This window comes from Sturnira hondurensis, unplaced genomic scaffold (genome assembly GCF_014824575.4).
Source record: "Sturnira hondurensis isolate 20B ecotype Veracruz unplaced genomic scaffold, ASM1482457v3 Scaffold0014384, whole genome shotgun sequence".
NCBI lineage: Eukaryota > Metazoa > Chordata > Mammalia > Chiroptera > Phyllostomidae > Sturnira > Sturnira hondurensis.
In genome coordinates this window covers 796,563-940,741 of record NW_028087015.1, presented here as the reverse complement: position 1 = coordinate 940,741, position 144,179 = coordinate 796,563, and the positions used below count along the sequence as shown (strand labels likewise).

Here is a 144,179-nt window from a genome sequence, read left to right as displayed (position 1 = left end):
ATGGGTTATACATACAAGCTCTTTGAATTCTCTGTTTCCTGTACCATTCTTAACCTCTCCTTGTCTATTTTATGCTTACCAATTATGCTTCATATTCCCTGTACCTTTTCCCCTCTCACTCTCCCCCTCACCACTGACAACCCTCCATGTGATGTCCATTTCTCTGATTCTGTTCCTGTTCTGGTTGTTTGCTTAGTTTTTGTTTTCATTTTTTTTTTAGGCTCAGTTGTTGATAGTTGTGAGTTTGTTGTCATTTTACTGTTCATAGTTCTTGATCTTCTTCAATTTCTTAGATAATTCCCTTTAACATTTCATATAATAATGGCTTTGTGATAATGAACTCCATGAACTTGACCTTATCTGGGGAGCACTTTATCTGCCTTTCCATTCTAAATGATAGTTTTGCTGGATAGCATAATCTTAGATGTAGTTCCTTGCCTTTCATGACTTCAAATACTTCTTTTCAGCCCCTTGTTTTCTGTAAAGTTTCTTTTGAGAAATCAGCTGATAGTCTCATGGGAACTCCTTTGTAGGTAACTGTCTCCTTTTCTATTGATGCTTTTAAGATTCTCTCCTTATCTTTAATCTCGACTAATGTAATGATGATGTGCCTTGGTGTGTTTCTCCTTGGGTCCAAATTCTTTGGTACTCTCTGAACTTCCTGGACTTCCTAGAAGTCTATTTCCTTTGCCAGATCGGGGGAGTTCTCCTTCATTATTTTTTCAAATAAGTTTTCAATTTCTTGGTCTTCTTCTTCTCCTTCTGGCACCCCTATGATTTGGATGTTGGAATGTTTAAAGATGTCCTGGAGGTTCCGAAGCCCCTCCTCACTTTTTTGAATTCCTGTTTCTTCATTCTGTTCTGGTTGAGTGTTTATCTCAGCCAAGCTGTTGATTTGAGTCCCAGCTTCCTTCCTGTCCTTGTTGGTTTCCTGTACATTTTCCTTTATTTCACTTAGCATAGCCTTCATTTTTTCCTCTATTTTGTGACCATATTCAACCAATTCTGTGAGCAACCTGATTACCAGTATTTTGAACTGTGCATCTGATAGGTTGGCTATCTATTCATTGCATAGTTGTATTTCTTTCTGGAGCTTTGAACTGTAATTTCATTTGGGCCTCTTTTTTTTTTGTCTCAGTGTGCCTGTTACATAGTAAGGGGCGGAGCCTTAGGTGTTCACCGGGTGTGGCAATCCATGTCACTGCCTTGTGACTGTATGTTGGTTGGGCAGGAGTCCAAGAAGAAACAATGCCATTTTCTCCACTCTCTGCCAGTTTTCAGTCACTTTTCCCACTACCCACAATCAAATTAGGCCCTTCTGGTGCTGATTCCCTGGGTGGGCAGGTTTATGTACAGTCTAGAACACTGTGGGTCTCTCCAATGAACTGTGCTGTGAGACTGGGAATTTCTCCCGCTGCCACCTCAGCCCACACAGGTGTTTTCAGTCAGAGGCTTGAAGGCTTTATTTCCCCACACTGGAACCATGGGTTGCATGGTCTGCTTCACTCCCCAGTTGTTCCTCTGGTTTATCCACACACGAATGTGGGGCCGCCCAGTCCGCAATCGCCATCTTGCCAGGTCTGCCAGCCACTGCTTTGCCCAGTCCTCTATACAGTTTGATTTTCTGTCCAGGTTGTTTTTTGTTTTTAAATTTGTTGTCCTTCTTTTGGCTGTGCAAGGAGGCACAGTGTGTCTACCTATGCCTCCATCTTGGATGAAAGTCTCCTCTTCTACTTTTTTGAAGAGTTTGAGAAGTATTGGTGTTAGTTCTTTAAATGCTTTGGTAGAATTCATCAGTGAAACCATCTGGTCCTGAACATTGGTTTGTTGAGAAGTTTTTGTTTGCTGATTCAATCTTCTTATTAGTTGTTTATCTTAGATTTTTCTATTTATTCATGATTTGATCCTGATAGGTTGCATGTTTCCAGGAATTTATTCATTTCTTCTAAGTCGTCCGGGTTTTTTGGTTTATAATTATAGTTTCTTATGATCCTCTGTATTTCTGTGGTATCAGGTGTAATGAATGTTTCTTCTTTCATCTCTGCTTTTATTCGAGTCTTCTCTCTTTTATTTTGGTGAATCTAAGGTTTATCTATTTTGTTTATCTAATCCAAAAAAATACAACTCTTAGTTTTCTTGATTTTTTTTCCTATTGTCTTTTTGGTCTTGATTATATTTATTTCTACTCTGAAATGTTATTGCCTTCCTTCTAGTAACCTCAAGCTTCATTTGTTCTTCTTTTTCTAGTTCCTTGAAGTTTAAAGTTAGGCTGTTTATTTGAGATCTCTCTTATTTCTTAATGCAGGTGTTTATCATTATGAACTTTCCTCTTAGGACTGCTTTGGCTTCATCCAATAAGTTTTGGCATCTTTTATTTTTATTTTCATTTGTCTCAAGATTTTTTTATTTCTCTTTTGGTTTCTTCTTTGGCCTACTTGTTGTTTAGTTTCATGTTTTATCTCCATATATTTGTGGATTTTTCAGTTTTTCCCTTGCTCTTCTTGATTTCTAGTTTCACACTATTTCATGGTCAGAAAAGTCATGTGACATAATTTCAATCTTTTTATATTTATTAAGAATTATTTTGTAGCCTAACATATGATCTTCCCTGGAATATGTTTCATGTGTGCTTGAGAAGATATATATGCTATTGTTTTTGGATAGAAAGTTCCACACATGTCTGTTAGTTAATCTAGTCTAATGTGTCATTTCAGGCCAGTGTTTCCTTATTAATTTTGCATCTGGATGATCTATTTATTTAAACAGTAAAACATTAAAGTCCTCTACAGTTATTGTATTGCTGTCTATTCTCCTTTTTGGTCTGTTAATATTTGCTTTATATGTTTTGGTGCTACTATATTAGGTGGGTAAATATTTACAAGCATTATATTCTCTTGTTAAATTGACCCCTCTATCATCATATAATGACCTCCTTTGTCACTTGTTCCAGTCTTTGTCTTACAGTCTATTTTTCTTCTGATATAAATTAGCTTTACCAGGTTTGGGGTTTTTTTGTTTGTTTGTTTTCATTTTCATGGAATATCTTTTTTTATTACTTCTCTTTCAGTTTCTGTGTGTTCTTACATCTAAAGTGGATATTTATAGGTAACATATACACGGGCCTGTTTTATTTATTTATTTATTTAATCCATTCAGCCACTCTATGCCTTTTGTTTGAAGAATTTATTTTGCATTTAGAGTAACTGCTGATAGCTATGGACTTATTGCCATTTTGGTCATTGTTTTCTAGCTGTTTTGTAATGCCTTTGTTTCTTCTTTTGCTCTCTTGTGATTTGATAATTTTGCTGTAGGTTTTTTTCCCTGTGACTTTCTTTTTAAATTAAAGAAATGCAGCAGAAATGCTATAGTAACTGTTTGGGTCCTAAACTTTAGGGGAGCATTTTCATTGAGGATCCCTGAGAGAGCATCTGTTTAGTACTACCACTCAGCTACTGGAATAATCCTCCCCTGAAGCTAACACCCTATTAGACAAAACAGACTTAACAGACATATATAAACAGCAAATTTCCTTTATTACTTAAATCCTTTTAAGTGGTGTTTCTGTTAGTTGCATCTGAACTCATCTATGTATCAGGGCCATTCTCAAAGAAGAAAGAATTGTTATGAGCCAGGTAAATACCTCAAGAGGTATCTACAAAAGAGAAAATAACTTCTTCCTACCTGGGACAGTAGAAGGGGACATGATGTCACCTGGTATGCTAGTGTCCTCATAACTCTGGGTTCGGCTTGTCACTTGTTAGCAAGGAAGAATTGTAGAAAAAGTAACTGGAGCTAAACTTAAATGAGCACTTGATGTGGACTCCAGCCTGTGGGATCTGCGTATTGTGGCTGCAATGAACAAATTCATGTGGACTACAGAAGTTCTGTGCCGAAAAGGGGATGGTATGGACACTCTCTAAGTGAGAGAGGGCCCCAATCCCTGCCTAGAGAGGCTTTTATTGTTTTTCTGGGTACATTACATCAAGGATGGTCCTCATTTACTATGCACAGGTTCAGTTTAGGTGGTTACCTTTTGCAGATAACAAAGGAAAGAATGTTGCTAATTACTTCAAAGAAAAGAATGTTTGCAAATCAAGGGGAAAAGTGGTTGAACTGGTTACACTCCATACTTGGGAGGTTTAGCATTGATTTTAAGAAGTTACTTTAAAGATATGCAGTAAACATTTGCTGCCTCAATTCAGGGTGAGGGGGTTTTAGCAAAAAGCAAGCCTCAAAGCAGCCTAGGTACAATGCAAGCCTGATTCCCCACGGGAGAACCGAGCTATGGGCTCAGTTCCTGTGTGCTCACTTGCTCCCCGCTGGTTTTCCAAATAAGGTGCTAGGAAACATTAGCCACTGCCACACAGATAGGTTCCCTATGAGCACTTACTATGTGTCAGGTGCTAGCCCCGGTTGTTCAGTATCTTATGGAATCTCCACAGACAGCCCTTTAAATAGTTACTATTACCACTGCAGACCTAGAAGCTGAGACTCAGAGAAGATAACTAACTTGGCCCATGTCATTGTTAAACATCACGCAAGTTTTCCCTCCAGCTTCAATGCTCCTCCTTCCTTCTCCTCTCCTTTAACAGATCCAAAGCACCTCTCATATTTTCCTTATCATCACCATTAAGCATAATTAACAGTGAGGATAAGGAAAGGAAGGTAAAAAAAACAACTCTGAGGATGTATGTCTCTGGAGGGAGCGGACTGGAGGGGACAAGATTTACTCTCAAACTCTATTAGCTGCACAGGCTATCAAGTCTCATGGCCATATGTGTTCAATGTGCAATCACTGAATGTTGGAGCAGTGAGAGAACCCTGTGTCACTTACTCTAATACTTCCCTTTGACATTTGATGGAAATGAAGCCAGAGAGCTGGAATGACCTGCACTAAAGTCACACAACAAGAGGCAGTACTTGAGCCAGAACCAGGGTGTGCTTTGTCTCTCCTCTCTGGTCCAGAGCAGTGTTGTTTTAAAAATCTTATTTTGGAAACACCCTGCCTAGGTCCAGTGGCTTAGCCCTGCCACTTACTGAGTAGGTTGGGCAAGTTATTTAATGTTTCTTGGCCTTAATTTACTCACCTGTTAAATGGGACGTAATAACAGCACCTGCATCTTGGTGATAAATCACATAAAACAGTGTCGGGAACAAAGTGAATGTCCTGCGTTTCCTACACTGACCAAACCACAGCCCACTGCCTCAATTACACGGACATTTTCCCCATCCTGGCCCCATCTTAAGCACTTCTCCGAAGTCTTGTTAAACCCTAGTCATGTCCAGTATGAACTAAATTACAATCTATCAGTCATCTGCCTAAATCAGCTCTACAAAAAAACTTGATTACTCCATTGTGAAGCAAGAAAGACAGTAGGGTAAGAACCCTAATTTTAGTCTTACTCTGTTTAGCCTTTGTTTCTCCATTTCTGTTTTTCCTAACTGTTGGTGGAAGTAGAAGAGGGAAGGTTCAGTGTTCTCTTTCTACCTTCTCTTGATTGAAATCTGCCACCAGGAAAGGATCGGATAAGCTCGTTTAATGGTAACTTACTGATAAGTCTTCGACCTGTGCTTTTAGAGGCACTTGCCAGTTTTACCAAAGGTTAAAACCTAAAACAAAGGATCTCTAATGTTAAGGTTTTGGTATCAGTCAAAAGTCGTGGTACAGGTTTGCATGTTGGCTTTGTTTTGCTAGCGGTGGAGAAAGTGGAGATGGAATGGAAGGGAACCCCTGTCTTATTGAGGTTTCACCCTTTGGGATAGGAGTGAGCTAACCAGGTGGGAAAGATGTGTTGGATTTTCCCCAAGGTTTCCTGAATCAGCCAGCTAAGGCAGAAAATCAGAACTGCATCGTGGAACTAAGGGGTAGAGGTGCAGGTCAGATCCACCAAGAGGCAAAGCCTTTGCTGAGGACCCAAAAAAGCACACATCGTATATAGAAGCCAAAAAAGGACAGAGTGGCTCATGAGTGACCTCAGGAGCGAGTCTGAACCCAGAGCTCACACACCTTTTTAATTTGAAGTGGCTTGATTTGTGGGACAGGGACAGATTCAAGAAATCAAGACATGGGTACTACTTAATGCCCACTCTTGCTGCTCTCAGGGATGATACACGTTCCAAGGTGGTAAGGGTTGGGGGGAGGCATTGGTCAATGTGACCAAGAGTTGCGTCGGCTCTAGAAGAACACAGAATTCCATCCAGGTCAATCTATCAGCCCGTGTGGAGTTGCCACTTGCTTCTCCCAGAGTTCTCTGAAGATGTGAGGAGGAATGGGATCCATAGCAACTGAAAGCCCAAGTAGAAAAGCTTCTCTACTAGAAGAGAAGACCTAGGTCAACAGCCTAGGTACAGGCATGGGAAGTGAGTGGGGCCAAGGGCGTAGAAGTACATGCCTTCCTTCTTAGGGGTCCCAAGGGTTATTAAAGGCTTTATGCAGCAAGCTCTACCTACAGACTTAACAGATCCATGTTTTCGCACATGGGTGCCACTGGTTTTTCAAATGCATATGGAAGCTGTAGTGTGATTATGTGATTATTATCATCCCTAATTTATAATTCTTAATTTTCTCACTGAATAGATCATGAAATTCAACTACTCTCATATGGGGACTGGTAGAAATATTTTGACTTTCAAAAGACATTCCCTTTCTTGGAAAGATTGCAAACACTGGGCTACATCATTGCCTATTCCTCACCACTGCGACATGCTTCAATCACAGTTTTAGGAATATGACCCTTTTGCCCACCATGACCTTCACCCCCAGAGAGTATCTATTTGGCATCCTTTTCTGAATACTGGATAAAATGAATCAAACAAATATGCCTATTAAAAACTTCCTTTAAAATATTCCTCAGTGTGCTTTCATTGAGCAGTACCCTTGGGGTGAATTCACCTAATCCATCTTGCTAACCAGCTCTTTATATAGATTTGGGGATAGATTCTTCTGGGAAAATTGAACTCTGCTTTCCGAATCTTCCCACTCACCAAAAAAATTAGACCAATGTGGCTTACAGGCAAGATATACCTAAGTAATCTGGGACCTTGATAACATGTTAAAGAGTGTACCATTCAGATTGCTAGTCGAATAACAATTCAAGGTCAAAGTCACACTGCTAACTTTCTTCAATTTTCTTTCCAATAAAGGAGTTGACTACCCGACCATCTTTATATTCCTAGCATAATTTTAATTGTTTCAAATTTGTTTTAATTTATAAAAAATATATTGTAAAACACTCACAGAGAATATAAATATATAAAGAAAAATTGCCCTTATTAATATATAGATAGAGGTGATTGAAATTTGAAATGTTTAGGAAGTAACAGTTGTGCTTGCATGTGACATGATTTTAGGGTTATCTTTTCTTTTCTCTTATAAATACAGTAGATGTCCAAACAAATGCTTGTGTATATAATACTGGAGAAATGGTACTGCCTCCATCTCAAACTTCTTTCCTCCTCCATCATCTTTGTTTTCCTCCTCATCATCAAAGGATCAGCTGCCTCCGTGTTTTGCTGGGAAATCTGTGTTCCCAGCAGGTGTCTGTTCCTATCTGTAGCAAGCAGACTTCGTTTCCCTGGGTTGAGACGCTACATTTGTGAATTGGAACAGCTCACTTCACCTCTCCAACTCTTCTGTAAAAGCAGAGAGGTATTTAGAACTTTGATGCTGAAAACATGATTCCACTGTTTAATATTATTCAAAGTAAAAATAATACCAGTCTCTAAAATAAATGTCAGGACACGCAACAAATATCCCATGATGACTACTTCCTTGCTTTGGGAAATATTAAATTCTTTCGATACGTGTATGTATTTCTGCTTCATCTGGCTATCAGATAATGCAGTTCTAAAAGATCCAGGCACACTTTGCACTCTCTCCAAGCTCTGAAAGGCTGTAATTTTGTAGTTACAATTTGTAGAGTGGAAGTAGAGCTGAAGAGATTAGTAAATATAAATGGTATCAAATCAGGCCAAACACAAAGAAATCACTTTGAGAGAAGGATAGAAATGAGTAAGACTATTTCACAAGTTAATGAGCCCCCCTCTTAGGTGTGAGCTGTGCATAGTTGTGACTTCCAAAGAGCACAGTAGGGAAAGGGGGAGGGAAAGGGCCTGATGACTTTCCAGGGGAGAAACCAGACAAACACTACCCCAGCAGGTAATCAAGGTCAACATCAACAGTCATAAATCATGTTGATAGGATATATCCTGGATGTTGTGTGATGGAAAAGGCACTTTACATCTGAGGTTCTCTACTCAAAACCCATTACTCTCATCTAATGAGTAAAACATCAGATGCATTTCAAAAGAGGGGCATCCTCTTACCTCTTACAAAATCACAAGCACATCCCAAAACTGTCAAGCTCATCAAAATTAAAAAACTGTGAGAAACTATCACAGCAAAGAGATGCCTAAGGGGACTTGTGGTATCTCGGATGGAATCTGGAATGGAAAAGGGACATTAGTTAAAGAAAAACAAGGAAATCTGAATAAACTGTGGACTTCAGTTTATGATATATCTACATTAGTTCATTAATTATAACAAATGGGCATTATTAGATGACAATAGTAGGAGAAACGAGGTGCAGGATGTATGGAAACTGTAGTGTCTTCTTAAATTTTTCTGTAAATCTTAAACTGTTCTAAACAATGAAGTCCATTTTTTAAATGAAAAATCAATGAGCAATTATTTAAAATAAAAACAATGGCCTAGTGGCATTAAAAAAAATTTGTACAAGCTCACTGAGCCCAGACTGAGCCCAATCCTTCTGCAATCCTGCCTAATGAATGTATCTCATCTGAATTTTCCTGTGATTCTCTGCAATAAAGAGTAGATATTGTTGTATATATGAATTACTGGCTTACTCTGTACTCTGATGGCTAACTTACCTGTTTTAGGCCACAGCCACCTGGCACCTTGAATTTAAAATGTACTGGGTATGAGCTACATGTTTCCCTAAGAAAAAGTAAAAGTTATTTCATAGTCATACCAAGATTAGATTTCTGACTGTACTATTTATAAGCTGCATAAGAAGTGAACAAATTACTTAACCTTTCTGAAACTTAATTTTCTCTTTTGCTAGAGAGAGAGAGAGAAACATAAAACCTTACAGGTTTCAGGTGAGCGAGAAAATAAACATAAAGTATCTAATTCAGGACCTGACCCAGGAAAGTTCCCAGTAAATGATAGTTAATGACAAACAAGTCATTTGGATCAGTCCAAATCAAGAGAAGATAATGTCCTTTGGTAGTACCAAAATATAACTTAGAGCTGTTCTCTTCCAATCCCCTTTTCTACTCTAGTAGGTCACACTACATCAAACACAGAGGGCTCTCTGCCAAGAGCCTTGATGGTCTGTTATCTAAGTGAGTCTTGGTCATTAAGCAAAGTCAGGGTCTTTGTTATTGTTCTCATCACCACTGGCCCAATAGAGAAAGACCAAGCCACAGGGTACATCTCTGCCTGCCAACATCCCTACTCCTGAAACAAAAACTCAATAAAAAGGGCAGTCAGTGTCTGACACTGGGCCTGGGCTTGGGAGCGGAAGGGGAGGGGCTCCTCCTTCTCCTTGTTTCTCAGCACCTGTCGCTGAGCTGGGGGAGGCTGGGGCAGTCCTGCTTCCTCCTCCCCCCAGCTCCTGGGCAGCTCCAGACCTTCAGCCCCCAGCAAGGCAGGGCAGCCCACTCTGGGACTAGAAAGCGCCCATTGAGGGCTTGCAGCTGCTGGTGCCGCTTGCCCAAATACTAAATAAAGCCTCAACTTCAGTTGCAGTGAAGAAGTCACTACTGTGTTCTTCCTAAGCCCCAGTCACGGCTATCAAATATTCAAATCAAACTGGCAATGGTTAAACACTGCATGTGTTTACATCCCGAATCTTAATCACAATGGGGTGGCTTGAGTTGCCAAGGCCTCGCCAGGCCTGGCTTTATCCTGGACACTGCAGTCTGTTCTCTGACCCACTGGACAGGAGAAAATACCATATCGCTCTGCTTTTGATAGATGTTTGCTCTCAGGGACTTCAATAGGATTCGTTGGGGGGGCAGGGGGGTAGGGGTTGAAGGGCACACACTTGCAGAATCAAGATGCTGTCTGTCCCACATTAGTGGGTGTTCAGAAGCTTTGAGGCTTTGTCAGCTTTCCAAGGAGACAAAACCCAAGCTATGTAAAATAAAATATATCCAAACAAATTAAAGGACAACTGGGATCCTTTTTAAAAAATACTTCTTTGAAGAAGAAGTAGGGAGGGAAATCGAGATGAAAGAATGGTGGCTGTGTGGTAGAGGGTTGAGTGATGGGTCCCTGGGACTTTGTTTTACTATTCTCTACTCCTAAGAATTTAAAAGTTGTATTCATTAGAAAAGTACTACCAGGAAAAAACCACTGTGTTCTCCCCTTTTCCCAGGCTACAGTACAAAACTTAGATTTTCTTGTAAGTATCCCAGTTTATTCTTTTCAGCTTTTTCAGTTTATTTTCCTTTAAATATCATGCCAGGATTCTGTTTTTTTTCTAGTTATAAAAGAGTACATTATCATCATTGTAACTGGAGAAATGCAGAAGAGAAGCATAATGGAGAAAATGTAAGTCTCATGTCTTTGAATTAGCACTTGTTAATATTTTATGTATTTCCTTTCCATCTTTATACACTCACACACACAGAGGAAGAAAGAGAAAAAGAAATTTGTAACATACCTAAATTGATCCAGTTCTATTTAGCTTTATACCATGCTCCACCCCCGCCTCCCCATCTCTGGTGACCATGGCCCCTGCCATTCGATATTATTAAAATGATAACTTGTGACGGCTTTGAACATTTTCTTTCATCCTGGGTTTCTCAATGACAGAAGTTCAGAGCAGGGCTTTACTTACACCATGCATCCTTTAAGAAAACAGAATAGGAATTTTACAGCTAGAGATTACAAAGAAGTGTATTTTGCACTAGATGCACCACTTTCTTCAGAATAATGTAAAAGTTGCAGCTGGATTCAGCATAGTATTTGGCAAGTGCAGATATAGTAGTAAGATGAAGTCTTCTCACCTTCACGTGTACGCCAAAAGGGACGTGAGAAGGAGGAATGAAAGTAGAGCCTAAGGGTGGGGTGTGGATGTGAGGAGCAAAGCCAGCTTTGGGCGACAGTGTCTCAGCTGACTCACACACACAGAGGCTTCTGCAGGCCTGGCATTAGCTGACCTGATCTCTGTCTCTTCATTAAGAACCCCAAATCAAAACTCAAAAGGATGCAGTGAAAATTACAAATATTAAGAGGAAAAGACACATTGCATGTTAAAAGTGCAAAGGAAACGAAAGTGGCAGACAAATCCCAGACAGCCCATCCAGCTCTGACTGAGTACCTGCTGCACACAGAGCTCTTCAGTGGAGTATGAAGAAGAATGAATGAGCCGCAGTCCTTGGCCCTATGGACCTCACAGTCTAATGGAGGAGACGTGATGTAAACAAGCTATTTCAGCGCCACACTGGAATTGCAAGTACAGAAGAATGAATGAAGTCCAGTGCGAGCCCAGCTCAGGAGAAACCAGGATTTGCAGCTCAGCCAGTCTCAGAGAGGAAGCACCCGTGGAGGCATGTTTAGAAGAATGAGACCCCACAAACATGGGGGAAAGGAGAAATAATAAGAGAACACTTCACAGTTGGATTAGCGAAGAAAAACAGCTATATTTTAAAACGTCTTTTCCTCTTGGCCTTGAGACCCAATGTTATTTGATAGACACTTGCCCTTTTTTCTGTAATAGAAATATTCTGAAAAGTTATGCACCAGAGAAACTTTGATATTTTTAAGCATATTCCAAAAAAATAAATAAAGGAACTTTGCATTTAAAAGAACCCTACTGTGAATTTGTTTATCTAGGTAATCCCTTATTCATCTGTTTCTTTTTCTCACATGGGACTTTATGGACCACCTATAGTTAGTACAATCCTGAAAAGAGAGGTCTTCCCACTTGTTCCATTCATTAATTCCAAACCCCAAGACGTTGGGTGAGTTTTATGTTTATTTATTGACACCCCTTCCCAGCCCCATACACATTCATTACTCTACTTAAGCTCATGCAGTATTTTCTCAGACTCTTTAACAAAAAAAAAAAAAACTGGTTTGCAGCTTCCCCCTCCCATAGACACAGTGGCCATTAGGTAGGTCGGGATTACCATTACAACTTTGCAAACACAGAAACCAGAAGGCCTGGTTAGCTGCTCTTGCAGGTAGGCCCTCCAGCTGTCACCTGTTGGTAAAACAAAGATATTTTCTGCAGTGACTGGGGGCTGCATCCTCACACAAGCTCTCAGTCCATCGAGTCATAAAGCCATCATCTCAGGAGGTGGGTCACGCTCCACTCTCTGACCGAATCAGAGTCCCTGAATCTTGAGAATGTTGGAAATACCTACGAATTTAAGATGAGGAGGACCAGGTGCCAGGCCATCCCCCTGAAGGGGTGGGAGGCAGGGGCTTCCTCTGACCCTCCTGCGTGTTTCCCCGAGTCACCAGGCCAGAATAGGTGTCACTATGGTTACAGTAAATAAGAGCTCACAATGACTTTTTTTTTTAAAGTCAAAAACAAAAAATTCAGTCGTCCTGAAAGAGCACGGATAATGGGAAATAGGATAACTGCAGTTGTTATTTAAAGGGTCATCTTAGTTTCATTTTTCGTAAAGCGACTTTTTGCTTTTCAGAATGTAGCGTCTCATGGATATGTTTCTAGTTCAAGGAAGTCTCCACTTTTCAAGGCCATGCTGTAAAAATCTAAGCCAGTTGAGAACATTGAACGAGGCTTTCATGTCGCTCACGCCAGTGTCATCTTCCTCTCCCTGAGCATGGGCTGTACACTCACTGCACAGATGGACTGTAATAGAAATGTTTTCATGATTTTGATTCTGGGTTGGTTTAAGAATAATCTTGGTGAGGTATTGTTCTGATTACTATTGCTGCATAACAAATTACCCCCAAACCAGCAGCTTAAAACCACCATTTCATTTTGTTCAGTTCTGTGGGTTGGGTGTTCAGGAAGAGCCCAGCCTGGGCAAGTCCCCCTTGGGCTCTCTCGCCCCCTTACAGTCAGATGGCGCCTGGGGCTCCTCTCAGCAAAGGCTCCGGTGTGCTCTCGCAGGTCCATGGTTGAGGGGGTCCCCTGGGAGCTCACAGAGGCAGTTGACAGAGCCCTACGCCAGCATGAGGTCTGAGGTTAGTCAGACTTCCTGCCTGGTGGATGGCTTCCCCCACCCTGAGTGTCCCGAGAGAACCAGGCCCGAGCCTTTCTAGCTTAACCTGGGGCATCATCACACAGCATTGCTATCCAAGGACTGTTACAAGTGAGTCCCTGAGATTGGCCTCCCCTTGCAAAGACATTTTAAATCTGCCATACAAGCGTTTTTGTGTTTTTCTTTTAAAAGAACAACTTCATATACATTACCTGTGTGTGCGTGTGTGTGTTATCTTAAACTAGTAACCAGGATCCTCCTTAAGACCCCACAGGTATATGAGTTTACTTTGTACTTTGAGATCCTGGCACAGGGTCCAGATTATAACAAATGCTCCAAAATGCTTGTTAAAGTAAACAGAGGGCTGAGAAGCTGAGAACCCTGCCATCCAAGTGAATGGGAAGGGACTTATCTTTGGTAAATGGAAAGGCTTATCACACTGATAAAACCACTGTCTATAGAGATAACAAAAAAGCTTGGGTTTTTTTAAGGTAAAGGTGTCTCAGAAATCCTGTGGCCCCAACCCCCTTCCCTTGCCATCTGTCCTGACCCCACCCCAGTGTTGCAGCTGAGGCCCAAGAAGTAGAGTCATGTGACTGACAGTGGTAGTTTCTAGTCGTGCGTTCTTTTCCATTCCATTGTTGTGCCAGGCACTGTTTGGGGTTCTTTATCAAAAATTGCAGGAGCACTTAGTGTTAGAGAGACTCATTTCAGCTGGAGTCCTCTTCCTCATGGACCTTCTAAGTATTCCACCTGGCAGACGAAGTGCCAGAAAGGTCTTGGCAGGAGGCCACAGGGACTCCAAGTTGCTTCTAAGATGTAGGTCAGAAAAACTAACTTCCTGACGCTCTCCTCATGTCTTGCAATAAAACCTGAAGTTTCTACTTCTGGGGCAGTGCTGAGTCTGGAAGGCTTCCTGTGAGTTACAAAAAGCCTGTGAGGAAGTGGAGATGCCCCGGAGGCTTCCTAAACCAGCGACAGCGACCTATCCTATTTGCAGGGAGTGACCACACACCTAGTGTGAGACACCACCCTTGTCTGTTTTGGGTCAGGAAGGCAAAAAGTCAGGCCACCTATTTTGCATCACAATACTGCAGTTTTGTCAGGAATAGTGTGTTTAAAATGACCACCCACTTAATTAACACAAGGAAAGTAATCACACCCTCTCCTTTGAAGTTTCTACAGCTTTTCTCTTAGCAAGAGGAGGCCCTTGCCTGTATCATGGCTAAATTGGAGGCTTTTTCAATTTAGTAAATTCCATAATAATTGGGAAAAGAAAATGATAGAAACTGGTGTCTGGGACTTGTTCTTAAACTAATTCTTTAGGTCAATCAACATTCCTTTAACTCATTAAATTGATGTTTGTGAAAGTGACTGACTTCAAGTGAGCACTCACTATATGTTAATCCCTCTTTTGTCCCCCACGGTGCTGTCTAGTGAGTGAGTCATGTTCACTCAAGTTCAGTATTTCTCTAAAATCCTCTGAATCTTTGTTAGCAAGGAAAAAGTCAATAACATTTGGGATCCTCAATTTACTGAGGTGGATAAATAAATCTCCTAAGTTCCCTGTATTAGTCAGGGCTCTCCAGAGAACCAATAGAATCTATATGGAAAGAGATTTATTATAACAGATCAGCTCACATGACATGGAGCCTGACTAGTCCCAAGATCTACAGTCCACAAGTTGGACACTCAGGAGGGCGATGGTTTAGTTCCGATCTGAGTCCACAAGCCTGAGAACCAGGAGAGTCAGTGGTGTATTCCCAGTCTGAAAGCCCGTTGGCTTGAGATTTACAAAGAGACGATGTTCAGTTTGGGTCCAGAGGTAGGAAAAACACTAATTTCCCAGCTCAAGGCAGTCGACAGGAGGGTCTGCCTTTTTGTTCTCTTTAGGTCCTCACCTGATTGGATGAGGCCCATGGGCATTGGGAAGGGTAATCGGCCTTATCCATTCTACCAAATGCAAGTAAGTGTCTACCTCATCCAGAAGCACCCTCACAGAGAGACCCAGCATAATATCTGACCAAATGTCTGGGCGCCCCACAGCCCAGTCCAGTCAACACAGGAAATGAACCATCACACTACTCTTCTAATGCGTGCTAGTCCAATTGAAATCTCAGGTGGAATGTGCGTGCTTGGGAGATAAAAAGGACTTTCTGGTTAGAAGGGCTATTTTACCAAGGATGTGACGTGTGTCCAAGTCTCTGAGCCTCCAGGTGTTACTGTGTGCTCAGAACTCTTTGTTTCGGGGCATGTGAATAATTGGGGTGCCCTCTCACCCCTGTCCCTGCGAGTGCATTTGTTGTGACAATGCGAGGCTGGAGTTCTCCACTGTCTGGTTTCCTCTGTGGCTGTCCCAGGAAGGGACGGTCTTGCCCTTAGAGATGTGACGGGGTGTGGAGATTACAGCACAGCTTCCCAGACACTCTCAGGCAGTGATGACATTATAGTGCACACTGTTAGAAGGGTCACTATCTGCACATTATGATCTATCTAAAATTTAGAAATCATAAGTGGGCTGAACTTTGCTCTCATTCAGAAGCCAGGAGCCTGTTCTCATTTCGTGGTAGGAGCTTGGCTTGCTCAGTGCAGACCACATGCTGCCGTGGTTAAAGCCACGCAACTACCAGCACTCCAGCGGCAGTGCTACCAACACAGAAGCAAAAATGGGAAGCTTGTACAGTTCTCAGAATAGGAATAGAGTATTAAAGAGTGGCTGAAGAAGGCTTATGCCAGCCAGAATTCATTACATTTGTAACTACTGTGCTAAAGAGATTATACCTGTACAATCTCACACACCAGCTGTGAAACAGGTGCCGTTGTCATCCCCATGCTGTGGTCAGGAAACAGAAGCATGGAGAACATAAGTCACTTATCCTAGGGTCACAGAGCAAGTAAGCAGCAAGCTCCCTGGCGAGATTTGAAACTAGGAAGTCTAGCTCACGCCTAACTAGATACCTCTTCTTTGGGCGAGTCTTCGCTCTGCCACCCAAACAAAGCCACAGTCTGCCCCAGTGGTTCACAGGGCTGCTGTCTTGCACTGCCAAGTCCCACGGGGCTTACTGGGCAGAGGTTCTATTTTTCTACTTTCAGGCCATGTTCAAGCCACAGGTGGTAGTCTGAGGGGGAGGAAATAGAAGAGCAGACCTACTGGGGTCAGAGACCTCTCCCCAGATCTTCACCTAGCCCAAGCTTTTCTCCACCTCACTCTCCCATTCTACAACCCACTGTCAATCAAATGCCTCTTAAAAATAAGTACTGTCCATTTCAATCAAGACTTAGGTTCCCTTTCAAATTTTGTTTCATTTATAATAGGAATCTTGGGCCTACATTTTAATTTGCACAGCCAGTGACTAGTGCTGCCCTCAGTGAATATCACCATCTTCTCTCTTGGGTCTCATCATAGGTAAGGAGGGCCTCGTCTTCCAGACGTAGGCTGGGGGCGGCAGATATGCCGCTGAGCAGAGCAATCATGGGCCCTGCCCACACAGAGTGCGTAGTCTAGTGGCAAGACAAGCATTCAAAGAGTCATAGGTAAAGGTGAAGCTATCCTGTGACCAGTGCTGCAAAGGGAGCAGAGTTCGATGAACCCAGAATGGACATTTGACCTAGTCAGGGAGGTCAAGGGAGCCTTCCCTAAGGAGGAGGTCCACAGTGCCGATCTGGAGACAAAGGACAGGGTGTCACAGGAAGAGCCTGCTCAGAGCCCTGTACCCGAGCAGGAAGGAGTGTGGTGTCTTTGAGGAACTGAGAGAAACCCAGTGTGGCTGGACAACGGAAGACGGGGATGTGGTTGATGACAAGGGAAGAGGCAGAAGCAGGGACAAAACTGTGTGTACAGCCCATGTTAAAGGTTTTGGCCTGCCTACCCACAGGAGTTCTTTCCATTCTGGCTGCTCGCCACTATCGCCTGTGGAACATTTGGAAAAGACTGTTAAGAGGATCTCGCTCCAGAACAATTATATTCACATTTCTGGAAATGAGACCCAAACATAGTTTTCATTTGTTGTTAAGCTTCCAGGTGATTTTAGTATGAAACCAGGGGTGAGAATCATTGCCCTATACCAACAGGAAACCCTAAATGTTTAAAAGAGAGTGTGTGTGCTGTGTGTGCGTAGGGGTAAATGGATGCCGTATTCAGATTGACATTTCAAACAGCATCCTTTGGAGTTAGGGATGAAGAGGTTTCAGAAAGGAGAACAACTAATTGGCTCCTGAAGGATGCAAGGGGAGATGGTAGCAGCCATGGGGAGGAAAGCAGAGGCTGAATGTGAGGGGTTTCTCGTGGGCGAAACTGCTGGGACTGGTGGGAGGACGAGATGATCCGGACTCACTCAGCACAGGGGAGAGAGAGCGTGGTTCCCGGGGCTCCGCTTACACAGCAGGCTGGATCACTGTGCTCTTTGTTGCAACAGGACAAACATTAGACCCGGATATGGTTTGAGTGGGGGTGGGCTTTTAATTTGGACATATGAAGTGTGCTTTTGTTTCATCGTGTATTTTACTTCTCTTTTCTCTGGAGCATCTATATGCCCCTCATGAAACCTTGCTATTTATTATTCATTAAAACCAACAACAACAACAATAACCACAAATGATTGAGCACTTGCTACGTTCGAGAACTTGGCCTAATTACTCTGTCTTTGAATGTAACTTTCAGAAGCTTACTGGTGAGTAAATAAAGTTTCCTAGTACCCATGTTTTGCTAGGAAAGTTGTTACTGTTTCACCTTTTCCTTAACTTTATTTATGTCGTATATTTCTTAAGACATTTAGTGCCAAGGGGGAGAAATTTCACTCCAATAAGCATAAACAAAAAAAGAATACTTTATTGTAAAGAAATAAAGGTGTCTCATGGAATACAAAGATGAATCTGCTGCTAGGTTTCAGGAAAAACGGAAATCAAGAACTTATGACTTCATAGTCTCTCTCCTAAGTTCTTCCTCTCTACACATCTGCTTTGTTCTTTTCACTTTCCTCACAAACCACCTTCCATCACTTTTCTTGTCAAGATGAAAGAAAACATGGCAACTCATGCTTCTGACGTGTAAATCTTACAGCTCCAGCATCAGGGAGGTTACCCTGCCTCAGCACTCATTGGCTCCCGTGAGCCAGGTGTCCTTCTGTGGACCAATCAGCTGTGGCCAGGCAGTCAGAGCTGAGGAAAAGGTCATGGTCACTCCATATTGATACCAGTACCCACAGAACTGTAGCTAAAATGGATGCTTCTGTGTAGTCCACCAGGATTGCCTCGGGACTGGAATTGCAAGTCTTGGAAAACAAGACTGGGCAAATCGTGCAAGTTTGCAATTCCGTTTCAGCTGAGCAAATCACTACCAGATCTAACTGAAAACAATTCCAAGAAGGTTGAGGATTTTACAAAATATTTCATTTCTCTGGACTGGTGTTATTATGGCATCTGAAGTTTTCAAAATTTCTAAAATTTTCTTTTAGACAGTGAGGGATGCAAATAGATTTGCACTTGTCTATGGTTTGGACTATGAGGTTTCGAATTGATTCCACAATACACAACACCAGTTCTGAAATGCTACTGGCTCAAAGAGTCATTTGCATTTGTGTAGATGGAAATTTATATATAACACCGTCTAGCTCTTCTGATTCTCACTAGTGCTTGATTAACACGAAGACTTCCCAAAGCCCTAAAAGAAGGAGCAGAGGTTGAGATCTCTGTTACATTGGGGAAATATGTACTTTGTTACCTTAGAAATAAAGGCTGTGTTGGATGACAAGTCATGAAGAAGCTGGTTTTGACAGTGTACTCTTTTGAAATTCTAAGATAAAAGGAGGGCTTTGCAAATTACTGGTGTTGAAAATGATCATAAGTACAGATCTCTTTGAACTTTCTTATGAGAATACTGAGAAATATAATCAGGTCAATATTTCCACTCTGCCTTCCCAGGGTGTGGCCCACTTTGCAGACTCTGTACCTCATGTATTCATGACCTTTGGAATTTCCCTCAAGGAATTTACAGTCCAGTTATGATTAAACAAATAAATGGTTAATAATGTTTATAAAATAATCTATTCTTGAGTGTCGAGTCAACAGTCTCCAGTAGTTTAAAGGGAAGTGAGGGGCTGGGAGTCCAAGTGGGCTTGAGTGGTCTGGCCAGGCTGGCCTTTGACAAAGCTGCGAAGTTGCTTTGAGAAAGGTGCAGTTGGTCTCGGGGGGCCTTGAACCCATGTCAGCATGGACTGTGTTTGCTCCCTGTTGCCCTCTCTGTACTTCCCTTCACCTCTCTTTTCCATCTGCTGGAGAGTACTTATAATTTGTTCCTATAAGTTGCTCATTGAAAATGGAAGTGTTAATCGCAAACACAACAGAACTATGGGTTTAGGGCAAGGGTATCAAACCCATTTTCACCGGGGGCCACATCAGCCTCACGGTTGCCTTGAAAGGGCCGAATGTAACTTTAGGACTGTATACATGTAACTACTTCTTAACAGTTAAGTGAGAGCTCGGTGCTGCCGCCTCGTAGAAACAACGTGCTGGGCAAATAAAACAAGGCGGAGGGCCAGATTTGGCCCACGGGCCTTGTGTTTGCCACCTCTGGTTTAGGGATTTGGAGTCTAGACTTGGCTCTGCTGTTCTCACTCAGGCTGATCTAGGGGTAATTTTTCACATCCTCAGACCTCGGTTTCCTCATCTTTAAAATTACTGAAGGGCCACACCCTGTTGTGACTACAAATGAGCTGGGGTAGCATGGAAACAGCCACAGACAACAAGAGTGATTTACAAAAACAGGTGGTGGGCCAGAGGGGGCCTGCAGGGAACCGTTTGCAGACCCCCTGGTTTAGAATGTGCTGTGTTGCCTCTGAACCCAAGTTGCCTCCGTTCAAAGCTGAGCACTACCAGCTACCTAACCTCTTTGTACCGCAGTTTGCTTATCTGTAAAACAGGAGAAAATGTACTCTTCCCGCCTCACAGGGTGGCTGAGGGGACTAAATGAATTCACGTGTGGAAGGCACTTGGCTCATTGTTTAAATCATAGTAAGTGCTATTAATTACTGTTATTGTCCCTCTCTTCGGCTTCCTTTTGTGTTTTTGCACACTGTTTTTCTGTGGATGAGCTTGGCCCAACAACCTCTTCTGCAGGGAGGGGAATACAAGGGCCAGAGCCTGCCGATGAAGCAACACCTCCCCCTATAAGGTGAACTTTCTACTTATGAGTGATCTTAGATACATTCAGAGCTTTACTCTAGAGTAAAAGCACATTCACTCACACTGCCTCAAACTAACAACAGCTCTAACACTCATCTGTATGGCGTTATTTTGAATCTAAACACAAATGTTCATGTCGCCTTCTGCGAGGTAGCCTGTCCGTAAGCTGAGAAGTTTCTGAACTCCTTTCCCAGAAAGAATGAAGGAGGAAAAGCTTAGCCAAGCCACCTCACCATAGGAAGAATGCTAGGCTTTCAGTATTACTGAGGTATTGGTGAGGGAAGGTTCCCCGAAGGGGGGGTACTCTTAGGGTACAATTTTCGTGGGGTCCAACGTGGACTGTGGAAAAGAGATGGTGACAGTGGACCGAGGCCATGCCAACCTTCGTGGTCAGGCAAATGGCTTGGGCACAGATGTGTATTCTTTTTTCTTCTTCTAATTCAGTGACTAAAAAGTATAGCAGGAATCGCCAGCTCCTTTCTTTGCCATGGGATGGTACGATAAAATAGTTTATGGCATTTCAGGTTTAAAGGAGTTTTGTCTTAGGCTGCATCATCAGCCTGCATCGTCCCTCCTGTTTTTCATGTGGCACAGTGCCTGTATTATGTACACGATTATTCGTCTTTTACAAGGGCATTGTGGACAGACCTATAATCATGTATAGGAGTCATAAATCTTTTCTTTAATAAGTCAACGGTGCCTGTTATATTTGGCAAGTATTTGCCAGGCACTAGCTAAACCGGACTGATAGCAGTGAGGCCACAGGCTAGAACAGGGAGTCCTGTGCCTGGATTTAGCAGACTTGGGTTCTTGTCATGACTCTGTCACTGATTAGCTGTGTGACTTGAGCATCAACTAACTTCATAACGTGGAGACAGTTACCTAACTTCTTTGGGACTCAGTTTCCTTATCTGAAAAACTGGAACGTTAAGCTCTGCACCTGGGACACTTGCCAACTCTAATTCAAGATTCCCCAAAGAGAGAGATGAAGTGATCCCAGAGGTCTGAAATTCTGTGTCGATCAGCCCACATCCCTTTGGGCCCTTTCAAAGTTTCTCCTCGTTGTATAGTGATGGGAGATCGGTTAGTAATCAGTGGTTAGACTGCAAGTTGCCCAGAAGTGGCTCGTTATTATTGGTGCAAAATGAACAGCCCCTTAACCCGATGGCAGGCATCCCTGAACAGTGAGGCAGCATGTGCTGCAGTCCTAGAGTCAGAAGGCCCAAGTGGAGACTTGGTTCTGCTGCTTACCACCTGTGCCACCCAGGCCAAATCTCACAGCCTTACCGCATCCACAACTTCCTCTGTAAGATGACGATACTGATATGTGTTCTGCTGGCCACTCAGGGTGGGCACATTAAATAAGACAATTCATACAAGAGCCCTCTTTAAACATTAACACTTAGTACAAAAGCCGCCATAAGCATGGCTTTCTTCTTAGAACAGAAAACATAAGATATGCTTTTCCAACATATCAGTGGTTAAAAAAATGAGTAACCTACCAAGCCCCTTAAATTATTAGTAGCCATGTGTTCCAAACGCATTTTATTCAGACCTGGAGAGAGGAGATCCTTGTGAACATCGTGATGCAGCCACCCAATGAGGGTTTTTTGAGTGTTAAAATGAAGGAAAGATTCTAACCAGTTTTAGAAAACTGGTTAGTGTCACAACATAGCCTCACCTGATCTAAGCTGTTTTCCTTGCACACATAGCTTGGCAAGCCCAAGAGAAAAGGCTGTGTGATAGGGGCTCGATTGGAGGGGCTGGTGGTAACGTGTCCCTTTAGTCTGCAAAGCTAGCTGAATACTTGGCGCTCGGTTCTGTCAGAAGCACTGACAGTTCTGGACCCCCTCCAGTGGCGGGAACAAAGGCTGGTGTTTCTTTTGGAAAAGTCTTTCTGAGCAGAGAGATTGTCCAACACCGTTTCCTTGATAAAGGGCTCATTATCTGTCGGTGCGACTTTGCCCTTAGTTTTTATGCCGGCAGTGCCAACATGGGCCTATCTGAGCCAACCCTTTTACCCAGACAGCTGGAACCGCACCCCGACAATTGGGCCAGTGTGCCAAGCTTGGATGAGGTTTATAATCCCCTACCAGTGATTTCCAATTAGTTGCATCAGTAACAAGTAGAGTTGATCGGTTTTCTTTCATTGTATTTACAGCTTTTGTCATGTTTCAAATGCAAGCTTATTTTCAAATTAAGACAAAATGATAGAATGTTTCAGAACTGCTTCTTCAGGTCAAATGACACGTGCTCGTGGACCTACGATCTGTGGCTGCTTTGTTGGAGTAAAAGTGGCTTCAGAACTTCGGGGACAGGTGACCCTCCAAGAAGTAAAGCAACATAGCAATGACACATGATGAATCAGTGTAAGAGAACGAATCTGTAAGTAGTGATAAAAAAAAAAGTCTTGTATGACTCCATTTAAACAAGGTGATTAAGTTTCAGTCTCTCAGGCAGAATGGGAATGTGACGTTAGCTCAGGAAGCTGAAAGCTAACTGAGTGTACTGTAAAACCTCTTTAATCAAAATGAGGTAGCTTCATGGAGCCCACAAGAAGAGATACTATAGAGTAAGAGTGATTGAAAGTTTATCAGACAGTACCAGGGAGAAAGTCCCTGAGGTGCGGGGTATAACCAATCTGCTCTCTAGGGAGATGTGCTCCGTTGGTGCCGAGGACACTTCACTGAGGTTTTCCAAAACCAGAATGAAATATCCCTTGAGCTGCACCATCATTTACTCTGAAAGTTTTCAGGGCTCATCATGTTGTAGTATGTAGCATAACTCATTCCTTCACAAGCCCAAATAACATCCATTGTATGTATACGCCACAGTTTGTTTATTCATCTGTGATGAACACTTGGGTTGTTTCCAGCTTTTGATTATTGTGACTAATGCTGCTATGAACGCTGGCATATAAGTATCTATTTAAGTCCCTTCTCATTGTGATTTTAATTTGCATTTCCCTTATAAATAAATATGTTGAGCTTCTGTACATGAGCTTATTTGCCATCCATACATCTTCTTTAGTAAAGTGTTCAAATCTTTTGTACATTTTTAAAAAACTGTGTTGTTTGCTCTTTATTATTGTGTTGTGAGATTTTGTTAGATATATATTTTGCAACTATTTTCTGTAGCTTTTTATTTTTACAACTGTCTTTTCAAAAATAATTTTTATGTTTTAATTACAGTTGACATACAATAGTGTATTAATTTCAAGTATATAAGATAGTTACTAGACATTTATATAACTTAAAAAGTGATCAACCTGATAAATCTATTAACTATCTGATACCACAATTAGATATTACAATATTATGACTATATTCCTTATGCTATATTTTGTATCCCCGTGACTACTTTTTAATATTTATTTATTTTTATTAGTTATATGATCATTGCTATTCCCATTTTCCCCCCTTTCCCGAGCTCCATGCAGCTCCACCCTCTCTCCTCCCTAAGTGAACATGATAGTGCCTTTTGAGGAACAAAACTTCTCAGTTTTGATGAAGTCCAATTTGTTGCTTTTTTTTCCTTTTTATGGTTCATGCTTTTTGTGTGCTAATATTTAAAAAATATTCTCCAAACCTATGTTTTCTTCTAAAAGTTTTACAATTTCAGCTCTTAAACGTATGTCTATGATCCATTTCCAGTCAATTTTTATGCGGTGGGATGTCATCATCAAGATTCAGTTTTCCTTGCACACACGCATGGCTTTCCCATTGCCCCATGCCTGGTGATGTTTTAGTGCCACTTGTAGACTGGCGGCTCTGTCCCAAATCTACCTCTGATCCTCTGACCCTCAGAGGTCCTGTCTGAACCGCACTTGCATTCTCTCGCTTGAACACTTGCACATAAAGAATTCTGAGCTGAGTTTTCTTTAACTTTCCAGACCTTTCTCCCTCACTGAGGACCTACTATGTACCAGGAAGTCAATTAGCTGCTGAAGTTAGTCAACAATAAAAAGTGGCCCTTGAAATAACTACACAAATATTTGTTTCTATGTTTTATATTTTATCAGCTCAGCTGACATGACTGCATTGCAACTTTATGTCTGGCTTCTTTATTACAAAGGATTTTGAGAGCAAAATCCTTGCTCCCAAGTAAAGTAAAATTTCACTGAAACTGTCCCTGTGGTGGCTCATTGACCTCCATTGCACACTGGCTGACTTATGTAGTCTTAGTCCCCAGGTATGAGGACTGAAGGGCTGCAAAAGATAAGGATGCCTAGAGCACAGATTATGATCAGAGGAGCAGTTTGGACAAGTCCAGAAGCTAAGCAGTATTCCAGGCACTAAATTTTTTCCTGTTCTTTTTTAAAATGTGTGTTTAACTTGGTTAGCTCACAAAAGTAGATTTTAAGCTAAGCAATACAAAGGTTGATTTGTCCCCCTGCCAAGCACTTCAGCCATTAGAGCAGAGAAGGAAAAATAAAAATATCAGGCAAATTCTGTAGTGTTTTGCCCCAGGGTTGCTAGCCCTGGTATTGCACTTATTACCGACTCTCAGTCATTGAATGCCTGCAATGTCTGGTGCTGTAGTGAACAGAAGAGTCAAAATACATGGCCTGCAGATCAACAGTTTGACACTCTGACATGTCAGTTCTCTTCTTGGCTGACTATACATATATATTTAGGCTCACTTAATTTTATAATGTACAGCAGCATAATACTATACACTGGTGGCTATCACACTTATGCGGCCTAATCCAGGTTTCAAAAAAATTTGAATTAATTGCCAACATTTAATAATTGAAAAACTGTCCATACAAATCTGGATTTCTTTCCAGCTTCTTTCTGAAAACTGAAAGGTCTGGCAAATCTGGGCTCGCATCCCTGTGTGGCAACAATTGCTAAACTCTAGTGTCAGCTGCTTCCTGTAAGACCAGCCGCTTGGGCTCCAGTCTCTCCCTAGCTGACTTCTCTGATGTCATGTTTCCTACCTCCTTCCTCCAGGCAGTGGTTCTTTCAAATGTGGCTTCACATTGGAATCACATGAGGAACCTTAAAAGGCACTGATGCCTATGTCACACCCCCCGAGGTTTTGATATAATCCATGGAGGGGTTATATCCCACCATGGAGGCCAGGCGGTGGGATTTTTTTGGTAAACTCCCCAGGCAATTCCAAATGTGTAGCCACAGGTGAGGACCCCTGTCTAAGACAGAGCATCTCAAAGTTTAATTTGCATATCAGTCACATGGGGATCTTGTTACCATGCAGATTATGATTTAGTAGGTCTGACATAGGGCCTGGGATTTCAATGATCTAACAAGCTCCTAGATGATACCAGCAATGCTGGTTCACGGTCCTCTCTGTGGGAAGGAAGGCCCTAAGGCATTGGCATTTGTTTTACCCGGGGGTTTTTTGAATCCTAAAATTCAAAACCTAATGGAAGCATATTCACATAATTGAGGTAGCCTGAGTGATAGTGGCAAATGAGGGTTCCCTGCCGGTCCTCTTTGGGGAGGACACTTCTCACTTGCGGTGGCCACTGACAGCTTTTCAAGGTGCCAGGGAGATGGGTGGTGGAAGGTCTTGACTCCCTTGAGTCTGACTTCCAAAACACCTTCACTGTCACCAGTGGTATGTGACAATCTCCCTTTGGTAAACGGTACATCCTCTGACATTTTGAGCTCCTTGTTGGTGGCACCATCTGTCAGCCAACATTTTGGTCGTCACTGATTGAACTGTGGTGTTTGTGCACTTATTTGAGTGTTTTACTACAGTCGTTTTCTGTCTGAGTTCCCAGATGCCATGGGCCTAGAGCAATGGTTCTCAACCCCTAGCATGCACCAGACCATTTGGAAGGTTTATTTAAACAGATTGCTAGGCTCCACCCCCAGTATTTCTGATTCAGTGAGGACAGAGAATTTGCATTTCCAACAAATTCCCAGGAGATAAGAACCTGGCTGGCCCAAGGACTGACCAGCATTCTTGGCCTCACCACATGGCTTCTTATAATACTTCTGTTTTAGGAGTCCAGAGAAGATTTTATTAAAGAAAAAGTTGTTCTTTTTTAAAAGTTTGAATACTGCTATTTTGTTGCCTTTGTTTTATTATTTCACAGAAATCAATGGCAAATGAAAAGAAATTAAAATGCTAATATTAGTAACATGGGGACAGGTACCAATTAAATACAGATGACACAGACTGAAATTATCCAGTTTATGAAAAAAGGTCTATTGTCCTTTCATAAGTCCTTTTGGACTTATGCTATGTGTTCCAGTATGTTGGAAAAAAATTTCTTTAAAGTAAAACATACACTAGAAATAAGTCACGAAAGACCATCTAGAAAAGAAGCTCAGTTGAGGCTTTCATGGTATTTTTAGGTCAACGGGGAGAGAACCCCAGTCGTAGTACCTAAGTCCCACTCCAGGGGCTGGTCATCTACAGCAGGATATCGCTAGGAAGGTTTCTTCAGACCAAGTCCAAAGGAAAGGCAGTAAACATCACGGCAGTTACATCTCAGCCTATTACATTGGATCAAAGCAATTCAACCACGAGGCACCTCATCTTACTTACCAAGCTCAGACAAACAATATACGAGGCCCTTCATTTTACATAGTGGGTGGGAAGGATGTAGCTTGGTAGACTTCATATTTACAATACTTTTAGATAGAGCAGATTCTGAAACATGTTGGTAGCTCTCTGCTTCTGCATCGCCACTTCAGGAGACAGACTGGAATTACAGAGGTGCCATTGCCTGAATAACCCAAAGTAGAACTTTTCCGTTAGAATGTGAGTCACCTTTAAAAACGATTACTATATTTTCTAAAGACAGTCAATAAATTTCAGAATGTTCTTTCTTCTGCTTCCAATGTCCACTGGAATTAACCACCAAACTCAAAGTTTGACAAAAGTCTAAGTGCTTGGTTTAAAAAAAAAGTAATATTCTCGCAAGGAAATTGGGGAAAAGCTGTAAAAAGGGCATTGGGGCAAGCAGGCTGGGCAAGCCCAGATCTCAAAACTGCAGAAGGTGGAATCTGGGAAGAGCTTCTTAAAAAAGCGACTCTTACATGTTTTAATGGAAAAAAGCAGAACATAAAGTGCTGGCATCCCATCTTACTTGTCAGTGGAAGGTCTGAACCAAAATCAGGTTTTGGGGGGGTCAACTTAAGTAATGATTGTTAGTTGAAGAATCTGCCTTTGAAAGCTAACAGATTTGTGGGACAATATAATTCACGTGAGCTTCCTCAGCCGACCCTATGAACAATTAACCAAAGGACTCCAGTCTCCCTGAGCGACCTACATTTGCTCCGTCATCTCAGGACTGGAAGGGATCAGCCAGCGTGCGCCCTCATAAAACTCTCTTCTCGAGGACCCGCCTGGCTCCCGGTGGCGGTGGTGCCAGGCTTGTGGATTTCGTGGCAGGCTCCGGGCACTCGTCCCTCCGGTTCACCCTTTCACCCCTCCTTCACCCTGAGGAGCCGCTCCGGGTGGTGTGGTTTTTCCGCTCACTCCAGAGGCTGTGCTGGCGAGGCTGAGAATTGCAGGGCCTCAGGGCTTTGGCGAGCTCCACAATCTGAGTCCTCCTCCCAGCCACTGTGCTGGGGGCTGGAGGCTCGAAAGAGGCTGGGGTTTGTTTCAAGACGCTGGGATTAGAGACACAGCCTCTAAGTCTGAACTTGTTCTCCACCTCCTCCAACCCCGCTGTCTCTGGTCTGGGAGACGCCCAGCAGCCCAGCCGGCTCCAGCACAGGCGAGCAGCAGCCTGGCCATCCCGGAGGACTCAAACCCAAAGCCCTCCACAGCGGAGGTAACGCAAGTCCCAGCGGCCAGGGCATCCCTGTAGCGGGGCAGAAGGCGAGCAGGGCCACTGGCTAGCTGGGCGACAGGAAGGGTCCGCAGGGGCGGAGCTCCGCCTCCTGGCTGCGGGGTTGGGAGCCGGCCTCGGAGAGTGGCAGCCCTCGGAGGGCGAGGCGCCAGCGGAGAGGGGCGGAGATGCGGGCGCTGGTTGGCGCGGGCTCGGGGGCGGGGCGCACGGGGCTGGACCGAAGGCGGGACGGAGCTGGGCGCCGGAGCTGCGAGCTGACGGAGAGGAGTCGCGAGCAGCTGGAGCGGAGTTGGAGGAAGCAGTGGCTGCAGCAGCGGGCGAGAGGGTTGGAGACCGAGAACTCGGGATCGGGAACGCTGGTGGGTCGGAGCCGGGTCTGAGGTGTGTCGGAGCTGTGTGTGCAGGAGGCCGCCACTGCAGCCCGGGCCCGGGAGAGGAAGGAAGCCGGCCAGCAGGGGAGGTAGGCGGTGGCAGCGGGTCCGGGTGTGTGTGCTCGGGAGGGGGAGGCTGTGTGTGCGCGCGGCTGTCGCCTCTCTCTTCCTGTCACCAGCAGCGGCTTCTTCAGTGAAGCTGAGCGGGAGGAAAGTGGTCGGTCGCCCGTCTTCCTCGATGCCGGCATCTCCCGCCTGCCCTGGGCCGGGCTCGTGGCCAATGGTCTGGCTCCTGTTTGCCGGTCCTTTCGAGCTGGCGCTGCACGCCGCCGGGTGCAACCGTCCTTGGAGTTGCAGGAAACCTCTGGCTTTACCCCACCGTTCAGTCCCCGCACATTTCTGAGGTTCCTCACTGTCGCTTTTATGCAGTTTTCCAGGGCCCTTCACTGGAGGAGAGCTCCCTGACCGCTGCCTTGGCGTTAGCGGGAGGGAGGGAGCGTTGCCTTCCTCCACTCCCTCCAGCTGCAACCAGGGTCGCTACTCCGGCCTTTACCCCGGCGGGCGGGGCGGTGGTGGTCCCCGGAGCTCACAACCAGCCACCCCCACCTCCCCGAAGTTTGCCTCCCTCCTCTTCCGGGGTGGAGGAAGTGCGCCTCGGGGCGGCTGATCGCTGGGGCCCCTACTCAGCCTCTCGTGCTGGCTGGGCCTGGGCAGGTTGTTGGAGATACGTTTAATAGGGTCTTGGAACAGCCGGAAATCCAGCTTTTTGTAACACAGGCAGAGACTGGAGGGACTTGCTCAGCAATATGGAGCCGGTTAAGGAGCGTAAGAGAGCGTGCAAGCCCGAGCTAAAATATCGTGGGGAACAGTCTGAAAACCACAGCTCTAACACTCACTTCCCAAGGGCAGAAACTGCCCAGCAGATCACCAGACAAAGAGAACTGAAAAGCTCAGGCCAACCACTCCAGTCCAGAAATGTACTTTGGTAACCAGAAATCGAGCATGAAATGTAAGGGTGTAAATAGAATGTCTGTTACACGTTGAATGCAGAATGTGCGTGAACTGGATTGGGGGACATTCTTATGCTTCTCTGGGCACTGCTAATATCGAAAAGGTCTCACTTTCACCGTGAATCTTGGTGGAGCTGCAGCGCTCTTGGCACCTGAGTATGAGTTCACTCTTTTGGGAGGTGGGGTTTAGGACTTTAGAAGCCATAGGATTTTTTTCTTTCCTTTTCCTCTTTGTCAGTACGAAGTACGAATGGATAAAGCAGTTCCGGGTTTTGAATGCAGCATGACATTGTCATTTCAGTGTGTCATTTCAAGTTTAAGTTGTTAGGCGGGACATTCACAAAGCTTATTGACTCGGGCTTAAGGTGCAGTTGTCTTTGAATATTTCATTACCTAGTGTTGCGTTTTGGCAACTTTTAAGACAAGGAGATATTAGCTAGGAAAGGTTGGAGTAGGTAAGCAGGTTCATTTCTGAAGCAGGCTATCAGAGTAATGCATCTTCAAGGTGTAAAATCTTTGGGACTTTGGTGACTTTTGCACAGGAGCCTACAAACATCTTTAATTGTTGAAAAGAAAATAAAAAGCACCCCCTGCCCCCAGTTACAATTTTTTTGACAGATTGTGCTGTTCTTGAAATAATCAGTTTAAAAGCAGAGGATGATGGGTGTTTTAGGAACAAAAGTTGCTTAAACTTTGGGAAGCAAATATTTTGATCACTACAAAGAAAATACCCTAAGAGTGATTTTGAGGGGAGGTCCTTTTGAAGTTTGGGAAGGTGTGTTTGGTTCAGAATCAAAGTTCAAACTGGGAAGGCCAGTGGAGGAGGCCGCCTGCTTTGCAGAAGTTGGGTCCTGCCAGTGTTGGCTGCCTCTGCTTTTATATGCCAGTTGCTGGTAGGTAGTAAAGAGTCGTACTTTTTCTGTTCAAGTGTGTAAGTTTTCATGGTTGGAAGAAAGTTTTATGTATCTGATACTGGTTTTCAAAGTGTTAGGTGCATTTGCTTTTTAAACTTTCTTCTTGATTTGGGCCTGTTCTTGCCAGTTGCATAACAGAACTCTGCAATGTTACACACTGTTATCTGCTGTTTTATCTAATATTGTAAAATGATATCACTGTCTTTTCTCATCTGTGATGATGACAGCCAGTGTGAAAAAAGCATTTCACTTCCCATTAATTTATTGTCTACCTTTAGCTATTTCTTGAAATTGAAATACATTAAGATCAGGAAATCCCCACAGCCTAAGGTTGGTTTTGGAAAACAGAAGTGTATACAGTAAATTATAGGTAATACATATTTTGGTTTTTGACAGTGGTGGAGGGAGTGTGCATTTAACTGCTGGGGTCATCCCGTGGGCAGCTGATTTTAGAAGAGTTTTGTGTTTCAAATGCAAACCTACTGCACTTGCCCAAATTTTGTGTTAAAAGTGTTGGCCAGACCTTTGATTAAATTCTTCCAGGAATGCCGTGTTAGTTTTAGGTTAGTATGTTGGTTGAAATTTCTTTCCTTACGTAATTTAGGGGAATATCCTAAAAACCCATACTCTGTAAGATTGTTCGTTGAAATAGGAACGATTCTAGGTCAGCTTTTATTGTGCTGGCATCTTGTAATTTGCAAAATGTGTTTTATTGAGTAAAGAGATGGTGCATGAACAGATTGAAAAAAACATTTTATGGCCAGGTAGACTGTAGAACGCTGAGATGATGTTTGCATTTGGGGTTTTGCTTTTCATTCTCACATCTGGTGCCTACACGATGCAGAGAAAATGGGAAGTGCATTTTTCAGTGCACTGTACATGTCAGAGAGGCTCCTCACAGACCTCCCTTTTCTGGAGGGCACAGGGGTTTGCCAGTGAAGGCGAGGGAGTGGAGTGTCTCTGTGAAGCCCTGAGAAGGTGAGAAAGTTACTTGTTAATAGAAGGAAGGGGTTATCAATTACTTTTTTACCTTAGAAGGCACAATATAAAGTATATAACATTTTTAAAGCAAAAACTTAGCCTGTAAATAGTTTTTAAAATGTTCATATTATTTACTGCCTTTTTAACCCCTAGCTCCTTCACCTATACCCCTAATGTGATTACTTTTGCCACAATTCTGCCAATGCTGTTATTGGAATAACTTGCCCAAAACTGTGGCAATTAAAAGCCATTTCATGTATATTATGCCAGATGAGCTGAAAAATAGACTGTGTAATCAATCACCCATAAACTTTTCTGTTTGGCTTATGTTAGTTGTTTTGTTTTGTTTTTTTAATCATAGAATGAATGTAGTATAGATTTTGTTTTAAAAAATCCTACTATAAAAACAACTTTGGAGATTTTTAAAGTCTGACTCCCAGCGTTTTCTTAAGGCAAATCAAATACATACCTACAGGCACCTGTAGTCAAAATAGTTTTCAGGTTAACAAACCCCTCCTCCTCCCCCTATTATTTAAGTCACAGGAATCTGGCCAAAATGTAAGGAGACTCTACCAGTGGGTGGAGTACTTTATAAAGCCAGGTGCCTGGGCCATTGTGCCTTGCCCTTCGCCCCCTCACTGGACCCCCAGTGGTCCAGACTCAGGGCTCAGCCCCGGGAGGTGAGGCTGTAACATGAGGATTCTGCTGCCTTCCGTCCCTGGAGAATTGCATTTGTGCCCTCAACTTTTCCAGACAGCTAGAGAGTGCAACCAAACCCTGTTGGAGCCCAATGTTGTCCCCTAACTCCACCCCCTACCTGACACACACACCCACACACCCTTGCTGCCTCCTGAGTCTCCTCTGCTCTGACCTTTGCAGAGACACCCTCTGCCTCAGGCCAGGAGACGTCTAGATGGGCAAAGTCCACACACAGCCTTTATCTACCTGAGTCTATCTGTTTGCTCTGAGAAGGAGATAAGGGGACAGCAGAGAGTTTTATTGTAGCTAGCTCCAGGACTCATGTAGAGCAGTTTGCAGCATTTAGAGGCAACCCAAAAGAAAATTCCTGGCAAATGTTCCTGTTTTTAAATAGGAATCGTATAAATGGCTGTGCCATTCAATACTACTACTGATAGTAGTAGCAATAGCAATAATACTATAGCTGCCTGTTTCTAGTTATGGAACTTCAGGCAAATTAACTTCCCTGCTTGTTTTCTCATCTGTGAGATGGGGAGGTCTTCTCATCTGTGTACCTACGGTGTCTGTAAGGATTAAATGAGTTGGATAGGCACAAAATTCAAAAGTACTAAGCCTGGCTCATGGTGTCAGTTTTAATTATTAAGCTCTAACTATCAAGCATGGAGCTCAGTGCTTTCTATATGGGATTTAATTTAATCTTCATAATGACCCTATGAGCTATAGATTTGCTTTTTTGTGTCTACCTCAAAGATGCTAAAATTGTGCCACACAGAGGTTTAAGTAACTTGCCCAAATTTGCAAATCTAGGCACTGATGGGGACAGCTGCTGAGTCTGAAGCCTAGTGTGTTATTTTCTAACAAGAGGAGGGACTTAGACTGTGTACTTCAGTCCCCTCATTCCATGGAGCCTCCTCAGGGCCTCTTTTCAGTGATCGTGCAGAGTCGGAATGGTCAGCCTGATGGCCGTTCCTGGGTGGTGGGATGTTTCTCAGGCCCAGGGAGCTGCAGTCTGAGAGCCTGCATCAGCCTTTCTTCTTGCCTCCAGGTGATGACCTCTGAGCCTAAGAGCTGCCTCCAGCTGGGCCTGGGTCTCTCTCTCTGCCCTGCCTGCAGGCTGCGGCGTCAGGCCACTACTTTGCTTTCTGGGTAGTCTTGCCTCCTTATCCTTCCCTTGTTGCTTCACCTGGGTTTGTCCCGGGCCCCCACCCTAGTCCCCACCCCCAAAAGGGCTTGCAGGTAGGAGTCTTGACCTGGACACCCTGCTTCCTCCCAGTATAAACTCAGCCCTGAGCGTAGCAGCTGGCAGCATGTTCTGGTTGGTTTGAAAATCAGTGGAGATATTGGATGACTGTGACTTCAGGATTAATCTGATCCCATCTTTTAAATTTTGTTTTAATTAAGGTAAAATTCATATGCCATAAAATTTATCTAGAATGCTTCATTTTAAGTTGAAATTCATCATGTTTACTTGGAAATTTTGACTTTTGTTCAGTTCAATTTTTATGATTTTTAGGACATATCTAAAAAGTGGAACAATTTTTAAATGGTGATTTTTGTTTTTTAAAGACTATGTACATTTAGGCCCTGGCTGGTGTGGCTCAGTGGATTGAGGGCTGGCCTGTGAACCAAAGGGTCGCTGGTTTGATTCCCAGTCAAGGCACAAGTCTGTGTTGTGGGCCAGGTCCCCAGTAGGGGGTGCAAGAGAGGCAGCCGCGCCTTGATGTTTCCCTTTCCCCTGCCTTTTCTCCCCTCCCTAAAAATAAATAAATAAATTCTTTTTTAAAAAAGACTGAACTTTGGTGGGGAGCTTGCCCTGGACTCAGAGCCCGCACGCTGAGGAGGGAGAGATGAGATGCAGGGAGGTGAGGCTGAGGGCTCAGGAACCCCTCCACAGCCTTTGCGTCGGGATTGCAGACCCATTTGGTGCTGAGACCGGTGCCAAATTGCTAATGTTATCACAGGATAGAATTCTAGGATCAGGATATAGTCCTGATTTATTTAAAGTGACTTAGAAATATCCTTTATTCCTGCCTTGCACCAAGTTTGCTACATCCTTGTCTTTTGTAAAAGGGTCATGAGTAAGTTGACAAAATCAAAGGACTTTTCAAGGAATGTTGTTTAGGTCTTTGCCAAAATGCCTGTAGGTTATAGGGTTAAATTGAAATTTTACTTTTAGGCAGTTGTATGTTAAGAAGTCATGGTTGCTTCTTGTCAGGCATAGAAACAACATTGATTTTGAGGAACAGAATGAGAATTGCTCAGTATCTTAGCAGAGAAGAGAACATATACTTCCAAGTAACAGTATTGCATGTAGTCTTTAAAAGAATTGAAAGACTGGAGCAAAGTCATTCCCTTAAAGGAGAGTTTGAACTGTTCATATGATGTAATAGAAGAGTAAGTTAATTTGTTACTTGTAAGATTCTTTTGTTATAGCAACATATATATGCATTAGCTTGGAGACTAGGTATCATAGCATCACTTTGTTTATTTGAAAACATGAACTTATGGATGGTGGATATTGTCCACCTATAAAGAACCTGCACTTTGTGAATAATAATGCTAGCGCCGGGTAGAGATGTTTCAGTGGACAGGTATGTGGACCCCAGGAGACTGAAGGTGAAATCTTGTGGATCTGGGCAATGTAGACCCTGCAGATCTGTCGGCTTAGGGCTCCGCTGGTCTCTGGAGGATAATGCGGTCATTGCCAGTGCCTCAGGCCGCTGAGCCTTCTGCATTCCTGTGGAGAACTGGAGGCTGAGAGAATAGAGGACTTGTCAGGCCTCCAGATGTGATCGCCCTTGTGACTGTGGATTGATACTTCACACATCCCCCGAAGGGAAAACTGAGTTTTTAGAAATTGTGCAGTGAGGAGCCTGGGATGGCCACCGTGGGCACAGATGCCGCAGGGGTACAGGTGGCAGAAGCTTAAGCTCACAGAGCAGAAATGGGCAGGATTCCAGAAGTGGGCAGCCTTCCAGAAGCGATGTGCCCATATTCTTTTATTCACTAGTTTACGGACTTCTTTGGCAACCATGCATTTTAATGAAGTCTCTTTGGAAGGAAATTTGCATGGTCCTAAATGCTGGGGCTTAGACTTGACTGAACCGCTGCTGAGTTATAATGGCTCCTTTTTACACAGGTGTGTTGTGAAAGAGCCACACACACAAGCAGTAAGGCTGTTGTCCGAGAGAGTGAAAACCAGAGGTCAGAGTGTAGGGACAGGGAATGTGCATCATCGGCCCCATGGACGTATCTGGGCCGTCCTTGGGCAGCGAAGCAAGTTGAGCTCGGGCAGTAGATTCCAGTTGTGGTGAGAGTGGGGGCTCTGGGGCCAGGCTGCCTGGGCCTGAATCCCGGTTCCCAGTGTCAGCTGCTCAGTGTTGTCGTGGCCACCACGCTAAATTCTTTGCACCTGTGTTCCTCCCATGAAAGGTAACAGTTATTGATAGTACCTTCCTTGTGATGATCTCCCTGTTGAATGTGTTAATTGTATTGTTTTGAATGTGTTAATACATATCTGGCTCCCAATAAATACTAGATGATGATTGAACAGCTCCCTGGTATCAGGTGGTGACCATGACGACAACGACAATCGTCAAAATGGGCCTGGTGGTCAGGAGAAAGTGTGCAGTGTGTAGCAGGAGAGCGGTGCTTGCCTCTTCTTAGCCAAGGACACTGTGTACCTCGCCCTAGGACACGATCCGGTCATCACCCAAGTGACTACTCGACTCTCCCTCTTCTCTTACAACATTGCTCTCCAACCACTGAATTGGCACTGAGTCCTGGCTGATCTTGAATTGTTTCCATCGATCTCCCTGGCCTTGATGGTGGAGGCCCAGAAGACAGGAGCGGTGTGTTTGGCCTTCAGTCCTAGAGTCAGAGGAGATCGGGGTTCTTTTTATCAGACGAGGGCCCGGGGTCCTGTACAGGATTTATCTTACACAGCCTAGCAGGCTTCTTTTTGCAAATGGTGAGGGAGGGGGAATTTGTGGAGACATTCGGGGGGTCTCTGGCACTTGTAGCAGAGATTGCTACTCTTAGAATCTGGCCTCGTTAAAGCCAGAAGGTTCCTCGGGGTTATTTTTGTCTTCACACAAATTTAGCCTCGGGCCAACATAAGCACAGTTTTCAGGTTTGTAATATCTTCACCAGTCATGGAACCCTTCTTACCACGGTGTCCCCTGGTGAGGAGCATGGGTAGCTACAGAAGTATGTGGTGAACAGGGGCTTGGTGATTGCCGAAATTCTGTTAAGAATCTCACCAAACTGGCTCACTGGGTTGTTGAAAAAGAGGAAGCCATAGGCAGCAGTTGGAGGAAAGATTTACCAGCCTACTGGTTGAGGATTTTTTTTTCTTCTTCCAAAAAGACACACACTGCCTAGAAAAGCTAACAAAAATTCCAAGGCAGATTTGGAGGAATTGCATTATTCTTAGGCATATTGCCTGGTTTCCAGGCATTTATGGATATGTAAATTTTTATATTCTTTAGAGCTCTGTGTCTCATTTGTACAGAGTACATTTGTACTAAAAATGAGATTTGCTAAATCTACAGTTTTGTGTGAATTTATGCGGTGAATATTTAATTTGATTCTGGATCTTGCGAAAAGGGAGGCTGTCTTCAAACATAATATAGTTTATTTTTTCATCCACTCTACTGGTTGCCTTAATTTTTTTCTCTGACAAATGAAATACAAAGTAGAATACTAACCCAAATGAATATTCTTGCTACACAAAGATTTCCAGTGTTTGTTTTGCTTCTTTTAATATGTAACTCTCCTAAGAGTGTTATTATATTACAGCTAAGAGGCTTTAGCCATGTAAAGTTGAATACTTTACACTTCTGAATGCCAACATAACAATTACTCTGTGATTAGATTTTGCTTCTTAAGATACCTACACTGAAGAGTGCCTATAATATTAAACTTCTAAAGTGTTCCACGCTGTAAAACTTACACAAGCTCTCTTTGATATAGCACACAGAAATTGTGTGGCTTTTGATTTTATTGCTTTATTATTCACCCACCTTAACTGAAAGCTTCAGGTTGCTTTGGCTCTTTATAATAAAGATAATGATGAAAATGAACAGGGTGCCAAGTGTGTATGTGGGCACACTTTGGTGTTGGCAGCCCAAGGTGAACTTACTAACTCGCTCACTTAGACGATCTTTGACTCTAATGCCTCTGTCTCCACTGCGTTAAAAAAAGAAAGAAAAAACTTTCATTTCCCATTTCTCCCTCCACTAAGCTATCTTCATAGAGTAATGTGCAGCAACTGTCTCTACTTCCTCTTCAGTTCCTTAACTCCTTAAGTTCTAGTTACTCTCCTCAATACTAGTAGACCGAAGCCTGCTTTCTCAAAAGTCAGTGAGGCTGCCTCTTTGCCTCTAGGCGGTTTAGGTTCCCTGTTCTTGCTCTTTCCCAAATCTGATATTTGCTTAGTCACATCTGTATCTAAGGTCATGCCGCACATTCCATTCTGTCTTCAGGTTCCTGCTGTTAGATATTGTCTCTCCCTCCTCTGAACTCCGCAGCATTTAGTCTCTGCTGTTTTCTGGCATTTACCGAATGTTCTTGTATGCCATTTCCTTGCGTACCAGTCTTATCTCTGGTGTGACTCTGCCACACGCCAGCACTATTTCCACGCTTGCCTAGTGCTCTTAGAAGGCAGGGACCGTCTCACTCATCTTTGTTGTCGATACTGTGTCAACCAATAGCACACTGGCCCGTGTACAACTGCCAAACTGATTAAGTACTGGTTGAATGGAAGTAGAAATTCAAATTCACACAGATGGCAGAGTGTGATACTCATTCATGAGTCTTGTTTTCCCTTTGCTAGGTGAAGCTCGTGCCTCGAGTGCAACAGTAAAATCAGACGACAGATGGACAGTGTGACGAGCGTGTCGGAAAGGATTGGGCCTCGCGGCGAGAGTCAGCCTGTAGTCCAAGTGTTGACGAGCTGCTGAAAAGGAAGCCAGTGCGAGAACTGCGCCCTGCAAAGGAAGCGGAGCCCTGTCTTCAGTCGCACCATTGATGGAGGACAGATGGACAGCCAATGGCCAATCACCTCTCTTAAACCTTCGGAGAGTTGTCCTTTGTCCTCGGCTGGACACGTACTAGGAATCTTAACACACTCTCTGAGTTCACGTTCCACAGAAGCGTAAACGAGCCTGCAGCGTGTAACCAGCCTCACCTGTCGCATGGTCACAGGTTTGCAAGCATGAGTGCCGAGGCGTACCAGTACAGAGCACTGTATGACTATAAAAAGGAACGGGAAGAAGATATTGACTTGCATTTGGGTGATATATTGACGGTGAATAAGGGGTCCTTAGTAGCTCTCGGATTCAGTGACGGACAGGAAGCCAGGCCAGAAGAAATTGGCTGGTTAAATGGCTACAATGAAACCACAGGGGAGAGAGGGGACTTTCCGGGAACTTATGTAGAATATATTGGAAGGAAAAAGATCTCACCTCCCACCCCAAAGCCCCGGCCACCTCGACCCCTTCCTGTTGCGCCAGGTTCTTCAAAAACTGAAGCAGAAAGTGAGCAGCAAGGTCAGTATTGATGAGTGATTGCTTAATGGGTCGCGCTGAAATGCTCTGGGCAGAAGTCGTTTTGACAACTTCACCTGAACTTCTATGTGGTGCCTAAAAGCTTGACCAATCGTAATGCAACCAGAAATTGTGTTTGTGGGGTGAGGGTTTAGTTCTAGGCAGGTGATACCTGAGAACCTGTTTAGTGAGTGTCTTCAAGCACTGCTGTTGTAGTTGTGATTGAATTAAATACTTACTGCTTTTTTATTCTTATAAATGGTATTATATGTTTAAATCATTATTTTGAGGAAAATAGAGGGTAAGTCTAATGTAAGTATATATTTAACATTAACGTGAGTTGTATGGAAAAATGTAGAGAGTAATAAAATGACCACAGAACTCAGGGGAGAAGAAACCATTGTTTTTATAACCTGGTGTCCGCCCCTCGGTTTCCTCTCCAGCAACACGGCGCCTACAGCTGAAACCTAACCCCTCAGTTAGTGTAGAAGTAGAGGGAGTTCTCTTCCTTCATGGGCAGTGTCAGATGGAGCATCAGTGCCTATAAGTATGCCTGGCCTTCACAGGGAAAAAAGATAACTGAATACTTTTCTTAAATGGAAACCACCTTGATTTGAAACCACTTTGTCGCTGGAGATGGTCCACATTTGAGATTTGTGCACAGCTGTTCACAGGGTTTCTTTTGTCTGTTCAGTTTCACACAGAGACAAGTCTTTTTACCCAGCTTTGCTATTGTCCACTTTGTCAATTCATTTCCCCAAGGGTAAATTTCAAGCATTTTTTTTGTGCTTGTGTAATTGTTTTGCCCTCCGAGACTGAGACTGGTGTGGAAAGGTATGTTTAAAACAGGTGGGCTCGGTGGCAGTGGTTATGTGTTGACTAGAACTGACTGGGGCATCACAAGGTATTTCTGGAAGAGATTCCAATACCATTATGCTTTCTTTAATGTTGGCTTATTCTAGCAAAAATTACTGAGGCAGTGAGAATAAGAAGCAGAAAATAAGGGTAAATGCTTCCTTTTAGTGTAGAGTCATACTGGGATTGGGAATATTTTATAAAAGTCAGAGAATTTACTAAGGATGCCTGAAGGGAAGTGCATTTCCCTCCGCCACCCAACCGAAGAGAGGTGTTGGCTTCATGAACGTCCCTGGCAATAATGTCCACGCATGTTTTACTGTACACTTCAAAAGCAAAATTTAGTTTTTTTCAGGTGAGTTGAAATTTTGGTGCATACACACATGTAGTCAACCATTGTGTTTTGCATAATTTCACTTAGCAAATCAAAGGTATATACATAGTTTTTCTCCCCACCAAAACACATGTTTTTAATTTAACCTTTTGTTTTGTAAGTTAGAAACATGTCTTTATAAATAACTAGGTTAATTCAAAAGGAAAAATGGTTTCATTTATCCCACAATACAAAAGATTGTAGGACGTAAATATATCTGAATTGGATTAGAGCAGATTGTGTAAAAGGTGGAAAGAGATATCATCAATATTAGTGACAAAAAGATTTTGTAAAAATAATTTTCAACAAAATTGCATTTGATAACTGCTTTTGGATATATTATACAGGAATACAAATCTTTTTTTTTTAATAAAAATCTTGTTAGGTCTTAAACTCTTTTATAATGCTTTCTTTATCATGTAATATGACAATTGAAATTTTAACAGCTTTTTAATTTTTTTAAATCACAGAAATGTAGAGTAACACAGAAGTTTTTAGCAGAATTTAGGAAAGAGACCGTGATAATGTGCATGAAATGATTAGAAAGAACACGCCCAGTTATAAATGAGGAAGTAAGAATAATTGAGATGTTGAAAAGACAGAGTTGGGGGTGTCTGGCGGGGAATGTAGAACCAAACATTAGGTTTTCTAGAAATGTTAACCCTGTGTTCTCATTTATGTTTTTTAAAGCAACATTAATTTACCTTTTAAAAAAGATTTTATTTATTTATTTTTAAAAGAGAAGGGGAAGGGAGAAAGAGAGGGAGAGAAATATCAATGTGTGGTTGTGTCTCGCACGCCCCCTGCTGGGGACCTGGCCCTCAGCCCAGGCATGTGCACTGCCTAGGAATCAAACCGGCGACCATTTGGTTCACAGGCTGGCACTCAATCCACTGAGCCACATCAGCCAGGGCATAATACTGTGTTCTCATTTAAATATGATTCCTAGGAAATAAGAATTTTGTAGCTCCTACTAGCTACATGTCAAATTGATATGGAAAGTAGTTATAAGGAGAAATTTAGATGTTAAAACCTATGGGTCTCTGATTTCTTTTGCCTAATCATGTATGTATTTGAAAAACCTTTGTAGTGACAATATGTGTGAGGGCAAGAAGGGGTAGTTCTTTTCTCTTATTGTAATTGAATTCTTTGGCCTTTTTCTCCTTTTGCTTCCTGCCCCTACATGACTTAGCCTATTTTTCGTGTTTGCCTGCCTTTGTCTTATTAGGAGGTGACCCCTGAGGTCTGAGGACTACTTGCATGTCTCTGTCATTGAGACAGTGTCTGTGGACTGTTGGCACACCCCTGGAATGGGCCTGGGGGAAGCAGTACTGGGGCCTGCCTGCCCTACCAATCACGTACACCTTGTTCCCTCTGCCTGCTGTCTTCTCTGTTTTTAAAAGAAAGTCATCGTTAGACTCTGGCCAAAAGTAAATTCTGTGTGATGTATTCCTTCTTATGTAAAAAAAACGCTTTTCCACTGTCCTTGTATGTTCCTGGAAATAACGCTGGGACACGTAACTTTGGAGGAGCTGTGGAGAGAGTCAGAAAAGCCCATTTGAGAATCTAATACACAACTAACTCCTCTCAGGAAAATATACTGAAATGTTCCACCAGTACATTTTGTGTTCATTTTTCTTACAAAGCCCTAGCCTATAGTTTGGATTCAGTTTGGTTATTGGGTAATCAATCTGCTATTGATTGAAATTTAAGCAATTCAATAAACATGAACTGCATCCCTGTTTTGTGCTATGAAGCAGGGGTGCATGATGAAATTAAGACCTGAGACAGGCAGCTTGCCCTCTGAGCCCCTCACCTGTCCCCTCCCACCTCAGGGCTGTGCTTTGTCTTCTCTCCTTGGACACTCCCTCAGACATCCCTTTGCCCAGTTTTTGCAAAGCGTTTGTTATCTAAACATTCTTTTACTCACCATATTGATAGTGTGTTGCCTGTTCCTGTGGTAAATTGTAAGCTCCACGAGGGCAGTTGTCATCCCACTATCCTGACTTCCTAGAACAGTACAGTAGGTTCTCTGCAAGCAGATTAATTCTTGTTATTGAAGCTCAACATTTAGCTATTTCAGGCCCACGTTACTGGAAATTAGCCACATGCACGGTCCGTCACGTGGAGGCCTATGACACACAAGCCTATGATAGCCGCTCCTGTTTTTGAAATCATGGCATATTTCTTATTTGCATCATTCACATCTGAGGTATCTTTGCAGCCGTGACCTCGACCATTGTCTACTATGTGTGTCCCCAGAACTGTATTTCTACCCCATGATTAGGAGAGGTACTTCTGTTGGTGGGAAAGTGTGGGAAGACAATGGTTCATTCTGTCTGCTACTTAAGCAAAGTGAGTGTAACATGTTAAGGAAGGTCAGAGAGTTTCCTCTGGCGCAGGTTTTTTTTGCCCTCCTCCTTTTATCTCCTTCCCTTTGCATAGAGCTAAAATTTTCATATGAGGGTCACGTTTCATTTTTCCACAACCCAGTAAAGCTCCATTTTACCTTCTTTGGAGAGAACCTCTTCTGTGTTTTGTACAGATGAAGGGTGTTGATGGGTGTGTTTCCTTCCCCTTATGAGAAACATCCTACCGAAAGACAGCACCCTAGCTTCTGCACTAGGCTGCCCAGACGCTGGCACTTACTCACAGACACATAACCCCACTCAACCCTGCTGCCGTACCTTCCTCTCGCACACAAGGAAGTGAGTTAAATGAAGGAGGTGGGGATGTGGGCACAGGGAAATGAAAATGAGTTTCTTCCTCTCATTAGTAAGCTGTCATGTGGGACTCTTTCTCAAGACGGCATTTTGAGATCCTTTCACTAAAGCGATGCTCATGCAGAGTATTTAGACCAGTGGGATTCTGTGACCATGATAGTTTGTCTAGAATGTTGGAATCCGCTAACTTCCGAGATCACTAAAGGACCTGAGTTCATGACCATTTCCATCCCCCACCCGCACGCTCCTCCCAGGGTGCACTTCTGACTCTGACGAGAGGATCCCAGGTCCCAGCTGGTTTCGCACATGAAACATAAAGCGTGCATTTGATGTGGCTCATTTAAGTTTGGGTCAAAATTCTTTCTAAACAGAAAAAAAGCATGCAATTTGCGTTTGTGTTTCCTGGTTTCCCCAGCTGTGTTAATTTTACGTCTTTCACACCCAGCATTTGGGTGTCCCTCCATGGTTGTCGCTGCCCATCTAGAAAGAAAGCAAGGCTGCAATAAGTCACGTAAGTTGGCAACACTGGACAGAGGTCACAGAGGATAGCGACCTGATCCCAAATCACACATCTTCACTGGGCCCTGTGGTCATAACGTGTCGCTGTTCTTCACAGAACAGCACCTGCGAAAGTAATTTGCTTTGCTTCAGAAACCCCTGCCTTCATGAATTCTGTTTTGTTCAGAATATGCCTTGTCATAACTTCTCTCACCTTTTCTCCAACTGAAATGAGGCTGTGCTCTGAACTTGGAAGGTGGTGTTGTTACAGCCCCCGGAGTGATGGGGTCATGTCGCCCACTTGTGCTGCTGCCTGTCCCCCCCTCCCCGCCCCCAGCCCACCGCTCTGCTTTGTGAGACAGCAGAGATGTTGGCAGGGTCTTTGAAAACAGGGGCCTGGGAGCCCTGTCTCTAACTTCTGTCCAACCAGAAAAATTAATCAGAACACAAGATTTTTTACCCAGGTCTAAAAATTTAGGTGTTTGCCCTCCTTATTTTAGCACAAAATGAAGTACATTTCCCGAAGGTGTAACAATATGATTGGTTAAAGGGTACGTACGTCTGGAGAAAACAAATGTAATAATTAGTTTTGATAAAGTCAGGTGGGCCTAACCTCTTCTCTTATGCCCACAGAATATAGTCCTTAAGTATTAAGTTACATGTGATGAGAACAGTTCTCATGAGAAGCAGCTTTTTTTTTTACTAGGTTCTTGATTTTTAAGACATTTTCCTATTAATTTTGAATTTAGTTATTTTGTTTTCCAGAAATATGACAGAGACAGGAAAGTTACCCTAATGAACAACTTACACATCCAAAGTGATTTGAGAAGGAAGTTTACAAGAAGAGAAAGGACCCTTACTTTTGCTGCTTTTTTGCAGGAAGTGTCTGCCCTGAGCTGGCCAGGCCACGTAGGAGTTGACAGGCAGGCCCTGAGTGGGTAGGGACCCACTGGGGCTCCCACAGGGCAGAGGAAGGCGTCCCTCCCTCCTTCCTCCAGGAAGGGACTTGATTTTCTTTTCCCTGGACTCATGATGACAGTTAAGTTCGGAGTCACAAATAAGACATTGTTTGATGACAACCTTTCTGCCAGGCTACCATGACCCGTATCATTTAGAATCACAGAGCTCGTGGTACGAAAATTGTATTTTCTTCCTTAAGACAGACATATCTTCGGACGCTTTTGTTAAGGCTTCTATGTTCTCTTTCCAAAATGGGTCCAGTATCCCTGTCTCTGCAGCCTAAATAAATCCCTCGTTCCTCTGGTTCGAACAGGAGCCCTGTCAGTGTAGCGAGCCTGTTTTGTTACCTGCAACCAAGCTAGTGTTGCTCCTCTAGTAAAATTGTCATAAAAGGAGAACTCTATATGTTAGAAGTGTTTCCTTTTTAGCTTCGTTTCAATAGAGTCTTTGATAACTTTGATGTCAGTCTTTTCTGGTTTCTGGGTGAATGCATCTTTGTCTAAAACAGGAGAAAATCTGATTAATAAGCACTTTTCCAGTAAGTCTGAGTTTAAGAAAATAAACATTCGAAATTCAGAAATTCAACAACAAATGGTGCCTTACATCTGCTGAGTAGCATCCAAACAGGGGAGAATTTTGTACCTCTGGCAAGTAAGAATACCAAGTATATGGTGCCATTTACATATCCACATTTTTCTTAGTAAAAGAAAACAGATGTCAGCAGTACAGCTGGCCATCCCGTACGTGTGTGTCTCTGTTGCTAACACATTTCCATGAGGAAAAACAGAAAACTGGTTTGAAGGCTGAAACAGGAGAAAATGACTTGTTGCAATAGCTAGGAATGAGAACCGTAATTGCATGATGGATTATATCTTAATGTTTTGAGGTCTTGATTGGGTTTATAGTATTCCATATCAAAACAGTTCTTAGGCCTTCAATGAAATTAATTTAAATAGATGAGGTCAAGGGGAACTAGACATTGGCTTTATTTTATTTCGTTGGGTATGATTTCCCTAAAATGTCAAGTTTAACAAAATATTGTTGGAATACTTTACAAATGTATTATTCCTACTTACTGATTTATGTAAAGGACCATGGTATTTTGTTTCTACTGTGATAATTTTATACAGTGTACCTTGTTAAAATGTTCTGATAGAATATAACTTTGCAGTCAAAACAAACAAATAGCAGCTCTTTCTCTTTGATTATGCATGCAGAACTTTCTCCCCCGTATTTTTATGCCACCTACAGGGTGGCTGTCATTTTCGGGAATACCTTCTCTGGGCTGTTTCTTGCTTGGAGGGGTGTGTACTCATCTACTTGCCAGTCCTCAGTTGGCAGCACATATCACGCAATTCCTATAGATTCTTCTGGGCTGCGCAGTCCGATGCACATTGCAGTTCCGACTGTGAATTTGTTATGCTGTATGGTAGGAGGCGCTGTGTGCTTTGGTGATCTAATCTGGATTCCAAGAGTGTAAAGATGAGATGTAGAACGAGATGTAAACCTCTATGATATATTATATAAACCTCTAATTAGTGAGATACCAATTTCTGTGATGTATTATTTGAGTCGGAAATTTCAGTCTGCATTACTTCCTGTAGATTCTCTTACCATTCTATTCCCAAAGTTCTCTTATTGTAAAATAAGTAGACACCGCCTCTTCTGGGTTGTGGCTCTATTTTTGTTTTATCCTGTTACACCTGGTGAGTAAATGCTTCTCCATCCCTGCTCATAGGAATTGTTGGAGAAACGAGACCCAGGTACTTTCAGTTCTCAGCAGTAGTGTTTTCCCAGTAATGCAACCCTGAAGCCTGAGGAAAGGGGTCTTATAGAGAGGAACAAGCTGGGGCGGTTGGGCGGATGCTCTCAGTGACCTCATTGCAAGATCTGATTGGAGATTGGTCCACGGAATTATTGCTCATGGAAGTGCCAAATTGGTACCAAGATTTTGCAGATTTACATACTGTATGATTTTAAGATAGATTTCACCAGCGTGAGAATTTATGCTCTACCTTTGTTGGTGGGCGCTCAGCGGTGTCTGACATCTAAATTGGTTTGCGACTCGATTAGCTTCACGTGTTGCAGTCCCTGAGTGAATTAAAAGATATTCATGGAATGCCTTCTTTGTACCAGCGCCTTTGTGGTATAACTAAATGTGTTGGTGTGACATGCTCTCCGAGTTCCTAAAGATTTGCCTAGTGGGGCTTCTTGTTTGTTTTGGTTACATTTTCCAAGGCAGGTAGAGGGTGGTGGTTACAACATTTGTCTACTCAGATTATAAAGTTTTGTTTATTTATACCTCTTCAAATTTATGTGACAGGATTTTTTCAAAGTAGATAAGTATTCATTTATCAGCATAGGCGCTAGGCAAGGCTGCATTGTAAAGCCAGTAGGACTGTGGACTGGTCATCAGCATCTTCCGGACTTTACCCTAAGGAGGTAAGCTCAGACCTGGTGCCGTGTGCACCACAGTAACAAAGCCACCATTGTCCCAGCTGGCGACTGGGTTTGAGAAGTGCCGTTTTCAGGATTACTTAAGGTTGTTAGTAAAATAATCTATTGTGAATCTGCATTAAACACTTTATCTTATTAAAGTTATGTTTAATGTTTAAGAATGTGGCTTCTTTAATGATAAACAGTTCACTTGAAATATCTGTGTGTCCTAACTATAGAAACATCGTTGAATATTTGTAGTTATTTATAATTTCAAAGTATTTCACATCCCAACTTAAGTCTTACCATGCTTTTTCCAGGTAGCAAAAAGGAGATTATTCATTATGGAGGCTATTCAAAGAGAGTAGAGCAAAGTGACTTGATTGCTAAATAACACCGAATATCTACTGAGTACCAAAGAATGAGATTTAATTAATTTAGTTAGAACATAGCAAAGTATGTATTATAGTCATTGCCCAACAATTCCCCATGAGCCTATTTAAATGTCGAAAATGTCTTTTCCAAAATGTACCTGAGAAATTTGCAGACGTACTGTTTGCTAAGCATTCTGTTAGGGATTTTAGATATTTTTCATTTGCTCCTCAAGCACCTTGCAGAGATGGCATTATTCATAACAATTGTCCCGATGAAGAAAGGAACACTCAAATGATTATGTAAATGCTTAGAAATAAGGGCATTCATTCCCAGGGTTCAAGAACCCTCCCGTAGGCGGAAGTGTGGGTTTTGTTAAGCAGTCCTTTGTGAAGTTATCAGTAATTGAAGAAACCAGATATTTTCTGCTTTGGGGGTGGTTGTTAATTATGTCTGTTGTTTGAGGGTTTCATTGGCTGTTACATTCCTGCCACCACATAACGTATTACCTTTGCTTTACCTATGACTCACAACATTATCCTGTGTTTGCTAAATGTATTAAAGGGTTGAGTGATAAAAAGCCTGATTGGCCGTGAAACTGAGTTTGGGTGTGTGTGCACTCGCAGCTTTTCCTGGGAAGAACGTGCTGTGGCAGATATTCCAAAGTCATGTACCACAGATAAATGGTCTTCCTTCCATTTTTTAAAGGAATTTGATATCTGCTTCAGATGTTTCCCTGAGTTTCAAATTTTCTTATTTCTGACTCATAATTATGTCATTTTGATTAAAATGGAACACAGGATAGCTATTACCCGCTTAAAAGTCAAGACGCTGAAGGTGTCCAGCATAAAAGGTATATGTTTTGGCATGTGGATAGCGGCTACTTTGAGTCCGTAAGCACAAGAAATCTCAAGCTGTCTCAGATGAATGTGAAGTCTTTTACCTGAATTTTGTCAAAGTTAGCAGTAAATGCCATTTTAAAAGACCAGCTAAATTCCTTTGAATGTCAAGCTTTATTTCTCAGAAAAGTCAGTCACTGACAAGTTTCTAACATAAACATTCTGTTTCTGTTACCTGAATTTCAAGGACTGGGTGGATGAGGGCAGGTAAAAGGCACAGGTGAATTTTATNTTTGATTAAAATGGAACACAGGATAGTTATTACCTGCTTAAAAGTCAAGACGCTGAAGGTGTCCAGCATAAAAGGTACATGTTTTGGCATGTGGATGTGAAGTCTTTTACCTGAATTTTGTCAAAGTTAGCAGTAAATGCCATTTTAGAAGACCAGCTAAATTCCTTTGAATGTCAAGCTTTATTTCTCAGAAAAGTCAGTCACTGACAAGTTTCTAACATAAACATTCTGTTTCTGTTACCTGAATTTCAAGGACTGGGTGGATGAGGGCAGGTAAAAGGCACAGGTGAATTTTATTTCGAGATGTTGAAAGGTGCAGCGTGACATTGCACAGATAGAGTCTTTCAAAGGCAAAACTTCTTGGATGATTTTATTTTTGCTGATTTTTTTTTCCTTTTTCCCAGCTGAAAAAGAAACTTATGTAAACACATTCTGATTTTAAAAGGTTCCTGCCTGGGAGACCTGACACAGCCTCTTGAGACTTCTCACGGGAGTCCCTAAGAACATAGAGAAAAGCACAGAGAGCCTAGCCAGTTATAAAAACTAGAACTAGTGAGAGAAATGTCTGCCGTGACCTCAACAGAGCCAGGTTTAAAAGCATAGGGAGGGTAAATTTTGACTACCTAAAAACAGGTAGGCAGAGCCATCTGCCCCTCAACTCTCCTGCCCATCATTCAGCAAACCCAAGCAGCTGTCCCAGAAAGCTCTTCCCTCCCTCTTTGTCTTCTCCCTCAACAGTGCCTTTTTAGAAGTAAAAGTTTGTAACTTAGAAAGCCAGGCAGAGCTGGGGGGCGGAGGGACAGGGTCTGTTACTTTTGCATCCTGAGAATTTTACTCCAAAAAAGTAAATTCCTGTACGTGGACTAGAGTTAGAAAGACCTGTGTTTGCTGAAGGTTTGGGTATTGTCTGTTTGAGTTCTTCATCACTGACAGCCTCAGAAAGCCAGGCAGTGGAGGCAGAAGGTTTTCTTTCAGGCTAGCAGGACTGCATTGAAATGAGAACCATGCTGGGAACTAGCTGGGAGCTATCCATCTCCACCTGCTGACCAGCTCGAGGTCTAAAGCAAGCACCCACGTGGATCAAGAGTGCTTCAGAGTTGGGAGATAAATGGTAATGGGAAAAAATATTTTTAAAAAACCGAAACAAAGAATAGTTCAGAGCAAACACCAGGTCTGGGTAGATCTCTCTCAGTTCAGTGATCAATAAACAGGAAAAATAAATCCTAGCACACTGTAAAGTGTTGTTCTATAAAGGAAATGGGAGATCATATTGAAGACTTGAAGGAAGAACAGATCTCCAACAATGATCCATTACTGAAAAAGATGTGGTCCCAACGAGAGAGGGGCAGAAAGCAGGTAGACCCTTATGAGCCGAAGTGACAGTGATAGCGTGGGATTGAATAGAAATGGACCGTGTAGAAGAATGATTGCAGAGAAATTGGAAATGCGCCCGCACAGTAAAACCCATATGCGGGCCAGTCAGGGGTAGAATTAACACAGCTGAAAATACAGTTAGTGTTCTAAAGGAGAAACACAGGTAAAAACGAGGGAGAAAACGGTAGGCAGGTATATAGAAAGAAGTTCTAACACGGGACTTGAAGGTGTTGATAAACAGGAAATTGTAGCAAGTGAAAAAGAGCAGCATAAAAATAAGTCTGCATGCATGTGTATAGATTTGCAAGTGATCTCCACATTGCATAAAATCAGTGACAGGCCAGCTCTAGATACATTTTGGCAATTATTTTTAATACTACAAGAATACCATTAAAGCATCCATCAGAATACCTGATTAACTACCAGGGAACAAAATTCAGGCTCTCTTCTCCTTGGTAGCAGTAAACGCAGAAGACAGCAGATGGCTTCCAGTAGAGTTCCGAGGAGAAAAGGTGGTGACGTGAGAACTTACTGTACTTGCATTTCACGTGGCAAGTCCACTGAGAGACATTCCCGAATAAGCCAGATCCCAGAAAAGTGCGTTAAAGTTCTTGTGCCATAAGGCAAGGTTTAAAAGTTGCCTTTTCATCCTTAAACTTTCTAATTAGAAAAGTGTAAGTTAAAAAATAACTTATTTTGAATAACTTCCAGTAATTATTAAAAGAATACGCTATAAGGGATGTATTTTTCAAATACTTAGAAATACAATGTATATTGCAAAAAACAGACCACAGAAGTGTAAAAACATTCATAATATGGGGAGAATGCTTACTATGTGTGAACACTTTAAAGAAATACATCTATGAACATGTATGTGTACATATGTATACATCCATAAATATAGAGCTGGATTTTTATGTACCTATACTGTGTGTTCAACACATGTTAGTTCTATGTCAGGTACTGTGGTAATATTTTACTATATTAACTTGTTACTTTTCAGAAGAATTCTGTGATATTGGCCTCATCGTTACACCTGTTGTAAAGCTAAAGAAATTCCGGCTAACTGGAATGATGGCACGGCCCACTCAGCTGGTAGGGGCGTCGGGCTTTGTCTCCACCATCTGACTGTTGACCCGCGTCCTTCAGCAACAGTGCCATACTGTGAATGGGGCCCTCGGTGGTTGTGTTCATGCTGTGTGACATGGCTTTATTCTGGGGAGCCGGTTGACCAGGAGGGCACCCCTGAGCAGGTGATCCCCTGGCTTGCCAGTGACCCGTAATATGGCCTGATATTTGAAAATGAGTTAAGCAACATGATTTTTCCACTCTCAGGAAGTAGACCCAAGAAAACCAAAAGAGAATAATGCAGATGTACAAATTACTCTCCCTTCCATCAAAAGAGCCTTATCAGAACAACAGGCTTGGAAGAGAGTAATTTGAAGACCTATTGGAACCTACAGGGCTTAAAGAGTTCAGATATTAACCTTCAAGTTGGTCCTCATTTGTCTAGTGTATGTCTTCTCTCGCTCTCTCTCTCTACCTACCTATCTCTATGTGTGTATATATATATGTGTGTGTATATATGTATGTGTGTGTATGTATATATACACACACATGCACATACAACATATGTAGAGAGAAACATTTATATAAACCATATAGAAGTATATAATAGTATTTATGTATAATGTTTTATATATAAACATAAGGCTTTCCAGCCAGTATGTAAGGCAATATAGGAAAGTCATTGTTGCATTAATTACCCAACCAAACCTTTGTAATTGATTTTGCCATTTCACTAAAATCAGCTTTAAAGATTTGAAAGCTAGTTCTAACTTGCTACCTTACTAGCCATCATTGTTTGTAGTTCCATGTACAGTTATATTGTAACTGTCATTTGTGGTCTAATCTTTCCTTTAAGGGAAACTTGAGAAGCCTGGTGAGCTTTAAGATTTAGAGGAAGTTTGAACGGACTGGAGCGTAATATTCGCAGTTGTTTAGCTTGAGCCTCTGGTTTCTCGTCAGACCACATCTGTCCGGCTCTTCTGTGACTGGAATCGTCTAACTTTGGCCCACGTGGAGGAGAGGTTTCACAAGAGGCGCAGAATGTTGACTTTTGTTTCTTTGCCAGGTCCTGGAGTCCGTGCCGCGGGCTCTGAGGTCTGCCTCATCACTTAACCGTTTTTATTTCCATGATTGCTTTTGGTGCATTCCAACCTAGTCGTTACATCCCCTTAATATATTAATTCATATTCTTTCACTGTGAGAGTGAAAATCGTTTTGCCTTGTTTTGTTGGTGGGGAGAGGGTTAGTGTTAGTGTAGCTGTGTGACTAGTTGCCTTTCATACACACGTCTAGAATGGAGGTGTAGGGTCCGTTTCACAATGATGTTTTCCCCAAATGTACAACCACCATCCTCTCACCCCTCAGGCAACCCCCATTCAGTCCGCTCGCTAGAATACATTGAAAGTACAGCTGAGGCTTTCGCTTCAGTTTCTTGATTCACTGCATCCCTAAAGGACCAGCTGTGCCAGTGTCAAATGCTCTGTGTCATTCACATTTTGAAATGTTTTAAATTTTATATCCTAGCAAATGTAGTTGGTACTCTTCAGATTACGTTGTCTCTCATTAATGCAAACTTTCCAAAAGAAGGTCATCGAGAGGGTGGGGTTAGTAGTTACAATCCTTACAGCTTCTTACAATGAAGGGGAAAGTCTTTTGTGTGTAGGGGTTGAAAAGAAGAACCCATTCCTGACTGGCTTTAGCCATTTCCCAGAAATCCATCTCATGGAGTTGACAGTTAATGTTTTAGGCAAAGGAATGTAGGTTTTGATTAATGTGACCTTGCTCTGGACTTCTCAGTTATGGACCTAATCAGCTGAGTGATTATCTGAATTTTTGATTTGCTAAAAGGGTTGTATTTGTAATTTCTTTATATTATTGGTTTTGGGTGCTACCTTTTTTTTTTTCTTAAATACATGTAGGATGAAGCGATTTACCCCTGACATGAAAGTTTTGAAATTTTTTCAACAGGATCCTTTATTACTGCGGTGGCTGGGCATGCATGGAGCCTGCGCTCTGTGCCAGGCGCCAAGCTGTGTGCTCTGCCTGCGTTATCTCACTTGTCCTTTTTACAGGTAGAGGCTTAGAGAGAAAAAGAAAACTGCCCAGAGGCAAACAGTGGTCGATGGTGTTCAGCTGGGACTTGCATGCAGACGTCACACTGTATCATCCTCAGAGTGAAGAGGAGCTGGGTGGGTAGGGACCTAGTAGGATTACCTTTTCCAGAGGTCACATCATGTTAACCCAATCACAGGTTCTGAAAGCAAATACTAGATAAATATTAGGAAGGAGCAGCCTATAAGTTGCAGACATTTAAATGTAGTCTCACATACCTGTCGTCTTTGCTGAAACTGCAGTTATGTTCAAACTAATCTAAAACTTAAAGATCCAGATATTTAAGATGCTTGTCCAGTATTTTATTTCTGTCAAAGATTATGAACTTGAACCATACATCAAACCAAAGACTTACCTGAGACAGTTTGTGTAGACTTTGTATGAAATCATCAACTTCTTTAAACCTTTTATTGCAATACAGAGGGAAGAGTATCAAATATCGTAAGTTAAAGCAAGAGCTCATTCCATTCAGGCAAAACTGTTGTGCTATTAGAGCATTATCAGTGTTGAACCTAGACTGGACTCCTCTGTACCAGTTGAGGAGCATGTTTTCATTGATTCAGTAAAAGTTTAATCTTCACTGAGAGCAGCTGAGATTAGAACATGGACCGGAGTCTGAACTTTTCCGTGTGGCCTCAGGTTGAGACTTGCTCAGGGAACATAGCAATCAAACTCTGGTTCATGTTACAGTCATGATGTACAAGGTCAAAAGGAAAGTCCTAGATGCTAGATGGTTGTCTTAAATCATCCAGATAGATTTAATGACTTTAGTGAGCCAAGGCCCTTTTTGGGGAGCCAGTAAAGAGAGTTGCCATGGATAGATTGGCCCTCGTGTGCTTTTCTAGTATCAAGTACTGTTTGGTCTGGCTCAACCCTAAGACAGATAATTCTTCCCTTCTTAGGAGTTAGGGTCTCCTCTGAAGCTGGGATTGGGGAAGATCATTCCTGTGAATATGAGTTCTGCTGGGTTGACCAGATGACTCAAGGGTAGCCCAAGGCTGAGATGTAGCCAGTGATTTCTCAATTTGGGAAGCCTCTTTCTTGAGCTTCCTTTCGAACTTGAACCCCAGTTTCTGGGTAAGTTGGAGTGTATCTATAGGGAAAGTCCCTGGTTTGGGTTTAGTCAAGTTTGCCAGAGAAGATGGGATCTAAGTGGGAATAAAATTTGCTGACCCTGTCTCAGAGGTTACATTTTCATTTATGTTTTATATGACTCATTTTAAATTACAGTGCTCTACAGATATAGAAAAGAAGCCTTCCTCTTCCCACCCTCCCCCAGACACCACATAATGGAAAAAGCAAGAATTTTCTGCATAAGCAAGGCTTTTTTTTTCTTTCTTTCTTTCCTTTTTTTTTTTTTTTAAACAAAAAGCCAGTCTCTGGTGGGACTTTTTTCCTGCCAGAATTCCCACTAGTCGACTGTTGCAATTTTTACAAAAGGCCACGATGGAAGAGGAAGGCCCATTCTGAGGCCTTTGCCTCTGTGTTACGTGAAACATAACATGTCTGTCCTAAGTATCACCAGAATTCTTTTTGAACCTCTCTGGTAGGCGTGTAAAACCTACTAAGGTCTGTAAGTGGTAAAATAGTCCTTTTGATTAAGCAAAGATTTGTTCTGGTGCTATGACTAGGCTCATAAAACTTGGAAAGGTTTTGATGATCCGTTTCCTGTTTGTTTGTTTTCAGTGTGTCTTCTTCTGTGAACTCTGACTAGGTGAGAGGATTTCCCTCAGAAAGTCAGCTCTGGGAAGAATCATGTATGGAGAACATAACCTAGAACATTTCTGAAGGGAATTAAAAGAGGGTGGAGTTAAGAAGCTAAAACTTCTGTTCCATTATAGCTGTAGCTGAAGAAACCACTTTACTCTGGGAAGCTCCATAATTTGTAGCAAATACATCTACAGAAGTCGCTGGTACCAGCTCATCGTGGAAGAGAGGGGTGGGCCAGGGTCCCACGAGGAATTTGTACTAATAGTTCTATTTCCCTTTCCTCCCTAAAATGTTCACTAGACGACAGACTTGTGAACCAGCAGTGGTAAACATGTGTATCCCTTTGTTGCAGTCTTGTTTTTACTTGAGCGGCAGTTTAGTGTCTTAACCAAAAAGAAGCGCAGTCAGTTGAGCTCCCAGTCCAGGGCATAAAGCAAGTGCTCGATTAGCTCTGGTGTCTCGGGCAGAAACAAGTTAGCCTGGGGGTCCAGACTCTCTGAGTAGTCTGCCCTTGAACAGTCCCAGGGACCAGAGTGACAGGGAACTTATTTAATTGAAACTTCATAAAATGGTTCCTTGAGCTTCATGGACAATTGAGTAACTTACATTTCCTCTCTTTATCTTGTTTATTTCCTGCTTTTCTAGAATCAAGCATTAGGTATTCTGGTCTCTTACAATGAGAAGATGAAACAGCTGTATTTTAAATTGTAGCATTAATTTAGAGTGCTCTGTGGCTGCATTCATTGTATCTTTACTAAGATTACATTCCTGTGGATTTGACAGATGCAATAAGCAACAGTGTGGTTTATCCAGGGCAAACCCAAATTCTGTTAACCACTGATCCTTGTTGATCTTTTATTTATACATTAAAGACTTGTAAAATTGAAATAATTTGACTTGTTTTTTTTTTTCTTCTAATGAGGTAGAAGATAAAGGAAATCAACCTGAAGCCCAGTTGTGAAAAGTGTGTTTGGGGTTCTGTTCTTTCATTCAGTGGGGCTTAACAGGAAGCATGTATTGAACGTTTCTTATCTAAATGGGTCATCATTAAAAGATATAAATCCAATTAATTGGATTTATCCCTTTTAATTAGAACATTAAGCTCACTCACTAGTTCTTGTGAAAACTTTTCTTCCATTCGCATATTTTATATCTAGTAATAAGTTAAATTTCTGTGGTACAATGAAGGGTTTTTGCTGGAACCATAATTGTAGCTCATGCTGAATATATTGATGTTGCTGTTCACAGAATAGTTGAAGGGTCAGATCCATTGGTAATTTTAAGGTTTCCCCCTTTGTTTTCTAACAATAGTTTTAAGACAATGTGTGTTTTAGAAAAATGCACTTGCTTGGACTTCTCCAGTCTAATGTGGCAATCAGTGAGACTAGAGGTAAGAAATAATAGCTTTAACTGAACATCACCTAAAATTCTGTAGTATTTTATTGCATAACACATCCCCTGGGATTTATAAACAGTTTCCAGGAAATCGAAAGCAGTGTGTCGTTTTATCCACCTCTTTATGTCCCTGTGGCACGAGGAATTGTTTTTGTTATCGAGGGAACAAAACCGGGGTGAAGTGACTCACAGTTAATTGCCGGATTAAATCAGGCATCCAAGTCACTCTGCTCCGGGTTGATTCTCCGAGACTCAGCTGCTGCCCTCAAAAGGAAGAACTACATTTCAGATCCAAAGAGAACACAGCGTGCAATATGTGATGGGTCTTATTGTCTTTTAACTGTCACCTGTTTTCTAATCAAAAGAACTTTCTGGTTGGAGGGAAATTCTGAACTACTTCAGTATATTAGCAAATCCTTATTATAGTCATGATTACTCATTACGTTGTGAATGGATGTATTTAACAGTATTTGTACCTTTGGGGAAGTTTGGAATTCCAATAAATGTGCTTGCTTTCTTTCCTTTTTCATTTTAAGTGAGCTGAGTTTCAAATATGATGGTATCGCAGCACCAAAATGCAGCCGTTGCGCTTCTGTCCCACGTCTCTTTTCATTGTTCTTGCTTCCCAGGGCATCTCAGGGCTGCGAACAATGCCCTTGGCCAACTGTTAGTCCTAATTACTGGGATGAATTCGTTGTGCGACCCAAGGACGGTAACATATCTCACTTTGGTTTTTCTCTGTAAAGTTGAATAAATAAAATTCTGTCAAGATGAGGATTCCAGGGAGGCACCATGACCACAACCAAGTCCCTAAAAAACTAGTTGGAGTATTAAAAACCAAGTACTTGGAGAAAACCAAGTATTTGTCGATGCCATTCAACAATTTAAAAACCGTCTGGCACAAGCACACACGCACACACACAAATGTGTCTTAGACTTAACCGATATGTTTAGACCTGAAGGAAACTGAAGGAATTGAAATTGTTTAGCCACAGGCAATGAAGATGATGGGGCGATTTTAAACATTTAAAAATCACACGAAGCAGTGTTTTTCGGAGAGTGGTAATGAAGTCTGTTCTAGCTTATCCGAGGCTGCCCGTAGAAGAGGCGAGACCACATTGCAACAGGACTGCATACCCACGTCAGACAGCGGTGGGGGTGGCCCTGACCTGCGTTCTCTAAGACAGTCACCTGGAGATTCTCTTCAGTATCTCTGAAAGGGGTAGTGAGCTTGCCAGACAGCTCCTACCTGTTGCCTCAATAATACCTCTGGAATGGTCACTGTCTCGAGATAGTGTTTTCATTTGCGTTTGTAAGTCTTGTCCCCTGGAACATGTTGTCTAAGTCACCTGTTGCATCTTTTCTACATTGTATGTCTTCATCAGCTGTACTTTGTAGTTGAGAGCTATTCCAGAGTCTTTAATATGCCCTGTGGTTATGGATATATTCTATACCTAACATATGCCTTACTTGGAGTAATAAAACTGTCAAAACCATGCTGGGCCAAAAAAGAAGGCTCATTTTGCTTTTGTTTATCTAGTGTGCTTCTTTTTAAGGAGGTCTTCAGGTCTTCTTTGTCTCTTTCAATGCCAAAATTACAGTGACTAAATAAATTAGAGCTATTTCGCTTTTATGATAGGAGGCAGGAAAAACTACTAAACTGGATCGCTTGCCTAAATAGTCTTGGCAATAAAGACTGCCACCTACTGGTTAAAAGGAAGAACTAAAACGAAAGCAATTTGCCAACCAGATCAAAACAGAATCATTTGGGTAGTACTCTTGGTTGAGGCATTTGGAAATGTATGATTGAATGAGGAATCTTTGTTGTGTGCTTCGAGTTTCTTGGTCAGTCTCATTAAAGCATAGTACACATTTAGGGAAAGAAAGTATGCAGCTCTCATCGTCCCTTTTGAAAAGCATATTTTAAAATAATTTTATTTTAATGGAATATTAGGTGGACAAATGCATTTTTAAGCGGACAGATGTTGGAGGCCTGGTTTTGAAAACACTTTTTAAACTCTAATGTTGACTTGGGCTTACCTTCCGTCCAGGCTTTGAAATCCAGAATTTCCTGTCCCACTGAAGTGGGATGGGCTTGCTTACGTGAGCCTCTCGTGCCAGGATCTGTTTCTCCAGGTTGTGAGCACTATACAGAGAACACAGTGCTGAGCAGCAAGTCTCCCCGCTCACAGGGACAGGGACATCCATCCATAAGGAGCATTTGATCATTTTTTTAAAAGTTCTTTGTTTTTTGTTGCAAAGTCTGAAGTGGTTACAAACTGGGGGAAAAATTAAATCTTTTCCCAGTATTTGCATAGATACATAAATTCAGTGATTAAGAATACTTGTGTTTAAACAGGCAACACCCATGTAGCAGTTTTTTATTGCAATATTGTCTCAAATCCACCTTTCCTGTGTTCCATATATCTAAACACCCTCCAAATCTTGAAAATTAAAACCTACATAGATAGTGTTTTATCTGGGATTGTGTGTGTGTATTGGTGTGTATCCCAACCATCTTAGGAATAAGCCACCGCTCTTCCTATATTTGGAGTTTTAAGCTTTCTTATGTCAGGTATCTTCCAAATAAGCATTTGATACCCTATGTTGGCATTACATACTTGCTTAATTAACTTGGCAGAGTTTACCGTCCCCCCTCCCCCCATTTGGGAATTGAGTCCTCTAACAGCTAAAGAAAAAGGTAGTACAAGGGAAACTGGGAGAACCATATGTTATTTGCTTTAATTTTTACATAGTACACCTATATATGTGTGAAAATATGTGTAAACTGTTAAAAGGCAACATATTGATGAATTTTAATGAGTAGGCACAATAAAAGCAAAAGCCAGACAGAAGCGTTGTTGGAGTTGAGGTCATAATGAGTCAGGGAACGTCTTCTGAGGGAGGTAAAACATTTCTATTCCAGCCGATTCCTATGGGTGTCAGCAGTAGGCTTATACTCAGTGTCGCTGGGTAATTCGAAATGTTGAGATAGAGAAGAGGTAACTTTGTGCACATTGTCAGGGAATTTACGACAGGAGCATTTTATGTAGGAAAGTTGAAATGCATTGTTTTAATCAGTCTGTGTAATTTCCTTCTGTAAAACCCTGTGCGTTTACCAGTAATGACACCTTCTTTCTCGTCTATTTTTGTCCCTTCCTTTGGGAAAAGGAATATATGCTTACTCATTATTTAAAATTCAGAGTCATTTTCCTGTTCCGGTTGGTTATGTTCCTGCCATTAAAAGAAGAATAGAATTAGGTACATGTGAAACTTTTCTCCCTCTTAAATTTCTGCTTTTTCCAACGATCCAACTTTTATTCCTTTTTAAAATTCTGCTCTTTCAACCATCAAGTCTGAACAGTGGTACCTCTCTTGGTCTTTTTGTCGTGTACTTCCATAAAAACAGATGTACAGGTTTGTTTGTTTTTTTAATGTGGTCCAGACAAATTATCTGTCCCAGCACTAGGTGGGCCTGTCACAAAATCTAGTACTTCAACATGCATGACTAAAGCATTTAAATTCAAATTCATTTTTAAAGAACAGTGTTTGGGACATTTGGACTTTGCAAGTGAATAACTTCTTTCTCCCAGCGACATGGGTTAAGTTCTAGGAATTCTGATACCCTAGGAACTCCTGTTACTATAAAAATTATTTAACCCCCATAAAGCTGCATTTTAATAGGTGTTTATAGGTCTCACTTACCAAGCATTTCAAGTGCTCTTTGAATGAAACTGCTGGGGGAAAAAAGGGTTAATACATTTCCTTTCTCAATCAGGCCACCATTTGTACATTGCACGCAGAAGGCAGTTGCTAGACTATCTGGTGAGTGAGGAGTGAATCGATGAATACTTGTCTCCTGCTAGTGACCTTCAGTTGTGCCCCTGAAGAACTGGAGGTGACTCCCCAGGCACCCCAGTTCACAGTCGTTTATTATGTGCTAACTCTGTGTCACGTACTGGACTGGGTGCTGGGGTAATGAATAAGGAGGTATCTTCACCGCCTTCACTGAAGCTTAGAGCCTGATGGAGGGATGCTGAGAGCATGCATGCCACCCCAGCTGTGTGAGCCGTGGACCTTGGAAACCAGAGGAGGCACCAGCCTTCATCCCCTCTAGTGTCACTGCCCTTGCTTCTCTCCAAAGTCCAGGTGGCTGGGGCTGCAGTGCCCCTCCTGCAGTGCCTCCCACAGGGCCTGGGATCTCAGTGACAGGCCCCAGCATTCAAGGCAAGGCAAGGCAGTGGGAACCCACGTGGTGCTCTCTGCCATTGCCAGACCTTCTCGGTGCCCTGTACCCCTTGTAATTCCCCCTGCTCTGTCACCACCCTGGCCTCTGATGTCATTTGCGAAGGGTAGAGGATTGGATTATTCCCATTGGTCTTGACGTAGTTAGATATAGAGATTATCATGAGTGAGTTAGGTTCCCATATTTATTTACTAAAATTTGTATCACCATAATGTTACTCAATATGCCCATTTACAGCCATCATCAGTGACGTTACTCTAAATAACTCAAGTGAAATAGACTTTGGTGGTCTGATGTGGGGACCACCAAACATAACATTTCTGGGGGAAAATGTGTTCCTAGTTTTGCACAACCAACTTACAAATGAGCTTTGGAAACACAATCCATATGTAAGTCAGAGACTTCCTTATTGCCCTTCAGGCTCCTGTGAGACTCCAGCTTTGCATGGCCCAGTCCTTCTGTTCCAAATGCATAGCTGCAGGGAGACTTTGAATTGAGTTTCTTGGAGTTCATAAGGCTTATTGGGTGATTCCAAAACCTCCTTACCAGTGCCACGGAGCAAAGGGACACCTAATTCATATCCTAAAAGGTCCCTATAAGTGACAAGTGTGCATGTTTACCTTTCATGCAATATTAAAATCAGCCTGGTGCTCCTGAGACTCCACAAGGGAGAAGAGAAGTGAGAGAAATGATTAACTTTCTGACACAGTAACCAACTTTTAAGTACTCAAGATTCACCTTTAACACCTGTCAGCCTACAGTGGGTTACTGCTCTTGCTTTCAGGTGAGGATCCCAATTAAACTCTTGTAGGATTTTTAAAATTTTTTGTCCACATTGATTCTTTAAGGTAGGCGATACAGTGGTTCTGTTGGCTAACAAGGTCTTTGTCGTTATGGAAATTAAAATTCCTGAGCTCTAGGTTTGATTTTAAAATATCCTAGAATTCTAGATTTACCGATGCATACTGGAAACGTCCTCTTGCTAAGACCTTTGCTAAGACCTTTGCAACACGTCTCTGGTAGTCTTACCGTGCCTGAGATGACTCAGAGGCTGTTGGTTCAGAAGATGAAAGGTAAAAACAGTGTTTTCTCCGTCGGTTTTTCAGTGTATCATTTTATGTTAAAGAGAAAAAAGAAAGTTTTTTAAATGAGTATGTCTTTATGAGCCCTAATGATCCCCAAGGTTTTCACTTGTTTGGCAGAACAAAGGGGGCTGATGCTGGTGAGCAGTTGACCAGCATTCACAGGAAATGCACGAAAGAGTGCTTAAATCAATCTCCAGGTCGGGCCGGGTGTGTGGAAAGTTTGGTTCCTGCAGACCGGGCTTAATCAGCCACTGATCTCTGATGACCGACCCAGCTGCCAACGGTAGGGAGCTTTACTCCTGGGCTAGAATTACAAATCCTATTCTTTATTTCAAATCTTCCAGCCATTTCATTACTCCAGTTTTCAGACTTTGCAGTTTTTCAACAGTCTTTCTATACCCACAGAGGAAAAGCCTACAGTTGGCAGCACTGTGAGAGGGAAAAGGAGCAAACTGCACATCATCCAGGCAGAGTCTCAGCTCTCCGAGCTGTGCTGGGTCCCGCCCGGGTGGGGGTTGGTGGAGCCCTGGCCCTGTGCACAATGAAGGGCTGGTCTTGGAGATGTTCTGGTTGGATCATGAGTTTTGGGCTTGGAAAGCACTGCCTCCGGTTCACCAGCAGGAATGAGGCAGAATTCAGGATCTGGTGTTTTAAGACTTTAATGTTTGCCAAATGTTTGAGCAACCCCTCACATCTCGAGATGCTGGGAGCTGGGACTTGTTTCACAGTGAATCCAGCAGAGATAACAAAGGTCAGCCCCTTGCATCTTTTCATCTGCTCTTCAGACAAAGACTGAGACCACCCTAGACCCCTGCTGGCACGCTGTCCCAAACCCAAGACCAGCAGAATTACAGGCCCAATTTCAGGCGGACATGAGGAGTTTGTGTCTGATGGTGGGCAAGTACATACATGTGTCTTTCATTATTTGGTTGCCTTAGGAGATGCTGTTTAGGTTGGCAGATAGAGTTATTGAAAGTAAAGCTTGTCACTGGTGAGATTACTGATTTCACACACACAAAAAAAGAATCAAATGCCAAGGGAGAGAGGGAAGGGAGTGTGTATAGCATTTAAGTGTAGTGAAGCCATCAAGTTAACAAGAAAAAGTAGAAAAAATATGGTTTTAATTTGTTGTACTGGTTTGGGATGATAATGTTTCAGTAGTAAACTGTAGGGTGCGTGTGTGTGTGTGTGTGTGTTGAATCCTAGAAGTTATTTAGAAGTTTTAATTTTAGTCCTAATTTCATATTCTGATAGTAAATCAGTATTTCTCAAGGGACTTGCTGGTGATCAGAGCAAAGGTTCACAGTTCCTAGGCCAGAGACCCCCGACCTTTGTTGTGGAGAGGAGCTACCTGTTATTTCCTAAAGCCCGTCCTATCCTGACTCTGGAAGCAACTTACCTGTGTGACAGCCCGCTCCCATCCAGTGGCAGCCGCCTGGACCGCTTGGTGGCTCTAAAATCTACCCTGTTCTGCCTTCTCTCCCTGAGCTTCCTCCTACTTTGGTTGTTGTTGTTTTGTTTGTTTTTGTTTTTGTTTTTCACATAATACCTGACATGGTATTTGATGGGAAAAATGACTATATGCATGACTTAAGTAGTGCAGGATGAATGTGAGTTCATTTTTACCTCTCTTTTCTTCCTAGCAGTACTATCTGCATTTCTGTTTTTCTCTCCAAATTAGTAACAATATGCAGACTTTGTCCTCGAATGTTTTTGTTTCCATTAAAGCATTAATGGTTGGTGGTATTTGTGATTGCTACAGTTTCGATTTGAAGTGGGTCTTTACATATATCTTTGTGTTTATGCATTGAGCTGTGGTTTCCCAGTTCCCAAGTCTGTTTCATGACACTTACCCTGCATTTCAGACAAGGATTCGTGTGTCCCGTAGGATTCAAACTGGACTTGGAGAAAGAGCCAACTAGCAAATGGAATAACTCTTTCTTGTGAAAGGTTCCAGCCCTTTTAAACTGGACTCGGAGAAATAGAAAACAAATATTCTTGGGAAGAAACTGGGTTTGTTAGTACTTGGCTAGAAATTTTAGGAAAGGAAGGAACATTTCCTCTGGCCTCAGGAGCACATTCAATGTGAATTATTACTGTTTTCAGAAGAACTAAACTTAAATTTATTTGGGGGTCATTTATTTGACTTGAAAATAAATGGATCTAGTCCTTATAAAAGAAAAGATTCAGAATCCCATTTTAAATGAAATGATAGTCCAGTGAGTTGGTCAAGATGTTCCCAGCAACAGCTATGAACTAAAAACAGCTGGGACTTACAGAGGTGTTTGCAAATACCTACCATGAGCTGGGGGGATTGGTGAAATGTGGCCCACTTACTTCCCAGCTGCACGCATGTGCCTTTAGAGTTCTTTATGGCGAATGAAATGCATGCTGCATATGTAGTTTGGTCTAGTCATATTCTCTCAGCACTTGACTAAGCAGGTGGAATGTTTATTTAGTCAGAATGACCACAAACAATGAACTATAAACCCATCTGTTGCAGTTCCAAGAAAGAGCCATTAAATGCCTTTCCTTTTAGTTTCCCATGAATCCCATTTTTGTTTTTGTATTTTTATAGCCTTTCCAGAATCTTGAGTGGTTTTTAAATGTTTGCCATTTGGTCATAACTGAGGCACGTAAATGCTATATGGGAGTCAGCTGACCAAACTTTTTTGTTTGAGCCGACTTTTGACGCTGCCTCTGTGAACTTCCTATTCTTCTCTACTGTCAGCAAATATAAAGCTACACCGGAATAGAGCTGATCCCAGCAAAAGAATAATTGTGTATTATAAATCTACACATGAATTGTTTAGTTGTTTCTTTTGTATGGTCTATTCCCTTCTCTTATTCTCTCCCCACTTTAATTACCACAGAAAATTGAAAGTTTGCTGAAAAGATTTTGAGTGGGATCTCAGATTTGGGAAGGACCAGAGATTATTCAGTCCAATTTGAAAAAAAAATCCACAAAGGGTGAGTGATATAGTATTGGGACATTAGAATCTTTATAAAGCAGAAGTTGTTTTATGGCATTTTCATCTGAAATCTCTGTCCAAAAGGACATATTTCAAAGACTTTCTTTTAGTGAAGTCTTTGAGTACAAAAATGACACTGTGTCAGAAATTCGAGGGATAGCATTATGTATGTTTCTAGAACATTGGTTACATATGTAGGTCATTTTTATGGTGGAGCTGGCCCGAATGGACTGATAAGTGTTGAGCTGGTCACCATTTGTAACTTACTTTTTACAACTTTAATGTGGTTTAAAGAAAGACACCCTTGGAAGTGCTTAGCTATGGTTCATACCCATAATCATGTTTCTTTTAGATCTTAAAACTTTACATAATACAGGAGAGTAGATTGTGTGTGTGTGTGTGTGTGTATTTTTTTTTAAGGAAGCAGTTTCTTAAGTCAGGGTTTCCTGAGGTTCTGGATCTTATTCCTAAATTTTCCACTGGGTGACCTCCAAATCATGCTCTTGGGTTTCTTCCCAGGTGACAGGAGTCAGGCCATGTAGTGTAGTGTGTGAATGGATATGACTGCCCGAGGCTGCACTTGCTGGGGAGAGAACCCCTCCAAGGGAAATGAACCTGGGATGGCCTGGAACGGTAGTCACCAGGCTATTCCAGGAGCTTTTCAGAGCTTAACTTCTGAGATTTCTAAGTGAATGAGGAAATTTAACAGCCTCTAATTTTCTGAAACTCACCAGAGGAGAATTGTTTCAGCCCCTGATTTGCAAAGTACTCACTTTTTAGTCCGCTTGAATTTTTTGTCAGATAAAGGTTTTCCCGTACCACTGGTGTAGAAGAAATAGCTCACTCTCTCTGATAAAGGGAGCTTAGCGTTGTGCAAGAGCAAGTGGTGAATTCAGGGCTCTTACGCAGTCTTGGGAGGTGTTCCTCCTCAACCAGGCTGTAGGCAAATAGCATCTTTATCTGGGTCAGCCTCAGATTCAGCCTCATCATCTCCTTCAGCAGTGGGTTAAACAAATGTTACTTGTCAGCTACTTCTTTATGACCCTTATGGACCAAGCATTAATTAGAAGTCATGCTCTGAAATAGTCTTTGGGGGAAATGAGTTAGTGATTTTATGAAGATAATGGGGGTTGGGGAAAACACTTAAGCTTGCTTATAAACAGCTGTATCTTCCTTTTGATTCTCGGCCTCACTCCTTCCCTGGTACTGTATTCTTTCAGGACCCCACCCTGACTTGTTCCCACTGCTCTTGTATCTCAGGAGGGAATCAGAGGGCAAAAGCGGAGCATACTGTCAGAGTGAAGCAGCCACTTCCTCTCCATGATTGGTAACTGTTGTCATTCATTGCTCCTGTAATGGAGAGATTATAATGTGCACATTCATGAATGTTTTTTGTGTTGCTCGGAACATTATTTATGCTTTGCAAAATTCCCAAGAAGTAATGATTAAAGTTTAGGACTTCGGTCTGCAAGGCATTTCACATTAAAATGCTGATAACATCTTCAAAACCCACAAAGACGTGGGCTTTGCAGGCTTGGTAAATGAGCGCCTTTGTGGTGTGGTTTTACTCTTTTTTTCTGAAGCACCCAGTTGCAAGTGTGGGACACTAAATTCATAGGAGTGTATTCACAGAAATCTTTAAAACGAAGTGCCTGTTTACTTAAAATAGCTCAGCCTTCAAAGCAACTTTGATTGCCCCAACTAGATGTTTTTCTGTTCCTAATGAAAGCAGCCTGAACTTATTTATTAACCAATTGTCCTTCTCATCCTACCCCCACCCCACCACTTTTTTCTTTAACTAGTTTTTCTTCTCTCTGTTTTTAGGATTATAAAAAGATATCAAAGGCATTTTGTAATATTTTAAGTGCTACAGAAATTAAGGTATTACTGTTATACTTCCTAATTTTACTGCTGTGGTCTGAAGCTGATTATTGTTGAAGCCCTAATTGTGAGCATGATTGGGTGTCCTACTTGGTCATCTTGTTTCAGATGGACATTTGCAATATCCATCATTGACTGGAGGTTTTAATGATCATAATTAGACACATTTTAATGATCCATTCATAGCAAAGCAGTGCCTGTGTGTTTTCAGAGATTATGCTCAGAATTCTACAAGTAGCAACATTTGGCTGGAGGCCCTGTTAAAATCTGCCACATTCGTCTGCTATGATAACACCACAAGCTTCGTTGGTCACTTCCATTTCAGTGTGACTCTTTTGAGCAGGGGACACCAGAGGGCCTACAGGGCGCTGAGCAATCTCACGGATTGGGAAGGGGGATTATTAGTAAGAAAATGAGATAATGGAAGAAGAAAGATATTGCCAAGACGAGAAGAACATGTGGGAAAGGAGACAGAGATGCTCAGGACAAGCCTCCTATTTTTCAGTTTTGCCAGGCTTTTCCCTACTTGAAGGTTCAGTGTGACGACGTTCACCCAGCCTGTAGGAGCATGACGACCCACCAAGTGGGGGCTGTGATGCATTAGTACCCGTCCTGCGTACAGAGTGTCCTCCTCAGGGCCTGGCCACACCAGGGGATGGGAGGCATGCGTTGTGGTGTCTCCTCGGCCACCACGGTGATGCAGGGTGCTATATGGCCCACAGTCTGGGGTGGGAGCACCCGAAAAGGTGAGAGCTGCACGCCCCAGCCAGGCCCAGCTTACCTCCACATCCCATTATCTTCCCACTTCAGGACGTAAAGGGATTCATAACTGAATGAAGCGTGGACAGATGGCCAGTAGAAGCTGCCTCTTTGATAGGAGCAGCTGTGAAGTTTCCTCTACCCACAAATTTCACCCCCTCCTGTTTACCACAGAGCCTGCTGAAATATAAACATAACCGTGGGAGAAAAACCTTATTAACAAAGCTGGGCCTTTAGTAAGTTAACCTTGATCTGTTTATGCTTTTGGCTTGCTGTCTGTTGAAAGACCCCCCCAAAAGCAGTAATATAGTTGACAGTCACTTCTGGCTGGGAAAATGGGCCCACCACATTATGCAGTTAGTATGTTCTACACATACTTCTTGTGTCCTGCAAAATGGTCTTCTCCTTCCTTTGTTCAGACAACTTTTTCAGAACAGATTGATTAACATTTTCAGGTACTTGTTGTATATGGTGTATGTTATCTGGGGTTTTGTGTTTGGTGGGTTGGATGGGTTTTGTTTTTCCTAATGCCACACCATCTTTTTCTTGTCCATCAATCACCTTGAAATTATTCACATGCTACATCCTCACTTGCTAAGGAAAGGGCTGTTACCGGTGTTAAAACCTCAGTGATACGTTAGTTCAGGGTGTATGTTCAATATTGTTAGCAGAAATGCATAACACAACTGTTAATTCTTTTCCAGCAATGAGTTCAATTCATGAAATTTTTTTCTAGAGCATTTGAAAGAATCTTAGAAATGATAACCCAATCTATATAACTTACATCTAAGAAAACCAAGGTCCAGAAAGACTGCTAAGAGGAGTCCAGCCAGTGTTCATCAGAATAAAAACTTCCATGTGTCACAGTGCAGGGTACGGTGATTAATGTCCTTGCTCTAGGGTCCCTAGTGCCGAAGAAGCAGACATGTCATTTGAACCCAGACCAGACAAATTCTGAAGTGATTGTTCTGTCATTTACATTAAGTCAATTACCTAAGGTCTCTTAATTTGGAATCTCAAATGTGTCATAGTCCAGCGTAAGTTTCATCTTCAACTTGTCCTCTTTGACCAAGGGTTCTTGAACATGCCGGGAGGAATGAACCTCTATAAATGAGTATCAACAGATAGCATTGATCACACCCTCTGTGTCTCGGTGCCATGAGTTTGAGACAGATTCCACGAGTGACCTCCCAACACTTACGTCCTTGAGCCTCTTTCCTGAAATGTTCCTTTACATGTGAAATTCATCTTGTCCAGCTGTTTAATGCAGGCAGAATGGACACAGTTTTACAGACTGCACACTTCCTCCGCAGAGTCAGTTTCCTGGGTATGGTCATAAAGCAGCATGTGGTGCCAAGCTTTGACCTGCATCACCGAGCCCGCAAACCACTAACATGGACATCTTGAAAGTCTTACTGACTCGATAAACTCTCTCTCAAGAGTCTCATGAGGTAGGCTCTTCCCAACCCCTCCCTAGCAGCTCAGGCCCAGTGACCCCCACCACCTTCCAACGCTGAGCCCTTCCCGAGGCCTGAGCCCAGACTTCTGAGCTGCTCACTCACTGCCACTCTTTGTTCTTTTCTTACTGCCTGTCCTGAATAAAAGGGTTTGATTCAGGACCTTTTAGCGATTTATAATGTTATCATATAATCTGAATTGGGAACTGCTTGACACTTCTAGTTTCTGACACCCATAAAACACTTTAACATTTGCAGAAAACAATAGCTGCTTGACTTTTTAAGAGTTTTTTTTTCCCCCCCTGGGCCCAAAGTGGAAGCAGCTATGTGAGCTGGGAAACTGATGTTTTCTGTCTTGGGAGTCTCAGTCAGGAGCTGTGCTTAAGCCTCTATACTCCATGCACTCGGAAAGAGGAACGGTTTGGGACAGAGAGCAAGCAGCAGGGGCACCTGCTGTAAGACGGACAGCATTGGACAGCACCAGCTGTCCCTCAGGTTGCTCCACCCTCATCCACAGGCTCGCCTCTTGCTCCCTCTTTAGCAGGAGTTTGAAGCCCAGGATGCACTTAATATTGTTACCAACACAGTTGAGAGATAGTTCCCAAGTTTTTATAAGAATGGATTTATTAAGTTGCTTCTTCTGGAAGGAGAAGACTTTGTTAGAGACTTTGAATTCGAAGATATGGAGCTATGAAAATATAGGCCCTTGAACCATCTTACCAGGAAGAAAGACAGCTCTTCTCTAAGGTGCCTGCCTCTGCCTCCAGTGCTAGGTACGCGTCTTTACCTCCACCCCTTTTATTTTAACTTCCGTTCGTTAATTTTGTAGCCAATGCCAGACATGTTAATGATCACTAATTCTTTAAATGAAATGATTGCAGCCCATGCTGTCACGATGTGAACCTCGCCAGCACACTTTAGATGTTCTGACGTATAGCTAGATGGTGAAAGCCTTTCCCTGGTAATGGGACCTTATATCAGCGGCAGTCAACAGACTGTCTCTAGCAGGAGGCACACAGACACATTTCACACTCATTTTAGCCAGTAGCAGACAGAGAGCCGTCAGATGACACAGCTTTACTAACCACGGCATTTCTGAAGCAGCTTATAGTTTGGCTTAATGTCCTTTCCCCATGCTGGGTATTGTGACAGACGCCAGGATACCTGCTTCCTGGAATTCTTAGTGCATAATGAGCACTGCTGGTGCCCCAGCTCCCTCCCCGTCCATCAGGACTAAATGCCTCCGCAGTAGCGTAAAGCTGTTTTCACTCACTGCACTCTGAGAGTAAAGAACACAGGACTCTCATTTGACCCTCTCAGGATAGAAGGAATATGGTTCTCCTTTGTGTATCTTTTTAGTTTTGCTTTCAAAGGTGACTCATTCTGCAGAGAACCGTACTCACACTGAGAAAAACGGAAGACGGGGTGTGTCTGCTGGAACCGTGCTGCCCAGGGCAGGACCCACCAGCCGATGTGCCACCGTCGCCCTGAGCCACTGGAATGTGGCTGGTTCACACTGAGATGAGCTATGAGTGTAGAAGAACAAAAGAAGAATGTAAGGTATCTCATTAATAACTTTTATGTTCATTATACAGTTGTGAGCAAAAGTAGGTTTACAGTTGTGACTATGCAAAACTGAGCTTATTCTGTAGTATTTATTGTATTAAAACTGTAAACCTACTTTTGCCCACCCCTGTATGCTGAAATAATAACAGTTTGGATATGTAGGGTTGAATAAAAGGTTTAACCTGCTTACTTTTACTGGTACTGTGGCTACTAGAAAATGTTAAAATTACGTATATGGCTTATTATTGGAACCCGTCTTTACAGAGTACTGAAAGCCATTCTTTCTCTGAATTTCTGGTAAGAATTCTACTTAGTGCGGATTTGTATGTTTTGTTGGATTTTTTTTTAATCTAATTCCTTTCCTAACTTTTAAAATTTATCAGGGTGAAATTGGTTGATAAAATTGTGTAGCTTTCAAGTGTACAATTCTGTGCTACATCATACGGATTTCTTTTCATGTATACCTGTGTCCTTCTTCCAAAGTGGTGAGTTGGTCAGAGGTGGGACCATGGAGATGGTTGGCCTCATACTGTGATTTTCAGAGTGGGAAGTTCTGCTCTCATTTAGTGGGCATAGATCAGATATGCTCAACATCCTGTAGAATGCCATAGAATTCTAAAAATACCATATGTGAGGAAATGGGCCAATCAAGGAGTGGCTACTCTTGAGCTCTCTGCTTTCCAGGTCTGTTCTTTAACTAGAGAGCTCTAATCTTTTCCTAACTCCGCCGTCCGGCTCTTGGCAGCCCCTGTTTCCGGAGGAACTCACTGGGCTGTACCCAGAAATGGTGCAGTCTCTGTGGTGTGGGGGGTGATGACACGCAGTTACTACATAAGGGTTCCTTGGAAGGAAGGTGCCTTTCTGTCCTCTAAACCGGATAACCTCTGTCACTTAAATCTTGGCTCTGACTGATCCAGCTGTGTGAGCCTGGCAAAGTCACTTAACCTTTCTGAGCCTCAGTGTTCCCCTCTGTAAAGTGGGGATGGCAACAGAACCTTCTTCCTAATGAGATCATTTCATTAGGTATTTGCTCCGCCAGACACCAGTCAAGTGACCTTGGTAGTCACCTAACCTCTTGGTCTCCCCTGTACACCCAGTGGGACTGATGCCCTTCACAGGGCTGTTGTTGCCATGACTCAAATGCCCAAAGTGACTACTGCAGCATCGGGGCCAGTGACCGTTTTCCTCCCTCCCTCAGCCTGACTTGCACAGTGCTCTCAGTTCTGTGATCTCCACCCCCTCCACCCAAATCATGGTGAGTAGAGGCCAAGTTCAAGTGACAGCCTCTGGTTTGTAGTAGTCTTGACTTTGGTATGCATTTAAGAACATGTAGTGAGTTAGTTGTCTTCTAGTAGATCCACATACAGAAATCGAAGAAATGTTTTGGTCCTTTCGAATTTGTTCATTCTGACAGACTGAGAATTTGTACCTCCCTTAAATACTCCTTCAAAAAAGCTTTCCCTCCCTCTGTTAGAAATTATAAGTTAAAGTAGCCCAATGAAATATAACAACATTTTGCCATTTTTAATTTGCTTAATGCAATTAATTTAACTTATCCCCTCCACCCCGGATATTTGAAGTAATTTTCTGCTTCAAAAAAAACCTCTAGTCATCTCCCAGGTGCCTTCCTGTGATTTTTGCCATATTTGCAACAACTTAGTGCCTAAAGGGAAAAGAGGGCTAATTTGAGAGTGATACATTGATGATCAGATGCTCTCACAAGCCCCCAAACAGGGACCTGGCCTGCAACCTAGTCATGTGCCCTGACTGGGAATTGAACCATCGACCTTTTCAGTTGTAGGCTGGCCATAATCCACTGACCTACAGCAGCCAGGTCTCTTTTAGAACTTTTTAGCTCACCCTTACCACTTCACTGGTATGGACATGAAGTCCCAGAGATATTAAATGTGTTCCCCAAAGTTCCCCAACCTGTCACTGACAGGTCTAGACCTCATGCCCTCACTTGTAGTCTGATTTCTTTTCCTATGACTCCACAGTGGCTTTTCAACTGTTTTTCATACACTGTAGTAACAGTCGTGCACAGGTAAGGAGTATTTTTTATATAGATGTCACAGAAAGTATGCAGTGTCTTATGAGCCCCATTCTACTTTCTCCAATAGGCTAACATTAAATGGGCCCCCTCCCAATTTAGATCTTATGGGCTAAAATGAATCTGCGCCTTCAAAAGGATAATGCAAAAAATGACCAACAGGGGGAAACCTAATACTGCCTTTCGGATTAAGTTGCTTAACTTCTAGCTCCTTTTAAAAAATTACCCAAGCTCCTATTGAAGCCAGCAAAAAGCATCTGTTGTTTTATTTATAGCCACAATTTCTAAGAAGCATATTCTATAGCAGATGAAAAAGAAGTTGACAGCTCATAATTCATAATGTTACTGAAGCCTAATCTGATAGAACAAAATGTACAAAACGCCCTCCCGTGGTTCAGGCCCCTCACTTCCCTTTCAACTGAAGAGCAAGTGGCGCAATGCGTGGTGGGGCAGAGGTGGTTACTGTTGTGGAGACAGAGGCGACTCTGAGGTGAGCGCGCCCTGCGGTGATCCGTGGTTGCTTTCACCTCTAGGCTGCCCCCCAGCCCAGCCAGAGCCTCCAGGTCCCTTCTCATTAACAACGTCACAGGTGTTTGCATTATAGGAAACTAGCATTTTCCTTACCATTCCCACTTTTCACTGGGAAGTTGCAGTCGTTGTGCGCTGTCTACAAATTGTTACCAATGTATTTTCTCGCCAGAACTCAAGGGTTGATTAAAATGACTGATTGAGTGGTTTCATATCTAATTCCAGCTCATTTTTGACTTCACTCCTTTTCTTTCACTAGTTAACTTGAGTTTGACATAGCCAGCTTTTCCCTGTTGGCTTTCAAGCAATTATAAAAACACATCCGATTTCCAGCTATCAGTTTCTGTATTTTTTAGCTTATTTCTGAGACTCTGGGAATACAGGCAATCCTCTTTGTGTAATCAATATATATTTTTTATTTTGCTTCTGTTCTGTCTGTGGGGCCTGCTGTCTGTCAGGGTGTGTTTTGAAGGGTAGTTTGGTCTGACACCCGTAAGTCTCTGTAGCATATGCTTTATTTCCCAAAGCTTGTTTGAGAATTTAATGTGATCTGACTGCTGCCCAGGTCAACCCATCTGAAATTGTAATCCTTAAAAAGAAAATCATAACCAGAATAAGTCCATGAATTTCTTTAGCTGAGAGGTGAATAGTTTCTTGTTTATTTCACTGGCAATCATAGTATATTGCAAGATATGAAAATTTATTAGCCAAATAGAATTAATCACATTTGTCTGAGGTACTGAAAGAATATTGCCTATTAAAAAAAATAACCTCTGATCCCCCACACAATTGTTTAGAGTTGTTTACTATTTTCTCAAAAAATTGTACCCTTGATTATATATGGATAGCTTAGTTTTCATCAGTGATTTTTAAAAAATGTTTTAATTGAAAAATTCTGGCTAAGAACTATATCTTATGTTCTTATGTAATTTTTATGGATTAGCTGTTAGAGAATTTTCTATTCAATATATGTTTTCTGACTTCCTGTCTTTTTTGTCTTTATTTTTTTCTTCTCAAGCCCATGGAGAGTTAATTTTTTTCTCTCTTCTCTCCCTTTCTAATCATGAACGCTTTAACTTCCTTCATATATTTACTAAGCATATCATAGTAAGATTTCGTTTTGGACTCCTTTGAAATATAGGTTACAAAATATATGTATTTGTAAATCATTTGCTGGGCCCTTTCTCCACCCAATGATTAACCAGAATAGCCCATTTATACCTTGCTGAAAGTGATAAGTTAGCCAGCTATATTTAGCTGAATAAAACCCATTACATCCTCGGGGAAGAATGTGCTTAGTTTAGCCTTATGAGAAAATATTTAATAAATGCTGCCCTGAAAATATTTAGCCTGGCTGAGGGGGCTGGCAAGGATTCAATCCTGATAGGGCAGAGGTGGTGGCGAGAATATGGCCTACCAGTCCGGATTCAAGGGGAACACACACACATCTTGTCACTAAAGCTGTAATTGTGTGTATCTCCTATTGCCAAGTGTTCTGCCATCCATATCCTGCAAAGACTTTTCAGCCTCTCCCCAGCTTTGTAACTACCAGAGTGTTGCCATGTGGTGTATCTGCTTAATGAGGCAACCAAGATTCAGAATGGCCATGGCTGGCTTTAAAGTTGATCAGTTCTTTCAAGAACTACCTTACCACTAACTGCCGGCGTGACTGTGGCCAACTCGCTTCACTTTTCTTAGTCTCAGTTTGCTCATCTGTAAAATGGGCACAATTGTAGTACCTCCAAGGTTGGAACAGTTAGCTGAGACAAAGGGCTGAGCGCAGTTGTCAGTACTGTGTTGGGTGCATGAGAACTGCCAGTAGTAGTACTAGTACTAGTAATTACTAGTACTAGTAATTTGTTAGATCGGCCTTTCTAATATTTCCTATTGCTCTCCCTCCTGCCTCCCCCCATCCCCACCCAGCTACCTCCCACCAAAATTTAAACAGCTGAGTCCTCTTGAATGTGGTGGGAGTTGGGAAAAGCTCTGCTGTGGGCATCAGGAGAACTGGGTGCTAGTCTTAAGCTTGCATGGAAACTAGGCAAGTTGTGCCACACGATCCCTTTCCACACGTAGGTACAGGGATGCACAGGGCAGCAGAGCTTCTACCACTAACTAGGTATCGTATCAGATCTAATTAGATTTCATAGCTAGACCCCCTGCACCAGTTAGCATCATCTGCCCAACACACATGCAAGACCACTGGGACTCGTATAAGACTAGCCAATGAAGCCCAGGGCATTTAGGCAGCAAGTATGAAGTATGCAGATGAATGGTTAGGGTTCCGTCTCCCACTGAGATCTAGATTTTCTCTCTGATCGATGGACTCACCCTAAATCCTTGCCTCTAATGTGTGGTCTGAGGACTAGCAGTGTGGGCATCACCTGGGAGCATGTTGGAAATGTGAACCCTGAACCACACCCTGACCTGCTGAAGCAGGTTATTACTATGCACACTGAGTTTAGGGAGTATGGCCCTTGGGAATACTCTGGTGAACAGGAGGCGTTTACTAAATACCTGTAGAATTGGTATTTGACATTGATGTTTTTTCTAGACTAAAGGTTTCTCTCCTCTCTTTAGGTGGAGGGTATTGATGTATTAGGCAGCGTGGGCTGCCACAGTGAAATCGCACAGGCCAGTAGCAGAAACAGCAGAAGTTCATTTCTCACAGCTCAGGGGGCTGGAAGTCCGGGTGCCAGCCCGACTGGCGTCTAGTGGGCGGGTGCTCTTCCCCGGCTTGAAGACAGGCATCTATTCTCTCTGTTCTCACACAGCAAAGAGAGAAGAAGGAAGCTCTCTAGCATCTTTTCTTATAAGGGCACCAACCCTATAATAATGGCCCTGCGCTCATGAGCTCATCTCCCCTTCATTACTTCCCAAAGTTCTCATTTCCACATATTATCACATTGTGGGGGGAGGTTTCAACGTATGGACTGTGTGTGTGTCTGTGGAGGGGTACAATTAGCCCATCGCAATCGATTTCTGTAACTTACTTTGAAATGTGTCAAAAAAAGAAGACATTGATGGATAGGCATGTGATAAAACAGAGTAAATGTTACTTTTGGCCTCTAGGATGAAGATTATAAGAGCATTCACTGTACAGTTCTTTCGACTTTTTTGGTAGTATATTTTAAAACATCAGAGAGAAAACCCTGCTCTTTCTGTAGTTATTAGACTGGAAGTAGTGGCTCTTCTCTCTGATTTCTCTCCAGGCTTTCTTCAAACTGCCTGTTCCGTCTAGCTGGACAGATTTTTCCAGCTTGGCAGTCCACCCTCCTGTTCAGCACTCTCTGTGGTCAGCCAACATCCTGTTTCCACACAGTGAGCTTCCAGCCTGGGTCACGGCACTTCTTTCTGGTCTCCGTTTCCCCCAGGAATATCTTTCTGTGTAGCTCCTCGGCCCTCTCCTGACCAAAGGAGGGTCCTTGAATTCTTCACAGATTGGGCTTCTCCAGTTACATCGGAAGACCCTGTTTAATTGTTTGTAAGCATTTCTAACTTTATACTTCACACACGTGACTGCGAAGTCTAGTGTCAGATATAAATGAGAGAGAAGTGAGTGCCTCCACAGGTTCACCCAGAGCCTTCAGGGAGACAGCAAGGCTCACCTGGAGACCCCATCTCCCTCTTGTCATTAAAGGGGTTCCCATTGCTTTCTCCTTATAGAGTTCATTGTCTACATTGAAAAATGTCTTATCAGGAGGGAGAATTGTATGAGTTGTACTGACGTGCTTGTTTGGTGGTATAAAACAGGGTGGTTTTATTTACACCTGGGATCAAGCATCCAATAACCGTGTGTCATGTAACACCCTTATCACACTTACCCTGCAGACCAGGGAGACTTGGCAGGAGTCTTTATCAAACTCCTTATTAGGTATCTTTCCTTGAATGGGACCTACATGTAGACTCTGGTGGGGGGAAAGAGATCCAAGCTGAATTTAGGGTCACTGCCTATGAGTTTTGTTACCTTGACCAAATGACTTAGTTCCTCTGTCTCAGTTTCCTTACCTTGAAATTGAGGATAATAAGGACTAGATGCCTTTGAACTGCTATGGATAATAAGTGAAAGCATGTCTATAAAATACTGTCGGGGTGTGGCTCCTAATTGATGTTCAGTAATATTCACTTATTTATTCAACAAATGGTCCAGCATATGTCCACTGGTCCATTGTATGTGTCACATGACTTTTTCTTCCTTCTTTCCCTTTGGGGGCCTCATAGTCACACTGCCTGTAGAATCTTTCTAAGCCAACAAACCAAAAGACCAACTTCCCTTATAAATCTTTCGCCTCCTGGATCCCACAGACTCTACTATGAATTATTTTCCTGGTGGGGAGAGAGGGGAGTCCCTTTCTTCCCCATTTACCTCTTGTCCAGCATTTTAATTTCCTATGCACGATAAACGGAAATCTTTCAACCAAACTCCAGTTTAGGCCATACGAATCACAGTCAATTAGGCTTGCCCATCAAAGATTAAGTGTAATCTTGCATTTCAGTTATCTCCAAACTCTGAGGCTTCATCTGAGGCCACCAGAAGCAAAGCTGTAACTTCTGCTTATGTTTAATGAGATTTTTGCCTGCTGTTTGTTCTCCACACTAGTCTGTTATCTAGAAATAAAGCTAAATGGGCAGAGAATCTCAGATCCCCTTTATTTGTTTCTAAGCTGTGGAACCGAAGAGATAAGTGGGAAAAGATAAAGATATTGAAGACTAATTAGTTGAGGGTATCTGAAAAGATTTACTGACTTTTAAAAATCTGTTGGCAACTCCTTTTAATTCCTTTTGACTAGTTATTGCTGGAAATAATGAGTAATGGCTGAAGATTTATTTTACATCTACTCTTTTTATCTGCCCCTCCCAATAAAAGCTTGTTTTCACCAAGTTCAGTATCATTTCAACTTCATTTTTTATATTGGAAAAACTGAAGTATAATAACTTAAATAGATTAACATGATAGTATTTGTAGGGGAAAGTGCAATATATTGGAAATAATGTGATATTTTAAGTATGACTTGTGAAAAATATTGAATATGTTTATGTAAAGAATGAAAATGAAAATATAGCTATATACCCTCTTATATGCTTCCATTTTGCCATTTTTAAAACGTATCAAGTCCTGGTTGGGTGACTTGCTTGGAGCGTTGTCCTGTACCCCAAAAGGTTACGGGTTCGATTCCTAGCCAGGGCACATAACTGGGTTGCAGGTTCCCTCCCTGGTCAGAGCACATATGGGAGGCAACCAGTGGATGTTTCTCTCTCATATTGATGTTTCTGTCTTTCTCTCTCCCTTTCTCTCTCTCTCAAATCAATAAACATATCGTTGGGTGAGGATAAAAAGAATTGTTAAAAAATAAATTTTAAGCCCTGGCTGGTGTAGCTCAGTGGATTGAGCGCGGGCCTGCGAACCAGAGGATCGCAGTTCGATTCCCAGTCAGGGCACATGCCTGGGTTGCAGGCCAGTTCCTGGCAGGGGACACACGATACATTGTGTGTCCCCGGCAGAGGCAACCAAACACTGATATTTCTCTCCCTCTTTCCTTCCCTTCCCCTCTAAAAATAAATAAATAATTTTTTTTATAAAATAAATAAATAAATAAAATTTTAATCTTTAAAAAAAGTATCGAGAATTCTCTCTTAATAATAGTTTCTGGTCTTAAAATGTCTTTGCAGTTAAGTATTTAAAAAATCCATTAACAACAATAATGAAAAAGAATATATGAATGATTCTAAATTAATCATAGATGCCCATATGTTTGTGCTTTCTACAAACTGGGCACTATGCCTACCATGTGGATTTATATTATTGATTGAATCAATATTACACTAATAATCGTTCCTATTTTACAGATGAAAAAACTGAGTTTCAAGTTAATTAACATGCCCAAGGTTACATTCAGTAAGTGACAAAACCACAGGTAGAACCCAGGTCTCTTTGGCCTTAAACCTATGCTTTTAATAATTTCTCTACTGCTAGTTAAACAAGTGCGCTCCAAAATTAAGGAACCCATGATTGTTTTTTTGCTTTGCTTAATTATTTTTAGTTGTAGTATCTTAGCATTTGTTGTGGCTTTGCCCTTAGAGTTGAAGAAGTTTAAATATTCAAGATATTAACCATTATGTGCGAATAACCATTATATGCATATAAATATGCTTAGGTTTAAGAAAAGTAATTCTGGCCCACCAGAATATACACTTTTTATTTGAAATAATGAGAGATTGTTTCAGACAGAAATCAAGTTTGGATTCAGCAACAGTGATTAGACAAACATCTTGATTCAATACTGATCCACACTTTGCATATTCACTTTCTTTTCTGTGTACTTGTATTAGATTTTAAAAGCTAAGTGGCAGTTTTTCATACACTTCCAAGCTGCTTCCATCAGTAATGAAATAGTTGGCTTGAGCAGTCTCTGGAGTCCCAGAATTTCGGCTTAAACTTTCCATTCGTCCCTGCCAGGCACTAAGTCTAAAATATCTTTTTTTATAGAGAACGCCTCCAAAAGGTGCGGCTGTGGGCTGGTTTCATCTTGCACTTTGTAGCAGTGTTGGCACCACTCAGTGCGAGGAATGCCACTGTCTCCCACACACCGCTAGTGCCCAAGGGCTGTTCGGGCCTGTCCACGTTAGTGGTTTGGGAAGGGCCTGAGTTTGGAGAGAAAGCTCCCTTCTGTTCTGTGCGATTGGTTGTCACCAGGGCAAAGAGGGGAAAATAGAACGAGTGGAAAACACAGAACCTGATGTGTCATCAAAAATTCTTTCTACAACCTGGGGCACATAGTTAAATGTGGAAGACTAATTCCTCCTTTCTAAGGAAACAATGCGTCTCGGCTTCACCGCTTTTAGACCCTTCTGCTGTTCTTTTTTTGTCTTCTTTCTCCTTAAGTAATACTGATTTCTTCTGATGAAAAAAACTGATTCAACCAAGTGACAAACTGGTATTGGATTATAGTATAGAAATCCCCACTCACCTGATTCTTAAGAGTGGACTAGACTCTCCAGACCTATATACGGGCTACCACAGCATTCACCACTAAAATACATTGCTCATTAAGGTATAAAAATCGGCCAGGAGATGAAATCTAGTGAGAATATATATGTGAACTTTGTGAGGGTTGTGCAAATCTCTATATATGATCCATAGTGTTTGTGCATATATATATATATATATATATATGTATATATGTATGTATGTATGTATGTATGTATATATTTTAGTTCCATTATGCTTTGGTTTATTGCACTGTGTGATGTGGGGCTTTATCATGGACTTTTTAAAGAACAACTTGCCAAATTTGGTAATTCCTGGTAATTGTCATTTCCTGTTGGAATTTCTTAAAATGAGATCTCATGGAGAAGTAAATATTGACCTTGCGTATTTAGTGTAATTAAAAGAATAGTTGATTTTAGGATTGTTGAAATAATTAATATTGTGCTTTAGAATTTTTTTTTAGACTTTTGGTGTTAATTGAACCTGTTGCCTAAAATAAAAGATGTGAACAGCAAGGGTTTGGGGGCACAGCTGCCACTTTCCCTGTGTTATAATATTTTACAGGGGAAATGGATTGAGTCACAGAATAGGAAATCCTTGCATTGTTGTTTTAAAAATCGGCTCTCCTTGTAAAATTTACCTTTTACAACCCCCATTGCAGAAGCTTGCTCAGCTGTGATGAATGGTTCATACATTTAGATAATAGAGCAGTTTTCAATATTAAAAATCAGTGGGAAATTTGGTGTTTTCAAAAGGAATAGCTGTACTTCCTACTGTAGGCATCCAGTTCCTTTTTTTTTTTTTGAAGAATTCTGGTGTGCATTCAGAAAAGATCCAGATACCTGGTGGCTGTCACCGTGCTTAAACCTCATGTGACACTTGTGTGAGAGAAACAAATGCTACTTTGTAACTCAGGATACTGAAAGTAAACTACCATTTTTCCCCCTCAAGGAATCACTGAAAGAACTAAGGAAAGGTGTTGCCTTTTCCCCCCTGCAGACTGCAGTGAAGAAGTACAATACAAAAATAGAGACAATTTCACGTGTAGTATGTGTCAGCCCGGTAATACAGCAGCTGTTGGGTGTATATTCCAATCGCAGTGAGGCGAAATCTTTAATTATCACTTAATTTAACTTTCATATTTGCCTGCAGAAATGATTGTTTCGATAAGATTCTGGAAGGAGATAAACCTTTATTAAGTAATTCCATTTTCAGTTGCCAACTTCAGGGATTTGTTTTTTAATTTAAAAAGAGTAATGCTTGTGTAATGGATGAGGGAAGAGAAAATGGACCTGAGCTAGTTAATTGGATGAATGTTGGGTGGATATGTGGGTTCATGTATTTACAATTTAATCTTTAACTTTCTGCATCTTGCTTGGCCCAGTAAATTGAGAAGGCTAAGGAAAGACACTAGAGTGAATTCTAATTAGTAACATTTCTGTGCATTTCTCTGCCTTTATGCTTTGCTGCTGCTGTGTATGCCGATAGGATACGTCGCCCTGTTCAGTGGAGAAGGCATTTATGGGGGAGGGTATTTTTGTGAGCTGATACTCTTTGAAGGCAAGGGGAAGTTTATAGTTAGAGGAAATGAAATGGCGTGCTCTTTCATTTTATAGTATTTGTTCTTTAATTTTGCAATGTTTTCTGAATTAAAACGTCTATATGAAACTTTCAAGACATTTGTTTTTTAAGTGCTTTTCAGATACACTCACGTTTTAACATTTAGAGATTTGGGGGTGTCATTGCAGGGTTTTTTCAGGCAGTCACCACCCACATGAACTTGCTTATCATAATAGCACATCCTAAGACTCATTACTAACCCCAAACAGATGACTAACTCCATTCTTGGATATTCCAGTTCCAGAGGTTTGTGGTGGTACTTTGATTTCCTAGCAAATTCTCCAGGTGGTCCATGGGCTCAGGCGGAGGAAGGAAACAGGAGAGAGAAAGTTCTCCTTCGGCTCTCTGGATGGTGACCTCTCGTCTGAAAAGTCAGTGGCGTATCTGATCTGCCTTTATGAAGTGCAGGGTGCGTTCAGTGATGTAGCACGGCGTCACCCAGGAACCTGCGTGGTAGCCCGGGGTTCAGATGCCCGTCCGCCCTCTGTCCAGATGCCCCATCCTCGGGGATGGCTTTCCAGCGGGGTCTCCAGCACAAAGCCAACTGAGGAATCTTTCATCCCTGTTGACAGGGTTGGCCCTTGCTCAGGCTTCGGGACTGTGCTCTCTGATACTGTGGTCACAAGGCTCATACAGCCATTTCCATTTAAATCAATAAAAATTAAAAATTTAGTTTCTCAGTCCCAGTAGCTGCATTTCAAGTACTCAGTGGCCACATGCGCTTTATTGACGAGCACAACTATTAGAACATTTCCATCATCACATAAAGTTCTGCTGGCTGGTGCTGCTAGCAGCCCCGCCCCGTGACTTTCTCCCAGGTAGTGGCAGTGGCGAGTGGAGATTGGTGGCGAGGTCACGTGTTGTCTGTCACGGGCCCAGTGCCGTCTAAAAGGGCCTTCGACCATAGAGTATACCAGGTCATTGATTTTCTGAGGTCAAGAGTTAATAACGTGATTTTACTTGTGTATCATACATCTGTCACTGTCCTGGTGGAGTAGTAGTAGTATTAGAAAGATGGCCTTCATAAGAAACTTGCTTATTGACATGCTATATAGCTTATAATAATCACACGCCTAAAATCTCATTGAAAGAAAATCGCAAATATTCAGTTTTTCTTAGATTATATAAGCTACTTCTACATAGGAGTACACAGTGATGAACAGTAATGTCTAAAAAGTTATCAGTTGATGCACATATAATTACTTTCGTAAATACTATCATTTTGCTTATATTTTGCTGTTTGAGAAATTTGAGGTGAATATATTTAGCTCCCTCTTCTGGTTTACTATGAGAAAAAAACTTTTATTTAAAATGGTTTCATTTTTTTGAGTAAGAACTCAGTTATCAACATGCTGTTGAAAGATATTTGTGTCATCCAATAAGATTCTTTTCTTCTGTATCATTATAATTACTAAAATATGTAAAGAGAGCATGGAAAATGGGTTTCTGAAAGCATACCATTTCTGAAGGTATTTACTGACCTAATGTCGGCAAATCAAAGCTTCGACAGCAGGCACACAGGGACTTCACCTGGGGGTCAGGTGGCCTGTGGTCACATGTACTGGCTTCTGGATCTGATACTAGCCCAGCCCTGACATTTGTGGGGCTTGAGACAAGAGTGTGAAAGGAGACCCACATACCCTATGTCTGAATATGTTGAAGTTATAAGTCATATTAACAAACTGTTCAATAAAATCTGTCTGTTCTCCTGCCTGAACAATTATTTCTTCATAATGACCAGGAGGCCAGATGTGAATTTAGATTTCTTGGGCTCCAAGCTCGGCCCCAGAGTGTGGCTTTTCAGGGGCCTTGCACATGCAAACTTGTTCCATCCTGAGCTCCTTGGGCTAGAGGGCACCCTGGGGTGGGAGGGACATCTGCCCTGGGGAGGGCGGACCTGGGAAAGAGGCCTTGAGAAGCCATCGGGGCAAGGAATTTTGGGATTCCGGGTAAGTATTCTGAGAGTGTCCTAGGAGAGAAGGGCATGTCTCCTTGGCCCCCCAAACTCCTCACACTGTGGGAAGAGGCCCAGACAGGAGCCTTCTAAAGGGCAGGGCTGGGCACAGGGCTGTCTCTCACAGGGCTGCCCCTTACTGGGGCCTGGGTTGCTACTGTCAGAATTACATTATTTTGTATTTAAATTTTCTTCATTGTGGTTCAATGCATTTGATGGCCCCAGATTAAACATAGTCATTGGATTTTGTTTCTTTGCAGCTTTGGCCCTTCCGGACCTTGCAGAACAGTTTGCCCCTCCTGACGTTGCTCCGCCTCTTCTTATTAAGCTAGTAGAAGCCATTGAAAAGAAAGGTAATTCGAAGGGGAGAGGGAGTGAGTTAATTTGTTATAAACCTTGTCTCATGGGTGCTAAAATTTATGTTTGTGTTTTGGGCATTCATTATTAAATACCTGTGCTAGGCGCACAGCGGTTTGTGCTGTGTGCTAGGGCCATAACCTTGGTCTGATTTCTAACTCCATATTAACATGCAGTTCCTGTATGGGAACTATTAAGTTCTCCGTAATTTAAGAAATATAATCGACTGGTTCCTTAGTGGCCAGAAGATTTTGCCAAAATTATTGACATGCCAGATAAGATAATAGTTAGGAGTTGACTTCCAAGAATATTTGGTACGTATCTACAATAGATACTGGATGGAAACTGGAACGTCTTTCTGGCAGCCGGCCCGCAGGTTCTCCAGAGAGCTGTGTTTTACATACTTGCTCTGTTTCGTGTCCTAGGTCTGGAATGTTCAACTCTATACAGAACACAGAGCTCCAGCAACCCCTCGGAGTTACGACAGCTTCTCGATTGTGGTGAGTGTCCTGGAACTACAGATACCAATGACAAAGGCAGTTCTTACCATTCTGAGTCCGGTGAAGCACGAAACACTTGAATTTAAAACCATGCAAGGTTTTAAAGTTTGACGGGAGCCCAGACACCAAGCATAGCTGCCTCTGCCCTATTGTGGTAGCCGTGCAGATCTTTGATGCCTGTCTCCTGTGTTGGGCCGTGTGTGCGTGCCTGCTTGTAGACGTGCTGGTCGTCATCACAGCCAGAGCCTCTGGGTCCTGCTGGTGTTGCAGGGAGAGGAACAGCCTCTTGGGGTTCCCTGGCTCTGCATGGCTACCATCCTTCTCTGACCCTGCAGCTGGCTACATCCAGTTCATCCGGATCAGTTTAAAAAACATTTTTAGTCTGTGTCATTTAACAAATGTCTCTTTTGACCTTTTCCTTTTTTTCTCTTTTTCCTTTTCTTTTCCCTTTCCTTTCATTCTGTCTTGCTTTCTTCCTTCCTTTCTTGTTTGCTTGCCTTTTCATGCCATATTTACATTAGTATCACAGCACTGTTGTGTTCCATGGTGTACCAGTAAACCAGCTCTGAGGGAGGAGAAAAAGCACTGGTTGTTGTGTTTGCCCATTTCCATGGTGTAAATATCCTCACCATGATCAATTTCAGCTCTCACGTTATCACTGAACTCCAACTTGGGCAGAATTGGGCACAGTTCCAGTGGCCCTTGTGTGTGGGTGCAACCCCGCTCCTGCACACCATTGGTTAAATGGCATCAATTTATTCAGCCAAGTGGTGATTTTATTATTTGTCCTTTCCCTCCTTTGCCATCAGACTAAAATTATACAAATGTGAGTACATTCACTTGCCATCATTCCAGCAAGTCATCTTTCTTTATCAGCTTCTGGAATCTCTCAGATCCTTCATTCCCTTCCAGCAGTTTTCATTTTAGAAAGTTAATTTTATGCCCCACACTATTTTAACTGATGTATGTTTGAATGAAAAAGAGTGAAACCCACTTTTGGAAGAAGTTCTTTGAGACATGTGTGCAAAGAATGTCTACCTACTAGTTAACAAATGAGAATTCGAAGTGTGAGGCAGCTTCAGAATGAGGCAGCTTATGAACATTTTTAGAAAAGACGTTTCTGGGGAAAAAGAAGGAGATTAGATCTTTATCAGTGAATAGGTTCACTGGAAATGCTCCACCCAAATGTTTGAGGCTTAAAAATATTTTTTTTAACTTTTATTTGTTTCATTTGTACATGGAAATTGGGTTACCCTTGTACGGCGTGTATCCTCTTTGCTGTTGTATCTCCTGTCTTACCCACAGAGTAGGTCATTCGAAGTTAACTGGCATAAAACTATAAGTGAAAGACATGTTTTTCTTTTTTTTTAACAGCTTTACTAGGGTGTTAAGGAAACACTGAACTTTGTTTTTAGCCAATTGAAATAGTGATACTTGTTTTGGTCAGAAAATCGGTCAAGCTGAACATGTCACAGGAAATGTTCAGACATCAGAGGACGATGAAACAGGAGTTATTTGAGAAATAGTGGTTGAGCTTTCAAATGCAACTAAACACAAATGATGCAGCTTAGCTTAAAAAAAAATCTTTACACCACTTGTGAGATGGAATAAATAACCAAATTCACGTCAACAATGTATTTTGACAGACAGATTTCCTTTCCTGTTTGAGACCAAAACACACACATAGTACACTGGTCTCCTTTGGATTCTGTACTATACTATGAAAGTGAATTTTGTGCCCCCCCCCAAAAAGTAAACATTATCTAAATATAGGAGTTGATCCGCCAGAGTTCTTTGCAGCTTGATAGGATTTTTCAATTCATAAAAATATTGTTGTATCCTGGAAGAAGCTCACAGATGAGTCACTTACACTAAACAAAGTGAAGAAACATGACCTTTTAACCAACCCCGTGGATCACCAGTGTCTGGAAGGGACAGGCAGGAAGGCAGCGGCCCACTCTGACTGCCACCTACTGAGGTCTTTTACTTCCTCCACACTTTAACCTTGTGCCGTAAGTGTTCGTTACTGCTGATGGCGAAGCTCTGACTCGCACCCAAATCCTTCTGACTCCAAAAGTCCTTATGCTTTTTTCCCCACTATATTTTCCAAAATGAATTATTTCCTTCTTTTCTCGTTTGAATTTTAGTGGCTTGAATTTTTTCCTATTTTGGTTTTCCTTAACCTGAATCAGGCTTTAGCTTTAGAAGTTTTCATTTAAAAAAAAACACATTAACAAGGCTTACTGGGATGATCACTTCACGATAGACACAGAAACAAACCCTTTTGTTGTGCATCTGAAACTAATACAGTATTATATGTCAGTTATATTTCAGTGTTTAAAAATCAGGCCTTTTCAGCCTCAACACTTGACATTTTAGGACATATAATTCTATGTTGTAGGAGGCTGTTGTATGCAAGATATGATGGTCAGCAGCATCCCTGGCCTCTACTCTCTAGATGCCATTGTCCCCCTAGTTGTGACCAAAAATGTCTCCAGACATTGCCAGCAAAACTGAGAACTACTAACATGGCTAGAGACCAGCCAAGGAGAAGACACCATTCCAGCTGGAGGAAGGGTGAAGCCTGGAGGGTTCACTGGTTCCCTGTCACGAGCAAACTCAGTGTGGCGCTGGGGAGGAGGGGATGTAAACCGCCCCGCCCCACCCCCGACCTAGACTTGAAGCATGTACAGCTCTCATCTAGCTAGCTTCAAAGGTCACACATTGCTCTTGGAAGAGGTGTAACGCGAAAAAGGAGACACAGGACAGAAATCAGAAACTCTAAGAAGCTTTAGAAATTACATTAAAAAAATAATAGAACATACTATGTCACAAACTCCATCAGAATTTGACAAAAAGGTGAGCTTACGCAAAGACTTGCCAAAGACTAGAAATAAGGCTATTTCATTCAAAGACTATATAAAGATTCTTTGGGATGCACCTCGTGTATAACATTAATACACCAAAGCCCTACGCTAAGGATGTTTTATAGTTCAATGTCCCCAAACATTGAACAGGCACATTCTATGTGCTGGGCTGCGCCCTGAGGGAGCCAGGGGAACCGGTAAGAGCCATAGTCCGTGCCCTTGAGGTGCTGTCAGTGTGGTAGGGAGACACATCAGTAGCATACTGTCCCCAAAGTGTCGTGGCAGAGATGCGACTCATCAGCACCGCTCTCGTGCCGAGCACGTAGCAGAAACCCTGCTTCATGGAGGGACACCTGCAATATTTATTGTCTCAATGTTTGCGCCACACCACCCATTGGTGTATCACATTTTAAGATGGCAAGTTAAGCAGTATTAATTTGCTAGCAAAGAGACATAGTAAATGACGTATACAGGGCGAAGTATGAGGGGTGGGCAGCAGCGTGCCCACCAGCCCGTGGCAGTGGCATGTTCCTGTGGTGATGCACCCACAGTTTTGCCTGGCAGTCCCCCGTGAGGAGCTGCATTGCTTCTGAGGTGGCTCCTTCACGCACACAGCTAGTGTCACCTTTCCCGGGCTTGTTAGGGATGCCATGTCTCTCATCGGTCCTCTGGAGGACATTTAAGTGGTTTAACCCTTTGACTCTCTCCCTGCTGAGTTTAACACTTCTTTTAGTCAAACTAACCTATCCACATTTTCTGTGAGATGAACTCCTCTGAGCTGTATGGTGTTGTATCGTTATCTTTTATAAAATCTGCCTAGCTGGTTGGGCGAGTTTGGATGATTATAGGCACGTGTCCAAGGACCTTCTGCAGCTTCAGGAGCAACTGAGCCTGATTTCCAATATCGCACGTGGTTCTCCATATCCAGAATACCCCCCTCTCCTACTCATGCTCTAATGCCCTGGAGTAAACTTTGATTCTTGCTCATTTTCACCTAGGTCCCAGCCTCTTCCCATCAGTCACTACATTATGTTAATTCTTGCTAATGTCTCACACATTTCTAGCTGTATCAGAATTCAAATTAACAAAAGCGTTATCTTCCCTTCCAACAGCTCTGCTTTTCTTATTTTTAACACCACAGTTCATAAAGCCTTGTTGAAAAATGTAGCATTTTGCCCATCAGCTCACTTTTCCTCCATTGAGTCTCCAGATAATTTTCAAGTGACCCTTCATGGCACTAGGGGGCACCCATGAGCAGCAGCCAAACGACTCTCCTTTCTAGCTTGCCCTCCCCCCCCCATTTCTTTTCTGTCTGCTGGGCCCTGTGTCTCTTCCAGCTCAAGCCCTCACAGAGAGACTCTGGTCCACACCACCCACTTACTGAACAACCCAATCTCTTTTCCAGCTGAAGGGTTTGGTGGACATACCTCATCTTCGCATTCCTCTGAGGTAGTTAGAGCCCACTGGTTAGATTAGTAACACGCTAGTCATAAGGCCCTTTCAGAATTAGGGAGAAATATTCTAAAGATGCTCCAGTTATTTTCATGGATATTCTTGAGATTGCTAAAATTCTATAATACCTTACTATCTAATCAGTCTCTCTGTCGGGTTAAATTTATGTTAATTCTGAAATAAAGGATTTAGCAACTCAGATTTTCAGAATTCTGTAGATTTGCATTTCATATTTTCTTATTGAGGTTTTAGGAAGCATTTAGTTTATGATAGCCAACCCTAAGAACCCCTCTCGGTGGGGCAATACCACCCTCCAAAGGGTATTTGGAAAGGTTTTGGGGTTGTATTAGTCTGCTAGGGCCACTATAACAAAATTGTGCAGACTGAGGGGGTTAAAAAAAATAGCACCCTACTTTTTCACAGTTATTGTGGCTGGAAGTCCCAGATCAAGGCAGCTTTGCTTCTTCCGAGACCTTGCTCCTTGGCTTACAGATGGCTGCCTTCTTGCTGTGTCCTCACATGGCATTTTCTTCTGTGCGTGCACCCGCGGTGTCTTTTTGTGTGTCTGAATTTCCTCGTTTCTTGTAAGAACACCAGTCAGACTGGGTCAGGGCCTGCCGTAGTGGCCTCGTGTTAACTTAAAGCCGCCTTCAGACCTGCCTCCAGTCACATTCCGAGGCACTGGGAGTGGGGGGCTTCGACATATGGATGTGGGCACCAAGTCTGGGAATGTGTCCTGGTGTCATGGGCAAGGGCCATCTGCTAAATGCTTGCTGTGTTGGGGACAGGCCCATACACAGAAAAATTGTTCTGTTCGAAATGCAAGCTGCAGCCCCTTTGAGAAACTCATACTGGTCCTCATTGCTTCCTTTCTTGTGTCATATTGAAGTCAGACATTCAGAAAATTGGTCCAACCAATGTATAAAATGTCCGGAGTAATTTTTAAAAAATGTTTTTACCATAGATGGCGCCTCCATGGACTTGGAAACAGTTGATGTTCAAGTTTTAGCAGACGCGTTCAAACGCTATCTCTTGGACCTGCCGAACCCTGTCGTTCCAGTAGCTGTTTACAATGAGATGATTTCTTTAGCCCAAGGTTTGTTTTCTCTTCTAACTGCCTCACTGAACACATACAGAGATGTGGATGTGCTTGTGACTTCCACATATAGAGAGCTGGTTTCTAGAAAATATTAAGAATCTTTCCTCCCACCCCAGCTACCCTTGACCCCTCCCCCACCATCCTGCCCACCTCTCCCGTCAGTTCAACTTCCCGACTTCTATTAGCATCCAGTAGAACAGGGGTCCCCAACCTCCCTCCTCCCCCATCCATAGCATGACCACCCGAGCTTTCACCCTGCTCCCAAGCCGTCTCCCCCTCCCCCACCTTGGTCCGTGGAAAAACTGTCTTCCATGAAACCAGTCCCCAGTGCCAAAAATGTTGGGGATCGTTGCAGTAGAACACCCAGATTCTCATTTGCTCAGAAAGACTGTCCACACGTTCAAATGTCTAATTGTTAACCTTTATCGGCATTGACAAAGCTCATCGTGTCAGTGGAGGCCGCAGTGTTCCGAGTGGCACCCTTGGGTTCAGGGCATGGGGACTAACGCCCAGTGACTGGGGATGTTCTTATCATCTGCAAGTGGCCATTACAGAAGTGTTGAGGGAAAGGGACTCTCAGTTTTAGGAGCTAATGCTCAGTTAAAGTGCTTTGGGGACAGGAAATTGTGGTTTGTAACCTTCAAAGTTAAAACCTGTGATACTTATCTGATGTTCCTCCCAGTCAGCCAATCACACTTGCAGTTGCTCCACAGAGGGCAGATTCCACCCGAACACCCTGAACCTCTTGTGTTTTTTTCACACCAAGAGCTTCTTACATTTCCATTTGACTTGAGATTTCTACTTTCTCACAATGCCCTTTCGAATGAGAAGAACGAATGGACTGTCTGCTTCTCCCGATGACTTTGTTTTGAATGACTCCTTTTTCTATAGCTAGGAGAACAGAAATTTTCTAGGCATTTATTCAGTGATACTTAGAAACCGTCTCTTACTGTTTTTTTTTTTTAACTTGTAGAAGTTCAAAGCTCAGAAGAACATATCCAGCTGTTGAAGAAGCTCATTAGGTCACCTAACATACCTCATCAGTATTGGCTTACGCTTCAGTATTTGCTAAAACATTTCTTCAAGCTCTCCCAAAGCTCCAGCAAAAACCTTCTGACTGCAAGAGTGCTCTCTGAACTTTTCAGCCCTCTGCTTTTCAGATTCCCAGCAGCCAGGTGAGTGAGAGAAGAGAAACATGTGTTTTGGGGTGGTGAGGGTGGTCCTGGGCTGACTGGCTGTTACCCTGACTCTGAAGGTACTAGTTCCCCGATGCATGTGCATGTTAACACTGGGATGTGTGTAAACAAAAATGAGCTTGTTGTTTAGAGAAAACGTTTCTGATAGAACTTTTTTTTTTTATAGCTCTGAGAGTACTGAACACCTCCTAAAAGTTGTAGAAATCTTAATCTCAACAGAATGGAACGAACGACAGCCTGCACCAGGTAATGATGCCCTTGGAACATTCCAGGGTCTCTCACTGCTTGGTTTTGAGAGCCTGAAAAATGGCGGGTTTAGACTTCATCTGAAATACCAGAAGTTTCTTGTGGAATTGAGATCTACAATAACATGGCTTCTTATGCTTAAAGGAAAAGTAGCTACATGGTACTGTGTATGGCAGATGTCATCCATGTTTCAGTGTCTGTGGATCTTAAATAGCCTGCTTTTAGATGATGCCTATTGGGCGAGCTCTCCGTTCCTGTCACCTTTTATGCTTCTCATCGTGCATAAATTATGGAGCTCATTTTAGTTGTTGACATTTTTGTTTGTCTCTCTAATATTTAGAAAGTGGGGGATTTATAATTACTATATAATTTCAAGTATTTGGGAATGTGTGTTTTGGAAGCAGGTCTGCTGAGAAATGTCGGTCAGAGTAAACATTTTCAGTAACGCAAGCAGTATGGAACCAGCGTGCTGGCTGTGGCGAGTCAGAGCAAGCCAGGCACTTCTTGGAAAGCAGGCTGGCATTCAGTTAGCCATTTAACAAAGCAGGAAACACAGACCGTGTTAGCAGTGGGCTTACTTTAAACTGATGTTCTTTTTTCAACTGTGGAAAGCCTAAACCACCTTACTTTGCTATATATACTGGTTAAAAGCAGGTCATTTAGAATAGTGATTAAGGTCCTGTAAGTGAAGTTTTGGGACTAGTAAAACGTGTTGCTTATAATTTTAAATTATGCCTGGAATAAAAAAAAAAAAAAAACTCAGAGGAGGCTCCTGTGAGCTGCCACATTTATCTCTGTGTGAGCAGGCATGGGGACCCAGGTGTCAGTGCCACACCGTGGAGACTGGGGCTGTGCTCTCTCGGGTGTTCCACGGCAGGGCTGGTTGGTAGCTTTGGGAAGGTGCAGACTGAGAGAGGCAAGGGCCTGTGCTGAAAACCCACCTATAGGGTCGGGTTAAAACAAGGCAGGTATTAGGCCAATCTTCTGTGGACAAACCCAAAATATGGTCTCCAGCAGTAAGGGGCTGGGCAGCAGAACCGTATGTAAGGCATGTGTGATATGTTCCAGATCACAGCAAGCAGGATGTCCCATAGGTAGACCCCCAATTGTAGGTAAACTGCATCAAAGATGGTTATGCACAGGGATGGCCTGGGGCTGAAGTCCAGGGCATGGCCCAAAGATTTTGTCTCCTGTGAGTGCTTGGGTCATAGTCTATGGGTCCTGGAGCTCTGTGCTGATGTTCAGAGGCTGCCTTTTGGGCTCAGTAGGAAAGACTGCGGTGATGTTAAAAAAAACCCTGTGGTAAGGGGTCAGGGCAGGTGTGGAGCGTGGTACTGTAGGCATTCGTTGATGGCTTTCCCTAAACTGATCACATGGGTAGGGGGGGGAGAGCGCTAACAAGAACCAAGCTCATCTCTGGGCCAAAGGCTGGGCTGCGATCTTCCACTTCTCCCTGACTGGTCTGGCAGCCTGTCTCAGGCCCTAGGGAGAGCGGGGCCCTGCGGGCAGGGAAGGGCTAGGCAGTGGGCCTGGCCTTCGTGGCTCCCGCTCTGAAGAGAGAAGACATGTCAGGTTAGGTGTCAGCTGAGGCGTGACAGATACCCACAAATGGATGTATTACATGGAGTTTTTGAGAATTTCCACTCCACTAGTAGGATCCGTCGTGGAGATGAATGAGTCTGACCGGTGTAAACTGGTTAAATGTCTTCATCAGTTTCTGCCTAATTGTGCCACAGAAAATATTCATCTGTAACTGTTTTCATAGCGCACACTTAAAACTGCTCGATATGTCATGGACCCTGCCCACATTCTTGTACAAGAAATTAGTGTGCCAATTGCAAAGGCAGATTAGTCTCGTCAGCTCTGTTCAAGAATGATAAATAAAACCTTGAACGTTTGCTACACCACCCCAGAATTCATTCAGCCTCATCAAAAAAATGAATGCAAGTCCTTTTAAACCCTGGTCTGAGCCGTTTTCCACTTTGTGTGATATCTCTTAGTGCTGTTTTGGAAATTATATAGGCCCTTTGGAATTAAACGGATACTTCAGTGTCTCTCACTGGTGAAAATATACTGCCCCTTCCAGGAAAAACGCCTCATCCTGGACACTTTAGTTCGCAGGCATGGCTCCAGTACAGATGATTGGCAGGAGACCCTGGGTCAGAAAAATGATATCTCAGGCCTGGCGGGAATGTGACATTTTCTTAGAGTCCTCCATCATTGCCCCTGCCTGTGCTGGTACCAGAGGACTTTGGAAGCACAACACCCCACATCTCCATAACGGGTCATAAATCATTCACTTGCAGTAACTTTATTATTATGAATAGAAGTGAACACATGAATGATGTTTGTCAGAGGGGGTAGCGAGACTGTCATGGGGCAGAGAGACATGTTGGCGGGTTTCTGCCAGGTAGAACTTGAAGGGACAGACAACACTGATGATGATGGAGGCAGAATGTCAGTTTAGAGAGGACCCATCAGCACATGGCGCCTAATTACATACTAGATGGAAGGGCAGGTACTGCAAGTGCAAAACGGATTTTAGGGATGCGATTGGGGCTCTTCTAGAGTAATTGAGTAGACAGAAAAAGCTCTTGGCAAAAAATAAGACTTGAAATGGGCTTTGAATAATAGGTACAATTTGAATAGAGGAAGGAGAAATAGGTTTTCAGTCCAAGGAGTTTCAAAGGTTTATTCAAGATAAATTGCAAAGTACAAAAATAATGGCTTGAGATTTTTATCAGATACTAAAGAGCAGGAAATATTTTCAGTGGCAGTGTCATAGAAAGCGTCACACCAGACCCGAAAGCCGTGTCCAGCTCTTCACGCGCACGTGAAGAAGGTAAAACCGGCTGCGGCTGGCTGAGCATTTCACCAGGTGCCACCCAGCCCACGGGTGTCAGGGCCAGGCCGGTGGAAGGGCTCCCGTCTGCTGCCCCCACTGCCAGGGGTTTTAGAACCTTCGTGAGCAACGAACAGTGCTAGTTTCAGTGTCCAGTCACCAGTCCCCAAGTCTCCAGCAAGTCGTGAACTAAGCATATGTGAAATTTGCCCTCCTGGGTCACCTATAGTGAAGAGCCACGTGCAGTTTTTGTAACTTTTGGGAGAAGGCTCCAAATCGCTCCCTCTGTCGGTTAATGCCGTGGAAAGAACCTTGTCAGTCAAATAGAACTGGGTTTGAATTTCAACTCTGCCTTCTGACTTGGCTTGCCAAGTTTGTTATCAGGTAACTCAACCTTTCCAAACTGTTTTCCGGTCTGTGAAATTGGAATAATGCCTCTGTCCTGGGGTTGTTGTGAGAACTACATGAGGTGCTAGGTACCGAAGCTTGTGACCTGATAATATGTCTCTACTGTCTGTTGCGGCAACTCAGTTTTCCAAGGCCCTGCCGGAGCTCACCACCACCCCCAGTGAGGGCTGTCTGAACCCTGTCAGGCCATTGGCCCCACCGACCGCACCTTCCCAGCCAGCGGACACAGGCCCCTGGGAGCCTGCAGGGGCCTAAATGCAAATGTGAAAAAGATATTCACTGGGCAGGTGCTGCCTCTTGGGTGCATGCTTAGAGGCAGAAAGGTGCCCTTGTATGATGCCCTTTCCTCTCCGTGTGGTGTGCTGCATGGAGGGGCCTGGCTTTTAGTACCAGCTCCTCCTGCCTCTTTGCCCAGGTGCCTTTACCCAGTGCATGGAATGCGCATCTGTACACAGCAGCCCCAGACAGTGCCATCTGCTTTGTCTGTGGCCAAGTGGGTCCTCCCCCTGCGTGTGGTGCAGGCTGATGACCTGTCAGTGGGTTTCTGCGCCAAGGCCCCTTGTCCTCTCACCCTTAGCTGTTCTCAGCTGCTCACCCACATTTTTCACAGAGAAGAGCCGCTTCTCCTTTTGAGCTCATTCTAGCATAGAACAGGGCACAGAATGATAATCATCCAAATGGATTATTTTAAAATATATGATAAATGTCTCAACTTTCAAAGAACTTTGACATGCCATGTCATTTCACGCGACCAGCAAACCTACAAAGCAAGGACCCTCCCCTTATGGAGGGAAAGTAAGGTTTGAGGGGCTCAACACAGAGTAAGCGCTATTACTCCCTTTGTTACTAAAAGTCTTAAACATATTTACAGCTGAACAGCAGGTTTTCTTGAGTCATTGTGTTATGTCTGTGCTATAATACTTAGGTAGCTAAGGTAGATTGTTATAGTGCAGCTAAGGTAAAAACAGGACTGTTTAACATGAGGTGCCTTTGAATGGAACCCATTATAAGCATATTTACATATTTCAGATTTGTGAATACATTCAGAAATATTAATGTAGCATAATTGAAGTCTGATATTGCACCCTCAAGCCCAGAGTGGAAAATAAATGGGTCTTTCTCTCCTCTGTCCTCCTGCACCTGTCAGAGTTAATTTTTAACCACTGGCACATTGCAAAACATTCATCCTAAAGAGCCTGATTCATAAATCTTGTTTTAAATGCTCTGGCCTTGCTTTTCAACCAGGACTAAAGCAAGCACTAAGGTAGAGGGAAATGACTTTCAAAGAGTTTTACTCTTTCCTGATTTATTTTTTATTGAGTTGAAAATGTGGTCTGACATTAGAGGATTGTTTCAAAGGTGAGAAATGAAACCTTGAAAAAAATGCATGCATACATTTAGATGGGGCAGAATAAAGAGAGGCCAGCCATATAGGGTTATGCATTGAAAAATAGGAAGTTTTATTTGTGCTCCAAAAAAGAGATATATTTCAGGGTGTGTGTATTGCCAGAGTGCAGCTCCGTTTTACTTCTGTCTCCACAGCACGGCCCTCTCTTTCAAGGGACAGTGTCTGAGGATAAAATGACAGGACGCGCCTTCTCAGATATTTTGCAGGAAGTGTCGTTTTTGTGCATGTGTGAACCTGAGTTTATTTAAAAGGCAGATGGACACGGGTCTTTGTGCAGGGTCACTGAGAGAGCTGGATGCAGAGTGATGAATTTGCATCCTCCCGAAAAGCCCCTCGTCTGTCTTAAGTTGTCTTAAGTTAGAGGTATAAAGGGAGGCATTCATTCACTTAACCCTTACCCGGCGTTCGGGTTCGTTTTTTTCACACAGATTTTTTTTAAAGTGGTCTTTTGTTCGGACGTGATAGCCCACGAAGACATGTAAGAAGTGCAGGATGAAAGGTGGCTGTGAAACATTCACTGTCTGATAGTGATTCACACATATGAATACAGTGTTCAGCCTATAACTTTCAAACATATTTTATTGATTAAGGGACCTGCTAAGAAGTGAAATATGACCTATTTTTGCCTCTGAAATGAGTTTTACCAGACTTTGGGGAAAGGGAAAGTAGTAACACATACTGTCTTGAAGAATTCCAAAGGCTAAAGTTAGTTTTCAGTTGTGTGTGTAAGTTTTCCTGTGTGGCTGAGTCTCTGGGTCTCAGATAAATGCTGAAATTTACATAAAGGTTTTCTTTCAAGAGTATAGCAGCCACATGAAAAAAGCATTTCCTAAGTTGTATGACAAATGTGCATTTGATTTATTAGTTACTTGTTAGTGACTCATACAGGTTAAGTGACAGTTGAACAATTATGTTTATTTTGTGTGAAATTTTAGACACAGTGTGAGATGAATGAAGTGTACTTACCTGTACACTGAATGAAGAGAAGCTTACCTGTTCCCCCCAAGCCCAACAAGTTAGAGGTCACTGGCTCTATTCTACCAGCAGAGGGCTCCCTTTTTAAGCTAATAAAGAGCATGTGTCCTGCAGATCACTTTCCCCAGACTAAAATTGAATGGGAAAAGACTCAGCCCACACTTCCAATAATATAATAGAACTTCTATGGTAGATGATTGTACATATTGTGAGAAATTGGAAGCAAAGTTTACAAATCTGTTTTAAGACTTTCTCTCTGTAAGTGGAGGGTGTACTGCTTTGCGGTGGATAATTTTTCTCTGAAACAGAAAATACACTATTGGACTAGAGAGCATTTTAATCATAGAAGGTTTTGACTTGAATCACCCTCTGTGTCCAGACAGGTGTGCTTTAGAGACTGACGTTTCCAAGGTTTCTGGCTTTAGAAAGACTGATTTTTAAATAGACCAACACTGTGCTGCTTAGGATGCTGGGGAGCTCTCTGAACTGACCCTGAGTCCCCACAGCCAGCCAGCAGGAGCTGGAAGGTCCGCTTGCACACTGGTTCCCCACCCACCTTGGTAAAGCGGCTTCTCATGTGACATCAATGACACTAAAAGAAAGTTTGTAAAGTCACTTTCACTGTGAGTTTAGGAGCACTTCCCAGACGTTGCAGCCAGTCTTGAAGCTGGCCCCTGACTGTGCGGGCTGTGTATCAGCACCTCCCTCTTTCTTCATCACTGCCTGTGACCACTGGGTCACTCGTCCGTACAGAATCTGAAAGAGAACCCATACTTCTTCAAAAAGAATTAGAGGGTAGCATTTAAAAAATTTAAATTAGCTAAAAATAGAAAGCAAAAAGTCAGTTTTGCTGTAGGTGTGAAATTTTTGGCATGCGGCTTAAAAGAAATTAGCTTCAGTTTCACTTGTTAATTTTTACTTTCTCTGGCAGAGGGAAGTGAAGAGCAGGGCCAGAGGGGGGAGAAAAGGGAGTTTAGGACCAAACGTCAGAAGGCTGGGTCCTGGTCGTGGTGCTCGAATCCTGTGCGAACTACTGTACCCCTCAGGGTCGGCATTGCATGCCTCTGTAGCAGGAGGGAATTGCTTGAAGTCATCTCCAAGTTGCTCTCTGGTTTTAAAGGTAGTGGTTCTGTGATTTTACATTGGGTTTTGGTTCTTGGAATAATGGTAAAGCTGCTGCAAGTGAAAATTTCTCAGGTGGAATTTTTATTATTTCAGTGGTAGCCCACTAAGTCTGGTTCACTGCACCTTTCTCAAATGGAGGAAAAAAGTCCTCCAGAAAGCTGTTCCATATGCCATGCGGCTGCCCTCCCACCCTGTGCTCCATGTGGCCGTCACGTGAACCGAAGAAGGCAGAGCCCCCCCCCCCCCTTAATTATTACAAAGTCCTATGGCTGTTTAAGCCTGAGTTGAAACTGGCTGCAGAGGGGTTTTTTCTTTCTTTCTCAGTGTTCAGGTGATGGTGGAGTACAGTATCCATGCAGAGTTCGAATAATCTTCCCTAGGACTATTAAATATTTTTTAAACCTGTTCCCTGCCCAGTTGCTGCACAGGGCTTTCCTGTTACACCTGCGGGCTGCCTGTGTTAGTGTGTGGGCGGAGGTGGACTGGAGCAAGGCATGGTGTTCTGGGCCATTCCAAGAGGTTCAGGCCTTTACAAGCAAGGCTTTGATTCTATTTTTTGCTGAACTAGCTCAGCCACTTCCTGTGTTTGGCTGCGCATAGTGCCTCGCTTCACTGTGGCCACTTGAGCCCCGCGAGCCAGCGAGCGCGCTGCCACAGCCAGTTAGACTATTTTAGGTCCCCGCACAATGGCCTTCTCATTTCCTCGGCGAAAATGAGCGAGTTGGGCTGGCATTGGCCACTTGTTAGCAGATGACAACTTTGACTTTGACTTGGGCTCCCCTCCCCTCCCCGAAATCCCTAGCTCAGCAAATATTTGAACCTGCCCAAGTTAATCATGAAGCCGCGATCTTTATCTAAGAGAGCCGTGCAAGCTCCTGGGCCTTTTCCCTCCCCAGTACTGTACCCACATCCAGCGGCTTTCTCCGTGGGGAGCCGGCGGTGAGGGCGCAGCTGCAGTGCTGAGGGCGCTGCTTGAGCTCTGCGCTCGTCCTGTCTGTCCCGGGGGTCCTGCGCGTTCTCAGGGGCGCGAGCACCGCCTGCCGGAGCCGCGGGGGGGTGACGTGGGGGCTGCTCCTGGTTGCTGGAAGAATAGCTTCTTGGATTTTTTTTTCATTGTCGGATACAGGCATTCAAAGAGAAACCGTTGAAATGCATAATCTGCAAAGTAAGTTGCTTTTAATTTGTGCACTTCTCTGCTCTTTCGCTGTTGCACTAGGGTTTTTTTTTGGTTTTTTTTTTTGCACTTCTGTGAAAGGTTCTTGTGTGCATGTGTCTCTGTGTGTGTGTCAGAAGCGGCGGTAGGGGGGTTGTAAGCACTCCCTGGGGAGGGCAGATTAGGGGAGATACTCCCCTTTCCTGAAGGGGCCCAGTGTAAGGGAAAGATGGGGGTTAGGTTGGAAATGGGGAAGGAGGTCATTACAGAGTGCTTTGCTGGAAGTTGGTACCTGGCCAGGCCTGGGAGAGACGTGGAAAATCACCTGTCTCCCTGCCCTCCTCCCCCAGTGGCAGTGCCACATGGGCTCCAGTAGCAGGACTGGTTTGCACCAGGGGTTCCCAGGGGCCTGGGGTATCCCCCTGTGGGACGCTCCACACCAGCCCAGAAGCTTGTCTCCCTTTCTTTGGGGGGAGGAGGGGCATCAATATTTTTATTAAGGAGAGAGATTTTTTTTTTCTGAATCTTATCTAAAGGCACCCCCCACCACCACCACTTTTCCCATTTTTATTTAAATTTGGGTTTAGGTTTACTTAAACCCTTAGGCAAATAGAAAAGTGAATGGGAGAGGGTGGAATCTTATAGGCTAAGTCAGCATTGCTGGTTAATGGGAAAATGAATTAAACTAGAGAGGGGATTGCAGTGAACAGTGCTCAGAGAATGGTCCTGCCTTTGCTCTGCTATTTTATATATTTTATGATTCCAAATTGGATAGAAAGTCTAAGAGTAAATGTTCAGTTTTTTAAGTCAGCCACGTTTACATGGGAGGGGGGAGCCTTTCTCCCCTTCCTCCACTCTCATCATGATGTAAAGAGAGACCGTCTCACTAGGGGGGTACACAGTAGGCTCCGGTAAGAGCAGCAGGATTAATCATATGCAGAAGAGCTTTAAAGAACAAAGATTAATAACTATAGGGGAATTGATTTCTTTACGTTAAGTGTTGCCAAGGAGGAATAGGAATATTTGTCGTCAGTGTGAGGCATTTGAGATAGAGAAGATAAAAGCCCCCCCCCCCCAAATGATTACATCACTCCTGCCTCGAGCAGTATTAGCACAGCAAATCCAAGGGTGGGCTCACCGGTGAGAAATACTTGGCCAGGATAACTCTGCATTCTGATACATATGGTCTCTTTCCATTTGGAAGGCATGGCTTACCTTGCCCAGTGTTTTATTAGACAGTAGCATTAAAGTTCTCATTAATAATGTTGACAGTTATGTTGATTATACCTGCCAACAGACCTCTTCGTTCCTGTTAAGGATTTTCCATGTTAGTTCACCCCGTCTAGTTCTGACTTTGCGATGTTTGGTGGAGGAGGAGATTTCGCCTCTGGGCTTCCTTTCCATTGTGCTTTCTAATGTGGTACATTTGTGACAGTGTTGAAGTTCTGAGTTTTCAGTGAATTATGTAGGACTGAGATACCCAGAGTCCTTTCTGCTTGTAATATAGAGGGGAGGTATTTCAGGATTGTGAAATATGCCTGAAATGTGCCATTTTGATGCGTCCGTGAGATTTTAAACCGAGGAATGATCAGGCTATCTAAAAACCCAGAGGCACTGTGGGGAGAAAAGCTACGTGCTGCAGCGTATCAGCTTTTGTCAGCTTGCCAACGGCGGAGCAGACCAGAGCTGCACGGAGCAATAAAGAAGGAATTAGGAAGCTCCCTGCTGGAGGAGAACAGTCAAATTAAACACCTTTTTGAAGCGATGAGCATGTATGCATTGCAGTTCTATTAAATGTAGGTTCTCAGTGAGGTTGGGGCTGTGCTCAGGCTGGTACAGAAGAGAAATGATGAAGCAGGAGTGGTCTGGTGACATTTTTCCGACTTGATTGGCTGGGCTGTGTGATGTAATAGGTTACAGTGCAGCCCCTTATAGGTTTTAGGTTTTAAAATGAATTCCAAGACACCATTACAAAGAAAGCCGGACTCTTTTCTTATAACTGAGCTCAGCCAAGGAAACTCTCGCACAAATGTACAACACTGTTTGGACTATGGAAGACCTGGACTTAGAATATGCTAAGACAGATATAAATTGTGGCACAGACTTGATGTTTTATATAGAAATGGATCCACCAGGTAATACTGCAGTATTCTCGTGGAAAGCAAGTTAATTTTGTGGCATTTTATTTTGTTTCTGACAGCTACTGTAACAAAGCCTGTTTAGATTTCTATTTTTATTAATTTGTTCTAATTTAATAAGAAATAGTTTGATCATAGCTTGGAAATTAAACCAGCTGACTGCCTGTGGAAGCAAGCAGGTCAGGCTGTATGTGGTAAATGCTTACTCTTACTTGGATGGGTATGAATGGAATGCCAGTTTTCACTGGTGTCTTTTGTTAAGATTTTTTGCTCTCTGGGTTATATTGTTGTGTAGCGTTCCTTTAATTAAAATTGTGCCTCCTTTGTGCTGCTCTTCCCTGTTGACAGTGGATGGGAACAGGGGTGTACTTGTGCAGGGGCAGCCCGTGGTACTTTAGAAAGCCTGTAAAATGTAGCAGCGATTGCAACTCAGTTCTAGGTGACCTGAAACTGTTTTAAATCAAATGGTGAGACTTTGCCTGCTCTCTCTTATGTTAAGATACTGTAATGAGAAAATAAGTTGGCTCTCCCTTCCTTAGTCCTATTCTTTATAAAATATCCTTGATAATTCCTGAAGTGATTTTTACATAAATTAAAATAGTAACTGTGCTTTAAAACATGTGACTTAGAATTTAGCTAAAAATCCTAGACTATTTTGCCTTCTAAATTATTTCACCCCTCTGCTAGCCCTCCTCCCAATTAAGAAAATTTCAGGACTACTGTAGCCGTTCATTTGTCACCAGTTGTATCTGAACACTGATTCGACATTGAGGAAGAGGAATATGGGTTTTAATCAGTCAGCGTATAGAGCACAGTTTGTTCAGTTGAATATTAACAGGAACACTAAAGAGGTTTAGGTCACAGATGAGTTTCTTAAAGTGGCTCTTGGCAGCACAGTGCCTGAAATACTAAGATCAGAGAAACCTAATTCTCCTCCTAAGACATATTGCCGTGGATGAGCTTCTTACCACAGTAGCATTTGTGGAGGGCAGAGACTGAGTTTCTCTCTTACAGTTGAATAAGAGGAGGAAATTAAAGCCAGCCCGGGTGGTTCCTCCTGCCCGTCTGCTCCTGGTGTTGTGTGTTAGGCAGACTTGACCAGACATGATACTTTGATATAACTGGAACCTGGAAGTAGCAAAGGGCATGACTCCTGGTTTACGCTGAAATCTGTTCACGTGGCCAGCCCAGTTTATGTGTTAGTGTCCAAACTGTTCTCTTTTTTCAGTTTCTTTCCTCTTTGAGCCATACTGTGAAAGGTGTCTGACTTTCTCTTTTCTTTCTTTTTTGGAAGAAAATTACCATGTTTCATGGAATGCTCAATGATTGCTGTATTTCACAGTTACTCTTCTTTTATCTAAAGAAATGTAGGTCTACTTTAAAATGTTTAATTTTAGTTTGGGGTTGCAAACAACTTTTTCTTTCTCCTTAATCTACAGCACTGCCTCCTAAACCACCAAAACCCACTACTGTAGCCAACAACGGTATGAATAACAATATGTCCTTACAAGATGCCGAATGGTACTGGGGAGATATCTCTAGGTAAGCCTACAGAAACACGTAGTTTTCACCAGAGACAGAGGGGGTTACATTAAGGGAAAGAAAAGCACCAGCTTGCTAAATTGCATTTTTAGGATGTCATCCAACATAAGCATGAAGCATAGTTGGTTTGCTTCCAAAGGCGAGCAGACAGTCCCTGAGCCACTGGGGAACTGTAGGTGCTGGGTGCCACAAGAAATCTTTGCAAATACCCAGGAAGTCCAGTCATCGCCGAGTCGTCAGGGAAGCACCAGGATGGACTGAGGCTGCCGAGCAGCAGTGGGGAGACCCACTGCATAGCAGGCGAAACTCTAAGAATTAACATTGTTGTTAACCTCCACATAATGAAATAAAGTGGCATTTTTATTCTTAGCTTTTTAAAAGGAGGCGGGGAAGGAAAGCTCTTTGGGATCATGGCTGGCTTTTCTGATTTTTTTTTTAGTGTGTTTGGTTAAAAAATAAATTAAAACTTTGCACCACAGTTGTACCAATAGTGAAAGTGGGTTTTTAAAAACAAAAACAAAACTCCCATGTACTTGTTTATAAATGAAATGGAGCTTGTAACATTTTTTATATAAACAGAATAAATTGTTAAGCTCTGAAAATAATTAATAAATGTAAATCTGTGGGGGCAGGGAATATAGAGACTTTCTCTGTACTTTCTGGTCAGTTTTGCTGTGAACCTAAAATCACTCTAAAAATTAAGTCTATGAAAAAAAATGTACCTAGAATCACTACACCCTCAAGGTGAGCATTGTCTCGTGTTCTTCTCACCTCAGGGAAGAAGTGAATGAAAAACTTCGAGACACAGCTGACGGGACCTTTTTGGTACGAGACGCATCTACTAAAATGCATGGTGATTACACTCTGACACTAAGGTGAGCCAAGCAGTGCAGGTGAAACTGGGGTGGCCCGGGCTGACATCCAAGTGTATTTCTGAAAAGAAAATTGTAATGCCATTGTGTTCATGTTGTGTTTACAGGAAAGGAGGAAATAACAAATTAATCAAGATATTTCACCGAGATGGGAAATATGGCTTCTCTGACCCATTAACCTTCAACTCTGTGGTTGAATTAATAAACCACTACAGGAATGAATCTCTAGCTCAGTACAATCCCAAGCTGGATGTGAAATTACTTTATCCAGTATCCAAGTACCAACAGGTAATCAAATACTCATGTTGTTATGTTATTTAAATAAGATACTTTCAATGCTTAGGAACATTTTGAAGCAGATGAATTACATGTAATGAAATTTGAAAAGCTCTATACTTGTAATCACAAAATTGCATTTGGAATAGCTGAATACAACACTTCAAGGATTTTTCCACGTTAGATATCTTGTTAAACAGTTCTTAATTGATTAAATACCTAACCAACTGGATTTCTTTTCCTTATGCTCTCTGATCCTTCTAGGATCAAGTTGTCAAAGAAGATAATATCGAAGCTGTAGGGAAAAAATTACATGAATATAACACTCAATTTCAAGAAAAAAGTCGGGAATATGATAGATTATATGAGGATTATACCCGTACTTCCCAGGTGAGTTTTCTGTGAAAATCAGATTAAAATTTTAGAAGTCTTAGTTATTAAAACATAACACATATCATAGTCAACTTCCAAAAAAAGAGTAAAGAAGGGAGAGTTTTTGTAAATAAAGTAGGGGAAGAGATCATTTGTGAATCATTATTGATTATTCTAGTAATTTATTCATTGTGTCTTGAAACCTTGTAAATGAAGCCTGTAACTATCAGAATAATAAATTAAGTTCACAAAATAAACGAAGAGGGTGCTGAGTTTTAAGTTGATTTGAGATCATTCTTGGTTGAACAGTTCTTTTTAGATTGGGAGCTAATAATAATTGGAAGTGCCACAGAATTGTCTGATCTCGAGAACAGACATTTAACCATTATGTACTCTGCCATGACAAACAAGGGTGGCACTCACTGTTTTGTTTTCCTGGAGATGTAATCTTCTCGGGGCCGTCCTGCATCTGGGACCGGCAGGGGGAGCAGAAGGCCACGTGCATGACGTGAACTGCTGATAAAGTGGGACGGCTTTAACACAGATGAAAACTTGGGAAATTGTCAAACCATCGTCTTCTGTAGACTGGAATAATTCCCAAAGGAAATGTGTGCTTATTGTGTGGCAGTATTTTAGTGGGTTTTTATGAATTAGAGTCCCACCTTGCTAACAAAGTACTTACATTCTAGATAATTATACAGAGCACATGTCCTGGGAGTGTCTTGCAATAAGAAATTGCCTGTTCTACCAAAGGTGTGACATGGTCTTGCTAAAACTGTGTTGCAGGAAATCCAAATGAAAAGAACAGCTATTGAAGCATTTAATGAAACCATAAAAATATTTGAAGAACAGTGCCAAACCCAGGAGCGCTACAGCAAAGAGTACATAGAAAAGTTTAAACGCGAAGGCAATGAAAAGGAAATACAAAGGTTGGTCAGCCACGAGTATCCCCTTTGTCCTGTGCTAGAGATCACCAGCATCTTCTAAAACTGCTTAAACGTGATCTCCCTTTCACAGCTTTGCATGATTAAAAAAGCAGCGGGGAGCGGAAGCATTCTTTACCTGAGGGGAACCTTCATGATGAACTTTGGCAATTACAGATGCATTTGTCTTCCCTGTAGGATTATGCATAATTATGAAAAGTTAAAGTCTCGAATCAGTGAAATTGTGGACAGCAGAAGACGGCTGGAGGAAGACTTGAAGAAGCAGGCAGCTGAGTATCGGGAGATTGACAAACGCATGAACAGCATTAAACCAGACCTCATCCAGCTGAGAAAGACCAGAGACCAATACTTGATGTACGTTGTCGGGGACAGAGCCCTGTCAGGGGGTGCTGGGGAACGGCGAAAATCGAGGATACATTCTGAGTGCCTTTTCCCTCTGAAACTCTTTTTCAGGTGGTTGACTCAGAAAGGCGTGCGGCAGAAGAAGCTGAACGAGTGGCTGGGCAACGAGAACACGGAGGAGTAAGTCCTTGCCACGGATGGGAGGCAGCACGGGATTGTCTTCATTTTAGGAAAACGCGTGACTTGCTTTATTTAGAGAACAAGTGAGGAGTTTTACTGAGTTTGGAACATCTTGTAGGAGGAAATGTGTAAACGCAGTCTCGTTATCCAGAATTTTTTAAAGGGAAAGTTTAGGGAGGACAGATAGAGATTTATGTTTTTCCCATAAGGCTGTTCTGTGTCCATAAGGGTGTCCCTAAATATCTAAAAAATCCTAACATGTTTGGAACAATAATGATAAAAAAAGGACACAGGCTTAGTATATGTTTGAAGCTGAAGCCCGTGTTTTGTGTGAGTTGTTTGAACACTGGCAAGCCTCCTCCTCCATCAATTTCCTGATCTGAACTGGACAAACAGGATTATTTAATACCCTCCCAGCTCTCTGAGCTTAGTTGCTGACTTACTGCTGCTAACGCTTTGTCCAGAGAGGTTACACGGAAGGTGCAACTGGATGAGAGCAAAACTCAGGCCCCAGAGTCTGGTTGGGTGAGACCATGAGGGCTGGTCTGCTGTGCTTGCAGAAGGGGCGGAAACACGGTCGAAGTGATGGGAGGGCCAGTGGGGCAGGCCGGTGGTTCCCCTGAGCTTCACTTACCAACCCGCTCTCCTGCCCCTCAGCCAATATTCGCTGGTGGAGGATGACGAGGATTTGCCACACCATGACGAGAAGACGTGGAACGTGGGCAGCAGCAACCGAAACAAAGCTGAGAACCTGCTGCGAGGGAAGCGCGACGGCACTTTTCTTGTCCGGGAAAGCAGCAAACAGGGCTGCTACGCCTGCTCTGTGGTGTACGTATCTCCGGCAAGCTCCTGGCCCCGCTAGCAGCTCCTGAAGAGGCGTTTTGTGCAGCCAGCCAAGGGGGCAAGGATTGGAAAAGTTCCTTGCAGTACAACAATACTGAAGGGGAAATGAAGCAGGAGTAATACTCTAAACCCTGTCTGTTAAGGGAGTCTAGTCGGAAGAAACCTGCTTTTTAGCTGCAACTGCATTTTAGCTGCAACTGCTTTTAAGTCTTTTTTTTTCCCCATCTTTGAAAATGGGAATGGGTGCTGGCTCTTTAGTTTTGTCTCCCAAGGCAAGCAGAGTTAAAGAATCCCAGTCACTGTCCTTGAGACAATTACACCCAAGAGAAGACATTTTTGTCATAGGGCACACTTTCTTGTTTACCAGTAGTCTGGTGTGCACTTGGGGTGAAAAGTGAGTTGTGGATCACTAACAGCACTTCAGAGGGCGAGCGCCCCCCAAAAGGGCAAGGCTCTTAAAAGCGCATTATGCTCTGCCCCTCCCCGCCCCCGGAAGCAGAGAAACAGCCCTTTAGGAAAGGAGGAGTAAGAAGAACTTAGAGGGAGGGCCAGGGAATAGAGAGGAAATGCCAAGGTGGAGAGGCATGCGGCCGTTCTAAGGCCAGACTTAGAGAAGGGGTCGTGTTAACCACCAGCAGCACTAGGACTCTGGTCACAGGGCGGCGCTGATGCTGACGCGTGGCAGCTGCCACTTGCTACGTGCTTACCGCATTCCTGGCATTCTGTCAAGCACATCATTTCTCAAAGCTGCCCTGTGACACATACATTACTATCATCTTCCTTTTCAGCCGTTTTTAAAGGTAAAGAACAAAACAGCTCAGTGAGACTGGGTTCCCTACCCAAGTCCCCCAGCCAGTAAGGGACAGAGGTGCCTAACAGTTGTTAACCCGGCACTACTCCTCACATGGAGACTGGCCTGCATCAGGTGCACTGTCGGGCGATGGTGATTTTGCTAAAAACGCCTGCGGTGTCCCGATTTGTCAAGGTCCAAATGCATTTGCTGTCTCTCCTCCCCAGGGTGGACGGCGAGGTGAAGCACTGCGTCATCAACAAAACGGCGACTGGCTATGGCTTTGCTGAGCCCTACAACCTGTACGGCTCCCTGAAAGAACTGGTGCTCCATTACCAACACACCTCCCTGGTGCAGCACAATGACTCCCTCAACGTCACACTAGCCTACCCAGTGTATGCGCAGCAGAGGCGATGAGGCGCGGGCCCTGCGAACCTCCTCCTGAAGTTCAGCCACCCTGAGGCCTCTGGAAAGCACAGGGCTCCTCTCCAGCCTGCCCTGCGAATTGAGCTGCGGAAACCCCAAGCCGTCTGTCTCCAAATGGGACTCGAGCCTTCGACAAAAGCAGTAGGGGAAGACGTGCAGCCTAGCACTGTGTGATGACCAGACGCTTCTCATCTGGAGTGCTTATCCTTCCTTCCTTTCCTTTTTAAAAAAATTTGGGGTTAATTTAAAGCCACCACAACACACAACACAAAGAGAAAAAGAAATGCAAAAATCTCTGCGTGCCAGGGACAAAGAGGCCTTTACCCATGGTGCTCGTTAATGCTTTACGAAGCTTTACCAGCTCGAAGTTGGGACCTTGTACACCAGAGAGTGGTTCGGGCTGTGGAGCCCTGGCCTGGGAGCGCTTGGTCCAACCTGGTTTGGCCTGGTGTTGCTGTGCACGGTGGACCCAGGCACTTCGCGCTGTGGAGTATTTCATTTTCTAACAGATGAACGGTGTGTAGCAGGAAGGCTCTTCGGCTCACAAGGGACACTTCGGGAGAATGTCAGCTCACGTCTGTTCAGAGGAAGTTCCGTGGCAGCGAAGTGCCAGAAGGCGTTTTGTTTAAACTTTTCAACAAAAAACAAAACCCACCAATGGAAAAAATGGAACTTGGAAAAGAGGACTTAAAATGACACTTTCAGTATATAAAATATGTACATAATGATGACTGACTATCAAATAGATGGATTTGTATCAATACCAAATAGCTTCTGTTTTGTTTCGCTGAAGGCTAAATTCACAGTGCTATGCAATTCTTAATTTTCATTACGTCGTTCTCTCAATTTTCAATGTACCTTCAGAATAAGCTTCCCCTACCCCACTTTTTGTTGCTTGAAAATACTGTTGTCCCTGTTTTTTGTGTTAATATTCATTTTGTTATTTTTACTTTTTTTTAAAGAAGAAATGTACAGGATGCCAGTTTAAAAAAAGGCTTCAGAATTAAAACTATGAAATATTTTACAGTTTTTCTTGTACAGAGTACTTGGCTGTTAGCCCAAGGTTAAAAAAGTTCATAACAGACTTTTTTTGGACTAAATGTTTTGTTGGGCAGTGCCTGATAAGCTTCAAAGCTGCTTTATTCAATAAAAAAAGAGAAAGATATATGAATATGACAAAGTATCGCTGAGTTCAACAATGTTGTTTCAAGACTCTTAAAATACGGTACCTGGCAAGTGTGTTTCATAAAGAATTGTGAACTTCTTGAATCTAGGGAGGGGATGTAGCTATGGATGTACAGGTGGGTGGGGGGTGGCCTGGTGGAATGCACTTTCTCGTGATTGGAGAAAAAGTACCTAACTGCAGAGGGAAGTTGCTTATACTTCAGTCTTTCCCACTTCAATCTGCTCCTTACTATCAGTTATGACAGTTATGAACCTATTAGGGCTCTGACACAGTGTAGCTGGTCAGATAGTTTCAGTTCTTAGGAAGGAAGGAAGGCTCCCAGAACAGCGTCCCACCTTTGTTTGGGATGTGAGTTCGAGGTATACTTGCTACATTTAGAAAATATGTCTCTTTTTAACTTTAGACTACCATGACAACCAACATCCATTTTAGAAAAAGCATGATCTGAAAAAAAAAATTTTTATCTGGCTATTTGTTATTTTCCTCGCTTCCCATTCATGTTAGATCATAAAGCAAGCAGGCATGATCATTAACTATCTCTGCTTTGTACTGTGTGGAGCTTGTGAAAGTCATGACCATTTCAGGAATCCTAGCAACAGCCCTCACTCAGATGAGTGATGGTAGGAGGCGTGCTTCACTGTGGGGAAGGAGGGGGCGGGGGGCTGCTAGAGTCATCTCTGGGATTTAGGGCAGGCACAGGGGGAGGGCTCCCGAATGCACCTGTGGAGAACTCGCCTTTCTGCTCAGTGGAAGTTGTGTTCGTATTGGGAGGGATACAGGAGAGTTGCAATCATGGTCATTCTGCTGGTAGATCACAACAGAATCTTACAGTTTCAGTTTTTCTTTCTGAACATTAGATTTACTCACACTTATTTCTCTTTCCTTCAAATATCGGGGTTGAGGGGCTTTTTTTTAAATGTTCCTTTTAAAATTCATTTGAAAGACTCCGTCTAGCAGTTGTAGACTTAGTCAATTGTAGAATTTATTTTTTTTCTCTTTACATGAAGCTACTCATATCAAGAGCAATAGTCTCATAGCAGACGGTCAGCCCTCAAACTTGACTGTGCAGATCTGACAGCCCCCTCTCTTCTGTAGACAGTCGAGGATGCTCCTGGTTTGAGTCTGTGAGTGTCTGATTTAAAACCTTCCACATCACACGGAAGTCAGTTAGGTAGTATTAGTTTATAAACTAGGGTGGGTGTTTTGTTTTTTTGGTAGCACATCCATGTATGCTATTAAGTATAAATATTTTTCATTTAATTTCTAAAATATTAGATCTAAGATGGAATATTTCATTAATTGTTACATTTCATAAAGAGTTTCGTCAGTGTTTTTGCTTTGACATTTTACCAGTTGACATGGTATCAAGCATCTGCCTTATTTTTGCATCTCACAAGCACAAATGGTAGATCCTCTCTGAACTGCAAAGGCAGGACTCCTAACTCCCTGTGACAGTGTGTCACACCACACCCGTGATGTCACACCTCTGCCAGGTGCCTTGAGTGCATGTAGCGTGCCAACCACCTGTGTCCTTCTAGGCGTTTGACCAGCAGAGCTCCCCAGGTCCCTTCAGACAGTTGTCTCCAGCGAACACTGTCTCGTGGCTCACCAGTACGAATGGAGACAGCATGGGTACACGACTGCATGCTCCTGCCTGTGCATTGATTTTCCCCACCAGAGAGAGAGGCTGCTTCCCAAAGGTAAAGCCCGAGGCTGAGCTGCAGAGGGGCCGTGACAGGACTGGGGAGGTGGGAGCATTGGGACCCGACATTAGACAGGAGAGAAAAACCGTAACTACACGAAAAGGCAAAAGGCATGTATTTGCAACATCTGACAACTTCACGGCCCTTGATATATGTATATATGTATATGTGCATGGACTGTGTTTCCAGTACACCTTTCAGCCAAGACAGATCCACATTGTCAAGTTCAAGTGCATAACAAGCAAATGTCTAGTACAGTTCTTGTAAATGTGTATGGGTTGTTTCTTTCCTGTGAATTTGCTTTGTTTTGTCTTATAAAGGTGAAAATTGTTTGCAAGTGAAGTGAGAAGTTCATGATTCTTTGGCTTTTTTTCTCCCTGTTTAAAAGTTACTCCTTTTGAGAAGCTAGTCCAGATGACTCGCTTACCTTGGAAATCCTTGTTTTCAACGTGTCAAGTCAAAATGTGTTTATGTGAGCTGTCACTGTAGGGAACCAATTGCTTTGTCATATAGCTGGTGATGAAGTAGTAACGTGTTTGGGAAAGTCCTACTGATGTTCCTTATTGGGAGAAAATTCTGCTGGTTTTAACAACTGTGCTTTTGCTATGCATGGTATCCAGGTCAGCTGGGAAGCAGACCCTGAAGTCCAAGTTCAGGGTCACTTAGGAAAGGGGCAGTTTAAAGCACAATGCCTCACACAGGACAAAGTTCCAAAATGCCAAATTCTTATTTTTTAAAAGCCTAGTTATATAAAATACTAGTTTGAGTGGGGAGAGAACAGAATTGGGTTCACTGGAAACACTATCCAACTTAACATTAAACTTGTCACCATGAGATAGCATTAGCTACCCAGGATGCTGCTATTAAAAAAAAAAAAAAACTCATTTATATGTGTGTATTTTTTAAAGCTACAATCTGTTCAATGTTTTTACAAATCTGTTTATATGACATTGTTAAAATAAAGTTGGTCTTTTGACGAGAGGGAGGATGTGATGGTCAATGGTAATTTTGCCTTCACAAGGCAACGGGTGGGGGGTGGGGGAGCGTGCCTCCTCGACAACTGGTTCAAGCTATAGATTTAATGGAGCTACGTCTTGTTGTTTTAAGTTGCTTTAATGCGTTGTATTAGGTCTTCAAACAGAATAAAGGTTGTTTTGAAACTTAAGTGATGGTTTGACATTTCAGTGATCACCCAGGAAATATTTCTGAAACCACTCTCGCTCTTTGGGTTGTGGAAAGTCGCTGTTTCTATAGTCTCCCCCCGACCCCCTCTCAATCTGTTACCTCACTTTTGTAATGCGAGAAGGGCACTAAGAGTTGGCACAGAATGCTGGATCCATGTTATTTACATAATTTCAGTATATGCTTAATGACAAAACACCTCGAGGTGGTGTCACTTCAAGGCATGTCCTCGCTGTAACAAAACCTAAGACTGCACACTGTCCCTCAGTCCCTCTCCTCCACCACCCCCCTCCAAACTGTCAGAATCACTCTACAAGCTATGGTTGGTTAAGGGATTGGGTTGCCTCCGTCCTGCAGTTCTCATAATTTGAATGCTCAGGGCGGGTACAGCGCAAGGCTTTGTGCAGCGTGCAGAGCATGACGTGGGTTTGTAGACTGGGGGCTAAGCACCCTCCAGAGTCAGGCTTCACATTGCAGCACCAGTTAATCTGAAATAACATTCCCATCCGTTTTCCTGGCAGAGTGAATTCATGGCAATGCCACTTGGCATGTATATGGTGCTTACTTTACATGTAGGCCCAGTGAGAACCCTGGACATGAAGACAGGGTCTGGTCGTGGACATGAAGACAGGGTCTGGTCGTGGACACGAGAGGAGGACATTAAGTAATCACAGTCATGGCAGCAGTGGCATCACTGTGGGTGGCAATAATCCTGAGGTTCACTTCTCGCTTTTCTCCTGCTCTGTCCTGTCGTGCAGAGAACTGTATTGCCAGGCTGTTTGCATTCTGGCTTCTAGGCAGTCAGTCCCCGTGGGCTCCAGCCCCTCAGACACACTCTCTCTCTGGGCTCTCAGTAGCCTTCATTGTCGAGGGAAGCCTCTGGCTTCTGAGCTCTGGCACCCTTGCCTCCTCCCATTTTCACTGTAGCCTCAGGGGTGGTGGGTGGCTGGCTGCTTTCTGCCCTTGCTGAGCCTCGGGTTTTCCTCATTCCACCCCCCACCCCCGTTGGATTCTGAGCCCTTCCATCATCTGAGTAACTATTTCTCTTTATTCAACTCTGTAAGAACTAAACTAATTTCTTTTTTCCCCCAACTGGTCTCTGATCGATATACCAAGTGATTCTTCTCCATTAAATACTTCATAGGCAGTATGTGATATAATCCTTCCACAACTGAGTTAGAATACCCACCCCCACTACCTTCCACAGATGAGAAAACTGAAACTGAGATGTTAAATGAGTTAAGATCATGCATCAGGTAGCGCACAGAGCAGAGTGCCTGGGCGGTCTCACTCAGGCCAGAGCTCTTCACCCCTGTGCTGAGACAAAGTGGGAAACGCACCAGGTACAGGGGTGTCCAGCCTTTTGGCACCTCTTGGCCACGCTGAAAGAAGAGTTGTCTTGGGCCACACATTAAATACATTGTAACACATAATCACAAAAAAAAATCTCAAACGTTTTTAAGTAAATTTACAGTTTTGTGTTGGGCTGCATTCAGAGCTATCCTGGGTTGCATGTGGCCCATGGGCTGTGGGTTGGACACCCCTGCTAAGAAGTTCAAGGAAAAGTTCATTGGTCACCCTTCCTGCTGAGGATCTGACCGTGTGGCTCCCAGCTGGTGGACAGTGCACAAGTGGGCAATGATGCATGGCAGGAAATGGCATGGGCCTGCTTTATACCAGTGGTTCCCCGAGCGTGGTCCGCAGTGACAGCATTAGCATTGGCATCACCGCTTGGAACCCTGTTAGAAGTGCAGACTCCAGGGCCCCACCCCTGGCCTACAAACTCTCAAATCAGGACCCAGAAGATCTGTTTCAACAAGCTCTCCAGATGATTTTAATCCACACTGATGTCTGAGACTGACTACTTAAGGTCACCTGATTGTTGAAAAATAGTCCTTCTAGTTTATATAATTCATGCTCTGAGTATACAGGAAAGAAATAGACTGATTTACAGCTTAGGAGGCTCAGGCTGGTCCCAGCTCTGTCTTTAACCAGCTGTGGAAGAGTGACGAACTCAGTTTACACATCTAGGCCTCCAACTCCCCGTCTGTGAAATAAGGCTACGAGTGTGGATGTCTCCAGGACCGCCTCTAGTCTGGGGCCTGTGTTGTGACAGGTGAACTGAATGAGAGCTCTCAAGCCCAGTTCTCCAACTCACAATTTGACCTCAGTTATAACCCACAATGGGACTGGCACCTGCACACAACTGCTTTTGACTGAGTCCTGGGGCTTTGTGTTGTTGGTGACAATAGCCAAGAAAGCATTAGCAGAATTAGGGTCTGGTTGTGTTGATGGTGTCTTAAAGCTACACTTTAGGTGAATCCAAATGGACAGCCAGGTTCTTGATAATGTGGAGCAGAATACGCCTGGAGATGACACTTGGTGCTTCAGCCTAAAGCACAGGGCACTGAGGCAGAGAGCTTGGCCTACTGAATTCCCCGGAACGTGGCGGGAGGCAGGTAAGACCTGGTCCTGTGTCAGCTCATTAACAAAAACTGTTTACTGAACTTGCCCTTTAAAAAGTCTGTCTAAAAGTAAGACTCCAATAAAGACTTAAAAGTAAAACCTGAAACCATGGAACTCCTAGAGGAAAACGGGAGATAGCTATTTGGTATGGCTTTTCATAGTGATTTTTTGGATATGACACCTAAAGCACACACAAAAATGAACAAGAGTGACCACATCAAACTGAAAAGCTCCTTCACAGCAAAGAGGAAAAAAAAAGAAAAGAAAGCCACTGACTGGAGTGAGGCGGAAGCAACCCTGCACCACAGACACCCAGAGAGGCTGCTCTGCAAGGGTAAGAGGAACAGCTACACGCTGACTGCATCGCCCCTTCCCCAGGCTCATGCAGTACTACACCAAGAAGTCTCACCTGAGCCTCCAGTGGGAAAGGAGAGCTCAGAGGTGACATCTAGCCTCCGCCCCTAGCATTATGGATCACTCTTGGGATCCCCTACTCTGGTCTTGCCCCACAGGGCAATCTGCAGGGCTCTAGTGCCAGGCATCGGATTGTGACAGAGAGAAGCAGGGGGCCTTCCAACAAGGAGCACTTGGATCTTGGCAGACCAAGCTTCTACCTGCAGAGCCCAAATAGTAGCCCCAACCAGCAGCTTTGCTCTCTGCAAATCTAAGGCAGTGGTGCAGTCTGACCAAAGCAGTTGGCAGGGTACAGATGTGCTTGATTTGGGTCCTCAAATGAGGAACTTTGCTGGCCCTAGAGCTCGGTCTCCCACACCCAGGCAGAAGAGCTGAGTCACAGCTCCACCCACTCTAGAGCGTGGTCCCTAGCCCCATCTGACAGGAAGAGCTGGCATGAACACCTGGAAGCTTTGCAACCAAGCAATGCTCCAGCCAAGAGGCAGGCAGGCATAGCTGATTGCCCTCAGAGCAAAGCAGGTGGCCCTGTACAGCCAGGAAAGTTGGGGCACAGGTCAGCTTGAATCAAGACTACAAAGAAAGAACCTGAGCACCCTTGGAGCTATTTCTCCCACCACACCTGGGCAAGGAAACTAATTCAAAGGTCTTGTTACTGAACACAGCCGTCAGCCTGCCTGACTGGGGAATCTTAGCAGAGCACACAGAAAGCTGCCTAGCCCATTCGACAGCCTTGCTTACAGTAGAACTCAAATAGAGACTCCAGCCCATGGCTCTTCCTGTATTCAAGCAAAACTGGTGGTCTCACCTGACTAGAATATTCAGTGCGAGCTCTTGCCTGATTCAGGTCCCTAAACAATACGGCATGCAGTCCGTGGATCCCATCCTGCTGTCCTGCCAGAACAGGGAAGCTAACTCAGAGCCCCACCTACTGCTGAGTATAGCAATCAGTGCTGACTATCTAATAAGCCTGGCAAGAGAATCCAGGTAACATGAAGCCCATTCTACAGCCTCGCTTAGTCATGGAACCAGAGCCAGCAGTTCTCAGAAAGTGGCACATACTCCCCATAACCAACCTCAGAAGTCACACAGTTGCCTCACACCAACATAAGGCCTAGTAGCAAGCCCCACCTGCCTGACATTACCAACAGAAGCGTCTAGAAACCCAACCTAAACTGAATGGTGAAAAACTACCTCTGCCAAAGGGAACCAGCAGAGTCAAGAAGAGGAGATCACTCACTCAAACACCGACGTCAACGTAAGGAATCAAATATCATGAAAAATCAGGTAACTGTGACATCACAAAAGGAAACAAATAAAGCTTTAATAAATGACCCCAGAAATGAAGATCTATGAAACATCAAAGATTTCAGAATAATTCTCTTAAAAAATTTAGTGAATCATAAAAACGCACAGACAACTAAATTAAATTAGGAAAACAATGTATCGATAAAATGAGAAGTTCAATGAGGAAATATAAACTATTAAAAAAACAAAAGAGCCCTGGCTGGTGTAGCTCAGTAGATTGAGTGCAGGCCTGCGAACCAAAGGATCATGGTTCGATTCCCAGTCAGAGCACATGCCTGGGTTGTGGGCCAGTTCCCAGCAGGGGATACATGAGAAGCAACCATACATTGATATTTCTCTCCCTCTCTCCTTTCCTTCCCCTCTAAAGATAAATAAATAAAATCTTTAAAAAGAAAACAAAACAAGAAAGCCTAGAGCTGAAAACACAAAAACTCAACTTAAGAATTCAATAGAGGGCTTCAAAAGCAGATGTAACTCTGCAGAAGAAAGAATGAGCTACCTGGTAGATGAGACATTTGAAAATGGCAGTCAGAGAACCAAAGAGAATGAAAGAGAGTGAAGAAAGCCTATTGGACTTAGGGGGCACAATGAAAGGAAACAGCACTCCTATTATGGGAACTCTAGAGGAGAAGAGTAAGAGGAACAGGAAGTGTATTTAAAGCAACAATGACTGAAAACTTCCCAAATCTGGGGACAGAAGTAGACATACAGATCCAAGAGGCCCAAAGAACACTGAATAGGCTGAATTCAAGTAGAATTATACCAGGATGCATAATTAAATTGTCAAAAATGAAAAAAAAAAACAAACAAAATTTTCAATGCCCCATGGGAAAAGAGAGAACTTAAGTTGTTACCAACTTAAAATAGACTGCTATATAACTTGTATATATTTATATAGTTATATATAACTATATAAATAGACTGCTATATAACAAGTTACATATAACTTGTTATATGTAATCCTCATAGTAACCATGAAGCAAAAACCTACAGTAAGTACACAAAAGAGAAAGAAGGGTAAGCATACAACTGAAGAAAGTGATCAACACACCAAGAAAGGGCAAGAGCAAAGGAAGTATAAAAACAGCCACAGAGCAATGAACAAATAGGCAATAAGCACATACCTGTGAATAATTACTTTAAATAGGCTAAAATTTCTGATCGAAAGACACAGAGTGGGCAAATGGAATTTTCAAAAAACATCATCTATGTGTTCCCTATAGACACTCACTTTAGATATGAGTGCACACACAGACTGAACGTGACGGAGTGGGAAAAGATACTCCATACAAATGGGAAGGAAAAGAAAGCTTGAGGAGCTGTACTTATATCAAACAAAATAGACTTTAGAAACAAAGTAATAAGAGAAAAAGAAAGGCATTATATAATGATAAAAGAGCCAATCCAACAAGAAAATGTAACATTTGTAATCACATGCCCAACATATATGCAGCAATATTACCAGACCCACACAAAGATACAGACAGCAGAAAGATAACGGCAGAAGGAAAATTTAATATCCCACATAGTTCAATGCCCAGACCATCCAGAAAGAAAAACCAGTGAACATTAGTTACACCACACACACTTAAGATATTTACAAAATATTCCATCAAATATCAACAGAATACGCATTCTGTTTCCACATGGAACATTTTCCAAGATAGATCATCTTAGGCCATTAAAAAGTCTTAATAAATTTAAGAGTATTGAAATAATATTAACCATCTTTCTGACCACAATGGTATGAAACTAGAAATTAATCACATGAAAACTGGAAATTTTACTAATATGTGGAGATTAAACAACATGCTACTGAGCAATCAATGTGTTAAAGGAGAAATCAAAAATTATTTTGAAATAAATGAAAATGGAATTGTATTGTACCAAACTTATGAGAGGAAACAAAAGCAGTTATAAGATGGAAGTTTATAATGACAAATGACTACCTCACGAAACAAGAAAAGTGTCAAACAACTTAACTTCACACCTCAAGGAACTAGCAAAAGAACAAATGAAGCTCAAAATTAGTAGAAGGGAAGAAATAACAAAGCTTAGGGCAGAAATACATAAAGTAGAAACCAGAATGAATAGAAAAAAAATCCAGTGAAACTAACAGCTAGTTCTTTACAAAGATAAACAAAATTGACAAACTTTTATCTACTCACTGAATAAATAAATATAATCAGAAATAAAAGAGATATTACAACTAATACCACAGAAATACAAAGAATGATGAGACTACTATGAAAAATTTTATGCTAATAAATTAGACAACCTAGAATAAATGGATGAATTCCTAGAAACATACAAGTTACTAAGGAATCATGATGAAATAGAAAAATCTCAACAGACCAAAGACAGGTAAAAAGATTTATTGTATTTTGCCATGTATAATGTACATTCATGGTTTTGTGTGCATTATACATGGGATTACTATAGCCATTATTATACCCAGAGTATGTAATCATTATACCCGTGTATAATATGCATCCTAAGTTTTCCCCCCCAAAATTGGGCAAAAAACTGTGCACTATACCTGGCAAAATATGGTAATCAGTAATCAAAAACCTCCCAACAAACCAAAATCTAGACCAGACAGCATCATCGGTGATTTCTTGCAAATATTCAAAGAAAAGTTAATATCGATTCTTCTTAAACTCTTTCAAAAAATAAAAGAGGAGGGAACTCTTTCACACTCTTTTACAAGGTAGCATTACACTAATACCAAAACTGGGCAAGCATGCCATGAAAAAATTACAGGCCAATATTCCTAATAAACATAGATGTAAGAAATCCTCAACAAAATGTCAGTACACTGAATTCAGCAATATATTAAAATAATTATGCACCACAATTAAGTGGTATTTAATCCAGGGAGGCAAGGATAGTTCAATATCCACAGATCAGTATGTATACCACAATAACAAAATGATGATAAAAATTAAATGATCATTTTCATACATGCAGAAAACACATTTGACAAAATCCAACATCCATTTCTGATAAAACTCTCAACAAAGAGGGTATAGAGGGAATGTACCTGAACATAATAAAGGCTGTATATGACAAGCCCACAGCTAAATTCATAATCAGTGGTGAAAAGTAAAACCAGGCAAGGAAGTGCACTATCAGCACCTCTATTCAACATAGTGTGTATTGGAGTCAACGCAATTAGGCAAAGAAAGGAAAGAGAAGGCATCCAAATTGGAAAGGAAGAGGCAAAACTGTCACTATTTGCAATGACGTGATATTATACATAGAAAATCCTAAAGGCTCCATCAAAAAACTATTAGAACCAAGAGACAAATTTTGCAGGATACAAAATCAATACACAAACTATGCTCATTTCTCTATATACTAATAATGAACAATCAGAGAAGTTAAGAAAACAATCCCATTTACATTGCATTAAAAAAAGTGCCTAGCAATAAATTTAACCAAAAAGGTTAAAGGCCTGTATATTGAAAACTACAAGACACTACTGAAAGAAATTGAAGAAGACAAAAGTAAATGGAAAGCTATTTTTTGTCCATGGATTAAAAGAATCTAAATGGTTTAAATGTCCACGCTACTCAAAGAGGACAGTGAACATACTGCCTAAGCAGATTCACTGAAATCTTCATCAAGAATCCAATGGCATTTCTTAAAGAAACAGAACAATTCTAAATTTATTTGGAACCATACAAGAACCCAAATAGCCAGAGCAATGTTGGGAAAGAATAACAAACCAAGGCATCATGATCCCTTGATTTAAAATTATATTAGAAAACTATAGTAATTAAAATATCTAATTACTATGGTTTTGTAGTAATAAAACTTCTTTATAGCCTTGGTTATAGGACTTCTGTTCAGCTACACTTTAGGCATTCTGCATGATGGCTGTTCTGTAACTTAGTTGTAATTCTGGTGTCGACATGAGAGGTTCTGAGTACCATATTTAACTACTCTGCCATCTTCACTGGAACTTAATGTTTTTTATTTTTAAGATAAATACCCATAGTGGAATTTCTGCCTCATGTGGTAATTCTATTCTTAATTTTTTAAGCTGCATATTGTTTTCCATAGTTGCTACACTAATTTTATATTCCCTCCAACTGTGTACAAAGGGTCCCTTTTTCTCTACATCCTGACAAACACTTATTTCTTGTCTTTTTGATAATACCCATTCTAACAGGTATGAGGTAGGTACCTGTTAGAATGGTCTAATCAACTGAGCTCACCTGGTCAGGTAGCTCAGTTGATTAGACCATCATCCCAGTATGCAAAGGTTGCCAGTTCCATCCCTAGCCAGGGCACATACAAGTATCAAGCAATAAATGCATAAATAAGTGGAATAACAAATCAACAATTCTCTCTTTCTCAAATCAATAAATTAAAAAAATTAAATAGTATGGCATTGGCATAAAAACAGACACATAAATCAATGAAACGGATTAGAGAACCCAGAAATAATCCACACCTATATGGCAAATTTACAACAAAGAAGCCAAGAATATACAATGGGGAAAAGATAGTCTCTTCAATAAATGGTGTTAAGAAAATTGGACAGCCACATGCAACAGAATGAAACTGGACAACTATCTTATACCATACCCAAAAATTAACTAAAAATGGATTAAAGACTTGAAACCATGAAGCACCTAGGCCAGGGGTGTCAAACTCATTTTCACTGTGGGCCACATCAGCTTTGCAGTTGCCTTCAAAGATCCAAACATAATTTTAGGACTGTAGAAATGTTAACTACTTCTTATCAGTTAAGCGAGAGCTCGGTGCTGCTGCCGGGTAGAAATAAAATGCCAAGACAGATAAAACAAGGTGGAGGGCCGGATTCAGCCCACAGGCCTTGTGTGTGCCACCTGAGTCCTAGGAGAAAACATGGACGGTAAGCTCCTTGATACAGGTCTTAGCAATGATATTTTGAACCTGACACCAAAAGCAAAACAACATGAGCAAAAATAGGTGGGAGTACATCAAACTAAAAAGTCTCTACACAGACAACGAAGGAAATCATCAACAAAATTTAAATTCACCCTATTTAATGGGAGAAAATCATGTATCTCACAAGGAGCTAATGTCCAAAATATATAAAGAACTCACATAACTCAATAGCAAAAGAAACTGGTTAAAAATGGGCAGAAGATATGAATAGACATTTTTCCAAAGAAGACAGACAGATGGCCAAGAAGTACATGAAAAGATGCTCTATATCATTTAATCATCAGAGAAATGCAAATTAAAACCACCTCCTACCTGTTAGAATGGGCATTATCAAAAAGACAAGAAATAAGTGTTTGTCAGGATGCAGAGAAAAGGGGACCCTTTGTACACAGTTGGAGGGAATATAAAATTAGTGTAGCAACTATGGAAAACAATATGCAGCTTAAAAAATTAAGAATAGAACTACCATATGAGGCAGCAATTCCACTATGGATATTTATCTTAAAAATAAAAAACATTAAGTTCCAGTGAGGGTGGCAGAGTAGTTAAATATGGTACTCAGAACCTCTCACGTCGACACCAGAATTACAACTCAATTTCAGAACAGCCGTCATGCAGAATGCCTAAAGTGTAGCTGAACAGAAGTCCTATAACCAAGGATATAAAGGAGAAACCACATTGAAGCTTGTAGAAGTGGCAGAGACCTGAAATGGGCTGGCCCCACACCCACATAAGATGATTAAAAAGGGAGGGCTCTCTCAGCTTCAGAGGTCCTGCCTAAGGATTGAGGGGTCTCATCTCCACATCAAAACCCCCAGCTCAGGGTTCCAGTGCTGGGAAGAGAAGTCCCCATAATTTCTGGGTGTAAAAACCAGTGGAGATTGTGGCTGAGTGAAACAGAGGGCTTCTGGAGTCCCAGGCAGTCCCTTCGTGCACAGACTTCCTCAGACTCCCTCCCTCTGAGCTCTGGCCCTGGGGCAGTATAGGGAACCTATCCACATGGCAGTAGCGAATGTAGCCCAGCCCCTGATTTGGAAAACCAGCGGGGAACAAATCAGCATATAGGAACTGAGCCCACAGATTGGTTTTACCCAAGGGGAATCAGGCCTACATTGTATCTAGGCTGCTTTGAGGCTTGCTTTTTGCTAAAACTCTGTCACCCTGAATTGAGGCAGAAATGTTTACTGCATATCTTTAAAGTAACCTCCTAAAATCTGTGCTAAACCTCCCAAGTAGGGAGTGTAACCAGTTTAACCACTTTTCCCCTTGATTTGCAAACATCCTTTTCTTTGAAGTAATTAGCATCCTTTCCTTTATTATCTGTAAGAGGTAACCACCTAAAGCAAACGTGTGCATAGGAAATGAGAACTATTTTTGATGTAATGTACCCAGAAAAGCAATAAAAGCCTGTTCAGGCAAGGGTCAAGGCCTTCTCTCACTTAGAGAGCAGCCATGCCATCCCTTTTTCCTCAAAGGACTTCTGTAGTCCATGTGAATTTGTTCATTGCAGCCACAACATATGGACCCTGCTGGCTGGAGTCTGCATCAGGGCAGCAGCTCGACAAGTACCAGGGACCTGTGGGGAGGAACTGAATTGTCCAGCATCAGGGCAACAGCTGGAGGGCCACATTCTCCTAGACAGAAGTTCTAGCAGAGGCCACCATTCCTTTTCTTTTTCTTTTTTATTTAATTTTTTTATTGTTGCTCAGGTACAGTTGTCTCCATTTTCTCCCAACCACTCCCCCAACCCCAGCCATCCCCATCTCCCACCCTCGATCCCACCCTACCCACCATGGCTCTTAGAACCCTTCTCCCACCCTACCCTGCAACACACACACGCATACACACACACACACACACACAGAGCTAGCAGGCAGTCACTGTGTGTCAGTCACCCCGGCTAACACTGCTTGCCCTGCTCTGGTGATTCCCTGAGACCCTGCCCAACCCAAATTTTGGACACACCCAAGTCTTTTCCAGTGGCTTATCCATACAAATGGCCCCTCTTGGCTCATACTTGGGACTCTCCCCAAATCTCTCAAACAAGCATCATCTGGCCTCAGTGTGCTCTATACCTCTTACTAAGTGACCCAGGCCTTGCACTACTGACAACTGGCTACAGCCTGCTGGTTGGTCTCTCCTGGGCACCTCGAAGCCCAGCAAAAGTAGCAGCTATCTGAAGATCATGCTGTAACTCATGCTGGATGGTCCAGGCAGGCACATGTGGTAGCTGACCTTGCACCTCCCAGGGCATCCCAGAGCCAGTAGACCCAGTGAACAGTTTCAGGCCACACTAGATTATAACCCAACCACCTCCACAAGTGATACATTCAATGGGTGGACTCATGGGGCAGCAAAGCCACACTGAAGCAAGTCTTGGTCCATGGGTCAGCTCCTATACAGAAGCTCCTCCAATATAGTCACAAACAGTCCCTGCAGCCAATCAGCCTGGGGGTCAATTCCTCCCAGTGATGTGCCCATGGAAATCAAGGTTGAACTACAACAGGACAGTGCACACAGCCCACACACTGGATGCCCTTGGAGCACCCAGCTCTGTGCCCAGGGAGGCTGTGCTCTACAGGACACCTACTGCACAAGGCCACTCTACCAAATCCAGGAGACATAGCAGCTCTACCTAATACATAGAAACCAAAACAGAAAAGCATCCAAAATAGAGAGACAAAGAAACAGCTTCCACATCAAAGAACAGGAGGAACCTCCACAAAGAATTAAATGAAATAGAAGCAAGCAAACTACCAGATACAGAGTTCAAAACAATGGTTATAAGGGTGCCCAAGGAGCCTAGTGAGAATTTTAACAGCATGAAAAAGGATGTGGAAACCATAAAAAAGAACCAGTCAGAAGTGAAGGCTACACTAACAGAAATGAAAGTAAATTACAGGGAATCAGCAGTACAGTAGGTGAAGCAGAGAATCAAATCAGCAAATTAGAATATAAGAAAGTAGAAAACACCCAATCAGAACAGCAAAAATAAAAAGAATTTTAAAAAATGAGGATGGTGTAAGGAGCCTCAGGAGCACCAATACTCACAGTATAGAGATACCAGAAGGAGAAGAGAGAGAATAAGAAATTAAAAACTTTAAAAAATAATGGCAAAAACCTTTTCTAACCTAGTGAAGGAAACAGACATACAAGTTCAGGAAGCACAGAGTCCCAAACAAGAGAAACCCACAAAGGCCCACACCAAGACATATTATCATTAAAATGCCAAAAGTTAAATGCCAAAGACAAGGAGAGAATTTTAAAAGAAGCAAGAGAAAAGCAGATAGTTACCATCAAGAGAGCTTCCATAAATCTCTCAGCTGATTTATCAACAGAAATTTTGCAGGTCAGAAGTGATTAGCAAGAAAAACTCAAAGTGATGAAAAACAGGAAACTACAAACAAGAATTCTCTACCCAGCAAGGCCATCATTTAGAATCAAAGGACAGATAAAGAGCTTCCCAGACAAGAAAATGCTGAAGGAGTTCATCACCATCAAACCAGTATTACAAGAAATGTTAAAGGGTCTTCTTTAAGAAGGAGGGGGAAAAAGATAAAAATGTGAATTAAAAATGCTGACAAATACGTATCTATGAACAATTACTTTAAAGTTAAATAAGTTAAATACTCCAATCAAAAGGCATTTGGCAGCAGAATGGATAACAAAACAAGGCTCTTCTACTTGCTGCCTACAAGAGTCATTTCAGATTGAAAGACACAGTCTGAAAGTAAAGGGATGGAAAATATATTTCATGAAAATGAAAACAAAATAAAAGTTGGGGTAGCAATATTTATGCTAAACTAAATAGACTTTAAAACAAGAGACAAAGAATAACCCAGCAACTCGATTTCTGGGTATTTACCCCAAGAACCCCAAAACACTAAATCAAGAAGGCATACATGTCTGTATGTTTGTGGTGGCATTATTTACAATAGCCAAGATATGGAAGCAACCTAAGTGTCTATCAGTAGATGAATGGGTAAGGCAAATTAATTCATATATAGAATGAAACATTACTTGGCTATAAAAATGAATAAAATTTTACAATTTGCAATAGCCTGGATGGACTTAGAGGTTATTATGCTAAGTGAAATTAGTCAGAGAAAAAAATACTATATGATTTACTTATATATGAAATCTAAAAAGCAAAATAAATAACCAAGCAGAACACAAACAGACTCATAGATACAGAGAACATTTTGATGGTTATCAGATGAGAGAGGTATTGAGCAAATGGGTGAAGAGAGTGAAGGGATTTAGAAGTACAGAATGATATTACAGAATAGTCATGGAGATGTAATGCATAGGACAAGGAATATAGTTAATAACATAGTAATAGCTAAATAAAGTGTCAGATGGGTATCAGATTCATCAGGGTGATCATTTAAGTTATATAAATGTCTAATGATGAAGTTGTACAGCTGAAACTAATATAATATTGTATGTCAACTGTAATTTAAAAAGAAAAAATATAAATACAAATCCAAAGAGATATATGCCCCCCATGTTCACTGCAGCATTATTTACAATAGTCAAGATATGAAACAACCTAAATAAGTATCTATTGATAGATGAATGGATAAAGAAATTATGGTATATATATATGAAAAGATAATAAAATTTTGCAATCTGCAACAACACAGATGGACAGAAAATTCTAAAGAATCCACTAAAAAATTGTTAGAGTTAATCAACAAATTCACTAAAATTGCCATACAAAAATCAGTACTTTTTCTATACATTGAAAACAAATTACCTGAAAAAGAAATAAAGAAAACACAATAGTTAACAATAGCATAATAAAAAATACTTAGGACTAAACCACAGAGGTGAAAGATCTCTACTCTGAAAACCATAAGACATTGCTGAAAGAAATCAAGGAAGACACAAATAACTGAAAATGTATCACATGTTCATGGGTTGGAAGAATTAATACTACCAAAAGCCATTTATAGGTTAAGTGAAATCTCCACAAAGGTTCCAATGGCAACCCTAAAAGTTACATGGAACCACAACACATCCCAAATAGCCACAGCAATCCTGAGAAAGAAGAATAAAGTGGAAGGCATCAACTTCCTAATTTCAAGCTATACTATATAGCTATAATAATCAAAACAATGTGGTACTTGTACAAAAACAAATAGACCAATGATACAGAATTGAGAATTGCACCACTTACAAGAATTAACTCAAAGTGCACTAAAAACATAAATGTAACACCTGAAACACATAGAAGAAACCTGTAGAAGAAAATATAGGAAAAAAGCTCTTTGAAATGGGTCTTCATAATTTTTTGTGGATATGACACCCAAAGAACAAGCAAAATAATTAAAAATAAACAAGATTTCTGCACAGCAAAAGAAACAATCAACAAACTGAAAAGACAAACTACAAAAATTGGAAAACATATTTGCTAACCACATATATACTAAGGAGTTAACATCTCAAAATGTATAAAGAAACTCATACAACTCAAAGCAAAATGCAAAATAATCCAGTTTAAAAATGGGGAAAAGACCTGAATAGCTATTTTTTTCAAAAAGGCATACAAATGGCCATTAAGCACATAAAAAGATGTTCAACATCACTAATTATCAGGAAAATACAAATGAAAAACCACAATGATATCACCTCACACCTGAGAGAATGGCCATCAAAACAAACAAACAAACAAAGACTAGTGATAACAAATACTGATGAGGATGTGGACAAAAGGAAATTCTTGGGTACTATTAGTTGGTTGCAAACAGGTACAGCTACTATGGAAAATAGTATAGATGTGCCTCAAGAAAATTAAAAAATAGAACTACCATATGATCCAGCAATTCTGCTTCCAGAAATAGATCCAAAGAAGATGTAAGCACAAATTTGAAAGATATCTTCATCCTCATATTCATAGCAGTGTTATTAAAATAGCTAAGATATGGAAACAACTCGTGTCCACTGACAGATGAATGGATAGTTAAAGTTGTGGTATACATATACCATGGAATATTGGGTTGCTGAGAAAGTTTGGCTTTTTCCCCTAAGATGGCTCTAGTAGCACTTAGTTGTCTTTAATTTCATTTGAAACAATTTTGTTAGATGGTATTGTGACAGCTGTCATATTAAAGTGCATTTAAAAAATATCAAAATTAGTGAATTTTTGTGTAGCCATTTTAATATTGAGGATGGAAGAAAATATGCAACATTTTACCATATTATGCTTTACTATTTTAAGAAAGATAAAAATGCAACTAAAATGCACAAAAAGACTTGTACGGTGTATGGAGAAGTTGCTGCAACTGTTCAAACATGTCAAAGTGATGTGCGAAGTCCCAGGCTGGAGATTTCTAGCTGGATGGTGCTCCACGGTTGAGTAGACCAATTGAAGTTGATAGCAATCAAATCAAGATGTTAATTGAGAACAACCAACATTATAATACATGAGAAAGAGCCAAAATATTCAAAATATCCAAATCAATGAAGTTATTGGTGAAATTGAAAAATGTCTTTTTTTTAATGGAAAAAACACACACAAACCTTTTAGCCAACCCTATATAATTCAGCCATAAAGAAAGAAATCCTGCTCTGGCTGGTGTGGCTCAGTGGACTGAGTGCAGGCCTGCAAACCAAAGGGTTGCCAGTTTATTCCCAGTCAGGGCACATGCCTGAGTTGCGGGCTGGGTCCCCAGTAGCGGGTGCATGAGAGACAACCACACACTAATGTTTCTTTCCCTCCCTTCCCCTTCTCCCCTCTCTCTAAAAATAAATAAAGTAAAATCTTTTTTAAAAATTAATAAAACAAGAGAAGGAAATCCTGCCACTTGCAACACCATGGATAAAACTCGAGGGCATTATGCTAAGTGAAGTAAGTCAGACAGAGAAAGACAAATCCTGTGTGATCTCGTACAAAGAATCTAAAAACAAACGAACAAAACGGATAGAAAAAGATATCAGATTTGTGGTTACGAGAGGAAGGAGGAGTGTTGTGGGCTAAGGGTTCTTCCCCTCTTCCCGGCCATGGCAGTTCATAAGCTGAAGCCCTACTCTGCCCCCAAACCCCCAACAGTGTGATGGCATTTAGCAATGGGGCCTTTGAGAGGTAACTAGGGTTAGATAAAGTAACAGGGGTGGGAGTCTTTATGGGATTAGTGCCCTTGTAAGAGAGACACCAGACTGCTGTCCCTCCATGCACGCACCATGCATGCAACAGAGGGTACGCAGCATCAAGTACCGCCTACAAGCCATGGAAAGAAGCCTGGTGAGAAGCCTGCCCTGCCATCACTGTGATCTTGGACTTCCCAGCCTCTAGCGTGGTGAGAAATACATTTCTATTTTCCTGGCGCTTATAAGCTACCAGATCTGAGGTATTTTGTGATGGCAGCTTGAGCTGACCGAGGAGGAGCAACCAGGCACAGGGTGCATTTTTCTGATGTAACATTTTAAGGTAGCTCCTTTCTGAGAAGTTAATTGCCCAACTTCTTCTCCCTCTGGCCTTTTGAGGCTTACCATTCACTCCGCTCTACTCTGTGTCTTGTGATGGATGGCAATTATGTAAGAGCTTTCCTTCACCAGCACACTGCGATCTTCGAAGCCAGCCACCTGTCTTCCTTACCGTTGAGCCATGAGGCACAGGGCCTCTCTTAAGACGACGGGAAATATGAAATCAAGTGACCAGCACATTTTCCCCATTATAATGACGTTATCCATATTTTTTTGTTGTGAAGGCTTAGACTATAAATCACTGAGCTCTGAAACGAGAGCTCCATAAATAAATTCATTCCAGTAGGTTAGTCATAGAATGTATGGTGTATTTTCCAGTCAAAACCATAATTCTAATGAGCAGTAATGGTGATGCATGGCACTTTTCTGGAACTTTACTGCTAATGTGGTGAGCGGCGATAGTGGAAGTGGACTGTCCTGTTCTTGTTATACAGGCCAAAACTTTACATGTGTGAAGAGAGGTACAGCTTCAGAATACTTTATTTAACAACAAGTTAAGCCTGAGGTCATGCTTCAGACAGTTGTGATTGAATGCTACAGAGAGCAGGGAATTCCTAAACTTCCTTCTGGAAAGCAAAAGCAGATAAGCATGTTGGTGGTGACTCATTTTTCTTTTTCTTTTTTCTCAAAAGCGTCTGAGCAGTTTTCTGTTGAGCTGATTTATGATATAAGACCAAGCCGGAGATAACCTAGTGCTGTCTTTTGAAAACATTATCTGAAGTTCATATAGCAAACAATTATAACATCTATTTACAAAAGATAACACTAGAGGATTTTTAAAGTTTTATATTCTATTGAGGAATAATTGCCATACAGCTCTGTATAAGTTTAAGTCTACAGCATAATGAATCGACTTGCATATATTTTGAAATGATTAGACTCTTCAGATTGACTCTCTTAACTTTCAAACAAAATTATACAGTGTTAACTACAGTCTTTGTGTTGCAAATCACATTCCTAATACTTATTATCTTATAATTGGATTAGAAATTCTCAGCCCTGGCTGTACATTAGAATCACCGGGGTAGCGATTTAGTAGCAAACCTGGTCTGTTGAATTGGAGTCTTGAAGGTGAGGATTAAACAAGCAAATGTATAGAATGCCCCTGGAACATGGCTGGCAAGTGATAAATAGAAGCCAATAATTATGGTTGTTGCTAAGGCCTTTGTATCCAATAAAATTAGCATCTCAAGAAACTGCAGCTCTTGATTAATCTTCTTAGCACAGGGCTGGGCATATGGTAAACCCACACAAAATGTACCTACTTCTAAAATATTTATTTATACCTTTATCAACATCCAGAAAATTTGTATTATTTTTATCTTTATTGGCACTTAGGTACGTAACACTGGATTACTCAGTCTGACACCCTGGAATCACTGGTTCCTGGCTGTTTGGCTGTTCTATTTGTGCAGTTATTCTGAAAAAAAAAAATACTGTGTAACATTTTGTGAAACATGAGTATAATGAGACTTTTTTTAAAAAAAGGTCAACATAAATGGTTCATAGGCCGGCACCCAATCCACTGAGCCACACCAGCCAGGGCAAGGGCAAAACAAATGGAAAACAAGTAGTGGAAGAGGGGAAGAGAAGGGAGAAGTTATTGAAAATAAGAATCAAATCTTGTCTAAGGAAAATCCCAATAATTGAAGGAAAACAGAGTTTCCTATCAGACAGGCGAAAAAAGACCACACAATGGTTTCCTAACCCTTGTGCTCCAATAGGAGGAACTTGTTAGTTCATTGTGAGATAAACACTTCCCTCACCCTGATACTTGAGAGGAATCTGTCAAAGCCTTTCACACAATGTTCTTGATTTTTAAAAATTGTTTTAGACAGATTCCCTACATTGTGCATTCTTATTCAAACCCTGTCAGAAGCTGAATATAGTTCTAGAAAGGAGATTCTGTGGCTCTGCCTTGAACCCCTGCTCCCGGTGCAACACGGCCACTTCCCAGCCCTCCTCTGACTGACCTGCAACACGCCTGACAAGGCTGACCTGCAAGATCGGCGGAAGGATAGTCGCAGACCGCAGCTTGTAGGCCTGACGGTCCCAGGCCAGAAGCTCAGTGCTAACTCCCTCTGGCCACTTGCTGTTAGTTTGGGTGTGTGGATAACAAAAGTTAAGGCCAGATGTCAGTTAATGCAACTTTTCAGGCAATGCTGGTGCTTGTGACATCTCCGGCAGTGCTGCGCCTCCAGCTCTGGAGGCTGGGATGCGGCTCTCCCTCACCCAGACATCAGCGAGGTCTGGTCTGCAGCCCAGCCTCAGGAGGTACCACGTTCTCTCATCCTTCTTCCACGGGACAAACATTTTTTATGAAAAAATAAGTTATTCAAAAAATCCCCAGCCAAATGCAAAGTAAATCAAGGGAAAGAACACAAATATGGGAAAATTGTTTTTTTTAAATGGCAGAGAGCAGTGACAACGGTAAAAACAGTTAACATTCAAACAGTGGTTATTAACATATACATGTATATGAAAAAGAATGAAAGCAACAAAATAATTATTGAATGAGAATGTATGTAAACTAAATTGTGATGAAAAAGAAAATATAGATATAAAGATGAGGATGTTCCAATAATCTTGAGGGTTGGGGGAAGTAATGGATAATTGGACATGTGTGAAAGAATGCATATTGATACATTTCTTTTAATAATAAATATTAGAACTCATTTAAGTAAATAATTTGTTGAATAAATAACAGTATAATTATTCTGTTCTACCTATGAATTCTTCCTACCCTGCTAACCCCTGGCCACCACTGGTCTTTTTACTGTGTCTACAGTTTTGCCTTTTCCAGAATATCATATAGTTGGAATCACATAGTATGCCAAAGCCTTTTCAGATCAGCCTCTTTCACTAAGCAATATGCATTTAAGATCCCTCTATATCTTTTCATGGCTTGCTTGCTCATTTCCTTTTACCACTGAATAAATTGCATTGTCGGGATGTATCACAGTGTATTTACCCAATCATCTACTCCAGAACATCTTGGCTGCTTCCACTTTTGGCAATTAAGAATAAAGCTGCTATAAACATCTGTGCGAAGGTTTTTGTGTGGACATTAGTTTCAACAACTTTGTGTAAATACCAAGGACAGCAATTGCTAAATGGTGTAGTAAGAGTACATTTAATTTAGTAAGTAATTGCCAAACTGTCTTCCAAAGAAAATGCACCATTTCGCATTCCCACCAGCTGTGAGTGAGTTCCAGTTACTCCACACCTCTGACCAGCATTCGGTGTTGTCAGCGTTCCAGACTTCCGCTGTTCTAACAGGTGTGTAGTGAAATCTCACTGTTCTTTTAATTTGCATTTCCCTATGACATATAATGTGGAATGTCTTTTCATATGCTTATTTGTTAATCTGTGTGTCCTTTTGGTGAGATGTCTGTTAAGATTTTTGGCCTAATTTTTAATTGGGTTCCCCGCCCCCATTACTGAGTTACAAAAGTTCTCTGTATATTTTGGATAACAGTCATCTATCAGATGTGTCTTCTGAAAATATTTCCACCCAGTCTGTGGCTTGTCTTTTGTTCTCTTGATATTGTCTTTTGCAGAGCAGGAGTCCACCCTATCAATCCTTTCCTTCATGGGTCATGACTTCAGTGCTGTTTCTCTCTCTCTCTCTCCCCCTCTCTCTTTCTTCCCCTGCTATCTCCATTCCCTTCTCCCCTTCCTCCCCTCACTGAGAGCATGGAATGCCTATAAAATTTTTAAAAGTTAAAAGTAAATATCTAAGGAAACACAGAAATGGTAAATTTTGATCGGGAGTGTCAGAAAACCTTTTAAGAGATAACGAATAAGGAGGGGGAGTTTGGAAAGGCATCCAAACTGAAGCAAGAAGAAATGTATGAAAGCAAGTGTGCGTGTGTGCACACACGAGTTGGTTCCTATGCCTGCTCAGAGCCACCACCTCGATAACAGGAGGGGAGTTTTCAAGAATTCAAAAGCACATTTAAATGGCGGCTTCCAGGTTTCTTTTTGACATTTTATCTCTGTCCTACCCTCAATCTTCCCATCTATCCCTCATCTTTTATTGACAGTGAAGACTGAGTGTACTACAAGAAAGTTACTAAAAGAGACAGCTTCATGCCCTTGAACTTTCCAGGCCATGCCCGAGGTCCAAACTTCTTTAGAGATTTTCAAAGTCTAAGCCAGTTTACTCCAGGCTTTGGCCACTCTGAAGTCTTCACTGAGTCTAAGGGTCATTGTTTAAAGTTTTGATATTCTTGCCTTACATATTTCTTGTACACTTTATTGGGGAAAAAATCACATAGTGATTTAGAGCTCAAAGTATATTTAAAGGGCTTAAAGATAACTAAATGCTGTGTGTTATTCACACAGTACAGGCAAATTTGACTCAAAGAAAAATAATGTCACAAGGATCCTCATTAACATTTAATACAGATTTAAGAGATACCATTCCCATCTGATAGATGGGACAATTAGGTTTTACAGGGTTAAGAAGGCATCCCTGTGGTGGCATGTAAAAATGGACAAAATAATTAATACCTGATGACAGCAAAAATGATAATAACTACCACTCATGCTATAGAATGCCATGTAATGAGGAATGTTTTTGTGCTTTACACATTATCTTAAGTTATTTTTTCTTGCCCTGGTTTAGGGATGAGGAAACTGGAGCTTTAAGGAGACTATGCAAAGAGCTCAAATTTGTGCAGCTAATTTGTGGTAGGGCTGGGACCTTAGCCCAGGTCCATCTAATGCCAGAGCCCTTGCTCATACATAAAACCCCACATTGCCTCCAGTTACACAGGATGCCTGCAGCCGTGTGTTACATTTCAGGGAATAGGACGTACAATGTTATCTTTAGAAATGCAGATTCAGTGACAGTGATGAACAGAGATTCTTGGTGCATCCAGCCTGGAATGTCATTTTTGCATTCCATCTACTACAGTTCCATCTAGCCATGGCCCCTGACTTCTCTATTGACCTCTCCATTCTCACTGAATCCGCCTCCTCCTCACCTTTCAGGCAGGCCATTTACTCTCTAACACCCTCATTTGGCCTTAAGTTGTATCTTTCACATCAGTTAGGACTAATCAGCAAATAAAAGGAAAAACACTTGAAAATGGCAGAATGCATATTACTGGAAGTTTAGAGGTAGGAAGCTGCCGGAATTGCTGTGCTCCACATATGGACATTTGGCTCTTACAGTTATTGCTTTATGGTCACAGGATAGCTGCCCTACTCCAGCCATCACATTCATAATCAAGGCAGGAAGGAGAGGGAGGGTAGTGTCAGTGAGCTCTCTTCTCAGATCTTTCCCTTTTAGAAGGAAAAGGAAACTTTCCCAAATGCCTCCAGCGGACTGTACACCTCTTTGGCCAAGCCTAGGTTGTGTGGCTACCCTAGGTTCCAGTGAGGCTAAGGAAGAAGGTACCTCACTGCTGCATCTATAGTGGAAGGTAGATGAGACAAAGGTACTGAAATGGCCTGAAAGGTGAGGAGGAGGTCTGCCAGGTCTGTCAGTCAGCAGTGTCGGCCATTGTGGCATTGTAGTTTCCCTTCTCTTTTTAGAAACCCTTTGTCACTCCACACAGATCATAACATTCTCGAGGGCAGAGACTTTCTAATTCTCTCTTGTAAAACATTTTTGCATTAAAGATTTTATTTATTTATTTTTAGAGACAGGGAGAGAACCATCAATGCACAAGAGAAACATCGATTGATCGCCTCTTGCACACACGCCCACCAGGGACCCAGCCCGCCATCTAGGCATCTGCCCAGACCAGGAATCAAACCGGTGGCGAGCTTTCGGTTTACAGATGACACCCACCCCACCGAGCCACACCAGTCAGCACTAATTCCCTCTTTACTGTGCTCCCTCCCCACTCTCCTCATTATCTGGCAAAGTTCTGAGGCACATTGTTGGTAATGTATAAATACCTGTACAATTGAATTTATTAGGTATAAAATACCTAGAAATATAAGAAATGTTTTTTGACATTTTATTTCATAAAATTTTTCTGATGACATTTCCCTGAGACACAGAAAGTGAAAGAAAACCTTTGAGAAATTCTGTCAAGATTTTAATGTATTTCACTATTGTGGGAAAAACATTGCAAAGCTCAGAACATAAGGGAGCTTGCTGAGCTCACCACTTTCCGTTTGGGCCACCTTGTCTGACCATTTCTGTGACAGCTGACAGCCATACAGAGGCGGAGCAGGAAGCAGCACCAGAAGTCAAGCTTACATCTGCTTTTTGTTGGCGAGACTCACTAAAGGTCACTAAAGGTCAACTGGGGTGGAAATTTGAAACTATTGGTTACAGTGGACTCTGTTGCTACTTCCACCTTGTAACAGGCTCAATGAGGGCTGACTGAGACACTCTCAGCTTAGCCTTCCTGAGGCTCCTCTGAGCTCTTTGTTAAGTATCTGTGGCACTTCCCTTATCTTTCCTATCATCTGCATTACCACCGTACCCACCCCTGCTCTCCCAGGTGTCCTTTAAAAAACTGCCTTTTGCAGTCAGAAGCTCAGAGAACAGAAAGAGCTATTGGTCTGAGAGACCAAATCTGAGCCTAAGTCACCCCTTAAGCTAGAAGCAATTCCCACGTACAGCAACATTCTGAGACAGCACAAAAAATCTGATGGCACCACAGTAGCCAATTTACAAAATGGCCTCTGAGATGCTTCCATCTTGACCCAGTTTCTGGGCAGGGTGACTGTGTAGTCCCTTTTGTATGGAAGAGGGCTGATCTGTATAGCCCAGGTAAGGCCCACCCTGGGGGAAGCCTGCAAGATATCGTGAGAACATGCAAGCAGCCCTACCAAGAGGTCCACACACTGAAGAACTAACACCTCCTTCCAAATGCCAGCATCAGCTTGGCAGCCAGGTGAGCACAGCATCTGAGAAGCAGGTGCCCCAGCCCCAGTCAGACCTTCAGATGACACAGCCGTTATCTTGACTGCAACCTCCTAGGGGTCCTCATACCTGAACCACTCGGCCTGTGGCCCCCGGAGTCCTACTCTACTGCAATGGTATGAGATAACAAATGTTTATTGTTTGAGGAAGCCATTAATTTAAAGACACTAATATGCCTATTCTCTCGGTATTTATTGTCTCAGATGCTCCTCACAACCAGCCTATGTGAGGTAGGAAAAACAGGTGTAACAATCCACACTTCACAGTGGAGAGCAAAAGGGCTCAGAGAGATGAGGAAATCTGGCCAGGACCACACAGCAGGCCCCTGACCATCTTATTTCTAGTTTGGGCTGTTTTCTACCTCAGCCCTCTGCTCTCCCACTGGGGCTCAGGAAAGGGACAACAGGGTCTTCCTTTTACTCCCTGCCTCAGGGGAATGAATCACTGGCCCAACTACAAGGCCGAGTTGTGTTTAAATGGACACCAGCTTAGGTCTGTAGCCCCTCACTGCGAGCACAGATAAGCGCATATTTCCATAGGCATCCTGAGCTCCTGAGCCACACAAGCTGAGCTGGTGGGAGGAAAACGCACATGATCTACCCAAACCAAACTTCCTTTCCTTCTTTCTCTTTAGGCCTCAGTCTTTCTCTTGTCATCTTTGTTTCTCTCCCAAGAGTGTTTGGAAGTAATAATGGGAAGATGATGACTCCAGATGCTTGGTTTTCACTCATAATTAAATTGGTGACCTGTCATTCTCACATGGTCCAAGATCTTCCCAGCTCCTTGGAGTAAGGTTTTAGACAGAGAAGAAAGCCCATGTTGCCCACGACTTCCCTTTCGATATTCCCTTTATCATAACTTCCTTCTAATACCACCTCCATTTGCAGAAGATCCTTGGTTTCAGGAACCAGGAAACACCATTTGGCCACTGGATCATGCCCACACTTCATAAATCCCTGGTTTGAGGGCAGCTTTCAAGGCTTTGGATGCAGAACACGTTTTCCCAGCACAGACCACAGCAAAGAGAGAAGCAGACATAAGAGCTGTAAGCAAGCCCCATCAGCAGGACACTCTGAACCAGGGGTTTAGTTGGAATACGGGTCTTAGCAAACCACTTCTGTCAAAATGCTTCTCCCTGCAGTTGAATTCTCCCATCACAGCAGGAATGGTCCAACCAAGGCCTCAGGGCTCCCTCAGGTCATATCCCCCACCAGTTCGCTTGTCCAGCACTAAGCCTTGGCTCCATGTTTACAAACACGGAAAGGGAGCAGGTGCTGGGGGCAAGTGGGACCTTAGCTTTCCCCAAACATTACTTTGGTACAATTATAGGCTTCCACAGTGGACAATGTTCTTGGAAGTGATATAGCTCAATGACTGCATTTCCCAGATGAAGAGACCAAGGAGTAGAGGCTGAGGAGGAGGACCCCACAGTCTCATGACAGGCAGACTGCGGCTCCATGTCTTGTGCTAGTCCCACACACATCACATAACCTACTCACCCTGCCAACAGGCCACTTAGAATGGCTTCTCTTCTGTCATCCTTGTACCTGAAGTTTAGTTTGGGGACTGACCACACTGGAGGTTTGAGACTAACCTGCCATTGGGACCTTCTCCACAGGAATCAGCTAGAGCATTCTGAAAGGTAACACATTGGCTACAAACTCTCGCTAACCTCCCTGAGACTCAGTTTCTTTGTCTATACAATGGGTACAATAATAATACTTGTTTCTTAGGGTGTGAGGAGGATTAAATGAGGAACAAAAACTGTATAAAGAACTTAGCATGGTGCCTGGCATGAAGAAAACTCCCCGTAAATACCAGCCGTTGGTAGGAAACAGTCACAAAGCATCTCTACAGAGCAGCAGAGACTCGTGGTGGAGAAGGACTCACCCCGGGCCCATCACTCAGAAGTGGAGTGTTTATCAAAAGCTCCTCTGGCCCGTGCAATATTACAAGAGTGCTAGGTGAGGCCAGGGGGAAAACAGGCCACGGTATGGTCCTAAGGAAGCAGGTGGGGGAAGGGATGCAGACAAAATGAACGAGAAGGGGAAACAAAAAGGAGAACCAGAGCAGTACACCACATGTAACTCCCAGCGTAGCTAGGAAATAAAAGCCTTTATCTTCCTAACCATCCTAAGAAGGTGCTGCAGGTCAGCTCTTTGAGGAACAAGGAAGGGGTGAAGAAAACACACAAGACTGATGGCAGTGCCATCTCTGGGCTACCCACCAATACCAGGCTCTCTGGAAAGTGGGCAGAGGGCTGGGCACAGCCTCGGGCCCTCAGGCCTTGGGGTTTCCCCACCCTCTTGCTCTGGGTCTCAGCGCTCTCCACACCCTCTTCCGCAGGACTGCTGGATGGCCTCCAGGGGCAGCTGTGGGCTCTGGCCTGGAAGGATGCAGAAACTCGTTCTTCCTTGCCCACTCCTGTGAGTCACACTCCAGCCTTGCGCATTTCCACCTACCTCAGCAGCATTTTCTCCCAGGAGGATAGTGGGAGCAAGCAAGCCTGAATGAATGGCTTATGTTGAAAAGCCCCAGAGGCGTTTGTGGGTAGTGACCAGGTCTTAACACCAACTTGCTAAGTAACTTTGGGCACCTGAACTTAGCCTTGGATGCCGCATCCATAAAAGAGAGTTAATAAGACTTATCCCTGGCTGTTACCCCAGAGAAGGAATATGGATCAGTGAATTGTTAAAAGACATTTCCTCAGGACAACAGGAGTCAGTTAATTGCAAGCCATCCTGATTCATCTCAGACTATTATAGGCAAAAAGAGAAAAAGAAAAAAGAAAGAGAAGAGACAGAGAAAGAAAGGGGGCTTGAGAGAGCAAGGGAGGGAGGAAAAGAAGGAAGGAAGGAAGGCAGTCAGGCTAAAGAAGTATATCTGGGCTTCCTTCTCACTCTCCAGCCTCAGGAGAAAGAATACATTGGCTTTTCCCCAAAGAAGACTTTCCCAAAAGTGAGGGATCATGGGGAACGCTAGAAGGGGAGGCAAATCGATTCTGCCCAAGATGCATTCTACGTACTCTTGCTCTCAAGACAATCTCCCTGCCTGGCTTTGCGACTCCTTTTAGGGTGGCCCTGAAGAGTTGTGGGTACATGAGTCTATTCGTTTGCTAACAGAACCAACCAGCTCAATGGAATAGATACACCAGTAGTATGGTGTGGTTTGCCTGAGAGAGCAAATGCTTCTGCAGAAGTCTTTCCTGCTCTCTAATGTTCTACAGAAGGGGTTAGCAGAGTATAGTTCCCTAGGAACTCACAAGAAAGTTAAAATCTTGGATTCTACTGAGACTTACCAAATTGGAAATTCTGGGGTGGGACCCAGCAATCTATATATGTTGTAATAAGCCAACTGGGTGATGCTGAAACTTGACCAAATTTGACAAACCACTGCCCCACACCAGTGCCCCTTAAACTTGAACATGGACACAAAGCACCCAAGATCATGTTTATCTTCAGTATGTGATTCAGAAAGTCTAGGTGGGGCCCGAGACTCTACACATCTATTGAACTCCAAGGTGTTGCGCATCATTGGACCACACTTTGAGTAGCACAACTCCACATCCGTGGTTTACGTAAGAATTCAAATGAGCCCTGGCTGGTGTGGCTCAGTGGATGGAGTGCCAGCCTGCAAACCAAACAGTTGCCAGTTCAATTCCCAGTGTAGGGCACACACCTATGTTGTGCACCAGGTTCTCAGTAAGGGATACATAAGAGGCAACCACACGCTGACATTTCTTTTCCTGTCTTTCTCTCTGCCTTCCTATCTATCTAAAAATAAATAAATAAAATCTTTTTAAAAAGAATTCAAATGAAAATACTCGGGACGAGTTTTAGACTCAGTGCTTGAATCCCACCCTTAGAAGTGCTAATGCAACTGGTCTAGAGTTGCACTGGGAACTTTTAAAAACCTCCTTACTTAGTTCTAACCAGGGTGAATACCGCTGCCTCCTACACTATTGCATTCTATGTACAATCTTAGGTTCCTGTTGGTTTTACATTCACTCAGAAATATATGCATTTTAAGCACTTGATATTATGAATGCATGGCAGTGGAGTAGCTAGCCTTGTGATGTAAGGGTGCAGGGACCTGGAGGCACTTAAGGAGGGTGCAAAGACTGCAGAGGGCTACACAGTCCAGAGGCTGAAGGTGCTGATGCCAGACTGTTTCAAGTCTTATCTCAGGGTTGCCTAGTGTTTCTTTGAAGATCAAAAGGAATTTTTCTGTTGTAGGAGGTGCGAGGAAACATTGCAAAAGATTGAAATGGGCAAAAAAGATTACTGGGCGTCTGGGGTAGCACACTGGGTTATCTTTGTCCTGCAGTGAAACCACAACTCTATAAATTAAGGAATTCTGATAGTAATGCAAATCATTTTTCACAGAAACGTACAATGTGTGGAGCTGTATGCAATTATTGCTCTATAGATATTGGCCAATTTCATATCCATCTATATCCATCATTTCAGCATTCTTTATGGCCTGGATATGTGTGTGGGTTTTTAATTTATCTTTGAAATAGTTGTGCCATTTTCTAAGTTTCTTAATTAATTTGTGAGTTAAATAGAATTTCTGACATGTTTATTTTACATTTGTAAACAGTCATAGCTTTACCACCGAAAACTATTAGCCTTTAAGAAAGGTAATGAACTTCACTGTGTAGTTGTGGTCAGTGGAATAATTGTCCCCAGAGACATCTACTCCCAAATACCCAGAACCTCTGAAAAATGTTACCTTCCTTGGTAAAACGGGCTATACAGATATAATTAAATTAAGAGATGGAACCATTACCTTGGATTATTGGGGGCGGGGGGCAATATAGTTACAAGATTCCTTATAAAAGGAAGACAAAAGGATGACAGTCAGAGAGAAGATATGAAGGCAGACGCAGAGGTTAGAGCAGTGAGTGGCAGGAACTCTGAGCTGAAGCAGCACGAGATCTCTGGAGACAGGAAAAGGCCAGGAATGAGACTTTCCCCAGAGCTTCCTAAAGGCATGCTGCTCCGCTTTGATGATAGCCCTTACGACTGTTTTAGACTTCTCGCTGGGATGGTAAGAATACATTTTCACTGTAATTTGTCACAGCAGCAATGAGAAGCCAATACAACAGTGATCGGAGAGCCCCTTCCTCTGCCCTCTAAAGGTGATGAGTGACAAGGGAGTGCTTGCTGTTGGATTTGACATGTGCTGCTGCCTCCGGCCCTGCTCCTGCCTCTGGCTTTCCGTGGCTACAACGAGAAGCCTTGACTTTCCACCTTGACTTACTGTACTCCCTCTAACCTTCCCTCTGGCTGTGGTTCCAGCTTCCCTAGCTGAACCAGAAAATGTCACCTGCCTTGTCACAACTTCTGAGTTAATCACATCTTCTTTCCCCTCTCAATCACACTTACCAGAAAAGATTGTACTGAAGTTTAAACCCTCAATTCTTGGAGGCTCTCAAGCATTCCTCAGCTTTATCTTATCCTTCTACAATTTACTATTCTTTCTGTAATTTTACAGTGAGGATCCAGAAGGACCATGGCATATGTGACTCACTGAAGGTCAACAAGTGAGTGCTAAGTCTCACTCATGCTCCCAAGGAGTTCAGCAGCTCTGGCCTGACTCCGCATTTAACAGGATGCTCTCCACACTGCAAAGGAGTGAACTCCAAAATGCTGCTGGGTCCCTGCACTTGGGTTTCTAGTCCTCTTATCCATAATTCAGGCATTTCTCTTACTCTTTTAAACAATCTATGAGCTTTAAACTTCTTCACTTCTTTCTCATGTACAAGCGATGGAAGCACTTACGCGCTGTGTGAATTGCTGAAACCAGAGAACTGCAAAGAAACACAGTCCTTGACCCTTGGGCACTCACGATTTAAGTAAGACATGGACAAGATAGGCCACGGAAGCTAAACATTAAGTGGTGAGTAGACAAGAAAGAATAGACCCATTTGGGTCAAGGGAAGCGCATAAAGAGTAGCTGGCTGGGTGGCTAGGACCCAGAAGCTCCAAGGCAAGGTGGGAAGAAGGGAGAAGCCATCTGTGTTCCAGTGCTCAGTGCTGAGAAAACTTTGAGAGGGGCATGGCCACCAATGAACCTCGTGGCAGGGTGTAGTAAGGAAGCTGCACTCCAGACACATGCAGTTCAATGGGTCCCCTTGAATGCAGCTTTTTTGGGGGGGTGGGGGGATTGCTGGCCTGAAAAACTTCAGAGCAGGGTGAGTCAGCCGACACTGTTTGCTCCTAATAAGAAGCCTGCAGACAAACCTCTCTAGGAGAAACAAAATCAAGTCCCAGCTGTATCAGCTATTATGGTTGATTTCCAGCCAATTGCACCTAGAGTGAGCTGGAAAAAGGTACCAATTAGCTGTTTTGATTTAGCAGCAGTCAGGGAAAGCACCCAGGCTCAGCCTATTTCCAATCTTAACTTGTCATTTCCTCCGGCTAGACAAGTGGAGAGACGGGGCTGCATGAAACCCCACTGACCCTGGCCTGTGAATTATGCACCCCAACCAAAAGGAAACAGCAGGACTCTGCCAGCACCTTAGCTAATTCATCCGGAGAAGTACCCGCCCTGTTCTCCTACCTACTTTCAAAAAAACAGACCTAGGAAGGAAACTATTTCCACACCATGTGAAGACTTAGAGAAGAAAGCTAATGACCAAATGTGAGTGAAATAAACTTGTTTTTATTTTTATTTATTTATTGCTTTAAGGTTTTATTTATTTACTTTTAGAGATAGTGGAAGGGAGGGTGAAAGAGAGGGAGAGAAACATCCGATTGGTTGCCTATCGCACACCCCCAACTGGGTACCTAGCCTGCAACCCAGGCATGTGCTCTGACTGGGAACAGATCAGAGACCTTTCAGTTCACAGGCTGGTGCTCAATCCACTGAGCCACTCTAGCTGGGGCTACACTTATTTTTTAAATGGATACATTAATCAAGAAGCTTTAGTCTCTCTCTCAGTTTCCTTTTCAGGGCCTGCTAAACCAGGATGCAGTTTTGGGGTTGGTGTGGATAGAAAGCCTCCCAAAATCTTCCTCCTTAGGGATTTCTGGTTGACCTATCGGCTTTTTAAAAAACGTATTACTTTGCAAAATAGAACCAGAGGCATGAAAACAAAGAACAGACAGACAGTGACCAGAGAGGAGGGGTGGGGGGTAACAGGGAATGAAGGAGAAGGGGCAAGTCAAGAAACATGTGTAAAGGACCCAGGGGCACGAACCATGCAGGGTGAGTGTCTGGAGGGGTGGGGGGCACGGGGCAGAGGAGAGCAATGGGACAACTCTAACTGAACAATTAAAAACATAAATTCCACTCTTCAACAGAAATCATGTTTCTTTTTCATGCGTATATCTACAATTTTAAAAATAGGTGACATGGTAGAAGGTTAACTTCCTTTTAAATCACAAGATTCTAATCATTCAATAAAAATTCTTTATTAAACTTAAAAAAGTTATTATTTTGAGCCCTGGCTGGTGTAGCTCAGTGGATTGAGTGTGGGCCTGTGAACCACAGGATCGCGGTTCCATCCCCAGTCACTGGGTTGCAGGCCAGTTCCCAGCAGGGGACTCACTAGAGGCAACCATACATCGATATTTCTCTCCTTCTCTCCTTCCCTTCCCCTCTAAAGATAAATAAATAAAATCTTTTAAAAAAGTTATTATTTTGACCTTATCAAAGTCGCACATGAGTACAAGTTTAAAAGTCCAGTGCTACTGGGCAGGGTCTTTTGAAGGCTGCCCGTGTGCCAACCACCACACTGAGTGTTTTGCAGGCACGACCTTACTGAACTCTCCGCCTGCACAGCCCCTGAGTCACGTTGGCCGCACTGCGCAGCAGGGGAAAACTGAGGCTCGTGGCTCATGGTGACTTTCCCAAGGCCACAGCCCTGCTAAGTGGTGACGGTAGAGTGCGAGCCCCGACAATCTTTCTCCAAAATCAACGCATTTAATATGATTCTACCAAAGGAAAGTTTATAATAAAAGCTGAGTTTAGAATCTTTAAAATAAACAAAGCAGCAGATTCTTAACGCACACACATTCTCTCTCTCTCTCTCTCCCGCGCTCTTCTCACTGCCCCACTCCCGTGTCCTTGGGTGTTTATCACTGTACTGCTAAGGAATATTCATACACTTAGATCTCTTGGTTTGTAATTTTGGCGCAGTCTACCTAATTTTTATGATGGATGAGCATTTTAGCTCTCATATGCCTTCAATATAATTGTAAACATAATTTTTGGTTAAATTTATAGCCAGTGTTTTTATTATTTTTGACTACTAATCACTTCTAAGCCAAGTAATGCATATCCTATTTATATTCCTATATTGTACAACTTTTTGTTTTTCTTGCAGGTATTTCCTAGTTTTTTTTATTTAGGGTTTTGTTTTTAATCAATGGCAAAATCTTTCATGCCTTCCTATAGCTGGTACCATGCTTTCAGTACAATGTGTCCTATCTGCAAGTCCACCAAATAAGTTGCCATTTCTTTCTCTGGAGACATTCCTCCCAGAGAGCCCTTTGCTCCCCCGCTCCCCTTTGGGGTGGCCGTCCTCTATTCTTGCTGCACAGCTGTTGTTTGGGGAGTTCCCTTTGTCATCATCCAGGGAATTCCCTTCACTTCCTTCCTGTGTGGATCTCTTGTTTCCTAAAATCCTGTCTTCCTCTTTTGTAGTCTACTCCCTAAGTACACCCTTCAAAGGTTTCCTAAAAAAGTGGATAGGAGAGTTATTTGAAATGTAGGGCTTCAAATAACTTTAATGTAACTTTTAATCACCCCACTGATTCTTTTCAGCCTCCCCCACCCAATCTCTTCCCATATTTTATTATACTTGGTGTCTCCAATTTTGATGCCTTTCCAGAGTTGTGTAGGCAAATTGGCTTAATTTACTTCTTCCTCTGTAGACCTTCAGTTCTGACGTTTCACCAGTCTGACCTCTGCCCTTTGTCTCCACACCTTGGTTTTAAAGCTTCATTTGGCTTCTAGCATCATGAAAGGCAGTGTTGCTGATTCCTGTAATTCTTGTTATTCAGAGGATGAGTTTTGAGAGGAGAGTGGGGGGAGGCAGTTTTACTCTGCTGTTGTGAAGCCCTACAGCCCTTGATCACTGGGTGTCCTACAGATCTGGCATCAGGCAAGATTGTCATCACTGCTCTTTACTCAATAAATGCCCCACGAGGCCAGTTTGTAATTATCTCTCTGGTCAATTGATGTCCTGAAGTCCTGGGCATTAGGATTCTTTTGTCAAATCTCAAGGTTCAGACTTGCTTTTGTCCAGCTGCAAACCCACTTTGATCCTGGCGGGACACTCTCAATCCTCAGATGAATGGCAACCAAATGTTCAAGTGCCTGACAATCACCTAGGATACTTGTTTTTAAAAAGAGAGAGGAAGGGAGAAGAAGTCCCCCAGAACCTCTGCTAAGAAATTCCCAGGGCTCCTAAACCAGTAGGATCCACGGGTTTACAGGG

General features: G+C 42.5%; 1 protein-coding gene across 3 annotated transcripts; it reads left to right on the top strand.

Annotated features, from left to right (window-relative positions):
- The first annotated feature begins 28,534 nt into the window (after window positions 1–28,534).
- PIK3R1 (phosphoinositide-3-kinase regulatory subunit 1) lies at window positions 28,535–110,920 on the top strand. Of its 3 annotated transcripts, XM_037062824.1 has the most exons (16): window positions 28,535–28,622; window positions 37,974–38,688; window positions 83,059–83,151; window positions 83,581–83,655; window positions 88,939–89,070; window positions 90,047–90,248; window positions 90,436–90,515; window positions 102,004–102,106; window positions 102,883–102,981; window positions 103,086–103,266; window positions 103,519–103,644; window positions 104,413–104,555; window positions 104,748–104,924; window positions 105,024–105,092; window positions 105,750–105,920; window positions 106,953–110,920. In XM_037062824.1, the coding sequence occupies exons 2-16, from the start codon at window positions 38,355–38,357 to the stop codon at window positions 107,140–107,142; spliced, it is 2,175 nt and encodes a 724-aa protein (XP_036918719.1). In that variant the 5' UTR covers window positions 28,535–28,622; window positions 37,974–38,354; the 3' UTR covers window positions 107,143–110,920. The 3 variants fall into 3 exon arrangements, with proteins under 3 accessions (XP_036918719.1, XP_036918721.1, XP_036918720.1); XM_037062826.1 differs by lacking the exons at window positions 28,535–28,622; window positions 37,974–38,688; window positions 83,059–83,151; ... (2 more) ...; window positions 90,047–90,248; window positions 90,436–90,515 and adding an exon at window positions 97,911–98,438; XM_037062825.1 differs by lacking the exons at window positions 28,535–28,622; window positions 37,974–38,688; window positions 83,059–83,151; ... (2 more) ...; window positions 90,047–90,248; window positions 90,436–90,515 and adding an exon at window positions 100,186–100,561.
- The last annotated feature ends 33,259 nt before the right edge of the window (window positions 110,921–144,179 follow it).

Excerpts from the sequence above, each read along its gene's own strand:
- PIK3R1 (XM_037062824.1), top strand. The coding sequence starts at position 38,355 with ATGAGTGCCGAGGCGTACCAGTACAGAGCACTGTATGACTATAAAAAG. Across the intron at positions 103,645-104,412 it reads ATTATACCCGTACTTCCCAG|GAAATCCAAATGAAAAGAAC; the intron begins GTGAGTTTTCTG and ends ACTGTGTTGCAG. Across the intron at positions 104,925-105,023 it reads ACCAGAGACCAATACTTGAT|GTGGTTGACTCAGAAAGGCG; the intron begins GTACGTTGTCGG and ends ACTCTTTTTCAG.